Below are 129576 nucleotides of genomic sequence, written 5' to 3' on the forward strand. Positions count from 1 at the left end.
ACACTCCAAACAATCAATATAATTTTACTATCATTATTACATAATGCAGCATACAAGGTTACTGAGGTGTGGTGTTTTTTTGTGTGTTTTTAAGTCTATTCTTTTCTGGGAGAGTGCTCACCAAATTCACAAGCAAGAACCGGTTAGGTGATCATTTACTGCTGTTTACTACTTCCTAGTTCAGGGGAAAATTGCTTTCTGGTAGATTACTAAATTTCCAACCAGTATGAATAGTCCTGCTATTATCCTCCCTCTTATTTCCTCCAAAGCCCAATTTTACCTGTTCTATTTCTAATTAATTGATCATATAGATGCACTGTCATCATTTTTCACCTATGCTAGAAAAAAGAGGGAAACATTTAGAATATTTCTTGCTGCCTGAAAAAGAAAAAATTTCCCTAAAGATAGAGAAATAATCATTTTACTTCTCCTCTTACACTGATTTCCATGATGACTGGGCTCCATCTTTATAAGCAGTCTTCTTTAATAAAGATTAATTAGAAAAGGCTGCCAGTAGATATTTACAAAAGGGTCAATATGCTGGGGGGGGAAAGGTAGCCTATGACATAATTTCTGGCAAGTTGCCTTTGCCATCGGGCACTTAACTACTATATCCATACTCTTGTTAAAAAGTTAAGCAAACTTGCTGTTTTATGTGCCTTATAGATTACCTGCAACACAGCTGAGAACTGAAAGGGTTAATTCTGTTAAAAAACTGTGTTTTTAAACTTACAAAATATATTTGGTGAGCATTTACTTAGATACTTTACTGAATAAAAGCTTTACTTGGTTCCCTTGGACCAGATTCAGAACAACAAATAATATTATTTATATGAAACGGTCATACTCTTGGAATTCTAAAATAATTTATCTTTCAAATTTTTAGCCTCATGCTATTTGAAAAATAAAAATCTACAGCACCATCTTCTGAAAAGGCACTTTCTAAGAACCGCCTTGCTTTAAAAAATGATTTAAAAATTTAATTCAGTGTCTACCCTGAAGAACATCTCTGCTTTACTGACACGCTAACATAGACACAACATTAGAGTTAGGTTACCTAAGACATTGATTTCAAAAAGGAAGGGAGACCAGTGGCCAGATAGATGATTTGATAGCATCTTAATTTTGTCACACTGTTGGGCTACCTGATATTTCAATAGGGCTTCTCATTGGTAAATCTCAACCCTCCATATGAAATTTATTAAACTTCTATCTTTAATTCAAATTAAAATCTTTAACTTCCATACTTTAAGAGCAAAAGATTCTTACAACGATGTAAAAATATAGAGCACTATCTTTGATGGGTAAAGAAAAATAAAATTGAACTAGCAGTAGATAATATTAGCACAAGCCTTGACCATTATATCTTAGTTAAAAGAAATGATTTTGACCAACATGGAAAATTATAAACTGAAATGTACCACTTTTAAAAGTAGGAAAAAGTTAAAAATATTTTTCCCTTTGAGGCTATATATATATATATATATACACACATATATATACACACACATAGAGAGAGAGAGATTGTATTTTTCTTCCTGGGAGTTAGCTTAGGTTTCACTAATCACAGCATCATTTCCAATATTGCCACTGATCAAAAATGTTCTTAGTATAAGCAGGAAATTTTTTTAAAAAGATTTTTTGGAGAAAATTCTGACTTTCACATCTATGTACTGATTTTACACATTGTTCTTGGCTTGTTTTTTGACTCCTGTAGAATCACAAAGTGCTTTATATGATCAAATGAGAGGGAAAAAGGAAAATAAAGACAGACTTTAGAGTCAGGGTTATACTGCCACTCACAAAGGCCTCACTTGATATAAAGTCTCCCAGGTATTATTACTGAAGCTTTAAGACATCCATGAATTCTCAAAAAGAATGAAAAGGATTAAAAAAGCCAAAATAAAGATGCCAGTTCAATGGTGTCTTTTTGCAGCTTGACTGATAACTCATAAAAGATAATTTAAGTAGCAAGTTACTGTTAGGGGCAACTTGTCTTTAAAAACTATTCAATAGGAGAACATCTAAGAGGATGAGTTAAATAAATATTTAACCCAGGTTTAATGATACTGAATAAAACTTATGCCGAGCTGTCAGTTAAGCTTCTTGGCAAAACATCACTATCAAGTTTTAATAGCAAGACTACAAAATATTCTAGCTGAATCCAAGTGGCTAGCTTCACAGATTTCATAAAAATCAACACCCATGGCAAATTCATGTTGGCCTCTGAATCAAACACCCACCAAATTCCTTGAATAAGAGTCTCTAATTCCTGGTCTATAATCCATCAATAATAGATCCTTCAGACTGATTACTGGCACTCTGAGTGTTCACCTTTTCCTTAAACATTGAGATCCTCAGCCAGCCGTTTCTACTGAATGGCAACTCAGCTTCTATCTCCTTAGTCATACTTTAAGTCTGTCATGACTAAGCCTGTCATGAGGTCTGTCATACTAAAATCCATTAGAGAATATATAAGTAAACTTTAGGCAGTGGTGGGTCATCAGAGAACCTAGTTTGGAAAACCAGTATAGGTGTTTAGAGGGCTATAAGTCTCCATGCTAGAAAGTAGAGATGAATCTTTATCAAGTGCCTTCTAAAACACCCAGTACATTCCTACTAGAATCCCACCTAGACTCTCTTGTAGGAAGATAAATAAATTAATAGGTTACAAACAGGAAGATTTCCACAAAAGAATACTTTTTCTGAGAAACTTGTTAAAAGGTAAATATTAAGAAAAAAATAAAGGGCACCTGTACTCCTGTGAAAATATGCTAAAAACCAGTACTGAGGAGGCTGAGGTACCCTTTTCCAAAACTGCTAAAGTAAAAATCCACATTTCTAAAACAAAGAAAGAGTATCCTGATATTAAATTGAAACTAAATTGGCAGCACCCTTTGTTACCTTGATATTTCATGTTCTTAAATCTTATTTAGGAAAAAAAAAAAAAAAAAAAGTCTAACACTAGCCTTGAATCCTGCTCATTTCCTTACTGTTAAGTGCAGTAACTGTCAGACTCTACTTCATTAAATAAATATAGCAGCTACGGTATTATAAATGCATGGTCCTCAATGCCAGTAACTTGATACTGTAATATAAAACATGTATCAGCACTTTACACATTTGCCATTCAGAATATACATTAAACTCCCAATTCTGCTTCACATGAAAATCTATTATACCAGTTGCTGGGACTGACATTTTAAAGTCACTCTTATATCACAGAAAACAGCAGACATAAATTTAGCATTCATTGTATAGTTAGTGAGCAAGGGCAGGAACAGAAAGGTCACTGTTGAGTTTCATGACCATTAAACTCAAAACAACCTTTTTTTTTTTTTTTTTAAAAATAAAAAAGATCAGCAATTCTACACCAGAAGTATAATAATGAAACAAATTTCAAAAAAATATTTGCCACTTAGTATTTACTTTAAAGTTCTAAGCACAAAGCTTCTTATACTTAAGTTTGATATACCAATTTGTTAGTAAGCAAAATAGAATATACATATTCTTTCAAGTTAACCAACTTTAAACTAGCAATGTTGAAACTCTAAGAGCACCCTAAAAAGAACTCACTTCAAAGGTAAAGCTTCATATTAAAAAAAATTTTTTTTTCCTCTGTTAAAGTCCTTCTAAATAGATTTAAATTATGGGCTTTACTTTAGCACATGTGAGATTAAGTGACTGAAAATTAGGTAAAGCAGGTAAATAGGGAAAGGTTATCTACAGTGCTTCCCTGGGCCCTAAAGTTTTCCACATCAATCTGTACAGCTCCCACTGATAAAGGAAGATGTTTTACTCATACTGAGCAAACATACGCCATCAGGTTTTTACCACCTAGGATATACTATTTTCTTCTCTTGCCTATGTTCTTGACGATATTCAGTGAAATTTCAATGTAAAAAAAATACACTCTTTATAGAAATTTTTTGGAGGAGGGGGGAGGGTTGGGAGAAAAATGTATACATTACACAAACATTACCTTATGTAAAGAGCTTTAAAACAGTGTTGTAAATTGCATTTCAGACACTTCAATATAATAAACATACAAAATACAGTACTTTCTTAGTTTTCTGGCAGAGGGACAAAAGATTTCATACCTGTTGGAGGATATGGGCTCAGATTTTAGGCTCAAAATACAGTAAATTGGCAATAAGTGTGGATTATAGGTAAGAGAGAAACTACAGAGCTAATCCATTTGTTTTCATGTGCAGATGGAATTCTGAAAGATTAACAACAATGCCCACTGGAAACAATCTGTAATATCTATACTCTGAACCAGTGCAAAAAAAAAAAAAAAATTAAAATGCAATTTTCATGAGTTACAAAGTGCAAAGCTCCCCTGAATCCAAGGTTACTGATAAACTCGGTTTTGACAGCTTTATAGTATTTTTTAATATCTTAAAGTGAAGTCAATAAAACAAAAGTTTTGCAAAGCTTTTTTCAACATTTCAGTGATTTAACTCATTTCAAATGCTCAAAGTCCTAACTTCCTTTGTCACCATCACCCTAATTTTAAAAGGAAAGTTACACTGGTGATGAATTAGCAAAAAAAGTTTTTAAAGTATCATTTTATATTTTCCTGACTCATTTTAGTAAATGAAAATGGGCACCTTACCAGTATGATTCTTCAATAAACATGATCTATTTTCAAAGAATTTAAATATCTTCTAAATCTTAAGCTAGTCACTGTCATTACTTAAAGTTCTTCAACTTTATTTCTAATATTCAAGGTCAACACTCATTTAGGAAATTTAACTTCCTTCATTTTCATTATGATTTTCATAAGACATGCTTTAAACTTGAAAATTACAAAACTTTCCTTCTGAAATTAAGGCTATATACTTTGCCCTTTTAAAATTATGGAGGTGCCTGTTTCTCCCACTCTCTGTGGTAAAGATGTGAAACAGACACAGCTTTCTTTTAAAACTGCTTATTGCACTAAAAGAGAGCAAAAACAAGTTGTCAGTTCTTAAAATAAACATGATTATACTTCTATAAAAGATGTTGCCAGCATGATTCTATAATTATTAAAGCACTATTCTAATAAATATAAAAGAAAAGGAAGCTATACTTCAAAACACATACATACATGTTTATATATATACAACACACATATATATAAAAATATATATATATGAAAATCACATTAAGGTATGAGAGGCAGCAAATAAACTAGTAAAAAAAAAAAACCAAAAAAAACCCTCCACAATCCCTTCTCTCCACCCAATTTCAGAGGCCTCAACCCTACACAGTTCCAATCATTTAAAATATTTACCCTTTATAAAAGTTTTAAGGGCTTTCCATGTATAACACATAGGAACAGAAGACTTTAGAACACATATCACTAATAGAGAAAGAGAGTTACAACTTCTGACAAAGTTGTGTGTTTTTTTTTTTAATATATTTATAGCAGCTTTAACAAACTCACTAAAGAAAAATAGTTTAGGTTGCTACTGCTTATGTACACATTGCACAAATGGCAAATGTAAGTTGAGAGCAGGAGGGGGCAGACATTCACTCTCACAAAAACATATTTTATATATATATATGTGTGTTTGTATATATATATACATATATATATATATATAGTTTCTTAAGAAAGCAATACCAAGAGTTGAGGACTCAGAATTATGTATGAAACAAGACAGGAGTAGGGCGTGCAAAATAAAAATCTAGTTTGCCATGCTTCATATTCAAATGAACCAGATACATGAACATTTGAATGTTACTGGTAGCATCAGGGAAAAAAAAATGTAGGTGACGAAGGCAAGGGAGGTAGAGAGAGAAATCATAGTGGTGGTGGGAGGATAATAAAAGGGAAAGAAAGTTCCCCAATGGAATGAACTATAAAATATATACAGAGATACATATATATCTACTATCAGTGTAGATCCAGATATATATGCATATGCAGTATGCATGTATATAAGTAAAATATACAGATAACTTTTACAAGAATACATGAATGCACATTTTTTGCACACATAATTGTGAACAATCACTTTGATTATTCATATAGGTGTGTTTTTTAAAAAACCATCATTTACTTTTTCTTTACTTTTTTTTTTTGCAAAGAGTTGTGCTGCCAAGCAACTTGAGGTAAAGGCATTAAAAGGGTTAGACTACAAGAAAGTGAAAACAAAACGATCGCGATACTTCCTACAGGAGACCGCACAAAAAAGCAGTTGGCTGGTTTCATATTGCATAATGGTGCTGTGTTCCTTGATGAAGTAAACAATCTTCCTTGTATCAACATAAAGATCAGACCCTGGCCCCCACACAGTGTTGGTTTCTGTATGGCTGGAGGCATCCCCACTCAGCTGACTCCACTGGAAACATAAGTTGTATGTTGATTCATCTTCCAGTTCTTCCTCTCAGAGAATATTCTTAGACTTTTTAAGCAAAGTACATTGTGCGTAAGGTATCTTGGTGAATCTGTACAGCCTTGGCAAGAGCTTGTGGATCTCGTCCATTGCTCTGTCCTGAAACGTGACTTCCTTCAGCACTGTAAGAAAAGTGGCAGTGAACACAAAACCAAACCCTATTCTGATGTAATAATTCTGAAAAATATTATTTGTAGAAAATTTTTTAAAAATTAAAAAAAAAATAGAGGCCAGTATAATGAACTCCTACATGTCCATCATCCAGTTTCAATAATTATTAACTCAAGGCCAATTCTGTTTTACATCTCTCACCTCTCCAGGACTATTTAGAAGTAAATCCAAGACATCCTATAATTTTGTCTGTATATATCACTTTTATTACCAATAATCTCTCCCCTGAATTAATCTGGTAAAGCAACAAAATCACTACATTACACTATTACTAATAAGCCCAGACTGCACATTTTAATAGGAACCCTCATCTTGGGCAGTCAGTTCTATCATAGCTTTTCATTTGGATCACTGACTCTTCTAACAGCCTGTGGAACTTTAATTCTAAATGGCAGTACTTTATGGCAAAGAGAGAGGCACATACTTACATGTAAACACTTAAAGAAATTTCCCACGAAAATCCTAACACACAGAGCATACTTGGATTTGGGTGAGAATCTGTATTTGTTATGCTTTTATATTACCTGTCATGTTCTTTGTCCACAAGATGATATCTGGCTCTAAATGCTACCAGGTGAGCATAATACGCTGGTGCAGGTATAGAAACAGATCGTGTACAGCGCACATAAGTGTGGCAGAGCTGGTAAGTTAGCAGTTGAAGTTCATCTGCAGTAAAGCAGTTATCATCCCATAAAACATGATAGTGTGAAGGACGGCTGGTACCCTATAGAAGGCAATGGAATATTCTGCTGATTTCTAAATTTTTAAATATTCACCACAGACTAAGTGAAAAAACAAGCTTTGTACATTAGCAAAATATATCCTAATTTAATAATCAATTAAAAAAACATTTAATTGATTCTGGGTATATATCCCAAAGAAGTAAAAACAGGGACTTGAACAGATATTTGCACACCTGGGTTCAAAGCAGCATTATTCACAATAGCCAGAAGGTGGACACAATCCAAGTATCCACTGATGGATGAATGTATAATAAAAGGTGGTGTGTATATGTATGTGTGTATGTGTATATATATATATATATATATAAATATATATATATATATAATGGAATACTATTCAGTCTTAAAAAGGAAGAAAAATCTGCCACGTACTACAACATCGATGAACCTTGATGATGTTATGCTAAGTGAAATAAACCAGTCACAAAAGGACAAATATTGTACAATTCACTTATATGAGGTACCTGAAGTAGTCGAGTTCATAGAGACAGAAAGTAGAATGGTGATCACCATGGGTTGGGGGGATGTGGGAATGGGGAGTTAGTGTTTAATGAATACAGAGTATCCGGGAAGATGAAAAAGTTCCATAGATAGAAGGTGGTATGACTGCAGAATAATGTGAATTACTTAATGTCACAGAACTGTATATTTAAAAATGGTTAAAATGGTACATTGTATGTTATGTGTTTTTTACCATAATAAAAAAACAAGAACATTAGTTGAGCTCCTATGTATTAGTCACTATGCTAGGGACTGTGAATTCAAAGAAAAACAAAGTAAACAATGTCAAAACAATGGAAACATAATTCAGTAGAGGAGTAGAGGAAATAGAGCATCTGTAATTATAAAACAACTAATAAATGGCTATAGTACTACTGGTACTTAGTCCTATATGAGAATACCAAAGGAAGTAATTGTGAGGGTGAGCCCTGGGGGTTCTTCACCAAGAGGGGAATGAGTGAGATTTGGCCATTATGGGATGGGCAGGGTGAGGAGACACTGGAGAGAATGAACAGCCTTAACAAAAGCACGGGGGCATAAAATTTCATGGCATATTTGGGGAATAGCTAATAGACTAGGATGAACAGAATATGGGGCACGAGGGGAAAAAGATGAAATTGAAATGAACATTTGGAATCAGACTGAATGACATGCTTAGGAATTTGGACTTTCACCTGTAGGCAGCAGGGAAAGCACTGCACAGCTTTTTTTTAACAGGAGAGGTTTTGGGTGTGATAAGATTGGGGGTTTTATAAAAGTTAACATCAGCAGTAATATGGAGGATGGGTTAGAAACAGAATCATGATGAAGCAGAAAATAGAAAATCTGAACAGACCTATTACTAGTGATTGAATCAGTAATCAAAAGCCTCCCAACAAATAAAAGTCCAGGACCAGACAGCTTTACTGGTGAATTTTACCAAACATTCAAAGAAGAATTAATACCAATCCTTCTCAAACTTCCAAAAAATAGAAGAGGAGGGAACTCTTCCAAACTCATTTTACAAGGCTAGCATTACTGTGATACCAAAACCAGACAAGGATGCCTCAAGAAAAGAATTACAGGCTGATATCCCTAATGAACATAGATGCAAAAATCCTCGACAAAATATTAGCAAACCAAATTCAACAATACATTAAAAGGATCATACACCATGATTAAGGGGGATTTATTCTAGGATGTGAGGATGGGTCAATATCTGCAAATCAATCAATGTGATACACCACGTTAACAAAATGAAGGATAAAAATCGTATGATCATCTCAATAGAGGCAGAAAAAGCATCTGAGTATTTATAATAAAGACTGTCAACAATGCGGGTATAGAGGGAACGTACTTCAACATAATAAAGGCCATATATGACAAGCCCACAGCTAACATCATACTCAATCATACTCTAAGATCAGGAACAAGACAAAGATGCCCACTCTCACCACTTTTATTTAACATAGTTATTGAAAGTCCTAGCCAGTGAAATTAGCCAAGAAAAAGAAATAAAATATTATACAGATCTTCCTTGACTTACGATGGGGTTATGTTCCAATAAACCCATTTTAAGTTGAAGATATCCTAAGTCAAAATGCATTTAATATACCTAACCTACCAAACCTCATAGCTTAGCCTAGCCTAACTCAAACGTGTTCAGAGCACTTATGTTAGCCAATAGTTGGGCAAAATCATCTAACACAAAGCTTATTTTACAATAAAGTGTTAAATACCTCATGTAATTTATTGAATACTGCACTGAAAGTGAAAAACAGAATGGCTATATGGATAAAGAATGGTTGTAAGTATATCAGTTTTTTACCCTTGTGATCGTGTGACTGATTGGCAGTTGTGGCTTGCTGCTGCTGCCCAGCATCTTGAGAGTATTGTACTGTATATCACTAGCTGGGGAAAAGATCAAAATTCAAAATTTGAAGTACAGTTTCTACTGAATGCATATCACTTTCGTACCACTGTAAAGTCAAAAAATAGTCAAACTATCATATGTTGGGGACTGTATATTATAAAGCTATACTAATTAAATAGTATGGTAAAAACAGGCACATAGATAGATCAGTGGATCAGAATGGAGCCCAGAAATAAACCATGCATATATGATCAATTAATTTATGACAAAGGAGGCAAGAACTTACAATGGGGAGAGGACAGTCTCTTCAATAAATGGGGTTGGGAAAACTGGACAGCCACATGCAAAGAATGAAAATGGAGCACTTATCTTGTACCATACACTATACACTAAAATTAACTCAAAATGGTTTAAAGACTTAAATGTAAGACCTGAAACCATAAAACTCCTGGAAGAAAACATAGGCAATAAGCTCCTTGACATAGGTCTTGGTGATGATTTTTTCTGATCTGACACCAAAAGCAAAAGCAACAAAACCAAAAATAAACAAGTAGGACTACACCAAATTAAAAAGCTTCTGCACAGCAAAGGAAGCCATCAGCAAAACAAAAAGGCAACCTACTAAATGGGAGAAGATATTTGCAAATCATGTATCTGATAAGGGGTTAATATCCAAAATATATAAAGAACTCATACAATTCATAGCAAAAGAAAAAAATCCAGTTGAAAAACGGGCAGATCTGAATAGACATTTTTCCAAAGAAGACATACAGATGGTCAACAGGCACATGAAAAAAAGGTTAACATCATTAATCATCAGGGAAATGCACATCAAAATCACAATGTGATATCACCTCATACCTGTTGGAATGGCTATTATCCGAAAGATTAGAAATGACAAGTGTTGGTGATGACAGAAAAGGGAACTCTTTTTTTTTTGGGGGGGGCACATGGTGGGGCATGCGGGATCTTAGTTCCAGGGATTGAATTCGTGCCCCCTGCAGTGGAAGCGTGGAAGTCCTAACCACTGGACTGCCAGGGAATTCCCTGGGAACTCTTTAAAAAGAAAATTTATTGTATTGAAGTATAGTTGATTTACAATGTCGTGTTAGTTTCTGGTGTACAGCAAAGTGATTCATTTATACATATATATATACATTCTTTTTTATATTATTTTCCATTATGGTTTATCACAGGATACCGAATATAGTTCCCTGTGCTATACAGTAGGGCCTTGTTGTTTATCCATTCTATATATAATAGTTTGCATCTACTAGTCCCAAACTCCCAATCCATCACCCCCGCCACCCCCAGCAACCACAAGTCTGTTCTCTATGTCTGTGAGTCTATTCCTGTTTTGTAGATAAGTTCATTTGTGTCACATTTTAGATTCCACATTAAGTGATACCATATGGTATTTGTCTTTCTCTTTCTGACTTACTTCACTTAGTAGGATAATCTCTAGGTCCATCCATGTTGCTGCAAATAACATTATTTCATTCTTTTTTATGGCTGAGTAGTATTCCATTGTAACATATATACCACATCTTCTTTATCCATTCATCTGTTGATGGACATTTAGGTTGTATCCATGTCCTGGCTATTGTAAATAGTGCTGCAATGAACACTTGAGTGCATGTATCTTCTTTTTTTAAAAAAAATATTTATTTATTTAATTTATTTATTTTCTCTGTTTTTTTGGCTGTGTCGGGTCTTAGTTGCAGCATGCGGGATCTTTTGTTGCAGCGCGCGGGTTTTCTCTCTCTAGTTGTGGCACACAGGCTTCTCTCTAGTTGTGGTATGCTGGTTTTTCTTTCTCTAGTTGTGGCACACAGGCTCCAGAGTGCATGGGCTCTGTAGTTTGTGGCATGCAGGCTCTCTCATTGAGGTGTGAGAGCTCAACAGTTGTGGCGCGCGGGCTTAGTTGCCCTGTGGCATGTGGGATCTTAGTTCCCCGACCAGGGATCGAACCCATGTCCCCTGCATTGGAAAGCGGATTCTTTACCACTGGACCACCAGGGAATTCCCTCATGTACCTTTTTTTTACTAAATTCCCTCACTTCCTTTCCTTCTTTTAAAAAAATTTATCTATCTATCTATCTATCTGTCTGTCTGTCTGTCTATCTTTGGCTGCTTTGGGTCTTTGTTGCTGCGTGTGGGCTTTCTTTAGTTGCGGTGAGCAGGGGCTACTCTTTGTTGCGGTGTGCGTGCTTCTCGTGGTGGCTTCTCTTGTTGTGGAGCAGGGGCTCTAGGCACGCGGGCTTCAGTAGTTGTGGCTCGCAGACTCTAGAGTGCAGGCTCAGTAGTTGTGGCACACGGGCCTAGTTGCTCTGCGGCATGTGGGATCTTCCCAGACCAGGGCTCGAATCCGTGTCCCCTGCATTGGCACGTGGATTCTTAACCACTGCACCACCAGGGAAGCCCCCCGCATGTATCTCTTGTATTTATAGTTTTCTCTGGGTATATGCCCAAGAGTGGGACTGCAGGATCATATGGCAACTCTATATTCATTATTATTTTTTAAAATTAATTAATTAATTAACTAACTAATTAATTAATTATGGCTGCATTGGCTCTTCGTTGCTGCATGCGGGCTTTCTCTAGTTGCGGTGAGCAGGGGCTACTCTTTGTTGCGGTGTGCGGGCTTCTCATTGCGGTGGTATCTCTTGCTGTGGAGCGTGGGCTCTAGGCGTGTGGGCTTCAGTAGTTGTGGCACGTGGGCTCAGTAGTTGTGGCTCGCAGGCTCTAGAATGCAGGCTCGGTAGTTGTGGTGCACGGGCTTAGCTGCTCCGCGGCATGTGGAATCTCCTGGACCAGGGCTAGAACCCATGTCCCCTGCATTGGCAGGCGGATTCTTAACCACTGTGCCACCAGGGAAGTCTTGGCAACTCTAGTTTTTTGAGGAACCTCCATACTGTTTTCCATAGTGGCTGCACCAGTTTACTTTCCCACCAACAATGCCTAAGTGTTCCCTTTTGAACCCTCCTACACTGTTGGTGAGAATGTAAATTGGTGCAGCCACTGTGGAAAACAGTATGGAGGTTCCTCAAAAAATTAAAAACAGAAATAACCATATGATCTAGCAGTTCCACTTATGGGTATTTATCTGAAGAAAACAAAAACACTAATTCAAAAAGTAGGCACCACTATGTTCATTGCAGCAATATTTGCAATAGCTAAGATATGGAAACAACCTAAGTGTCCATTGATGGATGAATAGATAAAGAAATTGTGATATATATATATATATATGGACATTATGCTAAGTAAAATAAGTCAGACAGAGAAAGACAAATGCCATATATCTGGAATCAAAATGAATGAATGAAAAATAATTTAAAAAGCATGGTCAAAGATACAGAGAACAGATTGGTGGTTGCCAGAGGCAGGGGTGGGAGAAATGGGTGAACTGTTTTTGTTTTTACTTTAAATAAACACCACCACCACCACCCCCATGGAAAAAAAAAAAAAGAAAACAGGAGGAGACTAAAAGCAAGGGGAGCAATTGGGAGGCTGCTGCACTAGTGCTGGTATGAGATGATGAATGTATGAAGTATGAAAATGGCAGTGGCAAAGGAGAAAAGAGACAGATTAGCTCGTACGTCAGCAAATATTTATCATTTTTCAGACACTGTGCAAGATGTTGGGGATAAAGTTCAAATTACTACCAAATCCTACCTCCCCCAAATTTGTATGTTTATAATGCATGTATAATATATTGTACGTGCACACATTCAGTATTTACTGAACACTCACTATATGCCATGTCCTGTATGAGGTTCTGGGCACACAGTAATGAATAAGACACACATTCCAGTGATGAGACAGATAGCACATAAATAAAACCATCAGAAACTGGGCTATCAAGAGAATTAAAATGTAGGGTAGCATGGAAGACTGACTATGTCTGTGGCTACATTAGATTCCATGGTTAGAGAAGGCCTGTCTCTCTGAGAAAGAGACATGGAAGTGAGCTCTGTATGATAAGGAGGGCTTTTAAGATCAGGGGAAACAGCATTTCAGGCGCAGAGAAGACATAGGGCTAAAGTCCTAACTATTTACAATTCATTCAGTTCTCTCCCATCACCATTCTAGTCCCAACCACCATTATCTTTTGCTTAACAGACTCCTAACTGATGTCCTCAATATCACTCTTACTCCCCAGTACAAACAGTACTTAAATAAGAGTGAATTAAAAAACAAAACAAAACACACCCCTAGTTATGTTAGTGTCTAGTTTAAAGTCTTTTAATAGCTTCCCAATGCACTTAGACTAAATCCAAGTCCTTATCTTTGCTCAACAAGGCCCATAGGGTCCAGCCTAGGCTACCTCTCTAACTTACTCTCATACTGCAGCAGCAGCCTGCATTTGATTCCTTCAGTGGACAAATTTTTTTCCACCAAAAGGGCCCGTATATGCACCTCTTCCTCATTCTTGGCTTGGTTAACTCCTACTCATTCCTCAAGATCTTATCTTAAATGTCATTTCTCAGGGAAGCTTTTTGTGATCTCCCAATCTAATCTAAATCAGTTCTGCACTGAAGTCTCTCTTCCTATCTTTACTTTCCTTTTATTGCACCTAACCCAATTTATAAGTATGTATTTGTGAGAATGACTTACTTAATAAATCTCCCCCAATAAACTAAAAGAGGAAAGGATTGTGTTATTTGTTCACTCCACATACCTAGTATCAACACCTATCTTCTAAGAGGTACACAATAAATATCTGTTAATTGAATGAATAACCTCTGCCTTTTGGGACCTTATAGACTAGTGGAAAGGGGAGAGAAACAAAAGCTTGATTACAATGCTGTGTAATAAGTGCAACAAAAAGGTATGCACAGGGTGCTCAGGCAGTGCAGAGAGGGGCACTTGTCTTGGGGAAGGATACAAGAAAGACTACTGGGAAGAGCTGATGTCTGAGATGAGTCTTAAAGGATGAGCAGGAGTAAGTTAGGGAAGAAATACTTAAGGTAAGGAAGCAACATGGACAGGATACTTATGAGAATTACCTAAAAGTAGTTTAGAATGGCTGCAGCTGTGTTGTATGTTTGTGTATGTAAAAGAGAGGAGACAGTCATACACAGAGGAAGAGAAAAGGAGAGGGAAGGAGTAGGAGGGAAGAATAGGAGGGAAGAATGGGAGAAAAGAGCGAGAGACAGAGAGACTGAGGGTATAGCAGCAGTGAAGGGAGCAGGATAGTGGATATAAGGACTTGAGTCTATAGGTTGTCCTAGGAAGATGAGACTTCACCTTCAATGGATGTGAAGCACTAAGCAGATGAATGATAGGATCTTAGCTTTTTTTTTTTTTTTTAAATAAATTTATTTATGGTTGGGTCTTCGTTGCTGCACCGTGGGCTTTCTCTAGTTGCGGCAAGCGGGGGCTACTCTTCATTGCAGTGTGAGGGCTTCTCAGTGTGATGGCTTCTCTTGTTGCGGAGCACAGGCTCTAGGCGCACAGGCTTCAGTAGTTGTGGCACACGGGCTTAGTTGCTCTGCGGCATGTGGGATCTTCCTGGGCCAGGGCTCGAACCCGTGTCCCCTGCATTGGCAGGCAGATTCTTAACCATTGCGCCACCAGGGAAGTCCGGATCTTAGCTGTTTTAATTAATCTAATGAGAACAGACTAAATGAGGGCACCCAGGATCATCATGTAATTATATAGGAAAGTAATAATGAGAACTTGAACTAAGCAGGGGAGGTGAGGATAAGAATAAGAGATAGGGGCTTCCCTGGTGGCGCAGTGGTTAAGAATCCGCTTGCCAATGCAGGGGGCACGGGTTCGATACCTGGCCTGGGAAGATCCCACATGACGCGGAGCAACTAAGCCCGTGCGCCACAACTACTGAGGCTGCGCTCTAGAGCCCGCAAGCCACAACTACTGAGCCCGCGTGCCTAGAGCCCGCGCTGCACAACAAGAGAAGCCACGACAATGAGAAGCCCGTGCACTGCAACAAAGAGTAGCCCCCGCTCGCCGCAAGTAGAGAAAGCCCATGCACAGCAACGAAGACCCAACACAGCCAAAAAAGAAAAAAAAGAATAAGAGATAGGTCTTAGACTGAGAAGATAGATTCTGTAGAGTTCAGGGATTCCATTAGATAAGGGTGGCAGGTGAGAAGGTGCAATCAAAAATAACTTCAAGATCTGGAAATCAGGAGAAAAGCTGTGTCTGTAAAAAGAGATTTCAAAGTCATAAATATTACTTGAACTTAAATTTTTTTTTTTTTGGCTGTGCTGCACAGCCTGCAGGATCTTAGTTCCCTGACCAGGGACTGAACCCAGGCCCACAGCAGTAAAAGAGCTGAGTCCTAACCACTGGACCGCCAGGGAATTCCCTGAACTTAAAATTTTAAAAGGTGGGTGGAAGAAGAACCAAACCTAGAAAAAACAGAAGGGTAAGATGACAGGTAGGATAAAATGTGTAGTGGAAGCCAAATGGTAGACGGTTTTGATGAGTGCATGATTATAATAGAGTCAGAAGTTACAGAGATCAAGGAGCAATAACGGTGGGGCAGAAGGCAGTTTGCTATAAGTTGAAGAGGAAATAAGTGTAGTCTTTTTTGTTCTTAATGTAAACCTTTTATAGAAGTAAATATATACAGAGAAAAATACATGTACCATACATGTAGACTGATGAATTTTTCACAAAGAGAATATACCCATGAAACCAGCACCCAAATCAAGAAACTAACGTTAACTGCAACCACAAAGCCCCTTTGTGCCCTCTCAGGGTCACTACCCTACCTGCCACCCTGCTCCCTGTAACCTGACTTTTAACATCATAGATTAGTTTTGCTTGTTTTTGAAGTTTATAATGTATGTACCCTCTGGGTCTGGCTTCTTTGATTTGACATTGTGAAATTCATACATACTGTTGTATCATTCTTACTGTCGTATAAATCACATTTGTATAGTTATTTATCCAATCTACTGATCATGGGCATTTGAACTGTTTGTACTGATAGTTTTTGTATTGACCATTATGACCAGTGCTACTATGAATATTAGCATACTATCTTTTGGTGAACATAGATATGCATTTCTGTTGGCTATCTTGGAGTGGAAATCCTGGTCATAGAGCATACATATATTTAAGTTTAGTAGATAATGCCAGCCAATTTAAAAAAATGTTCCCATTAATTTACACTCCTACCAGGAGAGTATAAGAGTTCCAGTTGCTCTATATCCTTAATACTGTTTGTCTTTTAAAATTTCAGCCATTTTGGTGAGTGTGTTTAGGCTATCCTTTTAAGAACAGTTTGGTGACAAATAGTAGAAAGACAGCACCTTAAAGGAGAACAGCAGGAGCAAGGAACTGTATTTTAGGACGGGGATAACTATAAGCTAAGGGAATGGAATCAGAAGCTTAAAAGAGACTGAAGACATACGAAAGAGGATAACTGGTGAACTAAGGCCAACTTAAGGCAGGCAAGAGCGAATGAGAACAATCCTACAGGTTGACCCTTTTTCCTGTGGGAAAGGAGGGAAGAAAGTAGGCATGACTGACAATCTAATTTCTTAGTGAGAAAAAAGGAAGGGGTCATGTGCTGAGTGTTGGGGCAACAGACCAAGTTAGGAACCCACAGAAAATGGTAGAGAGAGCTAATTAAAGTGGAGTCAAAGGAATGTTAAATCACAGTGAAGAACATCTTCGAAGTTTTGGAGATTCATATTAGGAAGTTATAATTTAGGACGCTGCCCCTCCTCAACAGGTACATTTATGTCTTCAGAAGAATTTCCTTTGGTGGGTCAGAGGGGTCACATGCTCCACCCAGTTAATGTGTTTCTAACAGTATGGTAAGTAGGATTTTTTTTCCCTGCTGTCCTAGAATTTCAACTAAGGTCCAAAGCAGGGGACTAAAGGTGCTAAGCATCTTACATTCTAAAGAGCTACAAACCTTTGGAGTCAGCTACCCTCCCTCAAGGGCTCACCGAGAGGAGACAGTTCAGGACAGGTCTTACCATCAAATCCCGGGCTCTGGCCTCTTCTCATCTTACCCCTATCCTCTCAATATAGGAAGAGATTAAGAGTTTTGTGAAAATACAGAATTTCAGTTGTGAGGAAAGGCACTCTCTCTCCCCTAAAGATATGTAAGGGGCACTCCAAGAGAATCAGTTGTAAAGATGAGAGCCTGTTAGAAAGGGAGAGACTATCCCATCTCATTCCCCAACTGGATTATTCCTGAGCTCAGAGTCCATAGGCCCACTCTCCCAACTCCATACAGCTAGAGCGATGAGAGCTCTTGGAAGCAGTTCTGGGAGTCTAAAAAAATGAAGTTGAGTAGAGAAGGAGGGGCCATGGAGCCATGCAATGGGATATCTAACCTAAAGAAGGGGCTGGGGTCTATACCACAGATGGGGCTAAAGAAGGACACTGCTGCCCTTTGAGGGTCCTCAGCTCCATGGAGGCTAAAGGATTAGAAAGAATCAGAATGGACTAGAGAAAGGCTTGTGTCATCTCCCCACTACTGACATTCTGGCAGTCAGCAGTACCAGATGAGTTAGAGTCCTAGAAGGAGGAGGGGAAGGAGGTATCTCAGAGGCAGGCCATGGTCCCCTCCCCTACTCAAAACACTGGGACCAAAGCTCTAGAGCCTGTCTTGGGCAGATGGAGGGTAGAAGGGAACGCCAAGCTTTAATTTTATTTGTAAATTTAAGTTTTAAAAATGAATGGGAATTTTATCTCAAAATAAAATGGGGAGGGGAGGAAATGGAACTAAGCTGTAAACACCAATATGGCCAACATAAATGTCAAGAAGTTACGGAATTTGGCCAAAACGTTGTTAAAGGATCTGTTGTTCACTGGTAAAGTTAAAAGTAGTGATACAAAAAAATTATCTCATACTGGTTAGGAATGATTTGATTTTAATTTTAGCTGTTAAAAAATAAGACTCCTCCTTTTGATCTCAGAGAAGTTCGAAAAGTCTAATAAAGCTGGGAAGACATGTAAAGAACGGTCTTTGGGGACTTCCCTGTTGGCACAGTGGCTAAGAATCTGCCTGCCAATGCAGGGGACATGGGTTCGGTCCCCGGTCTGCGAAGATCCCACATGCCATGGAGCAACTAAGCCCGTGCGCCACAACTACTGAGTCTGTGCTCTAGAGCCCGTGAGCCACAACTACTGAAGCCCGCGCGCCCTAGAGCCCGTGCACCGCAACTACTGAGCCCATGCGCTGCAACTACTGAAGCTCGTGCACTCTAGGGCCCATGTGCTGCCACTACTGAGCTTGCATGCTGCAACTACTGAAGCCCGCACGCCTAGAGGCTGTACTCTGCAACAAGAGTAGCCATGGCAATGAGAAGCCCGCACACTGCAAGGAAGAGTAGCCCCCGCTCACTGCAACTAGAGAAAGCCCAGAAAGTCCCTGTGAAATATTCCTGGTTATTTGCTGACTAGAGCAAAGTTTCAATTTGGTGTCCCCCCAAAATATTGGTCCCTAAAGTTTCTGGTTAAATACATTGCAGAAATAGTCCTGTCTTGAAAATTCATAATAACCATTTGCATATCAATGGTATCCAAAAGTTCTAGAGTAAAAAAACAATCTGTTTGACCAGCATTTCTAAAATTTACGTGAATAGAGAATCTTTTCTCCCCCTCCATTATATTTACTAAAAAGTCACAGCAGTAGGGTTCCTTGGGATACATGGAGAGAAACTTAAGGTTAAAATATGTACTCGAATGATAATAGATTTTATCTCAGAAGGTACTTTTAACTTTGTTTTGCTGACTGTTACCACCCACCATGAAAATGTACCACATTGATTGTAAACAGGAGGAGTTATAAGAACATATATAAATGAGTAGGACAATAATTTTAAAGCCCTAAGAGTGAAACTGGGGTTAGTGTATGTGGGACATATAAAGCTTTAAGATTCAGATATACAGTTAGGTACATCTTCCTGAAATTTCTATTTTAATCAATGGCAAGTAAACTAAAATAGTTTTGGGCTACATTCTCTCAGATATCCTGTGAATGTGGATTCACTCTCTGCTGCTGCAAAGTTTGAGAAGCACTGAATTACAGCTTATGTTTTACTAAGTATATAGCTAACAAATTAACAAAAAGATTTTCTGAAAATAAGAAAAGACTTAGAATTATTTAACTGAAACTTAAAGCTGTAATTCTACAACTAAACTCTTTCACATGCTCAATATCTGCCAGTAAGTGTCAAAGTTTTCTATGAAGTATTATTATCAAAAAGAATATATCAAAGGAACAATCAGGTATTTTAGATTTTTTTGAAGTTTTACATTAAATTAAGGACATAGTTTAGGGAGATGCCTTCTATTAAAATACTTATATTCTGGTACTTTCGTAGAAATAAGTCTCTCTCAAGGTGAAAAAGGAGATATGATTTAGTTACTGAAAGTTTCATCTAATTTCATGTGGAAACAATCGGAAGTGCAGAGAAGAATATTTCTTTCTCTTTTTTCTGAGATTAAAAAAATATGCCTAAGAACAGAAGTTCCTGAATAAAAACACTTCACCCAAAGTATAGGCTTACCTGTATTCCAGCATGGCTACAGAGGTAAAAATCAAACTCATATGGGTGTGTAATATCTGTATCAACTGTTGTTCCAGCTGGGATATTGCCACTTCTTCCAACCTAGATTTGTTTTGGTCAAAGTTTAAACAAACAAGACAAAGGTAAAGAATGTGTCTGAAAGCACTTTTAAAAAGATATAAATACATAGGCTGATCCCATGTTTCACTACTTCCGGCTTGAAATATTACTTAAGCAGGCATTAAGAGCAGACCTTATTCTAGTCCTAGTTCCTATTCTTAAATGTTGCTGAAAGTGAAAGCTGATAACAAAGAGTTATTAGTCTCTACTGATGCTTAGCTGGTAGTTGATCGCAATACGGGTAGAAAACTTAAAAAATTTTTTAAAAAAAGTTACTCTAAGTGCTCCAATTTGTGACATCTGTGCAGAGCAGGTACTCTTGAATGTGCAGTTTTACGAAAATTAGCATTTTTCTCAGAGAACCCTATATTTTTAGAGGGAAAGAATGCTGACAACAGCATCAACTAGAGTCACCACTTGTTAACCATTTATATGTCAGGTACTTTACATACGTTATTTCTAATCCTCATAATCCTACAAGTTAGGTATTATTCCCATTTGTCTGGGGGGAATCTACAGCTCAGGAATACAAAATAACTTGCCCAATAGCATACGATAAAGGGCAGAACTGAGAGTCAAACATGGAAATGACTGCAAAGGCCCTATTTCTTTTACTTCATATTAGCAGTTTCAACATCTTGTAAGAAAACAGACACCATGATTTTCTCTGAGTAATACATGATGTAAATGAAAAAGTTCCAAACTCCTGATAATGAAAGTCTCCTAATAAAACACTTTAAATGCATATATATACTTACCTCTACCTCCTTATCCCTAACATATTTAAAATCATTAATTGTAAGTCAAGGTTTACAAGGCTAACAAATCAGAGACTCTTTTACTGACTCAAGACGTTATTTCTGCTGTGCGAGGGACTGTTACCAGGTGGTGGCTGGAGTTATATCTGTGTGGTCCAACCAGCTAGCTTCACCAAATCACAAAATAAAGAAAACAGTTCATAAACTACTAAATTATGCCTATTCTTAACACACAAATTTCCTAATTAATATATATTTAAAAGTTTTATTCTCTTTAGAGAGGCGGCAGAATGCTTGGGTTCATATCAGAGCTCCACCAGTTTCTAGTCATGAAATCTAGGGCACAGTATTTTCCTCTCTGTGCCTATTTCCTCATTTATAATTATCTCTCATCTATTATGATTAGTAGATTTAGAGCAAAGATGAAAGAGAAGCAAACAAATGAAGGAAAGGCACAATTAAACATCAGTTGCAAGAAATCATTAAATCTAACTTAGGTTTTCCTGATCTAACTTTTGAAGAAATCTTTGGTTTTCTAGGTACAGAAATGTAATTTGGGGCACAGGCCTTTAACAACATGGAGGCCAAAATAAAACTATCATTACTGCTATTAGAGATGTGGTATAGGACAGTGATTAAGAGTACTCTGGAGCCAGACTGCCTATTTTGAGTCCTAGCTCTACCAATTTAACCTCCATGTGCCACAGTTTCCTACTGTGAAAAATGGGGATAATAATAATAAGTACCTCATAGTGTTGTTTGTGAGGGTTAAATGAGTCAAATTTATAAAAAATATCCAGAACAGTGCCTGCCATTATGCCCTCTTTTTCTCTATCACTACCACCATTACCACCACTCTACAACTAGGTAACCTCCACTGAGTGCTTAGCATGTGCCAAGCACCGTTCTAAGTACATTACATACTTTAATTAAAAAAAAATCCTTTCAAAAACCCAAATAAGGCAAATATTAATATTATCCAAACCTTGCTCAGAAAGAAACCGGCACAGAGATGTTAAATTACTTGCCCAAAGCTACACAATGAGTGTAATCAAAGACCAAATATGTACCAAAGACAAGACACACTCCTTTCTTTTTCAGTCTTTTCTATTGATCCCCTTTCCTAAGGGGACACTGACCCTTGTACTCCTCAGATTTCTCTGCTCTAAGGTTTGCAGGATGGGGGCAGAGCACTGAAAATGAAAGTTAGTTTGCATGAATTTTCACTAATCACTCTAGAATGTCCCTAGCTTGTAAAATTAATTTTTACAAGATATTTTAAAAATAGAACATACCTTTTTTCTTCTGAACATTTAAGGAAAATATGAATAAACAGAACAATTTTAAAACTATGAGTTTCTTCACAACAACAAAAAAGTATAATGGGATTTTGAACATTTGGAGTGTTACTAGAAATTCTAGAAAGTTAAAAATTAACTTATTTTGATGCTTCTATACTCATAATCAATCTGCTTTGCTGTAACCTACTACTATATATCAGAAACTCTGCTGTTGGCAGAGAGCCTTTGTTAAGTGCTCTATGAACTATGTTAGATAACCTTTGCTTATAATAGTATTACAATAAATGTAAGATTACCCTTTCAGTCCTATCAGCACAAAATAATCGAGTGTGATGTCTCTTCTGAACTACAATGTAAGTTATTCCAGGTTGATAGTCTTTCTCCAAACTGATGCAGGCTTCTCGAATTGCTAGTAGTTCATAATATAATACCTAGAGAAGATGAAATGGAAAGATTTGATCTAGTCAGTTGTTCTCCTATACATACTTCAAAGTAAGACAATGATTTAGACTTAGAATTTCTTAAACTCATCACCTCACAGCTAATTATACTTCTCTATTCCATTTTAACTATTATCAGAGCATGGTCTTAGCGATCAAGGCTTATATATCCAGTAAATATTTTAAAAGGGAAAATCTAAGGAAGTATCAAAATTTGACTTTAGGAACTCTCAATTAAGGCTCCTAACTTCAGAACTAGACACCATATTATAAACACAGTATCTGATTTAACCACAGTATGATGAGAATCCCAGGCAACCAACCTGCCTAAACTGCCCCTCTGAAACACCATCCCGATAAAAGATGATACGAGTAGGTTTGAACCGAGTTGACTTATAAAACTGAATGAGAAGTTCTCGGACCATGGAGGCAAGGTCCTGGATGATCTCCTGTCGGGGTCTCTGAACTCTTACTGTAGCACAGTATCTGCTTGGGTGGGCATCCATACTACCTACAACCTAGGTTGAAAAAAGTAAAGAAAACATAGAAATTAAGGTATTCAAAACTATATGAATATGACTTTTACCACAAAAAAGTTGAAAAAAAAGGAAAAGGATTTCATTTAAATTTGTATTTTATTATAACCTTAACTATTTATCACAGCTCATTTTGAAAGTAATAAAAATAGATAATTCCAGTGAAGAACAGAATAAAAGACCCAGTCTAGGGTCAAAAACTATTTTCCCATAAGTAGGCTGTACTTTATATTTAACAATTTGGTTCTAATTTACAGATGCTGCTGGTAAACCTAAATATTAGTAAGGATAGAAAGACAAAGAGATGTACATAGAGGAAGGAGACAAATAAAAAAGAGGGCCCATTCAAACTCTTGATTTCTCTTTATAGCTCTTACAGTTTAGCAAACTACCCCAGAAGCCATATTCAAGATGACTTTGGCATTATCTTAAGAACTCTTATGCTTCATAAATTTTAAATCTTGGTTTTGAGAGTAGCTATCTTAATTTTTTCACTCTGTGTCTTAATATTGTTATGTGTTTGGAGCAGAGGGAACTCTGAAGCATGAACTTATAAGTTTTCCTTGACTGTAGTCACTCACAGATCTACTGAAGCATGATCACTGGAACCAGAATATTTAAAAGTGTTCACACATCACTGATCAGAGCCTGGGCCAAGAACCAGCTGGTTATTCTACCTCCAGCTTCTCTTTCTTCCAGGGTAGTATCTATAAAAAAGTCATGCTTCAAAAATGGACCTCTGCACCTCCATGTTCACTGCAGCATTATTTACACAGCCAAGACATGGAAACAACCTAAGTGTCCATTGATGGATGAATGAATAAAGAAAATGTGGCCTATACATACAATAGAATATCATTTGGCCATAAAAAAGAATGAAATCTTGCCATTTGTGACAACATGGATGGACCCTGAGGGCATTATGTTAAGTGAAATAAGTCAGACAAAGACAAATACCATATGATGCCACTTATATGTGGAATCTAAAAACAAAAAACAAACAAAAAATCCCAACTGAGTTCACAGATATAGAGAACAGACTGGTGGTTGCCAGAGGGGTGGGGTATGGGTGAAATGGCTCAAAAGGTACAAACTTCCAGATGTAAAATAAATAAGCCATGGGGATGTAATGTACAGCATAGTGACTACAGTTAATACTGTACTGCATATTTGAAAATTGCTAAGAGAGTAAATCTTAAAAGTTCTCAGCACTTGCAATTCAGGGGACGCCAGTTTGATCCCTGGTCAGGGAACTAAGATCCCAACATGCCTTGGGGCAACTAAGCCTGGGTGCCACAACTAGAGAGTCCTCACGCTGCAACTACAGAGCCCACGCACTCTGGAGCCCACGCGCCACCAGGAAAGATCCTGTGTGCCACAACTAAGACCCGGCGCAGCCAAAAAAAAAAAAAAAAGTTCTCCCCATAAGAAAAAACTTTTGTAACTATGTATGGTGACAGATGTTAACTAGACTTATTGTAGTGATCATTTCACAATATATATGAATGTCAAATCATGTTATACACCTGAAACTAAAATAATGTTATATGTCAATTATACATCAATTAAAACATAAATAAATAAAAACAAACTATTTCAAAAGAGTACCTAAATTCCTGTCAGTAATTTAAACATCTGATTAGAAACCAAGATATGGAAAATTCTTACATTTCTCTTCAGTCTTAGGTCACATTAGAAAATAACCAAGAGTTTTTTAAAAAGTGAGCTAGAACTTGTCTACTTCTTTAGGTACATGGAATTGTATCTGCTTTTTTTAATCTTCTCTAAGCAAAAAAAAAAAAAAAAAAAAAAAAAGGAACCTGACCGTTTCTTTTCCACTGCTAAAAATAAATCCATACCCCCTCTGATGGCAAAAAAAAGCCTTACAAAATCTTACAAGCCTCACAGTCTGCTATACTACATTCCAATTCCCTGCATTTGAAATTCCTCAACACACCAGATTTTTGCAATTTTAATTTACATCACTATCATGGTAGTATCTATTATACTATATGGCATTTATTACTTACATTGTTTCTCACACTAGTCTTTAAGTTCTTGGGAATAGAAGATATATAGCAAAAATAATCAAATTCTATTTACAAGACCTCTGATAATTATAAAAGAAAGTGAATATTTGGTAGAAATGGATTTAGCAAAAAAGGACAATGACAACCCAGAAGTCCAAAAGAATTTAAATGTGCTTAAACTTCTTGGAAAACAACCCTAAAATAGCAAATCCAAAGTAAGTCTTTAGAAATTTTGTATTATTTTATCTTCTCTAGGAACATTTTAATGACTATCAGAGATTGCTCAATACTACCTCTAGGACACTTGAAATGTACACAATTTATGCATAACATTAAGAATACAAGGAAATATAATTTATTAATAGATAAAAGTCAATTTTCTTCATTAATGAAAAGAGCTTTGGAAAAATAAGTGAAAAATTTAATATTACTATCATTTTCAAGGAAAGATTAAGATTTATCAGATTTTTAAAATTAAAAGTAAAGATTATAATGAATGATAGAAAAAATATATAAAAAGTCTTAGTTTAATTTCTGAAATTTATCAAGTATGCCTAAAATATGTTGACATTTTCAAAATGTTGACATTTGTTAAAATCAAGCAATTTTCTTTCTTTCTTTTTTTAACATCTTTATTGGAGTATAATTGCTCTACAATGGTGTGTCAAACAATTTTCAAATTGGGTAAAATATCATCTGGCTTTATGAAGTTTGTAAGAAATACACTTTTGAACTGACACAGAAAGGTTACAAATATAAAGGTGGGCAAAAGATAGAACAGGCAAATGTTAAAAGTAAAGGAGCAGTAATAAAGAATTCAAGTGCAAAGTATTAAACTGGACAAAGATGAAAGATATTTTATACTGAAAAAAATGCAATCCAGCAAACTTATATGTAATGCATCTTTCTGTAACAAAGACACTACTGAAATACATAAACTCTGAATTACAAAAAGTAACTGAAAATATACAACCATGGAGAAGTCAAACAGACAAATTAAAGTAGGATACAGAAGAGTTGAGTAATATAATTAATAAACTTGATTTAATAGATATATACAGAACTTGCAGCCTCCAAACCAGAGAATATCATTCTTTTCAAAAACCCAAAGAACATTTGAAAGTTGGCTCTGGATAGACCTACATATAGATATATATATTTATAAAACTTCATAAATATATTTTTTAAACTTTATATTTATAAAAGTTGGTTTCAAAGAAAATGTCATTAAAATTCAAAAAGTTAAAACCAAAATGTTGATCTTTGTCTAAACTTTAGATAAGATAAACCTGTCTAAAGATACTCACAGCAGCAATAGAAGGCTTCTTCCCATCACCAGCTGGTGGATGAGTGACATCTGCTCCCAAAAAGATCACTGGTTGCTGGAACACAGAAGGTCTTAAACACAGTTTTAAAAAGAGTTAGATCATTTTTTTCATTATCCTTTTACCTATTTCACACTACTGCAACACAACTGCAAGTTGTTGGCATAGCACAGAGGAGGTCCATTATAGACAACTTCATAGGCTTGAACTACTGACAGCTTTATTCTCTTAATTCATGAATCTCTATTAAGTGAAGTATTCAGAGCAGTTTTCTGCCTTAAGCAGCGGTGCTGGTGGTTGCAAAGGTCAACTGCTGCTAGCATTCTTAATAGGCATAAAATGATAAACTTCCTCATATTAATCCACTGATTTATATCAATCATTCTTTAATCTACTTACATTTTAAGCCAATGTAATCTCTCAAGGAGATAAAGAATCATTAAACCACACTGGAAGGGATTATGGGACTCTACTACTCTCCCGACTCTGACCAAAAGTATAAAATTTGAGTAACATACATTTAATAGTCATAAAGTAGCTAGCAGTTCATTTTATTTTAAAACTGTATCCTTTAAGATTCAAATGACTCTTAGTTCTTGGAGTTGTTGATAAAATTCTATATTCATGTCATTTATGAATCTCATATTTATTAGGGATGGGACATAGAGGCAGTATGGAAAAACATGAAAAAAAGAGCTTCTGTGTCAACAAGATATTTAATTTTTTAGAGCCCTAGTTGCTTCAACTATTAAAAGGAAACCTGTTGTTCAATTCTCCAAATAACGGCCTCTTCCCCAGCACCCTATTTCTAGGTCATTACGTGTCATACTTCCTAAGAGCTCTTAGACATGATGGTGATATAACAGTAACATCTGTTGTCCCACTGACTCCGCCAGGAGTTGATATGGCTTCCTTAATTGATTTACTTAATTGACATGCCCCCCCATCCAACCCCACCCAAAGCCCCTAAAGGAGGGAAGAAAGGCTTTCCTCACTTTCTAGGTGAGTGAGTTGCCTCATGACACCAGCTTGAAGATGACCACCAAGCAATGAGAAAGTTCTTCAAGCTGGGCTCTCCAGTGAAAAATAAATAAAATTCTCAATACTTTCTAGCCAGGGACGAGGTACGTTGCATACTAAATGAAAATGGAGATGGGAGGGGATTTTTCATAAAGGAATCTTGTAAATTTTGCCAATCAAAACTCTTAAGTTTTTGCCAAAATGTCTACTTATCTCCCATGGCAGGAATCATCAAAGCTGTCTCTTACATAGGTCTTAGATATGGCAATACAGAGAAAAATTAATATTTTATTAGGTGATTAGCTTATCTTACCTTTGATGAGGTACAAGAATATTATTGATCCCTCCAAGTTTAACATTTATCTTTAGGCACAGGTTTGAGAGAGTTTGAGGGGATGTTTTTATTACATTCTTGACTTGAACACACTGTGTAGCCATACCCAAAAGTGTATCTCCAACACGTTTCACCTCCGCTATGGAACAAATACAAATACCTCTAGTTATAAAAAGGCAAATTTTACTGAAAATTAAGCTGCTATGTATGTTTTCCCCTTGTGAAATACATCACTGTATTACAGGATACCAAAACTTATACCAATACTAAAACAATGTTATTAAAATTTAAAGTATACTTCCTTTTTTTTTTTTTTAGCCATGCTGCGTGGCTTGTGGGATTTTAATTCCCCGACCGGGGACTGAACCCAAGCCCTCTGCAGTGAGAGCACGGATCCTAACCACTGGACTGCCAGGGAATTCCCTATACTGCCTTATTTGATTATATAAATGTGCAGAGTTTTGAGGGCATTCAAGAGTGCAATTAGTGGGACTTCCTGGTGGTCCAGTGGTTAAGAATACGCCTTCCAATGCAGGGACGCAGGTTCGATCCCTGGTGGAGGAACTAAAATCCCATATGCCGTGGGGCAACTAATCCTGTGCGCCGCAACTACTGAGCCCATGTGCTCTGGAGCCTGCATCTGCAGGCCACAACTAGAGAAGCCCTCACGCTGCAATGAAGACCCAGTGCAGCCAAAATTAAAAAAAAAAAAAAAAGAGAGTCCAATTAGTAATATACTGTCTATCTTAAATGTTTTAACTTGATATCTAGCCAATTAAAATAAACTAGATCTTTTGAATGAACTGTTTCCAGCATTTCTGAAAACTGTGTTCTACAATATACAACTATAAAATATGAAAAATAATCCTAAAAAATAAAGTATACTTACTGCCTTGAAGATTAGCTTAAGTATTTAGTGATAATTTTTTCCAGTTGTTTTCTTCATATATAAGGAAGCATACTTTTGACTTCACGAAAATAGTATAACCACAATAACCGAAAAACCAGAGAAAAATATCATACATAAACCCTTATTAGTATTTAATTGTACTCTCTTCCAATAATGTTCTCATTTGCATTATTTTAATGCAGTTATAATCACAGTATACTTATAGCTTTCCATCTAATTCTCCAAACTTTAATTTAGAAATATAGAGGTATTACTGTATAAAGGTTTTTATCCTGTTCCTTTCCTTATCCTGTTTCCTGTTCCTCTCCCCCTCTCTGCCATTGTAACTACCATAAAGAGTTCGGTGTACATAACTTCTTATATATAACACATGGAAAACACTTTTAAACAAAAATTGAGAATATATTATACACTCTATTGTGTAACTTGTCATATTCACTTAATAATATAGTATGTTCCGAATGCCAATATATAGATGCCCTTATTATTTATAACAACAGCTGTTACTTTGTTTTTAAATGCCATAAGGTATCTAACCACTACTCATACACCGACATATTTTTAACTTTTTCCAGGTTTCCATTATTTCAAACAATGCTATGAATAACATCCTTGGATATTTAACTTTCATTTGGTTGTATAACTATAGCTTCAGAATAAATTTCTACAGGTAGAATCGAGGGATCAGAGAAATATATACTTAACATTTTTATAGATACTGAAAAGTTGCCCTCTAAAAAGGTTTATTAATTCATCCAACAAATATTTAATGAGCCACCTAATACATGCTAGTATTGTGAGAAGCTCTGGATATACAATGTTAAGTCAAGAGAGACATTGTTCTTGCCCTCACAGAGCTTATAGTCCAGTCAGAGAAATAGCCATTAATTAAATAACTTCAAATTTAACATTGTAACTGTGAAACAACATAAAGGAGTGGTAACAAGGTGCTGTAAGACAATAAAAGTGAGAGAATTTGACCTTGTCAGGGAGGTTGGGCAAAGCTTCCCCAAGGAAGGGATGTCTGAACTAAAATTCAAAAGAATGTGTGTTTACTTGGTAAAGGGTGGAAGATGGATTATGAGAAGCAATACAGGTAGAAGGAAGAGGATAAACAAAGAGTTTCTGCAGGGAAAAAAGAGCATAAAGTGAGATGAATTCTGAAGAGGTAAGAAGTCATGGATTAGGGGCTTCCCTGGTGGCACAGTGGTTAAGAATCCGCCTGCCAATGCAGGGGACATGGGTTCAAGCCCTGGTCTGGGAAGATTCCACATGCCGCGGAGCAACTAAGCCTGTGTGCCACAACTACTGAGCCTGAGCTCTAGAGCCTGTGAGCCACAACTACCGAGCCCTCGTGCCAGAGCTACTGAAGCCTGTGCGCTTAGAGCCCATGCTCTGCAACAAGAGAAGCCACCGCAATGAGAAGCTCGCGCACCACAACAAAGAGTAGCCCCCGCTCACCGCAACTAGAGAAAGCCTGTGCACAGCAACGAAGACCCAACTCAGCCAAAAATAAAAAATAAATGAATTTATTAAAAAAATAAAGTCACGGATTAGAACATGCAAACCCCTGGAAGATAATCTTAAGTATCAATTTTACCAATTGTATAATGAAAAACTACTGAAGTGGGGGTGATAGGGAAGAGGATAAAATCAGATTTGTACTTTAAAAATACCACTCTGGACATTAGCTATAGCACCAACACATAAAAGATTAGAAGTCATCATTTCCATCCTCACAACAACAACAAAAAAAGCTGAACAAACTGAAAATTAATGACTGGTCTTAGTCTTAGATCCATCAGAGAAAACTGCCACCCCCAAAACAGGTGAATACAGAGAATCACAGCCAAGATCAGCTTATTAGAAGCAGAAGCTGATGAAGCCATTAACTGCAGGAACAATTAAACGCTGACTCCTGGGAATTCCCTGGTGGACTACTGGTTAGGACTCCACACTCTCACCGCCAAGGGCCTGGGTTCAATCCCTGGTTGGGGAACTAAGATCCCACAAGCTGTGCAGTGTGGCCACAAACCAACCAACCAACCAACAAAACAAAACAACGAAAAACAACATGCACAAAAAACCCACACACACTAACTCCTATAACTCAATAAGAAAAAACCCAAACAATCCAAATAAAAATGACCACAGGAGTTGAATAGACATTTCTCCAAAGAAGATCTACAAATGTTCAATAAACACATGAAAAGATGTTCCACATCACTAATCATTAGGAAAATGTAAATGGAAACCATAAAGAGATACTACTTCACACCCAATAGGATGGCTAAAATAAATAAATAAGTATTGGCAAGAACGTGGAGAAACTAGAACCTTGTACACTGCTGATAGGAATTCAAAATGGTGCAGACTCTGTACAAAACAGTAAGGCAATTGCTCAAAAAACTAAAACAGAATTATATAATCCAGCAATTTCACTTCTGGTAATATACCCAAGAAAAGTGAAAGGAAGGACTGGAACAGAGAGCTGTATACTCATGTTCAAAGCAGCATTATTCACAATAGCCCAAACGTGGAACTAATCCAAGTGCCCATTGATAGATGAATAGATAAACAAAATGTGTATATACATAACAATGGAATATTATTCAGCCTTAAAAAGGAAGAAAATTTTGGGCTTCCCTGGTGGCGCAGTGGTTGAGAGTTTGCCTGCCAATGCAGGGGACACAGGTTCGAGCCCTGGTCTGGGAAGATCCCACATGCCGCGGAGCAGCTAGGCCTGTGAGCCACAACTACTGAGCCTGCGCGTCTGGAGCCTGTGCTCCGCAACAAGAGAGGCCGCGATAGTGAGAGGCCCGCGCACCGCGATGAAGAGTGGCCCCCGCTTGCCACAACTAGAGAAAGCCCTCGCATAGAAACGAAGACCCAACATAGCCAAAAATAATAAATAAATAAATTAAAAAAAAAAAAGGAAGAAAATTCTGATACATACTATAACATGGATAAACCTTAAGGACATTATGCTTAATGAGATAAACAGTCACAAAAGGACAAATACTATATGATTTATTCAGTCAAATTCATAGAGAGAGAAAGTAGAATATAGGTTTCTAGGGGTTGGGGGAGGGGAGATGGGGAGTTAGTGCTGAGTTTCAGTTAGGGATGATGAAAAAGTTCTGGAGATGGATGGTGGTGATGGTTGTACAACACTGAATGTACTTAATGTCACTGAACTGTATACTTGTTAAAATGGTAAATTTTTTGTTTTATATATTAGTATATTTTACAACAAAAAAGGGGAAGAAAATTCTGATACATACTACAACATAGATAAACCTTTAGGACATTACCCTAAGTGAAATAAGCCAGAAACAAAGGGATAAGTATTGTATGATTCCATTTATATGAGTTACTAGAATAGGTAAATTCATAGAGACAGAAAGTACAACAGAGGCTACCAGGTGTTGGTGGGTAGGGGAATGGGGTGTTACTGTTTAATGGGTACAGAGTTTCTGTTTGAGATGATGAAAAAGTTCTGGAAGTGGACAGTAGTTATGGTTGCACAATGCTGTGAATATACTTAATGCCAATGAATTGTGTACTTTAAGATGGTTAAAATGGTAAATTTTATGTTATGTATATTTTATCACACATATACATAAAAACTTGTTTAAAAATAGTTAACTCAGGAACACTCCTATGAAAACAGTACCTCAGAAGGAATGAAAACTACAATCAAAATTTGGCACCTGGGACTTCCTTGGTGGTCCAGTGGTTAAGACTCTGCGCTTCCACTGCAAGGGGTTCGATTCCTGGTGGCAGAACTAAAAGCCCGCATGCCACGCAGCGCGGCCAAAAAAAAAAAAAAAAAAAATTGACACCAACTGACTGATTTATAGAAGGCATCACCTACACCAACATGAGACAAATGTAGAGGTCCCAGGGCTCTGGCAAAACAGGGCAGGACTACAGAAGAAACTGAAATACAGGCAGCAGCACTCAATAAACAAAAATTGAATTTAAAAAGTGGCAAATGATGAAAGAGTTTTTCTATGAAAAAAACAAATGGGATGACAGCTATAAAGGTGCTGTTTTTGAAAATAAGAATTCCAGAATGATTTAACACTTGAAACTATGTGAGTAGATAATTTGATTTATAAGTAAACATAAGCAAATAATTTTTTTAAAAGTGAAGGGGAAATATGACAAATAAAAACTAAGGGAATCTGTTGACAGTAGACTTGCCTTGAAAGAAATGATAAAAGACATTTTTCAGAAAGAAGGAAAAGTATACAGGTCGGAAGTCCAGATCTATATATAAAAAAAGGTCAGAGAAGGAATAAATAAAAGTAAAATAAGATCTTTTACTTTCTTATTCTTAACTGAACTAAGAGATACTGTTCAAAATAATAATAGCAACAATATATTGTGTGGTTACAACTTATGGATAGGTGAAATGAATGACAGCAATATTGTAAGGGGGAGGGAGGAACTGGGAATACTTTGTTATAAGGTATCTACATTATCTGTGAAGTGGTACAGAATTATTGAAAGCGAACTCAGATTAGTTGTAAATGTATACTGCAAACTCTAGGGAAACCACTAAAAGTAAAAAAAAAAAAAAAAAGTATAACTGATGTAAGAGAGAAAATGGAATAATATAAAATGCTCATTTAAAACCATAAAATGGAGGGGCTTCCCTGGTGGCGCAGTGGTTAAGAATCCGCCTGCCAATGCAGGGGACATGGGTTTGAGCCCTGGTCCAGGAAGATCCCACATGCCACGGAGCAACTAAGCCTGTGTGCCACAACTACTGGGCCTGCACTCTAGAGCCTGCGAGCCACAACTACTGAGCCCGCGTGCTACAACTACTGAAGCCAGCGCGCCTAGAGCCTGTGCTCCACAAGAGAAGCCACCGCAATGAGAAGCCCGCGCACCGCAACAAAGAGTAGCCCTGCTCGCCGCAACTAGAGAAAGCACACGTGCAGCAACGAAGACCCAATGCAGCCAAAAATAAATAAATAAAATAAATAAATTTATTAAAAAACAACCCATAAAATGGAGAAAAAGAGGGGAAGATAAAATATAAGACCCAGGGACTTCCCTGGTGGCGCAGTGGTTAAGACTCCACGCTCCCAATGCAGGGGGCCTGGGTTCGATCCCTGGTCAGGGAACTAGACCCCACACGCATGCCGCAACTAAGAGTTCACATGCCACAACTAAGGAGCCTGCCTGCTGCAACTAAGACCCACCGCAACCAAAAAAAAAAAAAAGACCCAAACTACATGTTGCCTACAAGAAACCAATTCTAAAATAAAGTGATACAGAAAGATATACCATGCTAACACCAAGAAAAAGAAAACTGAAGTCACTGTATTTTTTTACACAAAGTAGATTTCAGAACTAGGAAGATTATCAGGGATAAAGAGGGGTATTACATAATAATAAAAGGGTCAATTCTTCAAGAAGACAGGACAATCTTTAACATGTATGCAGCTAAGAAAAGAATGCCAAACTAAGTGAGGCAAAAACTGATAGAATTGCAAGGAGAAACAAACAAATCCACTATTATAGTGGAGACTTCAATGCACTTTCATCAGTAATTGACAGATCCAGCAGGCAGAAGATAAGTATATATTCAATAGCTGATTTGAACAGTACCATCAATCAACTGATTTTAAGAGTCATTTATAAAATACTTCATTCAATAACAGCAGAATACACATTCTTCTCATGCTCACATGGAACATTCATTAAGGAAGACCACATTATGGTCCTAAAACACACCTTAACAAATCTGAAAGAACAGAAATCATACAAAGTATGGTCTCAGACCACAGTGGAATTAAACTACAAATCAATAATGGAAAGATAGCCAGGAAATCCCAAAATATCTATATATGAAACAACATAATTCTATGAGACATGGATTAAAGAAAAAGTCTTGAGAAATTTAAAAATATTTTGAACTAAATCAAAATGAAATACAACTTACCAAAATTAGTGTGATGCAGTGAAAGCAGTACTTAAGAGACAAATTTATGGCACTGAATGCAGAGAAGAAAGATCTAAAATCAATAATCTATGTTTCTACCTTAGAACGATAAAGAAGAACAATACAGGCCTAGAACAAGCAGAAGGAAAAAAATCTTAATTAGAGCAGAAATCAATGAAATTGAAAATAAGAAATCAACAGAGGAAAATCAAGGAAACCAAAAAGCTAGTTCTTTGAAAAGATCAAAGAAATTCATAAACCTCTAGCCAGACTAATCAAGAAAAAAACAGACAACACAAATTATTAATATCAGAAATGAAAAAAGGGTCATTGGCCCCAAGGACATTTAAAGGATAATAAAAGAATATTATGAAAAACTTTAGGCCCACAAATTTGTTAACTTACATGAAGTGGACCAGTTCCTTGAATGACACTACCAAATCTCACACAGAAGAAATAGATAATCTGAATAGGTGTGTACCTATTAAAAAAATTGAATCAATAATTAACAACTTTCCAAAAAAAGAAAGTACCAGGCCCAGATGGTTTCACTGGCGAATTCTACCAAACATTCAAGGAACAAATGATACCAATTCTCTGCAATCTCTTCCAGAAAACAGAAGCAGAAGAAATACTCATGATTCTGAGGCCAAAATACCCTAATACCCAAACCAGAAAAAGACATTACAAGAAAGGAAAACTACAGATCAATATCTCTCATGAACACAGATGCAAAATCTTCAACAAATTATTAGCAAATTGAATCCAACAATGTATAAGAATTACATACCATCCCCAAGTGGGATTTATCCCAGGCACGCAAGGCTGGGTTCAACATTTCGAAAATCAATTAAAGTAACTGATCACATTAAGAGAAAAAAAAGAAGAAAAATCATATGATCATATCAACAGATGCGGAAAAGAACATTTCGCAAACTCCATCATCCATTCATAATAAAAACTCTCAGCAAAACTAGGACTGGAGGGGAACTTCCTCAACTTGATAAATAACAATTATAGAAAGCTTATAGCTAACATCATGTTTACTGCTGAGAAACTAGATGTTTTCCCCCTAAAGTCAGGAACAATGCAAGAATGTCTCCTCTCACCACTGCTATTCAACATCGTATTGGAATTCCTAGCTAATGCAAGGAAAAGGATATAAAAGTATACAGACTGGGAAGGAAAAAATAAAACTGTCTTTGTTCATAGAGAACATGACTGTCTACGCAGAAAACCCCTCAAAATTGACAAAAGCTTCCTGGAACTAATAAGTGACTATAGCAAGGTTTCAGGATATAAAATAAATATACAAAAATCAACTGCATTCCTAAATACTAAAAATGAACAACTAGAATTTAAAATTAAAAACACAATACCATTTATAGAAGAAAAAGAAAAAAACAATATACTTAGATATAAATCTAAATGAGGAAAACTATAAAACTCTGATAAGGGGCTTCTCTGGTGGCAAAGTGGTTGAGAATCCACCTGCCAATGCAGGGGCCACGGGTTCGAGCCCTGGTCCGGGAAGATCCCACGTGCCATGGAGCAACTAAGCCCGTGCACCACAACTACTGAGCCTGAGTTCTAGAGCCCGTGAGCCAGAACTACTGTAGCCCGTGCTCCGCAACAAGAGAAGCCACCGCAGTGAGAAGCCCGCGCACCGCAATGAAGAGTAGCCCCCGCTTGCTGCAACTAGAGAAAGCCCGCGCGCAGCAACGAAAACCCAATGCAGCCGAAAATAAATAAATAAATAAAATAAATAATTAAAAACAAACAAATAAATAAATAAAACTCTGATAAAAGAAATCAAAGAAGCTCTGAACAAAGAGATATTCCATGTTCAAGGATAGAAGACTTAACATTAAGATGTCAATTCTTCCCAGCTTGATCTATAGATTCAATGTAATCCCAACAGAAGTCTCAGCAAGTTATTTTGTGATATTGACAAAATGATTCTAAGGTTTATATAGACAGGCAAAAGACCTATTAGCTAATACAACAGGGAAGAAGAAGAACAAAGTCAGAGAACTGACATTATCTGACTTCAAGACTTATCACAAAGTTAAATTAATCAAGACAGTGTGGTTTTAGCAAATGAATGGACATACAGACCAATGAAACAAAATAAAGAGTCCAGGAATAGACTGACACAAATAGTCAATCATTCACAAAGTAGCAAAGGCAATTTCATGGAGAAAGATAATCTTTCCAACAAATGGTGCTGAAACAATTGGAATCCACATGCAAAAAAAGAAAGAAAAAAAAAAAAACAATCTAGATACAGACCTTAACACCTTTCACAGAAGTTAAGTCAAAATGGATTATAGGGCTTCCCTGGTGGCGCAGTGGTTAAGAATCTGCCTGCCAAAGCAGGGGAAACAGGTTCGAGCCCTGGTCCGGGAAGATCCCACATGCTGTGGGGCAGCTAAGCCCGTGCGCCAAAATTGCCGAGCCTGCACGCTAGAGCCCGCGAGCCACAACTACTGAGCCCACATGCTACAACTACTGAAGCCCGCGCGCCTAGAGCCCGTGCTCCGCAACTAGAGAAGCCACTGCAGTGAGAAGCCCGTGCACTGCAACGAAGAGTAGCCCCCGCTCACCACAACTAGAGAAAGCCCACGCGCAGCAACGAAGATCGAATGCAGCCAAAAATAAATAAATAAAATAAATTTATTAAAAAAAAAATAAGGATTATAAACCTATATGTAAAAAAGGAAAACTATAAAACTACTAGAAGATAACACAGTATAAAACTTAGACTATAACACCAAAAATGATCTGTGAAAGAAAAAAATTGATGACTTTATTAAAATTTGGACTTCTTTAAAATTTAAAACTTGTGCTCTATGAAAGACACTGTTAAGAGAAGACAAGCCACAGCCTAGGAGAAAATTATTTGCAAAATAGGTATCTGATGAAGAACTTGTATCCAAACATACAAAGAACTCTTAAAACTAAACAATAAGAAAACAAACACATCAATTAAAAAATGAGCAAGAGATTGGAATAGACATTTCATCAAAGATATACAGATGGGGCTTCCCTGGTGGCGCAGTGGTTGAGAATCTGCCTGCCAATGCAGGGGACACGGGTTCGAGCCGTGGTCTGGGAAGATCCCACATGCCACGGAGCAACTAGGCCCGTGAGCCACAACTACTGAGCCTGCGTGTCTGGAGCCTGTGCTCCGCAACAGGAGAGGCCGCATCAGTGAGAGGCCCGCGTACCGCGATGAAGAGTGGCCCCCGCTCGCCGCAACTAGAGAAAGCCCTTGCACAGAAACGAAGATCCAACACAGCCAAAAATAATTAAATAAATAATAAAATAAATTAAAAAAAAAAAAAGATATACAGATGGCAAATAAGCACATGAAAAGGTGCTCTCTCCCCCCAACCCCCTCTATTTTTTTGGCCAAGCCACGCAGTATGCAGGATCTCAGTTCCCCAACTAGGGATTGAACTCGTGCCCTCTGCAGTGGAAGCGCAGAGTCCTAACCACTGGACCGCCAGGGAAGTCCCGTGCTCAATATTGTGTTATTAACGAACTGCAAATTAAAATTACAATAAAATACTACTACATGCCTATTAGAATTGCTAAAATCCAAAAAACTGACAATACCAAATGCTGAAGAGGATGTAGAGCAATAGGCACTCTCATTCACTGCTGATGGGAATACAAAATGGTACAGTCACTTTTTGGCAGTCTTATCATTTGATACAGCAGTTGTGCTCCTGGTTATGTACCAAATTGAGTTAGACACTTATGTTCACACAAAAACCTGCACATGAATGTTTGAGCAGTATTATTCATAACTGCCCAAAACTGGAAGCAATCAAGATGTCCCTCAACAGGTACATGTATAACAAACTGTAGTACAACCACACAATGCAATATTAAATATTATTCAGCATTAAAAAGAAATGACTTTATCAAGCCACAAAAAGACATGGTGGAATCTTAAATATTTCTAACTGAAAGTGGCCAATCAGAAAAGGGGACATACCATATGACTCCAACTATATAACATTTTAGAAAAGGCAAAACTGTAGAGACATAAAAAGCCCAGTGGTTGTCAGGGGTTTGAGGAGATGGAGGGAGAGATGAGTAAGTGGAGCACAGGGGATTTTTAGAGCAGTGAAACTATTCTTTGATACTGTCATAGTACATACGTGACATTATGGATTTGTCAAAACCCGTAGACCTGTACACGTAAAGAGTAAACTTTAATGTAAACTGTGGACAATATGTTAATAATAATTTATCAATACTGGTTCATTAAATGTACCACTCTAATACAAAATGTTAAAAATAGGGAAATCTGTGTACAGGGGAAGGAAGGCATATAGGAACTCTCTATAATATCTGCTCAATTTTTCTGTAAATCTAAAACTGTTCTAAAAAATAAAATCTATTAATTAGAAAAATCACTCACTGAATCACTGAGGGAAGCAGTGTAGAAAACGGACTGAAAGTGAACTAGAGGGGATGAAGGCAAGAATATCAGCTTGGAGGCTATGGTAATATCAACTTTCTCTCCCATCAACAGTGTATGAGAATGTATATTTATTCATGCCTTTGCCAAAAATGGGTATTATCATTGTTGGTGAAAAATAATTTATTCTAGTTCATACTTCTTTAATGATTAATGAGGCTCAGCATCTTTGCATTGATAATTGACCATTTGCATTTCTTTTTTATGTCCTTTGTCTTTTTCAGTTGTTTGTTCTTACCTTGATTTACAAATTCTTTGAGTTTAACACCTTCTGTATTCTATCACAACTTAAAAAATATCTTTTGAATTTTATAACCATCATTTTTTTTTATAACCATCATTTTTAATCACTGCATATTATTTCACCAACATACAACTTACTCACTGTTTAAAACCAGTTCTTAGTAGTTTTTCAATGTCACAGATACCATTATGAAAATTTTGTGCATAGAGATTTTTCTACATTATGAATTCTTTTCTTTGAACATATTTTTGGAATGGGAAATACTGAACTGTTGACTGCAAGCACATTTTTATACTTTCTATGAAAGGATATTATCAATTTACACTGCCATCAGCAATATATTAAAATACTAGATTCACTGCATACTCACAATCACTAGGTAGTACAGTATTTAAATATATTTGCTAATTTAGTAGCATAAAAATTTTCCTTTTATTAATTTGTACTTTATTGGTGAAAACCAACATTTTCTCAAATATTTACTTGTTTTTTCTTGAGAAATTTTGGTTTATATTCTTTGCTCATTAATGTAGGAGAATATAAAAATTTTTTCCTTTGAATGCAATAACAGATCCATATGACTATTTTAACTAATAATAAACTAGCCCTTTGCTGTCTCCATTTGCTGCAAATATTTTTCACGTTCTATGGTTTCCTTTTAATTTTAGTTATACACCTGTGATGTATGGAAAACTTAATTTTTATGCAGTCAGATCTAACAATTTTCTTATGTGAATTCCATCACTTTAAGCTTAAATAATTATACTCCATTCAGTAGTTTGAAAATTATTACTTTCTTTGTGTTTTTCCATGTTTCAATGATTTATACTTAACATATTAATCTCATAAACTTTAACTTGTTTACAATAATAATAGCTAACATTTATTGAGCATTCACTATATGACAGGTGCTATCATAGACCCAGTTTACATATGTAAATTTATTTAATCCTTACAACTACCTTCTATGGGTTAGGTATTTGTAGTATCCCAATTTCATAGATGAGGAAACTCAGGCTTTGTGTGGTTAAGTAATTCAGGTAGTATCACACAGGTAGTATACCTGGCAAAACCTGGGTATTAAGCAGCACAGTCTGACTCCAGAGCCTGTGCTTTTAACTGCTTCATTATACTGATACTCAAGTTATCTCAATGACATTTTTAATAAATAATTCTTCTCTTAATCATTGTTTTGTAATGCTTCCTTTACTGAAATTCTTTTCACAGGGTCTCAGACTATTTAGTTTGCTCTCCAGATTTGTCTTTTTATAGTAACAATACATGGTTTTAAATACTATAGCTATAAAATATATTTTAATGTTTGAAAGTTTTAGGATATGTGTTAGCATAATTCTAAAAGGAATATTTTTTTCTTGGCCACGCCGTGCGGTAAGCAGGATCTTAGATCCCCAACCAGGGATTGAACCCATACCCTCTGCATTGGGAGCGCGGAGTCTTAACCACTGGACTGCCAGGTAAGTCCCTAAAAGGAAGACTGAGTACTTGAGGAAAAATGCAATCTTAAAACAATATCCTTACCATACACTGGTGTCTTCCCTGGCAGGATGACGATAATGAGCTGTAGCCCAGAGTACGTGTTCTTGAGATGCCGGAACATGGGCTCCACGCTGTCTGCCCCCTGCGCATATTTGCAGAAGCAAGGCTGGCCCTGGATGGGCATCCCTGCATCTTTAGAAATCTTACGCAGCTGGTCCGTGAAACCCCTAGAAGGAGAAATCATTAAAAATAAAACCTTTGTCTAGTCAGCAACACCTACAAAGTAGTAATGGAAAGTTTGGGAAGGGAATGGAGAATGACGCAAAGATTTGTGTGCTCCATATAAGAAGAGGTCACCAGACTACTGATGTTAAGGGCAATGGTTGGTCAGTAATCTATTTTGCAAACTAAGAACACTACTGTACAGTTATGTGGCATTTTGTAGTTCACAATGGACATTAGTAATAGAGTATGCTGGTTAAGAGCTCAGCTCTACAGGTTCCAGTTCTAGTTCTGTTACTTACTAGCTATGGAATTTTAGGCAAATTTTTTCAGTTTCTCTCATCTGTAAAATGACCACTTTCAATACAGGGTTGGTGTGAAGATTAAATGAGATAATACATGTGAAGCACTTAGCACACTGCCCAAGACATGGTATAAAAGCTTGATAAATTTAAGCTATTATACATTTTCTAATTTGATCCTGACAAGATTCATAAGAAAGTGGTAGGTAAGGTATTACTGCCATTTTATAAATCAGGAAACAGTTTCAGGGACATTAAGTATTTGACCAAGGTCAAATGCTTATTAGACAAATGGCAAGAGTAAGGACTATGACCTAGTCCAGAATTTCTTTCTGCAATAATACCTATCTGACACTAGGATAGCAGGAAAGATTCTGTCCTCAGAAAAGATTAAAAAAAACAAGAAAACATTTAAAAAGAAATGAGGCAGACAGCACTTTAATGTACTTTTATCCACAGTGAAAGAACAAAAGACTAATAATTTCTTATTTAAACAAAATTCTGCACTTAGTCTAGGATAAATAAGTAATAATGTTGGGGTTTAACAATCACTTTACTTGTTTTTAAAACAAATACGGTCCTAAGTCAAGGATCTGAGTGATCTTTGCTCAAAAACACTGATTCCCTCAGGACAGAGATGAAATTTGTAGAAATTCCCTTCTCCTTTTCCTTATTAGTATTTAATTCAAGAAAGTATGAAGTTGAATATTTTCAGTTAATCTGAACAACAGCCATAAGCCCAATGATTATGAGACTTCTATCAAGCCATGAATAACAAATGTAAAATGAAAAAAATAACTCGAAGCTTGAAAAACAGTTGGAGGTGTTTTCTTTGGTCTCTGGAGGTCAAGTAAGATAATAGCAGCATTGTCTTTAACTGTCCTCATGACATTTTACTTGAAAGCCAGGGGATAAAAACTATACTAAAAAAATATACTAAGTGAACCTTAAGACATAAGATTTGGAGCTAATAAAAAGGAGTGAACAGAATTAAATAGAAAATAATTTTTCTCACATGAAGGAGGCAAATTCTGAATTGACCTGGGGTAAACTGGTCTCTACGTCACTCAAGAACTATTCATTATGGGCATATTTTATAGGATCTGTTAGTGGAGACTTAAATTAGACCATAATCATTTTCTTAGGGAAATTAGATTCCAGAGGGGAGATAAGAAACTTACACAGATAATTATAATTCTATTTTATACAGGAAGTGACAAGTACAAATGGAGAGGATATTGATAAACTACTATGTTTACTACTATGGATTATTTCCAGCATCACAAATCACAGAAGACTGGCTATTATTTAGAAATGTAGAGATAGGAAGGAGGCATTTTCAGTAAAGAGCAGCATGAGTGGAAATGGAAAAAATTACCAGACAGTTAGAGGGCATACAGTACTCAGTTTCTTTGTCCAGAATATATGAAAATGGAGAAAGGACTTAAGAGGCAAATGAAAAATTTTTAATATTATACTGATTTTTAACGTTATTCTTTGTCAAAGAGAAACCTGAAAGTTTTAGAGTGGAGGTAGTCACAAGTGGAGCTGGTGCTCTTTTCACAGTAGCACAACTCCTCAAACAAGAGTAACAGCAGAAGCCCTTGAGACTGCCAATGCCCCAAAGATTAGAGAGTCCCAAAGGAGAGGGCATAGAGGAGAAAGGAAGCCAAAGTGATAAAAAGAAACCAGGAAGGCAAGAATGGAGAGAATGTCAGGAAGGTAGTCAATTGTATCTAATGCTGCACAAATTTTGAGGAAAAATAATGGCTGAGAAGAGACCATTAGAATTGATAAGCACAAAGATACTGAAGATCTTCCAGTAACCAGTTTCAGCAGACCACTAAGATTTCAAGGAAGGAGAGAGAATGGAAGCCTGGAAGCCTTAAGTCAGGTAAAATGAAAAATGAAGATTTTGGGGGTTTGTTTTAAATTTAAACAGAAGATTGTTGAGGGAAAGAATCTGGAGAAGAGGAAAAGTAGTGGAGATGCAGGTCAAATTTTGGAAAGTAAGGAAGTCAAAATGAGAAGTAAAATGACTCTTTCAAAGAACTCAATTGAGAAATAAGGATGTTATTTAATCCTCATTCAGTAAATAGGTACTATTATCTCTATTTTTAAAAGGTGAAAACTGAAGCATAATGAGATTAAATAAATTATCCATGGTAGTAAGACTAGGAAGTGGCAAACCTGAGAATTATATCTAATCTGTTCGCCATCAAAAGCCAATGGTACTCCTGCTATACCACATAAGCTAGTCTATGAGGATGCTTGTAAGAATGAATCAGTGACTTAGATATGACCAACAAATTGAGGAATCTTCATCAAGGTAATGAGAAGAAACATTTTTAAAGGTTCAGTGATTAAACATACTTCATATTGAGGCAACACTGGTTAGAATATTAGCTGAGTAATTTAAAACTGAAATACAAAATTTAAACACAAAATGGTCCCAAAGTGAAACTAATGACAAGCCTTACTTCAATATTTCTTCTCTGCACTGCCTCTGTGTGGCAAAACAAGCTATAGCCCACATTTTGATTTCAACTCCTGTGTGGAACTGTTTCCCTCGCATGTCCCATACTCCGTGGCTTGGTGTTGCTACTGTCCGATTCTACAGAGAAAGAGAAATAATAAGGCAAAAATGAACAAACATTTAATATATAACTTATTTGAATGAGCTGAAAATAAGCATTTCAAATTGCTGAACTGATATATATCTGATATTCTACATGGAATAGGCTGTTGTAAATCAATATTTTGTATTTTTATCATAGAAAAACAAAAGTTCTACTAAGTTCAAGCAAAGACACTGATCTTGAAACAAACAAAAAAAATTGTTGGAACAATAAAACACTTTTTAAATTCCAGACTTAGCTAGGAAGCCCTTCTCTCCATACACAGAAACTGTATGATTATAATTTAAAAACTATCAAGAGGTTTTACCCGGCCACCATACTGGAGCATAGGTGCTGGAAGTACACGTCCGGTTACATGGGCCATTTCATCCCGAACTTTAAATTGAAACTCCTGAACAAATGGATCTGTTTCATAATTTGCACTTCTTACCTAACAACAGAAAAAGTTTGTAGTTACTTTCAAAATTCCCCCAAATTCCCTGCTTTAGAACCCTCTAATTTTTTTTCTTCACTGTGTCAACAATGTTTTATAATACTGACAGGTGTAGATAATGGTACCCTCACTATAGAGCAGAGAATCTTAACTTGGGGACCACAGATCATGAGAGGACTGTAGGAAGTCTGTGAACCTCCTGATAATTTACAGAACATTTAAATGTATTAAGTTGCATAATAAGAAATTTCAACTATTTATGACTCATGAAAATGGTAACTTTATATGATTAAGCCTCATATACTTTGGGAGGGTGGTTGAGAGACTGCAAGAGAAATATAAGGTTGGCCAAAAAGTTTGTATGGGTTTTCCCCTAATATCGTATGGAAAAACCCGAATGAACTTTTTGGCCAACCCAATACCTGACCTAAAAATGGTTAATTACTTCTAATTAGAGGATCTGGATATATACTATTGAAATTTATTTTATGTAGATCTCGACAGCAAATATCAATAATCCTAACGCTTTTGTTCCTAATGGATTACAAGTTATACAAAATCTCCTTGAATATTTTCAGATAAAACACAGCACATTATAAAATTTACTTAAGAGATACACTTGAGACAGAAAAGAAAGCCAGTATGAGATACAGAGTATAATATACCAATACATGCAAAGATAAAGAATTTATTGTAATTCAGTGTAGACTTGAATCTCAAAAGTGTAATTCATGCTCATAGTGTGCTATAATGTGTTTTTCAAAACATATTTACTTAGTCTCAGGATAAAGTTCAAACAAGGTTACAAAAAAAGGCAATGCTCAATTCTTTGAGTAACACTCTATTAAAAAACACTGTATAATCTAAATATGTAAAAAGAATCTCCCCACAATGTGCAGGAAAATTTGTTTTCTAAATAAGGCATCTAATTAATGCATCTAACTAATGTATCTTTTCTTCAAGCTTAAATGCCATTTTTTTCTGTAAGGTTACAAACAATAACAACAACTACTATTTACCAGGAGTTGCTAGGTGATGTGCTTGGTGCTAAATGTTTTATAATTAATTTTCACAATAACCTATGACTGTAAAGTAAGTCTTTTATAATCTTTATTTTACAGAGGATAAAATTAAAGCTCAGTAAAGTTGAATGATTGGCCTAAAACCATATAGCTAAGCAAGTGATATATAATTTGAAACCATGTACATTCTGATTCTAGAGTTCCTACTCTCAATCACTGCACCAGCTTACCAGATGCTATAATTATAATAATACAATAATAGTAACAGTAAGTGAGTAAAGAAGTTAGACTTTGAACCCAGAGCCGTTAGATTCCAAAGCCTGTGCTTTCAATCACTGTACAATATCATCTCTCTGAACAGAAAAGCTGTAATAAATGAGTTAGAACTAGTTACTGAGATTTTATAGAGATAGTGAGAGGTTCTAGTCTCTTAAAGGTTTTAAAATTTTGTCATAGTAGATCAGAGAAAAATCCATGATGAGAACCAGCCTGTATTTTCCTAATTAAATATCATGTAATAACTTACTCTTTACAAACTGTAAGGGAAAAAAGGTCTTCTTTTTTTTTTTTTTTGGTAATTGCCTTACAAAATGAAAGAGCCAGTTGTGTAACCCTTTTCCAACAATCTCTAAAACTGCTTTTGAAAGTGTTATTAAGTTGTTTTGGGTAATGTTCTTATTTCTAGATTTTTTTCTCTTCACTTGGGCAATTTACATGGTATTCAAGAAGAGAGTAAGATAAGATCCAGTTGCCTTCATTTTTCATTTTGCCTTAATTCCGTCAGTTTTAAAAGTAGTATTGATGTCTCTTTTCTCCCCATTTAGAACAAGGAGACAGCTTAGAGATCCCATATGGCTGGAGCTGTCTTATATTTCTTTATTCATCCTGTACGGTTACCAGTGTTTACAATGGAGCTAAGCCATCCTACTTTGTGTGTTAAGACTCTCACCATTGCTAGTCATAAAACTTTGACTTTTCTTCCTTTTCTTTTCCTCTTTTAGGTGGAAGGTAATGAAGGTCCAGTTTGCTAAACTGAAACATTAGTTCTGAGAGTATCTGTTCTGAATCTAATTAAAGAGCTTGGGGTTAAATTAGAAGGATCTAACCCTTTTCATAGAATCCACTAAGATTCACCCCTAGATTACCACTAGATTACTTCCATAATCTCTTTTAATTCTGACAGCCCATGAAATGGTAATAAGGTATGAGTTGATAAGGACATGGTTCTTTAGAGCTCATCCTAATATGTTTTTAATTTTCATTTCTAGGATTAAGTACTAACCAATCTGCTAATTTCCTCTTGTCTATCTGGTGCAGATCTTGCTGTTGCTTTGATCATAGTGGAGGTTTGATTGTCCGTTAGCTTCTTGATACATCGTTGCCCTGCCACAATATTACAGACCTACAAATGGAAAAAAGTTTTGTACTAGATATACACATCTTTCTTAAAATTCTGAGCGCCAATTACACGTGAGATTAAATTTTAATATCTACTCCATTAAACCACTTCTGTTTAATATCATGTTAAGTAAAAAAGCAGTAAACAATAGTGCTTTACAGTATGATTATAATTAGGTAAAATGTACACTGCATAAAAAGGCTGAAAAGAAGTGTGCCAAAATGCTAACAGTGGTTACATTTAGAGTGGTAGGACTGTGGATGAATTTTTTCCCATATTATTTTATAGCGGAAAATTTAGAATAAAAGGAAATTTAAAAACAGTTCAGTCTCCAAAATAAATGTGAGAGTATGAAGTAAGTTATAGGTCATTAAAAACCCCAACAGAACGATGAATAAGAGGATATTAATAAGCAGCCTAAACACATTACTTCTAGTGGCAGATAGGTATGTTTCTGCTCCTGCCCCACTTGCAGACAGGGAAGGTGTGGGTACTTCAGCTGAAGAGTATACTTTTCTCTGAAATACTGTGCTACTGTTCTCTCCACAGTTTGGCCATTTTCTAACTGTAAAGGAAAGCTGGAAAAAAAAAATTACACATTAACAACTCGTATCTCATTATGAGCCAGCAAAACTCCCAATCTACTAACTAGAGCAAGCTGCCTCACATCATCTCTGCTCTGACAAACACCAGCTTTTCTTACGTTTGATGACTGGCAGGCCTTCTTGTTACATTACAAACACGGTATTTCCGTCTCATTGTTCCACAATGAGTCACTTCAACCTTCAGACCTGTTCCCAACAAGAAAAACTGAGGTTATAGAACTGTCACATGTAAAATATTTATAACTATAAAGCCTGTTCACTACTATAAAAACTCAAATTCTAAACAGAAAATCTGTGATACAGGCAATGTGATATTGACAAAGGATTTTATGTATAACATTGTTAACAACGGTTACAATCATGAGAGACCTAACTCCAAACCTTTTCCCTATTCTATCAAGCTATTAAAAAATAGTATAAAATTTGCAAAGCCTGTATATCAAGGGATAAAGTTCTCCATTAATAAAAAACCCTGCTTATAATGCAGGTTTTTATGCTGGTCGAGGGAAGGAGCAAAGGGAGTTATGATAATTCTCAAGATATTCTATAACCTTCAAAGTATGTGATATCTCATTTGCCCAGTAATCACATACTGACTGAAGATCATAATTTCATATAGCTGAAGAAGAAAGTCCTTCAAAGATTTTTAAAGCAGGAAGGAAAAAAAAGAAAAATTCCAGGCCCTTTTAACAGAAGTGGAGTGACAATCTCGTTGAAGGATAATATAGTGATACAGTTCTTTTACTACTATTAGAAATCAAATGCAACCAAAATAATTCCCAGAACAGGTAATCCAGACCTTCTTATGGAATCAATGATCCCTTTGAGAATCTGATGAAAGCAATAAATTCTCAGAAAAATGCAACATACACTTAATTTAGCATATGATTTTAGATGTTCGTGGATCCGTGCGTCCATTTGTGGACCCTAGGGGTTTGCGGATCCTAGGCCTGCTTTAGAAAGTGAAGCTGTGGGCTTTTAAAACACTGGCTGAAATTCTTTGGGATGAATTTTCCTATGCAGTGGTGTACAAAAGAATTTTCTGAGATGATGGATTGTTCTACATCTGTGCTAAATCACCAGCAATATGTTACTGCACACATGAAATGTGGCTAGTGTGACTAAAAAACTAAAATTTTAATTTAACTTTAATAAATTAAAATTTAAATAGCTACATGTGGCTAGTGGATACTCTTGGAGCTACCTAGAGAAGAGTTAACAAACAGATACAGTGGCTACTGGTCACAGATAAGCAACTCCATTTCTAAGGCCTATACTCCAAAGGAGGAAAATCTAAAAAGGGGTAGATGGAGGACAACTTTTAGTTCCCTGATAGTATTTACGGTTATACTTTTGTATTATTTTCCTTTTATATCTGTGTATCCTATAGTGCAGAGGTTCTCAACCAGAGGTGACTCTGACCTCCAGGGAAGGTTTGGTAATGTCTGCAGACATTTTTGATTGTTATGACTGGGGGTGCTACTGGCATCTAATACATGCTAGATTTTGGAATGCTTGGATCCAGGGATGCTGCTAAATTATACTGCAATGCACAGGACAGCACTACCTCCCATCCCCGACCACAACAAAGAATTATCCAGCCCAAAATATCAATAGTGCCAAGGTTGAGAAACCCTGATACAGTATAACTTATTTTCGTATCTACTAACTGCAGAACCAAACACAAAGTTCAATCATAGTAATATTTTCTTATGACATATCAGCATAAATTAAGATGTTAAATGGACACAGTGTCACTATACCAGATTGGTATGAGATTTTCTTAAGAACTACTCCTAATTGAATCAGTGAGAAATAGTTTTTATTAGTAACTACCTTTATAAAACTAAAATGTCAGATCAATTAGAGCATTTACTATGCCTCTATAAATAAGACTAGAAAATACTACCAAGAGAAGGCCTTTTAAGAAGGAAACACCAACAATATGAAGTAAGCAAGATGTAAAAATATTGTTTAGGGGGAAAACACGATAGAAAAATTTAAAACAAATTTCTGTTATCTATACCACTTAGCAATTTGTTTTCAAATCTTCCCCTTGAATTAAAAAAAATTATCAGTAAGGTTCTACAAGCCTACTAAATAAGTTTTTATCAAAAATAAAATTGATGTAAAGCAACTATACTCCAATAAAAATTAATAAAAAAGTAAAATAAAATAGATACTCTTACATACATATGGTACTTTTACCATAAACTTCCTCCAATATTTCTGCTATTTAACGATGATGAATTACTGCACAAAGAAACCACCCTAAAGTTACCATTAAATATTTAGGAAAAAGTTCAACTAGAACCAAATAATACTGTACTAGGAAATCTATTCATTATAGCACACTTTGTATCACTATTTAACAATTTTCATCAAATTCCTCATGCTAACTAAAAATTAAACCCAAATACATAATACAAAACATGTAACTTTGATTCTCTTGTGTAGCTGAGGTAGGAATACATGACGTACTTTAAAGAGTCCTCTTTAAAAAAAAAGCCTTCTTGACTTTGAATGGAGGAAAAAATCATCAGTATGTCAGTTAGATCCAACTCAGATTTTTCTACCCCAAATCTACAGTCATAGGTGCCTAAGGATAAGATCCAAATCCAGGGGTTAGCAAAAAGCTGAAATTTTAAAAAATGGACTAGATAATTCTCTGCCCAGGTCCCTCCCCAAACCCTCCATCCAACAAAAAATGTTTTTGGCTTTAATAAATCAAATATTTAACCTATAAACTTGGCTTTACCTTCACTATAACATCAACTTTATAATGCTTTCTAGTCATTTTTTCAGTCATTTCTTTGGCCCCCTGAGCAGTTGAAGTTAAGATCGAGTCCATGCTCTTCGGGCAGCAGTTGAATCCTTGTTCTGTACATCTTGTATTTTCTGTGATAGAGTGGTGATATGAGTTGATTGCATAGTTACCGCAAAATAATGTTAAGTGACTTCATGATATCAGAGGTGGTAACTAAGCAGCAACTCCACTGGAAACCATGGCATTTAGATGATCACATATTAATGGTGGGTAATGCACTACCTCCCAACAATGCTAACTGTGCAGTTAATACAGATTATGAAAGGACAATGGTATGATTGCAATATAAGAATACATAACACTTTCTTATTCTGACACTTGAATAACTTGAGATAAATGGATGCCTATTTTCAAAGCAGGAAGAATTTTCCTTTAAATGTTTTATTACAATGACCATCTCTCTCCTGGTTACTAAATGGCAAAGAATAAATGATTACTGGAGCAAGCAGGATGTATTCAACTATACTAATTGATTTGGGGAACTGAAAGATGTTCAGAGAACAAACTTCAATGCTTCATTCAAACCACAAGCTAAAAATTGCCTGTAACAAATAGGTAAAACCTTAAAATAAAATGACATAATTATTTCTGACAATTTAAGATCTAACATTTAGTATAAATAGAATTTATACTATTCATTCTAATTAGAGAATATCTAATTTCTCTTTGTGTCTAAATAATAAAGAACTAAATACAGTGGAGTCACATCTTACGTGAGGATTAGGTTCTAAAGTCATGAACAAGGCAAGAATTTTACATAATCAAAATTACTCTTGAAAAATCCCTTAAATTGCAGATAAAGTACACTATGTGTGGGTTTGCACATAAAAGTGTACATGTATATAGAAAGCTACAATTATATAAACAATAAATATATACAAAATATAAATTTTAGGACACAACTGAAATTAATTTTTAATTTTTCTCTTTGGAAGACCATGTAGAGATGAATTTGTATTAGTAAAATATACATACGATGCAACACCACTGTATACATTTTAGTTGCTAACTATAAGATAGTCAAGATCAATGGTCAACTGAATAATGTATATGAAATTACTAAGTTTCAACTCTAGAACAACACATGAAACAGGCTAGTTCCATATCCATAAATTTACAAAGGAATAAAATATTCTGCTATCATTTCAGAAAAATAAAGAAGTCATTATATTATCGATAGAATACGTTCAAAGAATGGCTCCAGTTCTCAAGTGACAATGTTTTTGGAATAAGCTTCTTATTTTTAACAGTATCATAGAAGCATTTTCCTAACAGATACTCTTATACCTTCAGCTAGTAAGGGAAAGTATTGACAAAAAATTAGCTAGTATCAATATTAATTCCATTACTTGGTATTTCTTTCATTGAAACACTACCTAAGATGTTATGGTAATGAATTTAATGTGACATTTTATAATTAGTCCATATTTTTACTGGTGATGTTACATGAACAGATTTATATCTTAAAAAATTCCAATGAAAGTTTGTTATATTCATGCATTTTATAGTTAAGTTGTTCCAAATGCTAATTAACTCACCTTTTATCTCTTTGGTGAATTTTACCCGATGAGAATCAGTCAGAGGTCTTGGCTGCTCATCAATATTATGAATGTCAAGAACTTCACACATGAACTGAATTACAGGTTGTGCTTTGTAGAAGGCAGTGGCAGAAACTAAGAAGAAAAACACAAATAGTATAAATTAATGTTTCCTTTAAAAAAACTCAAAAACTTGATCTCGGGCTCCATGATAATTAACTAATACAGAGTTAAAATTACCCTTTTATGTATACCTATATACATATAAAAATATTTCCAAAGTTAAGCAGTTTAAAGTTAAACTGTTCGACTGGAAGACAAGCACAACAACAGAAAAGCCTAATATTACAGTTTTTATAATCTATCTCTTATCATGGGTAACTGAATCATTCCATTTCCTACTATATGTACAGAGCAGTGTTCTGGCTATGAAACAAGGTCTATAAGGGGACAAAGAAGGCCAGAGCACCTTAGAAGAAGAAAAGGTTAGGTATTATTTCTTAAACAAAGCTTTTTGTGCCACCCTAGACTGCTTATCTATTCTAGCGAGAGCTCTCCCTGTCTTGCACAGATTTGAGAAGACAATGGTATTAAATGTTACTAGTGCTAATCCAAGCTACAGGTAGTAATAGTAAGGTGTATCTGCCCAATGTTATCTAGCTACAGTCAGCAGTCTTCCAAGAGCCAACAAGTATGATTTCTTAATCTTGGGTTTTGGAACTAGAAGAGCTTCTACTAACCAATAGTTAGTAGACCACCATCACTCATTTCTTAAATACATACTTACTGACTGCTATTATGTGCTATAAAGGCACTGGGGATACAGTGAAAAGTAAAACCAAAACAGACAATAAGCTACATGCTATCATGTTTTTTATTTAAAAAACATGCCTACTGTGGTGCTCTTTCTCTTATCCTCCTTGGTTTAGGATTAAATGTCTTCCACAAAATGTCCCTCATCTCTGGAAGGATATTTATCAAGGCTTTAAGTAGTTATCTCAGGTAGTAAGGCTACTGTAGATATTTTTTATTTTCTTCTTTTTGACTTTATCTTTAAATCTTCATTTTTTAATAGTGAGCACATATTACTTTTTCTTTATTACAGAAATAATATATGAATGAAGTCTCATCCTAAAAAATTTAAACAATATAGATATGCACAGTAAAGACTTCTGGTCTCCAAGTATCTTTAAGAAGCAACCATTATTAGTACTTAGGTATGTATATATCCTATTCTTTTAATATGCACTTAGATATAAAAATGCATATACAACTTTCTTTTTTTACATGAGATCAGATAATAAATGTTCTATGACTTCTTTTATTATTATTTTAAAAACTAACAATGTGTCTTAGAGATCTTTTTATTCTGCAGTTTGGGTGCATGGTAATTAAGTGAATATATATTCCCTTCCCCTCTTAATGAAAAGGAACACAAATGATAAAACATTAGAAACACTATTCTGGCCTTTGATTTCTTTTTTCTCATTATATATCTTAGAGATAGATCTATATGTACTAATATGGAACTATATCATTCTTTTTCACAGCTGCAGGATATCTCATTGCATGGACCTACTTCATGTCCCTCATGATGGATAGTTATGTTGATTTTGTACTTCCATCCAAATAAACTTTAGAAATACCTCCACAATTTCAAACTAACTAAAAAAAGAGAGACTGGTAAGACTGTATTAGCATTCTGGGTATCTTATTCAAATCCACAGTACTTTAAAAAAATGTATACATTACATTCTTCTATTAAAAAATGTGAGAATATTGTCGTACATTAAAACAAGGCTGGCAGGACACATGCCAAATAAGCACATATTGCTTCTGTGTTAATTAAAAAAAAAAAGTGGATAAAGGAAAATAAATACATGGTAATTAACAGGCTTATTTTGTCTTTCCTTTAATCCTACAGGTAAATTTTCTTCACTGGATTATTATAATACTAGCATTCACAACTAATGTGTCTTATCTCACAGAGTTGAAACTACTAAACAAACATTATTTATCCTGTTTAACATTCTATTAATTTTCCTTAGTGTTTATCCCACTGTTCTTCTAATCATTACTGTTCACCATCTTCCCCACAGCAACGTGGGCATCTGAGGTAAAAATTAAAGTTAGTGAAGGAAAGCTCTTACAAAAGATGGGATGAAATCAGTGAGTACAGTTGAATTAGGCATGAATTTCAATCAGCAAAGATCTGCCTCTCTATCCCTTGGTTAAATCCTTAACATTTTATAAACCTACATATTTATGCATTTTTTCCTTCTTTCCCTTTCACAAATCAGCTGAGTTTAACTGAAAAAGTAATATTTACATTTAATATTTTTAAAACCTATTAACAAAATATACATTAACACACTAAAGGAAATAAACATACAATCATTTCTACAGATAATTACCCTCAAAAAAGCATTAGATAAAATTCAGCACCATAACTAAAAGTCTCACAGTACCAGGACTAGAAAGGAGCTTCCTCAATTTGATAAAAGTTGTCCACCAAAAATCTATGGTAAATTCAACTTCATTTAATAGAAAGTGCTAGCTGGCACAGGAATGCAAGCTAAGAGAAGTAAAAGGTAAAAAGATTGGAAAGGGAGAAACAAAATTATTCTTCTTCACAATATGACTGTCTAGAGAGAAAACCCAATAATCTATAGATAAATTATAGAATTAGACAGTTCAGTAAGGTTGCTAGATTTAAGATCAACATATAAAAATAAAATTACATTCTTATACATTAGCACCCAACTTAAAATGTAATTTAAAAAAGATACCACTTAATATCACAACAAAAAAAACATAAGACACTTGAGATAAAATCTGAACAAAAGATGCATAAGACCTATAGAAGTAATAGGTATCTTTACTACTACAGAAAATCTAAATAAATGGAGTATATACCTTATTAGTATAAATTATTTGTAAATTAATCTGCAAATTCAAGGCAATTTCAATCAAAATGCCAATAGGATATAACCCCCTTGACCTCTGGAACTTAAGAAGCTGACACTAAAATTAACATGAAAGAGAAATGAAACAAGAATAGCAAAGATAGTTTTTAAGAATAAGCTCTGCTCTAACATTCATCGAGATCTGTTATAATCCAATTCAAGTCAAGAGACTGTGGGGAGAGACACACAGACCAGTAAAACAGACTTGAAAGCCCACCTTATACAATATACAAAAACAAATTCCTATTCAGAGAACTGAACATGAAAAGAAAAATAAACATTTAGAGGAAAATATAGAACATCTTTATGATCTTGGAGGCAAGAAAGAATTTCTTAAAATATAAAAACTATCATAAAAAAATACCATAAACAAAGCTAAAAAAAAAAGACAGGCTATAGATATGTGTAATACATATAACTAATGATTACTATCCAGAATATATAGTAAGTTCCTATAAATCAAGATAAAACAATAAAGGTGGCAAAGGATACTAGGCATTTCATAGAAGAGAAAATCTAAATGTCAAAAAACAAATTTTCACTAATTATCTTATTTGTAATTAAGGAAATATATACAAAAACTATATCAAGCTATCATTTAACACCAATCAAGACTGGCCAAAAATGTTAAGACCGGTAACACAAGCTGACAACAAGCCAAAGGAAGACTGAAAAAAGAAAGCTCTCATACAGACTGTAGGAATATAAACTGATACAGTCAGTTAGGAACAAATGGTAATTTGTAGTAAGTTTGAAGATGAGCATAATTTTCAACTCAACAATTTCACTCTAGGACTTCCCTGGTAGTGCAGTGGTTAAGAATCCGCCTGCCAGGGCTTCCCTAGTGGTGCAGTGGTTGAGTCTGCCTGCCAGTGCAGGGGACACAGGTTCAAGTCCTGGTCTGGGAAGATCCCACATGCCGCGGAGCAACTAAGCCCGTGCACCATAACTACTGAGTCTGTGCTCTAGAGCCCGCGAGCCACAACTACTGAGGCCCGTGTGCCTAGAGCCCGTGCTCTGCAACAAGAGAAGCCACTGCAATGAGAAGCCTGCGCACCACAACGAAGAGCAGCTCCCGCTCACTGCAACTAGAGAAAGCCCGCGCACAGCAACGAAGACCCAACGCAGCCAAAAATAAATATAAGTAAAATAAATAAATAAAATAAATTAAAAAAAAAAAAAGAATCCACCTGCCAATGCAGGAGACACAGGTTTGAGCCCTGGTCTGGGAAGATTCCACATGCCAGGGAGCAACTAAGCCTGTGTGCCACAACTACTGAAGCTTGCGCGCCTAGAGCCCGTGCTCCGCAACAAGAGAAGCCACCGCAATGAGAAGCCCGTGCACCGCAACAAAGAGTAGCCCCCCCTCGCCGCAACAAGAGAAAAGCCCAGGCGCAGCAACGAAGACCCAATGCAGCCATAAATAAATAAATGAATGAATGAATGAATAAATTAATAAAAACCCAAAAAACAATTTCACTCTATTGGAGTATATACTCTACAAAAATTCCGTATCTGTGAAAGGCAACATGAATGAGAATGCTTATTGTAGCACTGTTTATAATGGTAAAAAGAATGGAAACAACTTAAACACCAGCCAAATGGATAAATTTGTACTACATGCATGTAATTAAAATTAATGGGCAGGTGTTAGAATTCAGATAAATAAAATTGAGAAGCAAAAAACTTGAGAGGAGTTTGGTAGAAAATGCGATCTTACCAACTACTTAGATTGCCATTATCTAGATATGTATAATACACAACTAAGGCAAAAAAATTTACCAAAATAGACTAGATGTATAGAATACCAGTGGGATAGTCTTTCAATTCATGAACATAATTATCTCTGAATTTATTAAGGTCATTCCAATTTCATTAAGGTCTTGTGATACTTTATAACTCATTTATTAATAATTGATAAAAATTTTGTTGCTGTTGGAAATGTATCCTTTAATCTTTCATCACTTACTTATTTTATTTTTTTTTAATTTATTTATTTTTGGCTGTGCTGGGTCTTCGTTTCTGTGCGAGGGCTTTCTCTAGTTGTGGCGAGCGGGGGCCACTCTTCATCACGGTGCGCGGGCCTTTCACTATCGCGCCCTCTTTTGTTGCGGAGCACAGGCTCCAGACGCGCAGGCTCAGTAGCCGTGGCTCAGGGGCCCAGCTGCTCCGCGGCATGTGGGATCCTCCCAGACCAGGGCTCGAACCCGTGTCCTCTGCATTGGCAGGCAGACTCTCAAACACTGCGCCACCAGGGAAGCCCTACTTATTTTTTTAATTAGGTTTATTTTCTTCTTTTCATGGGTAGCAGTGTTAGAATAATGAGAAAAGGATAGGCTTGGAAATGAAATAGATTTTTTTTTAATAGGGTTTTTTAAAAATTAATTAATTAATTTATTTTTGCCTGTGTTGGGTCTTCGTTTCTGTGCGAGGGCTTTCTCTAGTTGTGGTGAGCGGGGGCCACTCTTCATCGCAGTGCGCAGGCCTCTCACTGTCGCGGCCTCTCTTGTTGCGGAGCACAAGCTCCAGACGCGCAGGCTCAGTAGTTGTGGCTCACGGGCCTAGGTGCTCCGCGGCATGTGGGATCTTCCCAGACCAGGGCTCAAACCCGTGTCCCCTCACTGGCAGGCAGATTCTCAACCACTGCGCCACCAGGGAAGCCCTGAAATAGATTTTAATTCTAGATCCAGACTTGAAATTCAGAGAAATCATAATTTGGTCATTGCAAAATTAGAAAAACATCTAGTACTTATAGCATTAGGGTGAAGATTCAATATAAGGTACCTACTTGTGCCCAGAACGTGGCAGGAGCTCATCAGAGCTCTTTTTCTCATCTTTGAAGAATTGTCTACTCATGTCTTTTGCTCTCTGATTTACTGAGGTTTTAATTCTAGGCAAAATCATTTTGTCAATGTAAACTAACTCCTTGAAGAGGCTGATGGGAGAATGTTCCACGAAAAAGCGATTAGGATTCTTGAATTTGCATTTTACTGTGTCAAAATTGAAAATTTTTGTTAGGACGCAGCTAAAATAACAGATGTGAAAAAAGAAAATAATAAATATTTGCCATATTTAAGATAACTAGGACTACATGTACCAAAATGAGCCCAGGTCCAAATGATGAGTATAAAATAAAGCGGTAAATAATGTTGGATCCTGGTAAAAACATAACTACAATTATACTTTAACCTCTTGAGAGGTTATGTGCCTCAATTTTATATGTATACTTTCATTGCTCTGAAGATGTAAGAACAGAAACTTATTATACAATGCCTTTTTATGGTAATAGTAAGCAATTAAGAGGCCACATTAAACATCTTGGCATGTCTATTATTACCTAGCAAAATAATATTAACAGAGTACTCAGGAGATATTGATAGATGAAAGGATTGCTTTTTTCTTTTTCTATTTTTAATATAAAATATCACATATTTACTAGAGTGTCACTAAACAAATTATAAAGTGAATATCCACATAACCAACATTCATATCAAGAACTAAATATTGCCAGTATCCTAGAAACCTCTTCCCTATCCCCTTCCCAACCGTAACTTCCCCTCTCTCTGCTAGAGGTAACCAAAATCCTGGCTTTTATGGTAATCACTTCTTTTTCTTTATAGAATTACAACATAAGTACAGATCACTAAGGACCACAATTTAGTTTTCCTAGTTCTTGAATGTTATGTAACTGGAAACATAAAGCATGTAATCTTTTTGAGTCTTTTGCTAAACATTGTTTCTAACTCATCTATATTAATTAAATGTAACTAGTTTCTTCATTTTCATTGCTCTAACACTCTGTTGAAGAAATACACAATTTACCCACTCTGATGTTGATGGACAGGGAATTCCCTTGCAGTCCAGTGGTTAGGACTGGGCGCTTTCTCTGCCAGGGGCCCAGGTTCAATCCCTAGTCAGGCAACTAAGGATCCCAGGCGTAAGCTGCCCCGTGGCAAAAAACAAAACCAAACAAAAAACCAAAAAAACCTGATTATTAATGTTGGTGGACAGTTTATGCTGGCACTTTCCTTTGGTTATCAGAATAAGGTTATGAATATTCTTATAGATAGCCTTTTTTATTTTTTTGGCTGCACCACACAGCATGCGGGATCCTAGTTCCCTAACCAGAGATCTAACCTGTGCCCCCTGCAGTGGAAGAGTGGATTCTTAACCTCTAGACCACCAGGGAAGTCCCTAGGTGGCCTTCTTGATATACGTACACACATATATTTCTCTAGTAAAAAAGGCAATATCTGAGTAGAACTGCCGAGTCATTAAGGATGTCTCTCTCTCCTAGATAATGTCAAACTCTTCCAAAGTGGTTTTAACAAATAACTCTCCCACAAGCAGCATTTAAGAGTCACTGTCGTGCCAAATTTTCACCATTAGTATCGTTAGACTTGAATTTTAGCCATTCTGGTGGATGTGTAATGATATCTCCTTTCAAAAAAAAAAAACAATTTGAGGTATAACTTACATACAATAAAATGCATTTCAATTGTAAAGGTCAATGATTTTGACAAACGTATATACATCTATGCTATTACCACCCCAATTAAGACAGAACCTGTCATCACCCCAGAAAGTACTTTCCTGCCCCTATGCAATCAGCTTCTGTCACATCTGCCACAGGCAAGCACTGATCTGATTCATTTCATAATAGAATAAATGGTTCCAGAATTTCATATAAATGGAATTATACTGTATACACCACTTTGTCTAGCTTTTTTGTACATCTTACTTGAGATTTATCCATATCATTGTATAAATTAGTAGTTAGTTCTTTTTAACTGCTGGGTAGTATTTCATTGTATAAATAAATCACAACTTGTTTCTCAGTTCACTTGTTGCTGGGCATTTGGGTTGTTTCCAGTTCCTAATTATTATGAACATGTAAACACATATGCACAAATCTTTGTATGGACCTATTTTTTCATTTCTCTTGGGGAAAGACCTAAGAATAGAACTGGTAGGACACATGGCAAGAAAATGTTTAAATTTAAAAGAATCTGCCAAGGGCTTCCCTGGTGGCGCAGTGGTTAAGAATCCACCTGCCAATGCAAGGGACACAGGTTCGATCCCTGGTCCGGGAAGATCCCACATGCTGCGGAACAACTAAGCCTGTGCGCCACAACTACTGAGGCTGTGCTCTAGAGCCCGCGAGCCGCAGCTACTGAGCCCACATGCCACAACTACTGAAGCCCACGCACCTAGAGCCCGTGCTCTGCAACAAGAGAAGCCACTGCAACGAAGAGTAGCCCCTGCTTGCCGCAAATGGAGAAAGCCCACGCACAGTAACGAAGACCCAATGCAGCCAAAGATAAATAAATATTAAAAAAAAAAAAAAAAAAGAATCTGCCAAAATATTTTTCGAAGTGGTTGTACAATTTTATACTCCTACCATTTCTGATTGCTCCACACCCTTGCCAACACTTAGTATTGCCAGTCTTTTTGATTTAGCGAATCTAGCAGGTGTGAAGTGATATCTCACTGTGGTTCTTACCTGCATTTTCCAGATGACCAATGATGTTTAGCATCTTCTCAAGTGCTTACTGGCCATTCCCATAATCTTTTGTGAAATGTCTGATTTTGACCACTTTTAAAAATTGTCTGAGTTATGCAAGTTTTTCATATATTCTGGACACAAATCTTTTGTTTAGGATATGTTATGCAAATATTTTCTCCCAGCAGTAGCTTGCCTTTTCATCTTCTTAACAGTGTTCTTAAGAGAAGGTGTTCATTTAGATGAGGTTTCCAACATGTTAAGAAATCTTTGCCTACTCCAAGGACATGAATATTTTTCCTCTTTTCTTACAAGTTTCTGTTTTAATGTTTTTTTTTTTTTTCCGTACAAATACTCAGCTGTTCTAGCATCGTTTATTGAGAAGACTATTCTTTTCCCATTGAATGTTGGCCCCTTTGTCAAATATCAATCAACCACGTAAGTGGGTCTATTTCTGTAGCTATTCTAATCACTTCTTAGCCTTTTGGCTAAGATCAAGCGTCGTATCTATCGCTATCCTGTAACTTGATTTGTATGTCCATCTTTAACCCCAATATCACAGCTTTGATTACTGTAGCTTTATAGCATGTCTTCAAATCAGGGATTATGAATCCTCCAACTCTGTTCCTCTTCAAAATGGTTTTAGCTATTCTAGGTTCTCTGCATTTCCATATAAATCTTAGAATCAGCTTGTCAATTTATATTATTTAAAAAAAAAAAAAGGCTGGTGAGATTCTGGGATTGTGTTGAGTCTACAGATCAATTTGGGGATAATGGACATCCTAAGAATTTGAGGCTTCTGGGCCAAGAACATGGTATCTCTGTTTATTTATATCTTCCTATCTTTCTCAGGAATGCTTTGTAGCTTTCAGTGTAGAGGGCTTGTACATCTCTTTTAAAATCTATTCCTAAATATTACATTTTTTGATATTATGAATGGTACATGTGTTTTTCATTTTTCTAATTGTTGAATGTTGGGTATTATTTATTATACTGCTAGTATTTTCTTTTTGTATATGCAACTAGTGTCTTGTGATCTTGCTAAATTCATCTATTAATTCTAGTAGGATTTTTTTTTTTTGGTAGATTTCTTAGGATTTTTTACGTAAACAATTATGTCTTCTGCAAACTGAGATAGTTGTATTACTTCCTTTACAATATTATGCCTTTATTTTTCTTGGACCACCAGCACAATGTTAGAAGTAGTGAGAGCAAGTATTCTTGCCTTCTTAATCTTACAGCAAAATCATTCACTCTTTTTATCATTTAGTATGATGATGCCTGTATGTTTTTCTAGATGCTTTGATCAGGTTGAAGAAGTTTCCTTTTACTGCTAGTCTGTTATAAATTTTTATCATGAAAACGTTAAAATGTGTCAAATGATTCTTCTGTCTGTTGAGAGGATTACATTGTTTTTGTCAGGTGTCAGATTCTGGGGTATACTAGCCTCATAAAATTGAGTTGTAAAGCCTTTCTTCTTCTTCTGTTTTCTGAAAGAATTTGTGAAAGATTGGTATTATTTTTCCTTAAATGTTAGATAAAATTCAGCAGCGAAATCATTTGGGACTGGAGTTTTCTTTGTTAGAAAGAACTATGGATTTAATTTCCTTAATAGATACAAGGCTATTCCAATTTTCTTTGAGCCAATTTTTGTAAAGTTGTGTTTCATTTATCAAATTAATTGGTATAAATTTGTTCCTAACATTCCCTTATTAATCTTGCAGTTCTGAAGGATCTTTAGTGATAACCCCTTCTTTCATTCCTGACACTAGTAATCTGTTTTATTTTTCTATTTTTCTTGATTAGTCTTGTTAGGAGTTTAAAATTTTTATTAGCTTTTTAAAAGGAATTAACTTTTGGTTTCATTCACTTTCTATACTGTTTGTTTCCTATTAATTTTTGCTCTGATCTTTATTATTTCTTACCTTCTACTTACTTTGGGTTTAATTTGTTCTTCTTCTAGCTTAAGATAGAAACTGTGTGTGCTAGCCTACCTCCAAGACAGTCCCTAATAATAAGTCTTGCCTCATGGGATTTGCACGTTTGTGTCTCTCCTACACTGAATATAACTGGTTTATATAACTAATAAGACATTACAAAACTGGCAGAATATAGCTTTCAATGCTAGGCCTTAATGTCATTACAGCTTTTGCCTTGCTCTATCATGGATTACTTGCTCCAGAGGAAGCCAGCCACAATATCATGACGACACTTAACCAGCCCTGTTGAGAGGTCCAGATGGCAAGAAACTAGGCCTCTAGCACAAACTTGTTACTGAGTTTTACAGATGTAAAACAAGACTTAACCATCCATTTAAACATTCATCAAGTACCTACTATATCAGGGACTCCTTTGTGGGTTGGAATTTAAAGATGACTCAGACAAAGCCTCTGCCTTTTAACAATAGATCCTGGGTTAGGATGGCAGGGGAACCACAAGCAGCTCATTTCATTCCTTCCTCAAACTCCACTATAACTATGGTAAGGAATTAAAAGAAAGAAAGAAAGAAAGAAAGAAAAAAGACATAAACCTAGAAGGAAGGGAGAACAGAAAACAGAAAATGCACCAACATTTTAGACGATGAAAAGCGAGTAGACAAGTTGTAACTGACATAGCACATAGAATCCTCAGAAGGTGTGAGAAATGGCAGTACTAGGTACCTCTGAAACTGGTGATAAAAGGATGGGGGTAGTGCAGAAAAATGAAGAGGAAAGCTGTTTAAGAAGCAGGTAGAATCCTAGGTCCCTTGTTCAGCTCCATTCACATTGCAGAACAACTGCCTCATCTTTATCCTGGCATAAACTGTAGGTCTATTCTCTGGAAAAAGTAAAAGACTTTTGGAGGGAGGATGTCAGGCACAATTAGGGGCACAGGACTGTACCCAAAACAAGGAATTAAATGACTATAAATATTAAATGCTGAATGCAGACATTCCCCAAGCCAGAATCCCCAACTTGGCTTCCAGATCGCAGGTAATGAAGACTATTACCCTTCAAGCAGGAGTTTGGAAGGCTCATCTTTGGGTAATTTGACCAGGCAAGAGGAAAGACCTAAGGATAAACTAACATTATAGGTTCCCCAACATCAGCCCGATCAAATCACCCTATGATAAAGCTCAAAGTAAACAGGCTCCACTGATGAATTCAAAGCATCTAGTCAGTGTTTTAGAGTCCCAATGCATCATGAATAAATAATCAAGGATACTATATACTTGAAGGAAGCTTCCAAAATGGAGGATAATGATCAAAACAAACAAACAAACAAAAAAAGAATTTGGAGGAAGCATATGCCTGTGTAAGAAAAATAAAACTCCAAAATAAATTGTCTACAGTGAGCTTAGAGAAGATACTACCATATATGAAACAAGAATAGTATGCTACTATAAAATAACATTCAGGAAATAAAAAAGAACGATTAGAAATTTTAAAAAGCGAAGGGGGTTAAGAAGACAAAGGTAAGTAAATTTTCCAGAAAGTAAAGTAATACAAGGGAAACAAAACCTCACTAAAGCTATTTAAAAAGTGGAGCACCACTTTCAAATTTATGAAGGAAAATTATTTCCAACATAGAAACCTAGCTGAACTTTCATTTAGGTTTGTTGATACATTTTCCAATGTGTAAGGCATCAAAAAATTTTGCCTCTTGTGTACCCTTTTCTCATGAAACTTCTAAAAAGGGGGGAGGGGTAGGAAGGGATACAGATAGTGAAGTTTGATCCCAAGAGGACAGCTGTGCACCAAATATGAACATACTCAATCAGACTGAAGCAGTATGGATCAAGAAACAGATTTGATTAGACTGTCATTGAAATTCCGGCTGCCATTATACTCTTTTTCTAATGTGAGGATAGACTAGACAAGTCTGATACAGGTATCTCTACTTGGCTGAGCTTGACCAGTGCTGATAAAGTTCCCGCCCTGCTGCCTGACCCTTTCACCCTAAAGAAATATTCTGCTTTGATCTACTTCTGAGGACTAATTTGAATACTGTAAAAATCAAATTATTTCTTAACTTTAGGGATCTTATACCTGAACTTAAGACAAACATACGAAGCAAGCAACACTAATATTGTGATTAATAAATTACTTATTAGAAATCTGTTTTCCTTGCAAAGGAAGCATATTCAGTGAGAACTTTTGACTCTTAAGCAGCATAACTTATAATTACCAAATTCTACAACCATTTATATATTATGACTACTTTCTTCTAGCAGCAAAATAGTGAATGTTTTACAGAAAGCTACTTTTTACTGAAAAGCACAAGGAAGTAAATAAAGTATATAAAAATAAAACACATTTCTCAACTCAGATGTCCTGGGTCTGAGATTTGTCTGCCAGGAATCTTGCCTCTTAAAGGATGCAGTAAAGAGCTGTGAATATTAAGGGCATAATCTCTGGAATCAGAAAAATTGACCTCTATCATTTAAATATAAACTATTGTGCCTCAAATATAGTTATATCTAAATATACCTTTAATAGGTTATATTACATATATCAATACATTAATAAAAATATAAAATACAAACTATGTGACATTTCGAGGGAGAAAGTCACTTTAGAGAAAGTTTAGAGATTTTGTCTCTAAACTTCAGTTGGGGGTATCACTTAACTCATACAACTGTGATGACGTTCATAGGAGATACAGTTGTCTTTTGGTTCCTGCGGGAGATTGGTTCTAGGACTCCCTTTGGATATCAAAAGTCGGTGGATGCTCAAGCCCCTTATAAAAAAATGGCATAATACAGTCGGCCCTCAGTATACATGGTACCCAGGTAACAAGGGTCGACTGTAATTAATGTAAAATGTTTAGCATTCTGCCTGTGGTAAACAAAAATATCTTCAGGGACATACAACTAATAAATACCAGATTCACTCTTTCTTGGCTGTGTTGCATGGCTTGTGAGATCTTAGTTCCCTGACCAGGGACTAAACCTGCGCCCTTGGCAGTCAAAGTGCGGAATCCTAATCACTGGACCACCAGGGAATTCCCCAAATTCACTCTGATGCTCTTAAAATGTATAATTACAAAAATTAAATGCAAGTTGCAAATGAGTTAGGCCTAAAGGCAGGCCAACCTAAAAAAATATTCTGCATTTCATTGACTCTAAAATGCTAATTATGGTAAGGTACATCAGTATTGTATGTATCCTAAAAGAGAAATTTGCCAATTCAACTGTGACAAACCATCTACTGCAAGACGTCTCCTGATTTCAGAGATAATGAAATGTGAAAAAGTTTTTTGTGTGTCTAAGATTGGTAAAATTCATTAAAGTTACATAGTTGAGAGTTAGGATATTAAACACCATGAAAACAATCATTTTGAAGACAAGATTAAGTCACACAATTAGAATTAAATTGCTTGCTTTCTTAAAGTACTGTTCCATGCTTATCTCCACCACAAATTTCACCTAGCTCCCACCTGTCACTTCCTCAGAGAAAAGTTCCTTGAACACTGAGACTAGAATGGATCCCTTTGTCACACAGTCCCACTGCACTTAGTACTTCCTCCTAGTACTCATTATATTGCTCAACACTAATCTTCTCTGGTTGATTTCAAGTTCAATAAAGACTATTTTGTTCAGTACAATATACCAAGTGGAAGGGTTGCAAAATCAAAACCACACAAACAAGAAAGGAAATATAAGTAAGTAAGGTGGTCAGTGTAATATTTTCCCTCATTATTTTTCACAGCAGCATTATATATTATTGACAATTTAAAAATAAACTCATTTAAGTGCCTTCTTAGCACAGTAGGCAGCGTGTCAGTCTCAAAAGAATAAACCCATTTAAAATTTTAGGCTTTGGGACTTCCCTGGTGGCACAGTGGTTAAGAATCCACCTGCCAATGCAGGGGACACGGGTTTGAGCCCTGGTCGAGGAAGATCCCACATGCCGCGGAGCAACTAAGCCCGTGCGCCACAACTACTGAGCCTGCGCTCTAGAGTCCGTGAGCTGCAACTACTGAAGCTCACGTGCCACAACTACTGACGCCCACGCATCTAGAGCCTGTGCTCCCAACAAGAGAAGCCACCACAAGGAGAAGTCCGTGCACTGCAATGAAGAGTAGCCCCGGCTCGCCCCAACTAGAGAAAGCCCGTGCGCAGCAACGAAGACCCAATGCAGCCAAAAATTAATAAATAAATAAAATAAAATAAAATTTTAGGTTTTATTTCATTTCATTAAGATAACACAGATCTTTTTGTTTCTTTGCTTCACAGTGGCACCTGAAATTATCTACACACTTTGTTCACACAAATAAACATACTGTCACATGTTTCCTGAAACATGTAGCCTTATAGGTCTATCTCTTCTCCCTATCCCAACCAACCTATTTCATTCCTCTTCCTTCCTTCCTTCTTTCTTCCTAAAGGGAACCACTATACTGAAACTGGTGTGTATTTGTCCCATCTATGTTTTTTTGGTTTGTTTTTTTGTTTTTTTTTTAACATCTTTATTGGAGTATAATTGCTTTACAATGGTGTGTTAGTTTCTGCTTTATAACAAAATGAATCAGCTATACGTATACATATACACCCATATCTCCTCCCTCTTGCGTCTCCCTCCCACCCTCCCTATACCACCCCTCTAGGTGGTCACGAAGCACCAACTATGTTTTAATAATTTTACTGCATTTGTATGTATCTAGTATATACTTAAAAAAAAAATTCACATAAGTAGTAACATAACCTTTTGCTATTTGATCATCCCAACATTGTTTTCAATAATAATCCATGTTGATATATGTAGATCTGGTTCATTCATTTAACTGTTACATAGTATACCACAAATAACAATTTATGTACTTATTCCAATGTTTACTTATTCTGTTATTGACAGGAATCAGGCTGTTTCCAATTTTCTGCTATCACAAATAATGTCTCAGTTTTTGCAAGATACCTCTATGGTATATTAAGGGTTTTAAGACATGTTCAATTTCATCTTTACTGGATATTGAAAACTGCCTCCAAAGTAGTTGTATCAAATCATACGCCTATAAACAGTGCATGATAGTTCCTTATACTTTATCCTCACCAACATTTGATATAAGACTTAAATTTTTATAAATCTGATAGGTGTGAAACAGTACTGATTTCACTTGCATTTTCCTGATTACTAATGAATTTGAGAATCTGATTTTCTATTGGCCATTTGTGTTTCCTCTTTTGTGAATTACTTTTTTTTTTTTTTTTTTTTTTTTTTTACTGATTGCCTTATATCCCATAAAGCTCTTGGTTATATATGCTGTAAATATTCTTCTAGCATTTTGTTTATGGTGTATTTATAACAAATAAGTTTTAAATTTTGACAGAGCCAAGCTTATCAGTATTTTCTATTATGGTTTATACATTTTACATTTTGTTCAATGTTAGAGATATTCTCTTACTTTTTCTCTGAATGAATCTTATCTTATTTTTTATTTTTTATTTTGGCCATATTCCACGGCATATGGGATCTTAGTTCCCCGACCCGGGATGGAACCTGCGCACCCTGCATTGGAAGCGTGGAGTCTTAACCACTGGACTGCCAGGGAAGTCCCTGAAAGAATTTTAAAGTTTTGCTTTTCAAATTTTAGATTACAATCCACCTAGAAATAAATTTGGGATATGATGTGAAATGAGTCTAATTATTTTTTTCATATAGTTAACAACTGCATAAACACCATTTATTAAACATTTTACTCTTTCCTCAGTGATTTGAAATGCCACCTTAATATCAACAAAGTTTCCATACACACACACACACACACACACACACACACACACACACAGAGCTTATTTCTAGGCTTTATATTCTGCTTCATTAATCTGTCTGTCCCTGCAGTTTAAAAAGTGTGCTAAAATTGTTACAGTTTTAACATAAGGAGGGCAATTCCTCCCTCTTTATTCTTCTTTAAAATTATAGATTTTTCATCGTCACTTATTTTTTCCATATAAATCTTAATATTGACTTATCAAGTTTCACTATATACCCGACTGAGATTTTACTTAAAATTGCATTTACAGATTAATTTTGGGAGAATTGACATCTTATCAAACAGAGTCTTCTCAATAAGCCTAATATATTTCTTTCATTCAGATCTTCACTTATATCTTTCAATAAAGTTTTATATTTTAGAGACCTCTCAGAAATCTTTTATTCCTGTGTATCCCCTTTTCAACCCAAACTCTCAATGTCATCACATATTCTAAAGCTCAGTTAAGACATCATTTACTTCTACAAATATTTTTCTAACTTTCCAGGCTCAATTAGATACTCCTCCTCCATGTTCTTGGTTTTATTTATTCATTCCTTGCTTAATATGACCGAGAGTTGCGCCAGGCATGGAGGTATACTGGTGAATAAGATGGACAGTCCCTAGCTTCACAGAGCTTTCATTCTAACAGAAGACAAAGAATAATAAACACTTATAATTCAAGGTGACACATGGTATTACAGGGGAAGTATACTGTACTATGGGAATACATAAGAGAAATACCTAACTCAGACTTGGGGGAATGGCTGGATGGGGGGCAAGAAGGGTGTCAAATACTGCTTCTCAAGGAAGTAACATGTAGACTGAAACCTGTAAGAAGAACAGAAGTTAGCAAACACAATAGTGACTAAATATCATAGTACTGACATCCTTGTCTTACTCTTGATTTTACTGGAAAAGCTCTGTTGCTTAACTGTAAAATCTACTCTCTGAATATGTTTCCTCCCTTGGCTTCATTGACACCATTTCTTGGCTCTCATACTGCCTGTGATAATCATTAATTGCTCACTGGTTCCTCTTCCTTCCTTAAATGCTAGTATTCTCCATGGCTCTATCCTTTTCATTCCTGTTTTCAATCTAAATACTATTTCTAAAGTTTTTCCATTTTCAGAGTTTCAAATATGGATTTATATACTAAGGAGTCCCAAAACTTTTACTTTTAGCTCACACCACTACAGATTTTCACATCTGCATTTCCAACTACATATTAGATGACTCTGTCCGTATGTTCCATAGAATCCTCACGCTTTAGACATATTTACATTCGATATATTTATACATGGTATATACTGCCAGCTAACCAGCAACAGCAGACCTACCTCCCATATTCAGTATTATCATTCATACCTGGTATGAATGAGTCACTATTCTGAATGTATGTTGGTGAGTATGCCCTTCTTGAAAGCTAGTTTATAAAAGCTAGCACAGTTAGCTAGCACAGTCACTGAAGGTTTGGGAATATGAAGGTTGTTTCAAAGACTGAATAATCATAGAATTCTGTAGGCCAGGTATGGGGTTTTGTTTTTTTATTTTTAATATGTCAATTTGGCTAGGCTACTACTTGCCAGTTATTCAATCAAACACTAATCTAGGTGTTGCTGTGAAGGTATTTTATAGATGTAATTAAAGGGATATTATCCTGGACAATCTGAGTTGGCCTCATTCAGTCAGTTGAAAGGCCTTAAAAATGGGGCTGAGGTATCCCCAAGAGAGAGAAGAAATTCCACCTATGGACAGCAGCTACAGTCCATACCCATGTGTTCTAGCCTGCCCTTCCTGATAGCCTACCCTAAGGATTTCAGACTTGACTAGCTAGCCCCTACAACTGTGTAAGCCCAATCACTCTCTCTCTCTATGTGTCTCCCACTGGTTCTGCTTCTCTGGTTGAACCTAATACACTAAGATTGTAGCTTTACTTCCAAAAACCAATTCCTTCAAAAACCTAGTAAACCTCCTGGTCTATTCATTTCCAATCAGTTCCATGTACCAGTAACTATACCCAAAGTTTTTTCTGGACATGGTTTTTAAACCTATTTTTTCAACTTAATCTTTGGAATATGTTCCTTCCTCTCCATCCCACATTAGACCATCACCATCTCTTACCTGAACTAGTGATTGAAAAAGCCTCCTAACTGGCTTCTCAGATTAGTTTTTTTCTCCTCTATCTATTCTCCACACTGCTGCCAGAGGTCTCTTTCTGGAAAACAAATATGATCATGTCACTATCCTTCTTAAAAACTTTTGAAGTCTTCCTACCTACAGGATAGAGGTAAATTTGTTTTCTATTTCATTATTTTCTGTTTTAAACTCTTATTTCCTTCTATTTTTCTTTGCATTTAATTATGTTATTTTTCTAACTTATTAAGATGAATGTACAGGTAATTGATGCTTTTCTTCTTTTCTAATAGGCATTTAAGGTTTTAAATTCTCTCTAAGCATTGCTTTAGCTAATCATACCAATTCTGATATGTACTATTTTCAATACTCTTCAGTTCAAAATATTTAAAATTTGTGATTTCTTCGACCAATGGGCTATTTAGAAATTATTTTTTAGTAATATCCAAAGCTGAACTTTAAGTTCCAGTAGGAAAATAGCAGCAATTTATTTCCAAAATTTCCCACTTTCCTCCTAGAACTCAATACAGAGCAACAAAGATAATGTAAAAAAGAGAGGAAAGAAAAGGAAAAAAAACCCTACATCTTCAATGAACCTAGGAGACAATAAAAACCTGAAAATGCCAAATTGTAAGTAAATATGGCCCAAAGTACTTGGGACTAGTAGAACCTATGCAAGGGAGAAAGACATGAAAGATGAAAGAAAGCCTAGTGGGGCAAGAGTAAATTTTCACTCCAGAGAGACACGGTCCTATCCTAAGTGGGAACTGCAATGCTTAGTTCTGAGATTGAATGGGGGAATCTCAGAAGGAAGTAGAGAAAGGAGGTGTAGAAAGTGTCATGAGAGTGAGCAGAGGGTGAACTAGAAGTGACAGATCTCAGATAGGATTACCCTTTTAAAACCAAGGCATGCATTCTTCCTCTGTAACATCAAGTTTGGAGAAAAGTTAAAAGAATAGTACAATGAACTACCATGTACCCTTCACAAATTCTCTAATTGCTAATGTTTGAGCAGGCACTTTAAAAGGCAGGAGCTGAATTCCCCTGGTAGCAGAAACTCCTTAAACATATATTACTCAGGGGCAAAAGAGATGTGCTTTATTTTGAAGAAAGAACCCATCAGAACAACAGACGACAGAGGCCTTGAGCAGAGAAACCTGGAAAACCACCTTGCTCCTGATGTCCTGTCCCACCTCCCTCTCCCACTCCAGTCTCTTCTAATAGGTGGTTTGGGAAAACTCATCTTATTCAAATACGAATAACAAAAGTGATAAGTATCCATACAAAAATACCATTTAAAAAATGTAAAAAGCAGCACAACATCTCTGACAAAGAAAACTCAAGAGAAAATACCACCACGAAGTAGATAAAAAATTACAACACTTTTTAACATGAATTCAAAACTTCTTAATGCAGCTATGAAGAAAGATCTCAGAGCAGAAATTTAAGAACTCAGGGAAAAGACAAACAGTTAAGAGAAGATGAAATAAGCACTGAGAACTCATGAAAGAAATGGAAGAAAAAGACTTTTTCAAATTTAAAAAATGAAGACTAAACTACAATGAGCAAATGGTAAAAATTATATCACAAAAGGCACAGTAAGGAGCAAGTAGGATGGAATTTTTTTTTAAAGAAAATAAAATGACAGATTAAAAAAAAAAGATAAAAGAGTTGAACCTACATTTTCAAAGGGAATCCCATGTTTTAAATAAAACTGACCCAAAATGCTCAACACTGAGAAAAAAATCTAGTGAAATAACTGTAAAAAATATTTTCAGCAACCAGACAAAAAAAGCAGGTCCTTTCTAGGGAAAAGAAAATCAGCTGACATCATATTTCTCTACTGAACATTCATTGTCAGAAGACAGTGGGAAAATACCTTTAAGAAACTCAAGAAAGTGTGATTCAGATAAACCATAATGGAAAAGAATATTAAAAAAAAAAAGCATGTCTCTACGTGTAGAACTGAGTCACTTTGCTGTGCAGCAGAGATTGGCACAACATGGAAATCAGCTATACTTCAATAAGAAAAAATTGAATGAAAAAAAGTGTGATTCAATCATTTTATGTCTAGCCAAGCAGTCCTTCAGGAATAAGGCTATAGACAAATGGTTTTCAATATGCAAAAACTCAGCTCTTACTCATATGAGCCCTTTCTGAAGTAACAACTTGAGGACAAACTGCAACCAAGAGATGACAGGAAAAATTTTAGCAAAAGGACTTGCAATTAAGCACCAATACATAAAATTGTAGATTTAAGGTGAAAACGAATGGACATACAGGTGACAGAGTGGAATGTAACTGTTAACATGCTCAAAAAACACTGGAACAGTAATATACACGAATAAATGAATAACAGAAAAACCATAAAAAGTAGCATAAACTCACTGATCGCACTTTACAGTAATAGATAGGAGTCAAAGTTGAAAGTCAAGTAGTATAAATTTAAGCAAAACCATAACAACAATAAAATAATGCTATATTGGCTAAAACTAGTTAAAAAAGGAGAGGGAGGAAAGAAGGGAAGGAAAAGAATAAAGCTAATATAAATGTTACTCATTAAGGAAAGCAAAAGATACTGCTTTAAAGAGAGAGAAAGATGAGTATTATATGAAGGTATGAAGGTATGAAGCTAACCACTGATGAGAAAAAAAAAACCTTCCTAATAACAGAACTAGCATTTAAAAAGCACAGAAAACATACCACATGGATTATAATCCTTTTGTTAGACAATGTAGACTTTTGGCCCAAAAGTACAAAAGAAGTCACTTTATCATTGTAAAGGGTATAAATCACAATGAAGAATACAGATAGGTATACATATGCTCCCAATACTATAGCAGCAACATTACAAAAGTGGAAATATAAGAAGAAATAGAAACACAATAGGAAATTTAAATTTATTTCTCCCATTCTGAGACAAGTAAACAAAAATAAATAAGGAAATAGATGATCTAAACAACATAATCAAAATTGAAGTGCTGATGGATATTCATTTAACTCTATCCTATAAAATGATTATATCTTATTTTCAAATAGCTATTGAACTTTCATTCACAAAATCTGACCATATATTAGGTTACTAAAAAAAAAACAAAACAAAACCCTCAACAAATTCTAAAAATAGAAATACAAACCACATTCTCTGATTAACAACACAATGAAACTAGAAATTTATAACACAATCAGAAAATAAAAAGATCTTCAATCTGAAAATTTAAAGTCTCTCAAACAACATTTGGATAATATGGGAAATACAAATGAAATCTGTGGTGTTTTGAGAAAATAATATAATAAAAAACTAGATATTAGAAGCTTTGGAACATAGCTAAAACAGTGATAAGAAGAAAAATAACTTTTTTTGGGTTTCTGTTTGTTTTTATTTTTGGCCACGCCACACGGCCTGCAGGATCTTAGTTTCCCGACCAGGGATCGAACCCAGGCCCTCAGCAGTGAAAGTGCGGAGTCCCAACCATTGGACCACCAGGGAGTTCCCGAAATAATTTTTTAAAATACTTTTTTTAATAAGAAAAAATGAATTAAATGAGTTACTAATATAGTTCAAAAAGTTAGGAAAAACAACTAAATTAACTGAAGAAAAGTGGAAGAAAAAATTTATAAAGCTAAAAAGAGAAATTAAGGAGTCAGAAAACAGAAAGCCAGAGAACTAAGAAAAAAATTCAAAAGCTCTTTGGTGGGGGGAGGTGGTGGGAGGAGGTGGGGAGAACCCGTTGATTAAACTACTACCTCAGGGCTTCCCTGGTGGTGCAGTGGTTGGGAGTCCGCCTGCCAATGCAGGGGACACGGGTTTGTGCGCCGGTCTGGGAAGATCCCACATGCCGTGGAGCAACTAGGCCCGTGAGCCACAACTGCTGAGCCTGCGCGTCTGGAGCCTGTGCTCCGCAACGGGAGAGGCCGATACGGTGAGAGGCCCGCGCACCGCGATGAAGAGTGGCCCGTGCTCGCTGCAACTGGAGAAAGCCCTTGCACAGAAACGAAGACCCAGCGCAGCCAAAAATAAATAAATAAAAAAAGTCTAAACTACTACCTCTCCTAATTAAGAGTACAAAGGACAAAGCACAAATATAAAAAAGAAACTATGAGGATAAACCACAGAAGTAGACAAAACTAAAAAAAAAAAAAAAAAAAGGAACTACTTAGTAAAGATACATTAGATATAGATAAAATATATATTTCTAGTAAGATATAACCTACCAAAACTGAATCCAGAGAGTCTAAACAGACTGATTTTTCACAAAATAAATGAAAGATTTAAAAGAGCTACCCACCAAACAAAACAAAACACACCAGGCCACAAGATTTTACAGGGGAATTCTACCAAATCTTAAAAGAGCTGATAATTTCAATACTATTTAAAAACTGTTGTACATTTTAGAAAATGGGAAACTTCTAAATTCTTTATGAAATAAAATATTAATACCAAAACTTGAAAAAGACTGCATTAAAAAAAGAGAAGATTGCAGATCAGATCAATCTTACTTTTTTGCAATTTGATTAAAAAGGTAAAGCATTAACAGTTTCCAACATCACATTAAAATAATCCAAAAACACAAGTTTAGTTCAGTGTTTGTTAAAAAAGAAGAGAAATATCATATCATCAGCTCCATAGCCACTAAAAGACATCTGACAAAATTCAACATCCATTCTTGATTAAAAGTACTCAATAAAATAGGAACCAACAGATGCTCCTAAACATATACATACATATATGTATTTAATGCAGAAACAGTGGAAGCATTCCTTCTAAAGTAAGGAATAAAAAGAGGATGCCTACTACTCTCTAATGGTTAACACTGTCCTATCTAATTTGTCAATAAAATCTGATAAAAAATATTAGAGGTATAAAAATCCAAAGGAAGACGTAAACCTATCACCATCATAGATGAAATGATTATAACCTAGAAACTGCAAGGAAATCACTTGAAAAGTTAATGGAATTCAATAAGGCAGAGAGAAAAAAGTTACTATACAGAAATTAAACGCCTTCATGTACATAAACAATAACCAGTTAGAATCTATAAACCCATTTAATAGGGAAAAAAGAGAGAGAGGACATATCCAGGAATGATAATAAGAAATGTGCAAATTTTATGTGAGGAAAACTTAAAACACTCCTGAAGTAAACAAAAGTAATCCTGAACAAATGGAAAGGCATAGTGTTTTCTTGGATAGAAAGACTCACTATCTTAAGACTCAGTAACTTAATTTAAAAATATAATGAGGTCACAGTAAAAGTAACAGCCCATCCTCCCATAACCACTAGCTCTGACAAGGTATTTCTAAAGCTTATATAGTGAGATAAGTAAGAATGGCCTAGAAATCCTGACGAGAAAAATGAGACTAGCCCTAGAAGATATTAAAAGTTATAAAAGAAAGGACTGACTGAAACACACAGCCCCACCAAAAGACAAATTTCTACATGACAAAAAGCAAAAACAAGACCACACCAAAGATCAAAAGATAAATAACAACCTAGGGATAATATTTGCAATTCATATCGCAAAGGGCTAATCTCCTTGATTTCAGAAAGCTCTCTCAGTAAATAAGACCAAAAATCCAACAGGAAAAAAGGAGCAAAGGACATAAAGAATTAATAAAAAAGAAATAAGGTGGCCCTTACATATGTGAAAAGATGGTCAAATGCAAAATAATAGTATATAAGGAAACTATTTCTTGTAAATTTGATTGACAAAAACTTAGAGTTTGACACCTCTAGTGGCAAAGGTATAGGGAAACAGGTAGTCTCATTTACTGATGCAAAATATTTACAATCTCAGTGGAGGGCAATCTGGCAGTAACAATCAAAATTACAAATATATCTGCTTTTGACCCATCAATCTCACCTCCTGAAATCTATCTTAAAAATACAAATATATGAATGATGTTCTGAAATGGAAAATAATTAAAAACAGCCCTAGTATACACCTAAAGATGACTTTAAAAATACATCATCTCGACGTATCCCCACAATGGTAGATGCAGCTGAAAATAATGACAAAACTATGTACTGATCTGGAAAGACCCAGGGATCCTTGGAGGAATGGCTGATTCTAGGTATAGAGGAGGAAATACAGGATGAATCTGGAAAATTCTGCTGTGTCAGAAAGCAAGAAAGCTATCAAAGACAATGAATTATCAACAGGACAATGTGATTTTCCACATAAGAATTCCATCTAATGTAAAAGGAATAACAGAATTAGAAAAAATACCAGTTGGTAATCCCTAGTGAAATAAATGACTCAGGTAACAATGATCAATGAATGGAATATCAGTGATTGAAAGATTGATTGGGAAATTTACTATGGAGAGATCAGGCCTACTGATCTCTGAACATACTGATCAATCTTAGTACCACTAAAGTTGGGACCACTATATACTATATGCCTCCTAATATGATATAATATGGAGCATTTATGAATCAGAATTCAATCAAGCTTACAGGGCCAACTTTCATTTTCAGGAAATATAGGGGATAGAGGAAGAAGACAATGACACCACAAGAAAACAAAAGACAAATCCAGATTTTTGGATATTCTACAGGAAAAGTGAAAGTTTCTACAACAAGTCAATGACATAAAAAAGGAAAAAACAAAACAAAACTAGAGGGAAGGAAATGGGACTACTACATTTTTAAAAGGCATAATAGCCAAATGCGATGTGTGGATCTTGTTTAGATCCTGATTAGAACCAACCAACTATAGAAAGATATATTTGAGACTATCAGGGAAATCTGATTATGGACAGGGAATTAGAAACTACAAATAAATGATTAAATTTTTTACATATGATAGTGGCATTGTGACTGTGTAAAAAAAATCCATATTTTTAGAGGTGCACCCTGTAGCAGGGAAAAAATAACATGCTGTATGGGATTTGATTTAAAATTAATACAGTAGAGGAAGAAATGTACATAGTTTAAGCAAAGGCAGAAAAATCCTGACAATCTGGATATTGGCTACATAGGCAGCAGTTTATCATACTAGTCTCTCTACTTTTATATATACTTGAAAATATTCTTAAAAAAAAAAAAACACCTAAAAATGAGAGTGCAATTAGCACCACATTAAACATCAGTAGTAGGCACAATCTAAAGGTCACCAAGACCAACAGACTTCTCTTCCTTTAAAATATGTATTTCATAATGAAATACTGACATATAATAGTTAAGGACAAAAATGAGTTATAATTGCTCAGATGATCATGTCAAGGCTTTTATATTTGCTTTCATTTGCTTACTTCATGTTTAGTAGCATTCCAGGACAAGTTCTATATAAAGGATTTCTAAATGAAATGTAATAAAAAATAAAGGTTTTTCCAGTTTGTCTTAATATATGTCCAAATATTAATTCAAGATACCAGTACATATAATTACATATAAAATGTACATATATACAGACACACACACACAGGCCATATAGAAATCAACTACCCAACACAGAATATGGTTTTAATTCCCTTACCATCAATATTAAGCATCATTTTCCACATGGCAGGCCGAACAGACTGATGGAATCCAAACCAAACTTCCCTGCCCCCTCCCAGAGGGTGGTCATATCCTTCTGGAGCTGAGAAAAAGGAACGCCCCACAGGCGTATATCTACAAAAATTAAAATGGCATGTTCAATCTTTTCCTTCCCATTGAGTATTTAAATCTGCAGAACAGGTGAGTCTAGAGGATATAATCTTAACTTATCATAATAATGCTTCTCATTATGAATATATGAAATTAAACATTTTCCAAATTTGTGAAAGCAAAAAGCAACCACTCAAAATGAAAAAACACCATCCTTCACTGAAATTCTCTATACTTAAAACTACTGTTTGAATAAGATTAAATTTTATTTAAAAGTTTTAAAAAATAGTTCCAACCTTAGAAAATGCTAAAGAATAAATAATTATTGATCAAAAAGCTACTTCTATAAATATTGTTTGTAGGACATAATATTTTACTTTAAAAAGACACACTGATCCTATACATATACACATAGATACACATATACACATGTGAGATGCTAGTGTGATTAAAACAGTAACAATTTCAACACAATTTGATACTGTTATACAAACAATGAAATTACCTTTAAAACACAGTGATTTAACTAAAATACTAAAACTGATAATGTATCAGTTAGTCAAGATTTATAGCTCCTAAGAAAAAGGGTTAGACATTTTTTTCTGAAAAAAATAGCTACGCTAATGATGTGCATTTACTTTCACAAGTCAGAGAATTTTATGTAACTTACTTCTCTCAATGAATTTGTATGCATGCTATTCTTCAACTGAGATAATCAAAATATACAACATCTGAAGGTTAACCAAAGGAAAACTACACAACCTACTTTTGGGAAGAAAGCTTTCACACTTAAAATCTAAAGAGGAAAAAACAGCCAGAAGCACCCACTTCATGGAGGGCAGATGTCGTAGCACCACATCAACGGCATGGACAGGATTAGTGCTGATTGGCTTGTCTAATTCCAGTGGCTCTGGCAAGGTCCGTCCTGTCAGTACTTCATGTAGTAGGTGCCAACTCACCCGAGAGACAAATTTGATTGACACCTTGAAAGGTCGATCTTTTCCACCTTCCCCAGGTAAAGTAACATCTAAATCTACCTGTTGATGGGAAAAGAGTCAACTGGTAAAAGTTTTAAAAGATAAATACAATAATTTTAACTGATACAAATATTTAAGAGAAAACAAGGCAAATATAAAAAAAAAACAATCTCAATGTCAAATCGATAGACTAAAATGTAAAGTTATTTATGCCAGCATTCTCTGTCATTGCAAAATATGGAAATTACCTAAATGACCATTTAGGCAGATATAAAAAAAAAAGGTAACGGAACTGCTATGGAATAATTTCCAAGCTACACTGTTATGTGAAAAAAAGCAAGTACACAAGATTACAAATAGTATGCCATATTTTATGTGAGAAAGGGGGAAATGGAAAAATATTCATCTATCTGCTTATTTTTGTAAAAAGAAACACAGAAAGCATGAATCAGAAACAACAAAAAAAAAGGGGTTACTTTCAAAGGATATGAAAGAACAGACTGGAAGAAATAAAGGAGGGATTAACAATTCTGAGTATATTTTTCAGCTTAGTTTTGACTTTTGGAAGCATGTTAAATTAAGTTCTATAACATTAAAAAAATAAAAATAAGATCAACAAGGATGGAGAGAAAAAACTAAAACTGAATAGATACAAAATCAAATGAAACCAAATGCATTTCAAACAAATAACATAGCCAGATTGAAAGAATATTAAAAAAAATAAAAAAAGAAAGAAAGAAAGAAAGAAAAGAAAACACTAATTTAGGTAACTCCTGAACATAATATATTGACTATACTCTTGGTTAGGGGTGTGGAGGAGGGGTGGGTGGGAAAGAACTGCATACAAAATAAAACCTTAAACTCTTACTACTAAGTTTGTTTTCTGTAGTGATATAGTGTAGTAATTCAGAAACTATTTTATATGTACTGTAGGACTGAACAAATAAGTAAAAGTGGTAATATTTTGGAGAGTCAGGGGTTTAAAGGAGAAGGAAGACACAAATATGCAATGTAGGGAGTAAAGGAAGAATCCTGTTGGGATAGACTAGAACTGGAAGAATCAGTTTGAATTCATGATTTCCAATAAACATATTGTATGATATTGCATACAATAAGTGGTACCTGCAGGATACATATGTTAGGTTTATTATATGAATGTAATATTTATTTATTATCTGCTTTGTTTATCTATTTACTTATTTATGTATTTATATTTTCTATCTCTGTCCATTGAAAGGGCTTAGAAGCACATATACCCCAGCAGCAATGAGCACATCCAGTACCCAGATTTTGGTTTCTAAATTGTATTCCCTAACTAAAAGAAACCAGTGTACCTTTGAGATATGGCTGGTTGCAGGACTACAGCAGGGAAAACACAAGATGAACCTGGAACATCTTGTGCCCAAAAGTAAGGAAATACTCAAAAAAAAAAAAAAAAAATGTGTCATGACAAAAGCACACAGGAACCAACTTAAAGGGGCTGCCACAGGCAAAATCTGGGACAATTTGGGCAAATAAATAAGGATACAGAACTAGAAGAGAAGAAAATGCGCTCCCTTACAGTAGAATAACAATGATTAATGTAGAAGGAATGACAGAATTAGAAAATCACCATTACTACATAATAATAAACCCTCCAAGCAAGAATCATCAGTTACTAAAAAAGTCTAAAGAGAAATGGGATTCTTAAAAGTATCTCCCTTATAAAAATTAAAAACTTTGGTGCATCAAAGGACACAATCAACATAGTGAAAAGGCAACCTATGGAATGTGAGAAAATATTCCAAAACATATATCCCATGAGAATACATAAAGAATTCCTAAAACTCAACAACAACAACAAAACCAAATAACCCAATTAAAAAATGGGCAAAGGAGTTGAATACACATTTCTCCAAAGAAGATACACAAAAGGCCCATAAGCACATGAAAAGATGCTCAACATCATTAGCCATTAGGTAAATGCAAATCAAACCCACAATGAGATATTACTTCACACCCAATAGGATGACAACTATCGAAAATTCAGAAAACAACAAATGTTGGCAAGGGTGTGAAGTATTTAGAACCCTTGTCCACTGTTTGTAGAAACACAAAATGGTACAGTCACTATGGAAAACAGTATGGTGGTTTCCCAAAACACTAAAAATACAATTATCATTTATATGATCCAGCAACTCCACTTCTAGGTATATACACAAGAGAACTGAAAGCAGGCATTAGAAGAGAGATTTATACACCCATGTTGCATTATTGCATTATTTGCAATAGCCAAAAGGTGTTCATCAGTGGATGAATGGATAAACAAAATGTGGTATATACATTCAATGGAATATTATTCAACCTTAAAAAGGGAAGAAATTGTGACACACATGACAACATGAATGAACCTTGAGGACATTATGCTAAGTAAAATAATCCAGTCACAAAAGGACAAATGCTGTATGGTTCCACTTATACGAGGTCCCTAGAGTAAATCTATGTTCAAATGGGAAAGCAACCCAAGTGTCCATCAACAGATGAATGGATAAGTAAAATGTAGTATATACATACGATGGAATACTATTCAGCCTTAAAAAGGGAGGAAATTCTGACACATGTCACAACATGGATTAACCTTGAGGATACTATGCTAAGTGAAGTAAGCCAATCACAAAAGACAAAAACACTATGATTCCACTTATATGAGGTACTAAGAGAGGTCAAATTCATAAAGACAGAAAGTAGAATGGTGGTTGCCAGGGCCTGAGGGGAGGGAAAATGGGGAGTTAAGTGTCTAATGTGTACAGAGTTACAGTTTTACAAGATGGAGATGGATGATGGTGATGGTTGTAAATGTACTTTGCCACTGAACCATACCTTAAAAATGGCTCAGATGATAAACTTTATGTTATGTGTATTTTACCACAATTAAAAAAAATACTATCGCCCCACAAAAGAAAGAAGAATAACTTGAAAGGAGAAACTTGGCAGATACCAACTTAACCAAGTGATCGAAGTTAACATCACCATTAATGGAACAAATACATATTATGTGCCTCCTGATACGATGCACTATTAAGGAAAGAACACTTATGTAATATTCCTGCCAAAAAAGCTTACTCAGAATCTAACCAAGAGGAAGCACCAGAAAAACACAGAGGGACATCCTACAAAATAACCTGCCTGTAATCATCAACCATGTTAATGTCATAAAAGAAAAAAAAAAAAAAAAAAAGGCTGGGAAATTGTTCCAGAATAAAGAAGACTAAAAAGACATAACATCTAAATACATTCAGGAACCTGGATTGGATTCTGTACTAAAGTGGAAAAAAAATGCTGAAGGACATCATTGGAACAAATGACAAAACTGGAATAGGGGCAGATTAGACAAAAATATATCAATGTAAAATTTAGGGAAGTTGGTAACTGTACTGTGGTTTTTATCCTTGTTCTTAGGAAAAACACATTAAAGGGCATAATGTATAAAACCTACTCTTGAATGGTTCAGGAAAAAATAAGTATGTATATGTATCTCTATATATAGCTGTCTCTATAGATACAAAGAAAGTAAAAGAGAAAAGAAAGAGAATGATAAAACAAATGTGGCAAACTTTAAGAACACTGATGAATCTGGGTATACATGAGTTCTCTGCATGATTCTCACAACTTTTCTTTGAGTTTGAAATTATTTCAAAATAAAAAGTTAAAATAGATAAATAATACATATATAGACTACAATAAAATGGCAATAAGTTCATTTAAAAGACATTGCAAAAGTACAGCTTTCTGATAAAGGAATGCATCTTACCCCTGTAGTTGCCACAGGAAGTGGATTGGCTGTGTAAAGGCTTCTTTTTCCATCATAAACTGGTCTACGGTCCCCAAATATAGTTACTTTAAAATGCTGAACCATTGAGTCAACCACCTCCCTAAAAAAGGGAAAAAATGCATTCATATAATCCTCTGCATGATGAAATACAAAAATCTTAACTAAAGTAACTTCTTACACTATTTAAAGCTGTCCAAATTCTAAAAGATAATCATACATGGTAAAGATTTTGCTTTCAGGACCATGGCTTAGGATACCAGAAAGATTGATTTCTGGGAAGGGATGATATGAATTTCACAAAAGACAGAGAAGAGTAAATCCAGTGAATTACTTAATCATTTTGTGACACAGTTGACTTGCAAAATATTATCCTTATAAACTGATCCAAAATCCCTTTCACCATCTCTAAGCACTACCTGACACATTCACCTCTCTTTATCAAAGAATATGATGCTCTGTTCTTTGTGCTCAAATAGCACCTAGTACATATATCTATTAGAACACTTACTTCACTGTATTATAATTATTATTATATACTTCACTTCTACTAGACTGTGAGATTTTAAGAGCAATGAACACACCTGTATCCTGTATCCCCCCCCCCCATTCCTCTACCCACCCATTCTTCCAATGGTATCTAGCCAGTACGGATATTTTGAAACCTCCATTTTTTTACCCAGCAAACATTTTTATCCTATATACTTACATGGGATGATATTAAAGTTTTTTTAGACATTTTAAAAAATTTGCAGACTACAGAGAGAATAATACCAAATATCCACAAATCAATATTTATTTTTACATACACATAATTTGTAAAAGCAGTGGAAAGATATCCAGAAGGGTATGTACCAAACAGATACAGTGGTTAGTTACCTCTGGAGAAAGAAATGAAGAGAAGAATAATTTTTTATTTTGTTTACACAATCTAAATATATTACAATGACAGTATACTCACATAGTACTGGTATAATTTACAATGCATTTAAAAGAATGGGAAAAAAATTCAATTCTAGCCCAGTGAAGTAGAAGAGAAAGGAGAGAAAAAAGCATTTTCTGGAACAAAATAATTAAGCTGATTTGATACCCAGAGGAATTTTCCAAATGCTCAAAATTTCTATTTCCCCGCCTTTCAATTTTATTTTGCAAGTATTTCTTGCACCAGTCTTTTACTTTCCATTCCCAATTACCATCATCCTAAATTAAAACCTCATGTCCTAGTACCTGAATTATTTTAAGTTTCTTGTTTTTTATGCCTTTAATTTTTTCTTCTCCGGCCCAACTTATATCCCACTGCCAAATGAGTCTCCAAACCCCACTTTTATTCTCCAGGTACAAAAGCTTAAGTTAATCATGCTCCTCAGTTCATGCCACATTATCATCATTCATCTATATAAGACTCCTCTTCTAACTAATTGATTTCTTTCCTTCCATATTCATTTCTTATTCCCATTCTTCCCAATAAGTTATTTTTTCTAATGTGTTTGATAAACATTCTTCTGTTTGTATATATTCCTAACTTTACCCTCTGCACTAGGTTTTTAAAATCTGTTCACGTTGCTGTGGGACACTTAGTTCCTTGTGATGCAAAGTACTCCACATGTTGTCTACTTACTCTCCCAGCAATACAGACTCAGAGTATCTTTAACATTCAGCCACCAAAACAATGCTACAATGCAATATCTCCTTCTATGTCCCCTTATGAACTTGTGTGAGAATTAATCTCTGGCTATATATACCCAGGAACAGGACAGTTAGGTCCAAGTGAATTTTATCAACTAAATGATGAAGAACTGCCAAACTGCTCTGCAGAATGGCTGCACTGAACAATCCTCCTGGAGGTTCCTATTTCCCTACATCCCAGACAAGATTTGGCATTATCCAGCTTTGCTTTCTAATTTTTGCTAGCTCAGTGGGTAAAACTAAAAGCTTGTTTTATTTAGATTTCTCTTATTACTAATGAATTTGAGCATCCCTTCATTATTTGTGTTTCTTCTTTTGTGAATTCCCTGTTTGTTTCCTTTGTTCATTTTCTATTGGGGTCCCAGTCTTCTTGTTGAATTGAAGGAGTTTCTTTGATATTCTAATGTTAACTCATTAACAGGTTTAGTTGTTGCAAATATCTTCCCCCAAATGTTACCTGCCTGTTAACAATGTCTATGTATTTACTGAACTGAAATCTTTAATGCTGTATCATCAAATTAATCATTTTTTCACCTTATGGTTTCATGCTTTTAAGGTTTTAAGAAATAATTTGCAAATATTAACTCACAAAGATGTATTATGTTTCATTAACTCTATAATTTTATCTATATTATGTTGGTCACTAATCCATTTGAGGTTCTTCTTTATAAATAGTATTAATGTGAGAACTCAATTTTATTTTTCTCCCTACCAGTTTTCCCACACAATCTACTGAACAATCTATATTTAACTGATCAATTTATAATGCCAATTTATCTTATTAAGTTCTGATCTGAGTTCTCTATGTTGTCCCAGTGGTCTCCTTGTCTGTTCTTGGACCAGTATCATATGTTTTCATGATTACTGGAGTGTTTTATTATGTTGTAATGTGGGGCAGGGCAAGTTCCTTTTCTTTCTCTAAGATTATCAATAACTTAGATATTCATGGAAACATTTATTCAAAATAAATTTCGAGTCCTTCCCCACTGCCCCAAACTATCAATACAATAAGGAAAAGAAACATATCTAGTACCCTACATATAGTAAATAATCAAAGAATATCTGTTGGGACTTCGCTGGTGGCGCAGTGTTTAAGAATCCGCCTGCCAATGCAGGGGACACGGGTTTGAGCCCTGGTCCGGGAGGATCCCACGTGCCGCGGAGCAGCTAAGTCCGGGCGCCACAACTACTGAGCCCACGAGCCACAACTACTGAGGCCCGTGCGCCTACAGCCCCGTGCTCCGCAACAAGGAGAGGCCACCGCAGTGAGAAGCCGCGCACCGCAATGAGGAGTGGCCCACCCCCGACTTGTCACAGCTGGAGAAAACCCGCACACAGCAACAAAGACCCAACCCAGCCAAAAATAAATAAATAAATTTATTTTTTAAAAAATCTGTTGGTTAAGAAACCCTCAAATAATACAAACTCGAGAGACAAGGCTAGTATGCTAAAAACAAATTAGTGTATTAAAAGCTACTGACAAACTACAACAATAAACAAAATAAAAGAAGATGAAATGTAATATGGGTAACTGTAAAGTCTAAACACTTACGTTTGAAAAGTTCAACTGCAATAAGAACAAATTAGAGGATCTAAACTTACCCACTGCTCTCGTGCAAAGGGGCTTTAGGTGACTATAAATCCAAAATCAACTAATACTGTGATGTAGTTTCTTCAAAATTAAAGAACTCAGGTTGCATATATTTAAATACCCAGTATAAGGCAGGTAACCATCCCATCAAGTATTACACAGGTCATTTCAAACTCTGGAGTACTCTGTTCAATTTGGAAAAAACTTAAGACCCTAACAAATGAAACATAATCATAAAAAGGTAATCCTGATAGAAACTCACATAATATGAGCAAAAATAAATCAAATTAAGGACTCTTAGTCTAGAATAGGAAAGAGTCAAAGGAAATTAGAGAAGTCTTCAGCTATTTTGACAGACTGTCATGTGAAAAACTGAGTAGAGTATCTTCCTTGTATGGGAGGACAGAATTAGGACAAATAGTTGGAAAACATAAGGAGCTAGATTTTGGAACAAAAATTTCCAACATTTGCTAACCACCAGAGTTATTCACGAGTGGATTACACTATCTCATAAAGTACCTGAGTTCATCCTTGCTAGAACTGTTCAAAAAGCACTTATGTCAGAGAAGATACCGACTAGAAGATTGAAATGAATAATGTCTACAATCCCCTCTAACAGTAAAATTTAATTAAGAGAATATCAAATAATGAAACTGCAGATCATAGCATCAGGTACAGAAACTCCTTTATAAATAATTACACTAAATATTGATTTGAACTTAAGGCTTCTGAGCCTTTACAAAATGGTATTAGAATTCTATGTACATTGGGCAATTTTAACTTTAACCTCTTACTAATATGATATAATTAAATGATATATTTAGACTTTTAATGGAACTTTATTGTGCAAGTTAACAAAATGACAAATGCAGGAACTGCAACTTGTCATTTTTTCTCTCAAATGATACTGTAGCAAAGGGTAGTTTATTAGAATATTCATCAGGCAGGCATGTGAAACTAGAGGAAAAACTCTCTAAAACAGTAATTTATCTAGTCATCTAGTCAGCTGTAGCAGCAAAGGTACTCACTGTATTATGAAGAAAGTTTGAATTGAGAAATGGCCAACTTGAGGAACCTTTAAAACATGTGGTAACATATGTACTGGAGAAAAATAAGTAGATAGGAGTTTTTAGTCCTACTCTGCCACTAAATTGTTGGGAAATTTACTTGGCCTCTCTGAATTTAGTTCCTTTATCAATAAAAATGAGATAATAGTCTCAGGGCTGTTATAGGGACCATGTGGGATATTAGTGAAAGTACCTTGGGGGAAAAAGGTAAATATGTATCATACTATTTTTATATAAAAAATTTAAGCATAATTATCTCAAAATCGTACTTCAAGAATGATATTGAGGTACTGAAGTCTTCCTAACAACAAACATACATTACAATGCAGTAGCATCAAATATAGTAAATAATACAAACAATGAATTCTGCTTATTAAGTTAGAAACTGTGAACTGAATTTTCTCTACATTGTAGTTTGTGGAGCACTAGTCTTTTATTATAACAATGAACAATGGGGGGAGGAATCTTTTGTTCAAATGTAGAAATTTCAGGATAACATTTTAAGTGTGTACTGTTAAGCCAGCTTCTTAGCTTACAATAAAAAGTAAATCTACCATAACCAAAATACATAAAATATTTTAACTTCTAAAGCAGTATGTAGGAAAGAAATTTGGGAAAGAAAATTTGAGTAACTGGGTATAAGAACTTCTAACCAATCTTTAGTGGCTTCCTTTTACTAATAACCTTACTCTGAAGAGGGAAGAATTCTTGCAGAGAATAATACGATGCATTTTTGTAGAACCTCAGGACAGAATTTTAAAATCCTGAAGAATATCTGGCGATCACTACAAAAATGGAACCTCCCTGAGTACATTAGGTCTTACACAGGGCTACAGCCTACCTTCCCACTCTTACCTCAACCACCACTTCCTATATTCTGGTACCAAGTCTTTTGACTCCATCATGCTCTGGTGCACAGACTGTAAAGTAAAATTTAATATTGTTTTCAGTAAGTTCCACTTTACCACCTGACTCATACAGCAGAAAAATGGTAGGAGAGGGAAACTTTAATGTAAAAAGGAGAGGAAATTATTTTCCTGTTAATTGTTACTATAAACTCACAGAGACCCATCTTCATCTCATTTTTAGGTACCTCTTAATTCTCTGCTCCCAAAAGGTAGAATGGGAAATATTATTTTAGTCTTTAGGAGAAGACGTAAAATAGTATTTTCCTCTAAAAGTGACTATTCACCTTAGTTTAGTATTCCCAGCTACAATAAATTAATCTGCCACTATAATACAGACAGAACAAAGGAAGATTGCTAAAGTATAACAAGACGCTAAAATCACCCAGAGGTTTATAAAACACCGCGAAAACAGCTGACAGCCTCTCCTAGTATCCTTCTAACCTCTAATTTATCTTCATAACTCTGCACTAAGTAGCAGAGAAGGTAGCCATACCTTTGCATCAAGTTAAAGTTTAAAGATTCAGAGTAGAGGAGAAAGGAGTTATACTTTAAATCAACTTTTTAATACCTTATAAAATTTGTAGTACATCAGAGCATTTTACCATAAACTATCTTCACTGCCAATTGATATGGGTGTGAATTCTTTCATAATCTTATATAACCACACTAGCTAATCTAGTAACCATTTCTAGTATTCACAAACAATTGATAGATTACTTTAGACTGAGCAATAGATTTTTTTTTTAACATCTTTATTGGAGTATAATTGCTTTACAATGGTGTGTTAGTTTCTGCTTTATAACAAAGTGAATCAGTTATACATATACATATGTTCCCATATCTCTTCCCTCTTGCATCAATAGATTTTTAACTCAATGTGGCTTACACTAACAATTCTCCTCTAGAACACTTCTCCCTCAGGCCACCATTGACTTCTTAATAGACATAGCCTCTTTTCAGTCTCTACGTTCCTCGCTTCTTTTAGCATTTGCCACTGTGATCAATCCTTGAAAATCACGATCCGTGCTTTACTTTCTCTGAAATAGCTTCTACTTTGTCCTGGTTCTCCTACCTTTGCAATCTCTAAGTGTCTTCACTGGCAACCTGAAACAATAGTATCCCCAGAGATCTATTCTCAGTTTTCTTATCTTGACGCTACACACTCTCCCTAGCTTTTAACTATCACCTATATGCTGACACATCTCAAATCTCAATCTTGACTTATTTCCTGAGCTCTAGGCGCTTATTTCCAACAACTACTGAACTTCTCCATTTTGATGTTTCTTACACAATTCAACCTCCAAATAGTCAAGAGAAAATAAAAAACTTGGTCCTTTCACCATCTGTATTTCTGTTAAAGCCATCAACACTGTACAAGCAAGGAACTATGAAGCCATTCTTATCTCTTCCCTTTCTCTACACACCTAAATTATTCATTCTTCTTCTAAATCTTATATCTAAGCCTCTGCTCCACCGCCACTGCCACTGCTATTAGTTAAGTCTTAGAACACACTATCTCTAATCTAAAAAAGTAGGTACCAAACACGAATTTTAAAAGATACATGCACCCTGATGTTCATAGCAGCAGTATTTGCAATAGCCAAAACATGGAATCAACCCAAGTGCCCATCAACAGATGAATGGATAAAGATGTGGTGTATGTGTGTATACACACACACACACACACACACACACACACACACAGAATGGAATATTACTCAGCCATTAAAAAGAATGAAATTCTGCCATTTGCAGCAACATGAATGGACCTAGAGAATATTACGCTTAGTGAAATAAGTCAGACAGAGAAAGACAAATACTGTATGATATCACTTATATGTGTAATCTTAAAAATAATACAAATGAATGTATATGCAAAACAGAAACAGACTCACAGCTATAGAAAACAAACTTCAGTTACCAAAGGGGAGTGAAGAGGGGGGAGAAACAAATTAGGGCTATGGAATTAACAGATATAAACTACTATGTATAAAATAGATAAGCAACAAGGATATATTACATAGCACAGGGAGTTATAGCCATTATCTTGTAATAACTTATAATGAAGTATAATCTGCAAAAATACTGAATCACTATGCTATACACCTGAAACTAATATTATAAATCAACTATACTACAAATTAAAAAAAATAGGGGACTTCTCTGGTGGTCCAGTGGTTAAGAATCCCTCTTCCAATGTAGGGGATGCGGGTTCAATCCCTGGTCGGGGAACTAAGATCCCACATGCCGCGGGGCAACTGAGCCCACGAGTTGCAACTAGACAGAAGCCCGCGCACCGCAACAAAAGATCCCGTGTGCTGCAACTAAGACCCAACGCAGCCAATAAATAAATATTAAAAAAAAGTAGTATTAGAGGTGCTAGCGGCTATGCTGGAGTATGAGAAAAAATGGTTAGAAGTATTTATATTTAATTTTCATCTAACAATTACAAATTGAGATGGACTAAAATTCATGAATAGGAATTGATACTGGTATCCTCCTTTAGTCCACATCAGACGATCAGGTGTAACATATGTAGGTACACAAGGAATCCAAAGAGAATAATGGGAGTTCTGCAACATAAGAGTTAACAGTGGAACTCCCACTCATTCATTCATTTTCAGCATGTTGTAACTTATTTCCGTTCAAGTGTGTGGCACATATTCTATCAGGTTTTGGTACAGTAATCAGAACACGTCAAATTACTAAATCTATTCTTAAATAGTTTATTTCAAAATATTGTTTCCCACCTTTAATTTTTCTATAGTTATGCAATGTTAGAATAGTAGTACATGTCCATAAATTAAAATTTTTTAAATGTGTGTGTGTATATATATATATATATATATTTATTGTTGAATGCATGTGTAAATATGTTTTAACTAATAGGGATGCATGATCAAAAGTTTGAAGACTACTGCAATCACCTTCCAAATGTTCTCCAGGACTCTGGTCTTTTCTCTTCTCTAATTCATTCTCCCCACTGCCATTAGAAATGCTTTTTTTTTTTTTTGGCTGCATCATGCCACTTGCAGGATCTTAGTTCCCCGACCAGGGATTGAACCTACGCCCTTGGCAGTGAAAGCATGGAGTCCTAACCATTGGACCGCCAGGGAATTCCCTAGAAATGCTTTTACAGAACCCTCCTACACTGTTAGTGGGAATCTATATTGGTGCAGTCACTATGGAGAATAGCATAGAGGTTCCTCAAAAATCTAAAAACAGAGTTGCCATATGATCCGGCAATCCCACTCCTGGGCATATACCCAGACAAAACTATAATTCGAACAGATACATGCACCCCTATGTTCACAGCAGCACTATTTACCATAGCCAAGACATGGATACAACCTAAATGTCCCTCGACAGATGAATGGATAAAGAAGATGTGGTATATATACAATGGAATATTACTAAGCCATTAAAAAGAATGAAATAATGCCATTTGCAGTTACATGGATGGACCTAGATATTATCATACTAAGCGAAGTAAGTCAGAAAGAGAAAGACAAATACCATATGATATCACTTATACATGGAATCTAAAATATGACACATATGGGAATTCCCTGACAGTCCAGTGGTTAGGACTCTGCGCTTTCACTGCCGAGGGCCTAGGTTCAATCCCTGGTCGGGGAACTAAGATCCCACAAGCTGCGTGGTATGGCGAAAAAAAAAGACACATATGAACTTATCCACGAAACAGAAACAGACTCACAGACATAGAAAACAGACTTGTGGTTGCTAAGGGGGAGGGCGGAGGGGAGGGTTGGATTGGAGTTCGGGACTAGCAGATGCAAACTATTATATATAGAATAGATAAACAACAAGGTCCTACTGTATAGCACAGGGAACTATATTCAGTACTCTGTAATAAACCATAATGGAAAAGAATATGAAAAAGAATGAATACATACACACACACACACACACACACACACATAAAAAAAACTGAATCACTTTGCTGAGCACCAGAAACTAACACAACATTGTAACTCAACTATAATTCAATTTAAAAAAAAACAAAACACTGAAAAGAAAGAAAGAAAGAAATGCTTTTAAATATAGGTGTTCCTCATTTGCTCAAAAGCCTCCAGTGGCTCTCTACTCTTTCTGAATTCACAAGCCTTAGCATGGATTTAAGATCCTTTATAACCTACTTGCTGGCCAACTTTTTCAGACTCTAGCTACTCTATTTATACTGGCCTATTTCTGTTACATAAACATGTCATACCTTTGCTCATGCTCTCTCTCTATGGATTATTCTTTCCCCTAGTCCACTGGGTAACTATTCAGCTCAGGTAACAATGTCATGTACCCTATCTTCCTCGCTAACCAAAAGCAGGAATCATTACTCTTTTATCACAGCACATACTGCACATCTCACAGAACTTGTCACTCTATACAGACTATATAATCCTTGGCAGGAATCATGTCTTATTTACCTTGTTATCTCCAGAACTTAGCACAGTGCCTGACACAAACAGGGGCACAATAAGTTAAACAGTTAATGAAAACATAGAGAAGATTTTAAAAATGATCTTTTTAAAAGTTACTGCAGGCTTTAGAATTATAGTTCTAGTCAGGATCCATATATCCTGAAATCTAGTACTAATAGCATTCTGCTTTGGTACAATAATATGGTACATTCAGATAACTGCTTTAAATTAATTTAACTCAGCCTAAGGAAAAAAATGGAGCATACTAGAAGTAAACAAGTCAAGGCACGTCCTACAATGGAATACTATACAGCTGTTATTGTAATTTAAATCTACACAAATAGATAGATATTAGGAATAAACCCTACCTACTAGTCCCTGATGTTTAGACATATATTTATTTATAAGAGTATCTTTGAATTTCAAATATATTGTAGGAATATTAGCCAAAAGGTTAATTTCTACTGAGTAATTTATTTAAATGCTACTTTAAAAGAATTTTGAGATTTGAAATAATCACCATCTATTAGCTTTCCTATCTTCCAAGTGACTAACAACTAACAAGGAAAATAAAACTTGCTTTTTTTTAACTGACATATTTTGCATGATATAGTTTCCCCAAGATAGCTAAACATTCAAAACTATACCATTTGATTTTCACTGGCAGTGTTTTCTGGTGTATGTCTTCTAAATCATTTTAATCAGAAGTATACCCCTCTACAGATAAGACACCAAAAGAACAGCTGGCAAAAGAAAAAAATAATTGGACTTCATCAAAATGAAAAATGTGTGTGTTTCAGAGGATACCATCAAGAACGTGAAAAGGCAGCACAAGGAATATAGCCAATATTTTATAATAACTTTGTATGGAATATAATCTATTAAATATCAAATCACTATTTTGTATACCTGAAACTAATACTATAATATTGTAAATAAACTATATTTCAATTAAAAGAAAAAAGAAAAAAATTTTTTAAAGGAAGTAAAAAGGCAAGGTGCAGAAAGGGAGAAAATTTTTGCAAATCATCTTATCTGATAAGGTATAAAGAACTCCTACAATTCAGTAACGAAAAGGCAAATGATCCAATTTAAAAATGGGCAAAAGACCTGAACAGACATTTCTCTGAAAATATACAAATAGCCAATAAGTGCATGAAAATATGGTCAATGGTCAATATCACTAGCCATCAGGGAAATGCAAATCAAAGTAACAATGAAATACTACTTAACACTCACTATGATGGCTATAATCAAAAAGACAGATAACAAATGTTAATGAGGATGTAGATAAACTGGAATCACCACACACTGCTAATGGAAATGTAAAATGATGCAGCCACTTTAGAAAAGAGTCTGGCAGTTCCTCAAAAGGTTAAACATAGAGTTACCATACGATTCCCCTCTTGGGTATACACTCAAGAGAAATGAAAACACGTCCCACACAAAATTCTGTACATGAACGTGCATAGCAGCATAATTCTTAAGAGCCAAAATGTGCAAACAACTCACATGTCCATCAACTGATGAACTGATACACAAAATATCCATACAATGGAATATCATTAAGCAATAAAAAGGAATGAAGTACTAATACATGTTACAACGTTATGTGAAAACGTGAAATGAAAGAGGTCAGTCACACAGAAGGCCACATATTGTATGATTCTATTTATATTTAAATGTCCAGAAAAGGCAAATCTACAGAGACAGAAAGTAGATTAGTGTTGGGCAGGGACTGCAGGGAGGGAGGCAATGGGGAGTGACTGCTAGTGAGTATGGGATTTCTTTGGGGGAGGACAAAATGTTCTAAAGTATGACTGCAGTGACAGTTGTACATTATCACTGTGAACATACTAAATGCCACTGAATTGCACACTTTAAATGAGTGAATTGTGTAGTATGTGAATTTTATATCAATAAGGATGTTATTTAAAAAAAGAATGTCCTGTACTTCCCTGGTGGCGCAGTGGTTGAGAGTCCGCCTGCCAATGCAGGGGACACTGGTTCGATCCCTAGTCCGGGAAGATCCCACATGCCGTGGAGCAACTAAGCCCGCGAGCCACAACTACTGAGCCCGCGCACCTAGAGGCCGTTCTCTGCAACAAGAGAAGCCACCGCAATGAGAAGCCCAAGCACCGCAATGAAGACTCAAAGCAGCCAAAAAAAAGAAAAGAAAACAAACAAAAAAACCCGATGTGTTAAAAAGAAAAAAAGAATATCCCTTTCTTGCACACTACCCTGTTATAACACTATACCAATAATATTCCTAATAACAGTAGCAGAGAGTTTCTTCAAACACTCTGACTTGCTATTTCTATTTAAAAGCCAAAATCATATCAATATAGATTTTTTCCTTCTAAGATTCAATCATTAGAATTACATTACATCCATATGCACAAACATTCAGCACTATGTCATTAATCATAATAGAATAGTAACAGCAATCATACTAGTACAATGATTATAAGATAATGCTTAATTTGTAAAAGAAAATTAAACCAAAACTTCGATCACAATCACCAACTATTTCAACATTCCTTCAAATCTTTATGCAAGGAGATCTTGCATTTATAATCATGCTGCATACACAACTTTCCCCATCTATTTCACTATTTAACAATTTTGAATAAATATGGAACAGTCTATTCATGGTTTATCCTCATATATATATAGTAGTTGTACAAACTAGCATAAAAATCTCAAGTTACACATTTTATACTTTAGGTCATAATATTTCTAGAAATTAATTCTTAGTTATTAAGACCATTCGCTTGTTAAAAAAAAAACTAGAAACATCTGAAATCTGCTTTACATGCTCTTTTAACTAATGATGATTTTATAATCAAATAATTAAATAGGGAAAAAAAGAAACACATAGACACACACTCCCCAAAGAAGTGAGGAAAGGATAAAAAAAGCAACAGAAAGTCTAAAGTAGAAAAATTGACTCACAAGATGATTCACAAGCATTTCCTGGATATTTTGTCCAAGAAAACTCTTCTGACTAAAGTGGAAACTTGTTTGGCTGCAATACATCATTCTACTATTATGATTAATGCCATAGTGCCAAATATTTGAGCATGTGGCATATGGACAAGAGAAACCTCATATGTGTTGATTTAAATACTGCTGCATTTTGGCCCATAACTGTTTAGTTCATATTGAAAAGGAATTGTAAAGTTCTATTTAGTTTCTTCTAACTTCTAGAATTCTAGTTGTTGAAGTGTAAGAACTGAACCAATTTAGGAAGCCCACCAACAATTTTAACTGACTAGTTACATGATATTTCAAAAATTGAAGACAAAAGCTAGTCTTTTGAAGAAAATAAAGGGAATAAGTTTTGTGGATATTGACATAAAATTAAATCAATATTATTAACAAAGTATAAAGTTGGTTAACGCCAATTTTAGAGTCCCAAGGAAGTCCTATAGCTCCTATCAAAACTCAAATAAAAGGTACATGATAAAAAAAATTTCCATTTGGGAACATCTAAATTACAGATCCTTTACTCCTACTGACAAATAATGTAAGAAGACATAGCAACATAAAGATGAAATACAATTAGGGATGCCAAAAGGACAGTAAGTTAAAACCAGAATGTACCACACTAATTTATCATATACATTTTCCTCCCAAACTTAACCAACATGTTGAGCATCTACATGTGAAACTATGGTACGCAACTTCATATACACACATATAACATGTGATTATTCCTCTACCAAAAAAAAGGTAGGAAAAAGAACAAATCTAATAAACAATTTTGTTCTTTTTTACCCAACGTTATTGCCAATGCCCTAGTCCTTCATAACTCATCTGAAATACTAAAAAAAACTTCAGTTGACATCCCTCTAAGTCCCAAGCCTCCAACTCCTACCACTTCCTCAATTCCATCCCATTTTGTCTTCAAGTAATTTTGTTTTTCTAACATTTTCATCATATAATTTTCCTATTCAATAAATAACGTATAAGAATTCTTCACTATATACTGCTAAAGTTAGGGGCAATTTTTTCAGGCAGGGCAAGGTGGAGAGGCAATAATAAGGAATTCAGCTAAGAAATATCTGTCTTAGACATTCTATCAGTTAAGAGATTTCCTTAGATTAATAAATGCCTTTTAAAAATGTAAACATCTACCAGAAAGGTCAGAATTATCCTTCATTCAAATTTACACATTAACACCCCAGTTCTGAGAAACAAGAAAAAGGGAATTTGAGAGTGCAGCATGAGACAGTTGGTCCCTGTAAGCCCAAAGACAGACAAAAGAGAAGGACACTAACATAAAGACTAACCTATATATCCTAGGAGAGAAGGGTAGGGCACTGAAAATCCATATCTAGGCATACAAAGCCCTCTGTAATGTCCAGTTCTCTTTCCTGTCTCCCACCAACACACTCATCCCATTTTACTTTTATAAGCATTTCATTCATTTTACTGAGTATTTATTATGTGCCAGTCATTGAGCTAAGATCAGGGCTACAAAGATGATGATAAAGAATATTACTTTTCATGAAGAGGTTATACTGAGAGAAGAGGGTAACAAATAACGCACTAAAAATACTGTAACGAAAGTGTACACCAACCAAGTACTACAAGGTCATAGTAGAATGAACTGCCATCTGGCCTTTCGGCTGGAACCACCATCTTCCAATAATTCATCAAAATGACCAACACAAAGGGAAGGAGGAGGGGTACTTGCTATATGTTCTCTAGGCCTTTTAGAAAACACGGAGTTGTTCCTTTGGCCACATACATGCGAATCAAGAAGAAAGTGATATTGTAGATATCAAGCGAATGGGCACTGTTCCATAAGGAATGCCCCACAAATGTTACCATGGCAAAACTGGAAGAGTCTACAGTGTTACCTAGCACAATGTTGGCATCGTTGTAAACAAACAACTTAAGGGCAAGATTCTTGCCAAGAGAATTAACGTGCCTATCAAGCACATTAAGCACTCTAAAAGCCAAGATAGCTTCCTGAAATGTGTGAAGGAAAACGATCAGAAAAAGAAGGAAGCCAAAGAGAAAGGTACTCGGGTTCAGCTGAAGCGCCAGCCTGCTCCACCCAGAGAAGCACACTTCGTGAGAACCAGTGGAAAGGAGCCTGAACTGTTGGAGCCCATTACCTATGAATTCATGGCATGATGGGTGTAAAGAAAATAAAAGACCTGGACTGTACATATGTTTCTCTTAATTGAGTAGAAGTGTTGTGTCCCTTCTCCCAAAGAAATATTTAAAGCACATTTTAACTGTGTCCGAATTCAGTGGGTGACGTCTTTACTTTTCAAATTTAGTTGTTTTTCTTCCTGAAAGATGTGAGGTAATTTGTTGTGCAATATACTCCACTGGTTAATAAACTGTCAAATATTATTTGTAAAAAAGAAAAAGAAAAAAAGAATGAACTACCGTCTGACTATGGAGTTCAAAAGGTTTGTCCTGAAAAATAATAGAAGTTTGCCAGATAGGTAAGGGCAGAGAGGGCATTCCAGGTAGGAGTTGCAGAATATGAAAAAAGATAAAGGTTAGAGCCAAACTAAGAAAGGTATGCTACACTAAATTTGGGATGTTATTCTGTAGGCAATAGGGAGCTGAATACATTTTAAAGTAGGGGAGTGATATAATCAGATTTCTTATTTAAAAGAATAACTACGCCAGAAGTATGGATACTTAACGAGAATGGGGAGAGAAAGAAATGTTAGGGGAGGCCAATTTGAAGATCATTACAATAGTCTAGATAACAAATAAGGGTCTGAAACCAAGGTGGTAGCAGTATGGATGGAGAGGGGTCAAATTAGGGAATAATTTTTGAAACAGAAGCAATAGGACTTGATAACCAACAGGAGGAAAAAGAAGGTCTAGTTTGGGAATTTAGGTAGAGGAAAAGAATATAGTAGTATGAGCGGAGTGTGGGGATGGGGATTGAGAGAATAAGTTGTTTTGACCTGTGTTTGAAGCACTTTATAGATATTCAGGGGTCAAGTCTGAAGCTCAGGAAAGAGGTGGAGGCTACAGTAAGATTAGGAAGTCATGTACTCATAGATGGTAGCTTATTATAGTACCTGACCAGAACCTCTGCCTTAAGCCTGGCTTAGGCTCACTAAACCTGGTTCTTCTCAATTGTTGTACCTTTGTTATTGCTGCCTTATCTTTAAAAAAAAAAAAAAAAAGTGTTCTCTTTACTACACAATCTGCAATTCTACCAACTGTTTAGATTAGCCCAATTCCTTTCCTTCTTGCTTTACAAATATTTCTTAATGACTATCAAGTCAGGATTCTGGAGTGCTGGTCTCACCTTTGCTACTAGAAATGTGTGTTGTTGAGTAAGCCTCTCAACCTTTCTGGATTTCAGCTACAAAAAAAGGTATCAGGAAAAAAAAAAAGGCATCAGATTAGTTGATATCTTAGATTCCTCCACTTGTAATACTCCACAACTTGCTTCCTGACCTCAGAAAGAACTCTTTGTTACATGTTAATTATAACACTCATATGATGGTTTTCTTTTATATGTTATTACAAAGTCTCTTAGTGCTCATTCACTTCATATTTCTTATGTGTCTTATCTCTTCTACTAAATTACAAATTTCTTGACAGCAATAAATCTATGTTTTAAATGAAGGCTCTTAATAATAATACTGAGTAAGAAAAGGTTGGGGTATTTGATAGTACAAACTAAAAGGCTAAGTTGAACATCATTGTTTTCTAAATGTTTTGTCCATAAGTCTTTCTTTTTTTTTAAACCCTCCTTTGTGGTGTACACCACATCATAAATTCCTTTTCTGTTCCTGTATCATCTAAACCACATCCATATCCGTAGTATTTGGGGGAAGTGAAAGAAGCTTATTGAAAGCAGATTGATAAATCTTTATATATCATATATACTTGTTCCTATAAAAGAGTAGGGAACAGTTAGGAGTTGAGGATCAGGAGAACAGAAGGCATGAAACCATGACAACCACCATCATCTTAAAGGGAACATCACGAAAGGGGTAAATAAGGTCGAGGTGGGGTGGGGAGAAAAAAGAAAGCATCAATAAATATTACCTAAAAGGAAAAAATGCTCAGTCTGATTTCAAGAGCACATAAAAATGACTTGCACTTTTTCTATTATCACAGAGAAAACATATGAATTTACGTTATAATGGAAAAATTTCAAGGCTGTTTGTAGATTTTTCCCATCATCACACCTCTGAAGTACAGTCAATTTCAAAGCAAATTACCATCTGTTCTTGGTCAAACTGTTAGACGTTATCATTGCTATTTAGATATACAAGATAAACATAATTTCTAAAGCAAAGACAAATACCAAAAGCAAAAGATCTCTGAATTCTTACCTGTTCACTCTCCTAGGACACTTGTCTGGTTTAATATCTACCTCATAGAGGTAGACATCGATCTTTGGAATTTCAACTTGAAAACAGTTAGCCAGCAATTTAATGGGTTTGCCCATGGTGCCATAGCCAGGTCTTCTGGGCACCATGAGTAGGGGCTGGGCCCCAACGGGTCCTGCCAGGAAAGGGGAAAAAAAAGAGAGAAACACTCTTACAAGCTGCATTTAATAATCCTGTCAACCAGAGTAAGTTAGAATTTTAAGTACAGCTGATAATGCTTGAAGCCTAGTGCTGAAAGATGACATCGTTTCTAACACCAATTTCTTTCACCCCACTTTACTTTCCTCATTAAAACAAACATAAAAAGAAACAAAAACTGGGTACCTCTAGAAAATTGTTTTGGAAGGGGTAGAAAGGAGCACACAAACCCAGGTGAGCATAAACAAAGCACAAATTGTATCCAAAAAGTATGCAACCAATAGCAAAGTAAACTTAAAGAAGGGTAAGAGCAAATGAACAAAATAAAAAACAATATGCAATAAAAAGGATCAACAAAGCACAAAATCAATTATTGGAAAAGATAACTAAAATTGATAAATTCCAGTGATTTTTATAACAGAAGAAAAAAAGGCTTAAGTAACCAATATAAACGAAAAAAAAAGTATCAGTATCACTACAGATACAGAAGACATTACAAACATTGTTAATAAATTTGAAAGTTTGATGAAATAGACTAAGTCCTAGAAAGATACAGCTTACTGGTACACAAAAGCATATAAAATTTGAAAAGTTCTCTTTTCAAATAAAATAAAATATAAAATGGTGCAGCTGTTTTGGAAAACAGTACAGTGGTTCCTCAAAACATTAAAAATAGAATTACCATACGATCCAGTAGATCCATGATCTACTTCTGGGTATAAACCCAAAAGAATTGAAAGCAGGGTATTGAAAAGATAATTATACACCTATGCTCATAGCAGTACTATTCACAATAGACGGAAGGTGGAAGCAACCTAAGTGTCCACTGATGCATGAATGGATAAAGAAAATCTGGTATATACCTATAATGGGACATCAATCAGCCTTAAAAAGGAAGGAAATTCTGACACATGCTACAACATAGATGAACCTTGTAGAGGTCATGCTAAGTGAAATAAGCCAGTCACAAAAAGACACTGTATGATTCCACTTATTAATACCTAGAGTAGTCATATTCATAGAGACAAAGTAGAAGGGCGGTTGCCAGGGGCTGGGGGAAAAGGTAGAAAAAGGAATTGTTGCTTAATGAGTATAGTTTCAGTTTTGCAAAATGAAAAGAGTTCTGGCGATTGGTTGCACAACAATGTGAATGTACTTAAATACTACTAAATTGTACACTTATAAATTGCTAAGATAGCAAATTTAATGTTATATATATTTTATCACAGTTAAGAAAAAAACAAACCCTAGGTGATATCTAGCATTAAGTTTTTGAAGCTCAAAATGTTGTAGCTTTGTTAAACAAAATTCAAACAATAAATTCAGTTAGTAAATTAGTAACTATTATCTAAATGAATTTACATTTAAAATATCTGAAAAATCCTGTAACTATTTGAAAAAATTAAATATTCACACACATGCACACACTAAAAAATTCCAGATCCAGATGGCTTCACTAGAGAATTATACCAAACATTTAAGGAAAGAAATAATACTAATCTTAAACAAATTCTTCCAGAGAATAGGAAAAAAGATAATTAACAACTTTTCTTCACTGTGGATGAAACTACATTAAAGTGCTACCTGCATCACTTATTTTTAAATTTTGTTTTCATATATTTATAAGATCTTTTCTGAGGGCATAATCTTTCCTGCTATCCTAAACTGAGATAGGTAATAATGAGTAATTCTAGACTAGGTCACAGTTCTGGCTCTGCCATTTATCTAACCACTTGACCTTTGTTAAATATTAATAGCCCTGAAATTCTACTTCCTAATCTATAAAATGGAAATAATACCTAATCTGCCTCTTTCTTATTAATCCTGTCAGGATAAAATCAGAACATGAACAACAGATAAAATTTATCAAGCTCTTACCAAACCTTGTAATAATTTTTTTTTAACTATTGAAGTATAGTTGATTTACATTGTTGTGTTTAATTTCTGCTATACAGCAAAGTGACTCAGTTATACATATATATTCTTTTTCATATTCTTTTCCAATATGGTTTATCACAGGATATTGAATATAGTTCCCTGTGCTATACAGTAGGACCTTGTTGTTTATCCATCCGATATATAATAGTTTACATCTGCTAATTCCAAACTCCCAGTCCTTCCCTCCCCAACCCCGCCTCTCCCCTGGCAACCACAAATCTGTTCTCTCTGTCTGTAGTCTGTTTCTGTTTCATAGATATGTTCATTTGTGTCGTACTTTAGATTCCACATATAAGTGATATCATATGGTATTTGTCTTTCTCTTTCTGACTTACTTCGCTTAGTATGATAATCTCTAGGTCCATCCATGTTGCTGCAAATGGCATTATTTTATTCTTTTTAATGGCTGAGTAATATTCCATTGTGTACATATACCACATCTTCTTTATCCATTCATCTGTTGATGGACATTTAGGCTGTTTCCATGTCTTGGCTATTGTAAATAGTGCTGCTATGAACATAGGGGTGCATGTATCTTTTCGAATTACAGTTTTGTCTGGGTATATGCCCAGGAGTGGGATTGCTGGATCATATGGCAACTCTATTTTTAGTTTTTTGAGGAACCTCCATACTGTTTTCCATAGTAGCTGCACCAATTTACATTCCCACCAACAGTGTAGGAGGGTTCCTTTTTCTCCACACACTCTCCAGCATTTATTATTTATAGATTTGATGATGGTCATTCTGACAGTGATACCTCACTGTAGTTTTTTTTTTTTCTCACTGTAGTTTTGATTTTCATTTTTCTAATAATTAGCGATGTGGAACATCTTTTCATGTTCCTGTTGGCCATCTTTATGTCTTCTTTGGAGAAATGTCTATTTAGGTCTTCTGCCCACTTTTTTTAGTGGGTTGTTTGGGTTTTTTTGTCATTGAATTGTAGGAGCTGTTTGTATATTTTGGAAATTAAGCCCTTGTTGGTCGCATCACTTGCAAATATTTTTCTCCCAGTCTGTAGGATGCCTTTTCATTTTGTTTATGGTTTCCTTTGCTGTGCAAAACCTTATAAGTTTGATTATAAATCATACCAACATTTTCTTAGGTCAGTCTCCCAAGGCAATAGAAATAAAAGCAAAAATAAACAAATGGAACCCCAAACTTCATAACGATTTTATAGATGAAGAAAACTGAAATGATTTGCCTAAAATTTCATAGCTAGTAAGTAGCAGAACTGGGATTGGAACCCATTCTGCTGTGCTCTCTATTTTGTTCCATTGATATATTTGTTTATCCTTTTGTCAATAATACACTGCCTCGATTATGATATTTTACAGTAAGTTTTGAAATCAGGTACTGTCAATCAGTTCTCTGACTTTAATCTCCTTTAACATCATGTAGCTGTTCTGGGTATTTTGCCTTTCCGTATAAACTTTACAATCAGTTTGTCAATATCCACAAAATAACTTGCTGGGATTTTGTTTGGAATTGTGCTAAGTATATAAATCAAGTTGAGAAGAGCTGACATCTTTATACTGAGTCTTCTTATCCACGTATAATAAAATATCTCTATTTATTTAGATTTTCTTTGATTTCTTTGATTTTTTTAAATCAGAGTTTTGTAGTTTTCCTCACATAGATCTCGTATGTATTTTGTTAGATTTATACCTAAGTACTTCTTTCTTTTCTTTTTTTGGTGCTAATGTATAAGGCTACAATAATCGCGACAGTGTGGGTTTTCGTCAAAGAAGAGAAAAATACATCAGAGGAATACATAGCCCCAAAATTGAACCACACAGTCAACTGATCTTTGACAAAGGAGCAAAGGCAATTCAATGGAAAAAGGACAGTCTTTTCAAGCAATGGTGCTGATAAACAAGTGGATGGATATCCACATGCTAAAGGGGAAAAAAAAAAAAAAAAGAATCCAGACACAGACCTAAAACTTTTTTCAAAAATTAACTCAGGGGGGACTTCCCTGGTGGCGCAGTGGTTAAGAATCCGCCTGCCAATGCAGGGGACACGGGTTTGATCCCTGGTCTGGGAAGATCCCACATGCCTTGGAGCAACTAAGCCCGTGCGCCACAACTACTGAGCCCGCGTGCCACAACTACTGAAGCCCGCGCACCTAGAGCCCGTGCTCCTCAACAGAAGCCACCGCAATGAGAAGCCCACGAAAAGAGTAGCCCCTGCTCTCCGCAACTAGAGAAAGCCCATGCGCAGTGAAGACCCAACACAGCCCAAAAATAAATAAATAAAATAAATAAATTTATAAAAATAAAATAAAGGGAAATAGTCTCCCAACTAGTGGTTGGGATACAGAATGTCTGATTTTCAGTAACCGATTCTTAATTATTCCATGCTCTTAAGAAGGCATTTTGTTCCATCTTATCCAGATTTTTTAGTTTTCTTTAGTGGAAGTTCTGAGCCTAATAAAATAACCTGTCTACTCTACATGGAGAAAATTCTATAGCTATTTAACTACCTGCATTTTCATACAAATTGAGTGATCTGAGGACAGAGTTTATGAGTGACTCATATTTCTATCCCTAATACTAAAGAGCACATCATATTAAGTCCCTTGTTCTGATTCCACGATTACAGAGCAACCTTCTGATTACTGTCTGTATACCCATATAGATAGCCGGAGGGAGATCAGTCGCTGACTAGTCAACATGAATCTTCTTTATGCTCTGGAAATAGTATTTTTCTTTGTAAATGATTAAATTGGCATTATGATCTATATATTAGTTTCTTGTGAACTTGGTTAGCATCAATCAGTCCCTCAAGGTGATGATCAGCTCTGGATGCCTGAAAAAACCAAGCATCAGGATCTGCAAAGCTAGGGACCAGACTGTGGAGCACAGTGACCCTCTGTCATACTACCTCATAAATTTGTTTGAGTAATCTGAATCCCTTCCACTACATTTTCAAGTTTCACAGTAGCAAACACACTGTATATAAAATGTTATATTCTGTTCCCACTTAACATAGCACCATAAGCATATCTGTATTACTAAGGTCTTCATAATCATAATTTTAATGGTTATGTAATAATACATTAATTTGATGAACTAAAACTGACCAGGTTCCACTCAAGAATATTTAGCTTGCTTCCAATGTTTCACTATTATAAATAGTGAAACATAAGCAGTTGTAGTGGATATTCGCAGGATTGTATGCTAAACGCAACCCCACCCTTTTCCTCCACCTACTGGCTATTCTCTTGAAAACTATACACTCTCTCAAGTACTATATGAATGACACCACGACTGACTGGTCTAGGGATGGACACCAGAACCAAGAGAAAGTAATGAGCCTTTTCCCTGGGACTTTTTTTTTGTTTTAACTTGGGACCTAAACAACAATCAGGTATTTCCTCTTCAGGGACTAAAGCTGTGAGATATAATAGCTGTTAGAGATCAGGTGTTCTGATGAGTAGAAAAAGCCAATCAACAGTGAGAGGAAATGGAAGCTACATGTAGAGAGCTACAAATAGAGAGAAATCAAAATAAGAGATGGAGTAGTCTGATACCATGAGTTACTAGTTCCACCTGCTCCAGATGCAAGCTCAGCTGCAAACCTGTTCTTCCTATTCAACCTGCCTTGGATTCCATCAGCCAATAAACCCCTTTTGCTTAAATTAGTTTCAGTTGGATTTCTGTTATTTGCAACTAAAACTCTTAACTGATAAAAAGAGTAATTATATTAATTACTTCAACTGAAGTATGGTCTCAAACCTGAGTTCAAATTCCAGATCTAATGATCAGGGGAAAGTCACAGCCTCTAAGACTCAGTTGCCTATTATTATTATTATTATTATTTTCATTTATATGTGGGATCTTTTTTTTTTTTAACATCTTTATTGGAGTATAACTGCTTTACAATGGTGTGTTAGTTTCTGCTTTATAACAAAGTGAATCAGCTATACGTACACATATATCCCCACATCTCCTCCCTCTTGCGTCTCCCTCCCACCCTCCCTATCCCACCCCTCTAGGTGGTCACAAAGCACCGAGCTGATCTCCCTGTGCTATGCGGCTGCTTCCCACTAGCTATCTATTTTACATTTGGTAGTGTATTTTTTTAATGATATTTAGACTGCACAACACAGTGATTTGACATACCTGTGCACTGTGAAAAGATTCTCCCCATCAAGTTAATTAACTCATTCATCACTCCACATATTCACCTTTTTTGGGGGATGAGGGGGGACTTAGAACATTTAAGTTCTACTCAGCAAATTTCAATTATACAACAGAGTATTATCAACTATAGTCACTATATTATACATTAGATCCTCAGACCTTGTTTATCTTATAGTTCAAAGTTTGTACCCTTGTACCAACCTTTCCCTATTTCCCCCACTCCCTGGCAACCATTTTTCTACTGCTTCTGAGTTTGACTTTTTTTTTTAGATTCCACATGTAAGTGATACCACGTAGTATTTGTCTTTGTCTTATTATACTTAGCATAGTGTCCTCCAGGCTCATCCATGTTGTCAGAAATAACAGGATTCCCTTTTTTTAAGGTTGAGTAATATTTCACTATGTGTATATGTGTGTGTGTGTGTGTGTGTATACACATACCACATTTTCTTAATTCATTCATCCGCTGATGGATACTTAAGATAGTCTCCATACCTTGGCTATTGTGAATGCTGCAATGAACATTAGAGTACAGATATCTCTTCAAGATAATGGTTTCGTTTCCTTCGGATATATACCCAGAAGTGGGATTGCTGGAATATATGGCAGCCCTATTCTTTTTTTTTTTTTTTTAATATTGGAGTATAGTTGATTAACAATGTTGTGTTAGCTTCACGTGAACAGTAAAGTGATTCAGTTATACATATACATGTGTCTATTTTTTTCAAATTCTTTCCCCATCTAGGTTATTACAGAATATTGCACAGAGTTCCCTGTGCTATACAGTAGGTCCTTGTTGGTTATCTATTTTAAATACAGCAGTGTGTACATGTCAATCCCAAACTCCCAATCTATCTCTCCCCTCCACCCTTCCCCCCTGGTAAAGGAACATATGGTAGCTCTATTTTTAATTTCTTGAGGAACCTCCATACAGTTTTCCATCGTGGCTGTACCAGTTTATGTTCCCACCAACAGTGTATAAGGCTTCTCTTTTCTCCACACTCACACCAGCATTTATCATCTTGTCTTTTTGATAAAAGTCATCCTAACAGGTATGAGGTTATATCTCACTGTGGTTTTGATTTGCATTTCCATGATGACTGGTGATGTTGAGCACCTTTTATGTACCAGTTGGCCATTTGTATGTCTTCTTTGGAAAAATGTCTATTCAGGTCCTTTGCCCATTTTATATTTTTAATAAATTTATCTATCTATATATCTATCTATTTATTTATGGCTGCATTGGGTCTTCGTTGTTGGGTCTTCGTTGCTGTGCGGGCTTTCTCTACTTGGCGGCGAGCGGGGGCTACTCTTCGTTGCGGTGAGCGGGCTTCTCATTGCAGTGGCTTCTCTTGTTGCAGAGCTCAGGCTCTAGGCACGTGGGCTTTAGTAGTTGTGGCACGTGGGCTCAGTAGTTGTGGTTCGCGGGCTCTAGAGTGCAGGCTCAGTAGTTGTGGCGCACAGGCTTAGCTGCTCCGCCCTTTGCCCATTTTTTAATTGAGTTGGTTTTTTTGCTACTGAGTTGTAAGAGTTTCTTGTATATTTTGGATAGCAACCCTTTATCAGGTATGTGGTTTGCAAATATTTTCTCCCATTCTATAAGTTTCCTTTTAATTTTGTCAATGGTTTCCTTTGCTGAGCAGAAGCTTTTTAGTTTGATGCAGTCTCACCTGTTTATTTTTGCTTTTGTTGCCTTTCCTTTTGGTATTAAATTTAAAAAATCATTGCCAAGACCAATGTCAAGGAGCTCACGTGCTATGTTTTCTTCCAGGAGTTTTATGGTTTCAGGTCTTCTGTTAAAGTCTTTGATCCATTTTAATTTTTATATATGGCATAAGTTGGGGTCTAGTTTCATTCTTTTGCATATGGCTATCCAGTTTGCCCAACACCATTTATTGAAGATACTATCCTTTCCCCACTGTATAGTCTTTGCTCCTTTGTCAAAAACTAACTGACCATACATGCATGGGTTTATTTCTGGGCTCACATTGATCTATGTGCCTATTTTTATGCCAATACCACACTGTTTTGACATAACTTTATAATATAGTTTGAAATCAGGAAGTTTTCTTTGTTCATCTTTGTTCATCTTTCTCAAGACTGCTTTAGCTATTGGGGGTCTTTTGTGGTTCCACATAAATTTTAGGATTGTTTTTTCTATTTCTGTAGAAAATGCCATTGCAATTTTTTTCTTTTTTTTTTTGCCATTGTAATTTTGATAGGGACTGCACTGAATCTGTAGATCACTTTGGGTAGTGTGGACATTTAAACAATATTAATTCTTCCAATCCATGAGCACAGGATATCTTTCCATATATTTGTGTCTTCTTTGATTTCTTTCATCAATGTCTTATAGTTTTCAATGTGTAGATCTTTGACTTTCTTGGTTAAATTTATTCATAAGCATTTTATTGTTTTTGATGCTACCATAAATGGGACTTTTAAAAAATTTATCTTTTTGATATTTAGTTGTTAGTGTATAGAAATGCAGTAGATTTTGGCTTTTTTGTTATAAATTTATTTATTTATTTGTTTGGCTGCATCGGGTCTTAGTTGCGGCACGTGGGATCTTCGTTGAGGCATGTGAGATCTTTCGTTATGTTGCGTGGGCTTCTCTAGTTGTGGCATGCAGGCTCCAGAGCATGTGGACTCAGTAGTTGCAGCACGCGGGCTCTCTAGTTGTGGCGCGTGGGCGCTAGAGTGCACGGACTCAGTAGTTGCGGTGTGCGGGCTCAGGTGCCCCACGGTATGTGGGATCTTAGTTCCCCGACCAGGGATCAAACCTGCGTCCCCTGCACTGGAAGGCGGATTCTTAACCACTGGACCACCAGGGAAGTCCCGAAATGCAATAGATTTTGTATATTGACTTTGTATCCTGCAACTCTACTAAATTCGTTTATTACTTCTAACAGTTTTTCATGCAGTCTTTAGGGTTTTCTATATATAATAGCATGTCATCTGCAAATAGAGACAATTTTACTCCTTCCATTCCAATTCAGATGCTTTTTCTTTCTTTTTCTTGCCTAACTGTTCTGGCTAGGACTTCCAGCACTATTTGAATAAAAGTGTTGAGAGGAGGCTTCTTGTCTTGCTCCTGATCTCAGAGGAAAAGCTTTCAGCTTTTCACCACTGAGTATGATACTATCTGTGGGCTTTGTCATATATGGCCTTTCTTATGTTGAGGTACATTCAGTTACCTTATTTTAAAAATGAGATAAAATGACCTATATATTCTAGATGTGCCTGGCACAGAAGCCATTAAAAAAAGTAGTAGCTCTTCAATAAATATTAATACAAATAAACAGCTACAACATTTCACACAACTATGCTAAGTGAATTTCTCTGCATCAAGCACCTACTGTTTTACTTGGGGGAGCTAGAGAGGGAAAGTGGCATATAGAATTTTTTCCTTCAGATAAATTTCAGAAATAGACCTACCAGGTCAAAGGATAGGAACAGAAACATGTTTCTGACTCTTGGTATTTACTACCAAACTGGCATATGAATGCATTACTATCACCAGATTTCTCTCCTATGCCCTCTCTAGCATTAGGCATTACAATTTTTAAAAACCTTTTATGTGTTCAAATAAATAACTTTCTGCTGTTTTATTTACATGTGATGACTATCAAGATTGGCTTAATAATAATGTTTTATTTTTCTATAACCCCCATTCTCTTCTGAAATTCACTGCCCCCATAGACAATTTTTTAAAAATCAAAAACATAAAAAGTCATTTATCTATTCTATTTATTGAACCATTATTATGTTCGAGGTTTTATAGATACACGGATTAATTAATAAGTCAGTTACTTTGCTTAAGTAGTTCACAATATACTCGGGGATATCCCAAAATTACAACAACAATAACAGCTAACATGTATTGAGTATTATATATCTGATATACATTTGGTGATTTCTTACAACATAAGTTTTGAGGCAGGTACTATATTATACTGAGGAAACTGAAGCACAAGGAGATTAAAAAACATGTTCACAGAAAGTGGCAAAGCTAGGATTTGCAAATAGGCAGTCTGATTTCAGAGCCTGGGCTTTTAATCAGTACACTATACTACTACAAACTAACATGTGCTGAAAGTCTATCATTCATTAAGTCATCCATTCACTGACTCGTAAATGTGTTCAACAAATATTTACTGTATCCTAAGTGCCAAACATTGTTCAAGTGAATAATAATTTTAATAATAACAATAAAGACCTGGTCCTCATGAAGGTTTTATAGGGGTGTGGGGCAGATTATATTGTATTTCTTTTTTGCCGATTAGGTAGTAATAACTGCTATAAAATAATAAGATAGGTTAGGGCTTCCCTGGTGGCGCAGTGGTTAAGAATCCGCCTGCCAATGCAGGGGACACGGGTTCGAGCCCTGCTCTGGGAAGATCCCACATGCCGCAGAGCAACTAAGCCTGTGCGCCACAACTACTGAGCCTGCACTCTAGAGCCCACGAGCCACAACTACTGAGCCCACGTGCCACAACTACTGAAGCCCGCGCACCTAGAGCCCGTGCTCTGCAACAAGAGAAGCCACCCAATGAGAAGCACGGGCACCGCAATGAAGAGTAGCCCCCGCTCGCCGCTTAGCCCGCGCACAGCAACAAAGACCCAACGCAGCCAAAAATAAAAATAAATAAATTAATTAAAAAAAAATAATAAGATAGGTTACGGGGACAGAAAATGTGTGTGTGTGGGGGGGAGGTAGTTAGCCATATTAGATAGGTTTGTCAAAGAAGACCTCTTTGAAAAGGTGACAAGTAGGCAGAAAACAGAAGTGAAAGAAAAAGTCATGTAGACAGCTGAAAGAGCATTCCAGGCAAGGAAAAATCAAGTATAAAGGAAAAAGCAGAAGTTTGCTTGGTGTTTGATGAACAGCAAGGAGACCACTGTGCCTGGAGCAGAGAGAACAGTAGGAGATGAGGTCAGAAAGATACTGGGAGATCAGATCTTATAGGATTTGCAAGCCATGATGAGGTCTTTGGATTTTATTCTGAGACATGAGAAACCAACAAAGGATTCTGAATCAAGAAGCATTATGATCTGACTTAAACTTTTTTTAAACAATCACTCTAGCTGCTGTATGAAAAATTATATGTAAAAGTACAAGCAGGGAGCCCAGTCAGTAGGCTAGTCGACTTTCCAGGCAAAAGATAATGTTGGCTAGGGCAGGGGTGGTAGCAGCTATGGGAATGAGGTCAATGTGGAAAATATTTAGACGGTAGACCTAATGGGAACTGCTAATGGATTAGGTGTGGGGTATGAGAGAAAAGAGCTCTCAAAGCTTTTCGGTCTAAGCAACTAAAAGAATTGGAAATGCACTTACTGAGACAGGAAAGACTCAGGAATAATAGAAAGCTTTGAGAAGAAATCAAGAGGATTTTTAGGACATGTTAACGTTAAGGTTTCTGTACAAGTAGGCATCTATTAGGCAGTTAGATGGGTGTAGAGTTCAAGGGAGAGGTCCAGGCTGGAGATGTAGATATGAGTGCCCTTGGCATATTAGTGATATTTGAAACCACTGGACCAGAGGAGATCACCCAGACTGTGGCAGGATACAGAATACTACTACTAAGCTCTGGGAAACTCCCAATGTTTAGAGATTGGGGAGATGAAGATGAAACAGCAAAGGAAGCAGAAAAGTGATAGCCAATAAGGTTGGAGGAGGACCTGGAGAATGTGGTAGCCAGGAAGCCAAGTGGAAAAGGAATGTCCAGAAGGAAGCAAAGTAATCAAATGAAGTTGAAGAGACAAATAAAATTAAGATTTGGGAACTGACTACTGGGTTTAACAAATTCTTTGTTGACTCTGATAAAAGCAATTTCAGTGAAGTTCTAGGGACAAAAACCTGACTGCAGTTAAGTTCAAAAAGAATACCCTGAGGGGACTTCCCTGGTGGTCCTGTGGTTAAGACTCCACACTTCCACTGCACGGGATGGGGGTTCGATCCCTGGTTGGACGGGGAACTAAGATCCCACATGCCTTGAATCTGATCAAGCTTTTTGGTCCTAGCAGTTTACAGTAAATTTAGAGAAACACGTTAAATTACACCATGAAGATGGAACCAGCAAAATCCAGACTGTGAGAAAGTCTAAAAGGACAAACAATCCATAAATTGTAGGGGGAAAGAGGATAGAAACCTTACAAATTAAGAGGCACTTAAAAGACATATCAATCATTCACAATGTGGGAAACTTATCTGGATCCTGACTCAAAAATGAAATAAATTTTAAAAAGGCAAATTGTTTAAAAAAAAAAAAAGAATAATATCTGAGACAAGTTGAAATTTGAATACTAACTTAATATTTGATATAAAGGGCTATACTATTATTTTATGCTGTGATAATTGTACTGTGGCTTATTTAAAGAGTCCATAACTCTCTCTCTCTTTTTTTTTTTTGGCTTCGCCTTGCAAGGTTCCCCAACCAGGGACTGAACCTGCTCCCCCTGCAGTGAAGGCATGGAGTCTTAACCACTGGACCACCAGGGAAGTCCCCCATATCTCTTATAGATGTACTTAGTAGATATTTATAAATAAAATATTATTATGTCTAGAATATGCTTCAAAAAATACAGGGGAGGGGAAAGTAGAACGGACATGACTGGACATGGGCGATGGGTACATGGGAGTTTATTATACAGTTCTGCATATACATCCTCAATTTTCTATAATAAAATGTCTTAAAAATTAGGAACAGAGGAATTGTCATTTCCTTTGCATACTGAATCTCTTTACTATACCGTTATACAGATAAGGAAACTACGATTAAGGAAGATTAAAAGCACTGCCCAAAGTCACAATTAATTTTTTTTAATAGACTTTATTTTTTAGAGCAGTTGTGGGTTCACAGCAAAACTGAGCAGAAGGTAGAGATTGCCCATATGCCTCCTGTCCCCACATATGCACAGCCTCCCCGACTATCAACATCCCCACACCAGAGTGGTACATTTGTTACAATCAATGAACCTACAATGACACATCATTACCATGTTAATTTGAGAGCCAGAAATTGTTTCCAAAACCCATGCTTTCTACACTATATTACACTGACGATTTTTTTCTCCATTATTGTTATTTTCCCTGATGCTTTTTATACAAACTGGTAAAAACCAAAATTCTGTTTCATGAATAAGCAATGTAACAGAACTCTACTGTAATTGACTATAAAATCATCAAATTTAAGTATACAAAATATTTTAATGTAAATTATTGGAAGAAATAATTCTGTCAATACAACAAATTATACTTCCAGAGAGGCATATTTTAGTTATTTAACAAATACATATATTGCTCACTAGAGTTGAAAATATAATTACACAGAAATAAAAAGCACTATCTGGAATTTCTACCTCAAACTTTTCTTTTAGTAGCTATAGCAAGTACTGGCTAATAACAACTAACCATGTTAAACTTCAAACAAAAAACCATACATTTTCAAAGCATATGTGTGTGTTGTTCACTGACCTAACAATCTAACATGTACTAGTGAGTCCAAAGCTAAATTACAGTCTATAGTAAATGTGATTGATGAAAATAAGCAATGAATAAATAAGAATCAACTATAGCATTACTATAGCCTATTACCAAATTATGGATTTTCACTGGGAACTTTTGCTTTGATATTCATGGGATACCTCATTTCAACCATTCTACTTCTAGGAATTTATCCTAAAGCAATCACTGGATCACTATACAAAGATGTATATATTAGGATAATTACCTAAGTTTTAGTTATAATTTTATAAAAAACTGGAAAAAAATCTAATCCACCATCAATGACACTAATTAATAATATAAAATTAAATGCGGGAATTCCCTGGCAGTCCAGTGGTTAGAACTTCGCGCTTTCACTGCCAAGGGCCTGGGTTCAATCCCTCCTCTGGGAACTAAGATCCCACAAGCCACGCAGTGCAGCCAAAACAAAAAAAAAAAATTAAATGCTATGTACTCAGTAAAAATTATTATATTGCTATATTGCTATATAGACATAAGTAATGATAAGGAAAAATATCCATGATACAATACTGAGTAGAAAAAGCAGGCTAAAAACAATATGATGACAGATGGATGGATGTTTGAGAAGATATACAAGAAAAAATTAGCAATGGTTTTATCTGGAGAATGGGATCATATCATTGTCATTTCTGTTTTAGACTTTCCTATACTGTTTGCTTTTTTAAAAATAATAAACATGCATTTTTACAACCAGGAAAAAATTTTTATTTTTGTTTTGAAAAAATATATTGTGTTGACCTCAAAATTTGACATAATTAAATGCCTCTGTTTACTAGTTAAGTCCACAAGGCTAACTAGTAAACATCAGCATGAGATTTCAGTAACTTCTTATCTACTAAGTCTACCTATTCATTCAATGAACCTGTACAAACACAATGCACTTATATCAGATTACATTTATTATATTCACTGTAGCTCAATAATCACTCTAGAACATTCAGACTGTTGGGGGTTAAATTTCTCAGATGCACTATGGGGAACCATTATTTCAAAGCCATTTTTTCCCCTGGAAAACAAGTAGCCCACGCACTATGGAAATGCCTTGAGATCTATTTTATAATTAAAGTTTGGGTAGCTTTTGAAAAACTTTGATCACCCAAGCAAAAATTTAGAAAAATTTTGAGTAATTTTAGAGACTGCCACTTTTATGTTAAATACACAGATAGAGAGCAAGTCCTAATTTAGAAGCTATAAGTTTCTTCAAACAAACAAAAAAGAGGACTTCACTGCTAAGATATAAGCCTATTTTGCAATCTATTCTTCAACCTTTTTTAAAATTCAGAGATATATTAATGAACTTCTGTTGTTAGATTTAGAAATCAGTTAAAATATCAAATATTGGTAATGACTCAAAATTTGTATTATGTAAGCCTACAACCGAGAACACTTTCTTGCAAAAATGAAGAATATAAAAATATCCCATGACTATATCCTACAGATATCTTCTGATTTCTCAAGAACCTGATAATTTAGAAACAACGGAGGAATAACTGGCTGATTTAAAACAAAGAATTCTTCCAGATTATTTCATTAAACTAACATTCCAGACTAATGTACATAATTTTTTATTGCAACCAAACCACAGAGAGCCCACATTTAAGATATAAGAGAAAGCATTAGTTGTGTAACAAGATTTTGCTAAATCTCAGTAGTCTTTTTTTAAAGCAATGGGTAGCCAAAGAAGATCATTAATATTAAAAACACAGATAATGGCAGAAAACTATAGAAACTCCAAATACAGAAAGGCTGTTCATGTATCCTAACAGCATAACCACTATGGTTGAAAAACCACACAATATTCTTTCTCACATCTGTTTTGTTAATGAGCCAAGAATGAGGGTCTATTGAGTATCCTAGACAACTGAATTAGAAGCAGGAATGTCTGGTGAATGCTGTTCATCACAACAAACCGAGACTAAACAGGTTTGGAAAGAATATTACTCTTAAATAAATTATCTTTTTAGCTTTACCTTCCTGAAAACAGATCACTTGCCTTTTCCTCCCATCCATTAAAACAAAAAAAAACAAAATCACACGTAAATTACTTAAGATACTAGTTTTAAGTATTATAAGAGGAAAAAAATTTTTTAGATTAACGAAATATAATATTTAATTCATCTTTCACGTAGACCCTCAATTATTTTAAGACTATGGAAACCAGTGTGAAAAAAGATGGTTGTGATATAAAGCAATGTAGTATTCAATTAGAATCTAACAGTTTATGACAATTCGGCAAGAATTCTATCCCGAGCCAGGGTTTTTCCATATACAACATAGAACTCTTCCTGGAAATGTCCCCTTTACAGGGCCTCTGGCCTCTTTGCATACTTTCAGACCAGGCCTACAGAACCAAACAAATGCAATGTTCCCACTGGAGAATATAAATTAATTCTAAATTATCAACCTATTACATAAAATTCTCTGAAAGAGCTAAGGTAGCACTTAGAAACTGTTTCATTCATTTTAACCACTTTCCTAAATTGCTTAATTAAAAAAAATTTTTTTTAATTAATACATTTATTAGCTTGGAAATTGGTTTAAAACTTTAAAGAGTGGTTATATCAGGGTGATGAAATCAAGGATAATTTTTTAAAGTCTTCATCATGTTAATTGAATTACGTTTAAGGGTTTCATAGATGTTCTTTTTCCCGCTTTACTTTCAAGTCTTTGTTTAGAAGAAAAAAGTTGTTTCTTGCCTCCTTTACAGTTTTCCCTCAGGGCTTTCCATCACTGTCAGAGAAATTAAATTCTAAAACAAAAATCAAAATAATCTTGCACATTTTTATAAGTCCCAATGCCAGTCAAGAGCAGTAAATACTAGAAAAAAAGTTATAATGGCCACTCCAGAGCAGCACTAGCTAAAAGTTAAGCGACAACAAAGTAGAAAAACCTTTTCCATGTTTACAATTCATGCCCTCTAGACAGAACAGCATTTTATCTTCTTCAAGACAAAAATCTACAAGTGAGAAAATCTATATAACAATAAAAACATTTCCCAAGGGATTAAAGACATACTAAACTGAAAACCTAATGGCATTACATATTTTAGTACTTTGAATCCACAACTTTTATCCACCTCATTCAAATTTAGCTTCCACACATCCTTTGGAACTTGTTCTCAAATGACTTTTCTTGATTTTTATTATTAAAGAAACGCAGAGTCCTAAAACAACTACATTCAAACAGGAATTCAAGAATATAACTAAGAAACATAGTCTATTCACTTTTGCAAGACTGTATAAGACATCTACCAAACATGTCAAATCACTTTGCATTATTATTAATTTAAGGTAATAGAAAATGTTTTTCTTCCATTGGTAGGTAAGTACAATTCCTTCTGCCCTTAACAGTAGTCTGACTTTACCTAAAAATACAGACTAGAATAGTACAGTCCTAAAAAATAGCTACTCAGGACAACTGATACCTTAATGAACATTTCTGCTTCTTTTATTCCCACTTTATTTGGAATGAAAATATAACATATATACTCTTAGTCCAGCTGTAATTAAAGCATTAAAAAATAGGGTTTCATCAGAAGTTCCCCTAACTAAGGAGTCATAGGCACAGATGCTAAACTATTGATTATTATTATTTAAAAACCAATTGTGCCTGCCAGCTTTTTGGTTAAATCAGAGTTCACACAGTACTAAATCACTACATTGTACAGGACATCCTTAAAAAATCACTTAAAATATTACCTGCAAAAGGGAAGAATAGACAAATATTAACTTTTAGTGAAGAACGATTTGCCAAGAAACAATTATATAGAATTTGTATCTCTAGTCCTCTAAAGTAAATAAATTTAAGTTTTCTATGTATCCACCTAACAATTAGAATTTAAAATATTTTGCCATAAGATGATTCCTGAGAATCTCCACACAAAAGAAAAACTTAGAACAAAATTGGAGAGCCAACATCCAACACTGACTCAATAGACTATCAGAGAAAATATGCATCTAAAATTTTTTAAACCAAAATATGTATCTGTCAAATTCTTGATTTTAGACTTAGTTGCACATTTTTCCCAACTATGCTTTCGATTTCACTTGCAGCATAACAATTACACATCTCAGGAAGAATGAAAATTCTGTTTTTGATGATGACAATCTTAAGCCAAATTATACTTTACCTTCATCATTAAATTACAGTCAATCATGTATAAACTGCACTGAAGAATAAACTTTGTGTTTCACAATGTCCAAGCATATGGCTGACAAATCTAACTATACCTCCGCAGATGTGAGGACAGTTAAATAGGTATATATTTCAGCAACGACCCATGCAAAAAGAACTAAAACTTATCTATAGCTCAAGAATTCTTAGGAGCGTTTACTGAATCGTACTTGGCAAGTTGGACCCCTTGGCTAGGAAGTTTGACTTCAGAAGTATTTTCTAAGATGTTGTCCATATATTTGGGAATAATCTCACATGAAAAACCCAAAAAAGAAAAGAACCTTAAAAATTTTTGGAAATATCTTTAAAATTTTAGGATAAGTAGTAAAGTGTTTAACTTTCATGTTTGTTTTCCAGGCTCAACAACAGAACAGTTATGTAAAAATCACATATAGCTCCCAAATCATCACATTCCCTAAACAGTATATTAGAAAACTGGAAAACAAAGGCAAGACAGTTTCGGAAACCTATAAATCAATGATAAACAAACGAGAATCTAAAGCTCTTCACAATCTAGACAAACCTTTCCCTTTTTAAGGAGACGTGAAAAAAAAAAAAAGAGGAGCATGCAAAAGACACGGTAAAAATTGATTAGAGAAAATTCCATATAATAAAACTTGTAATAAACCCTTCTCCCCAGCCCACCTCTACAATTCCTAAGGGCTTTTTGCATCTACTTGACAATTATACTCCTTAACGTAGTCAACAAAATCTTTAATATCATTATGTCACTGGTTTCTTTCATATAAGTTTTTCTTATCTCATATTCAGGTGCCTCCCAAATTGGCAAAATGAGATGTGAATTTCAGGGACTTATGGTACTATTAGTAAGAAGACACCCGCCGCTTAATATTTTCATAATTAATTTATAAAACTGTGACTGGCTGGATGAAGCATACTTCCAAATTTAACATACCAAATATGATCATTTGGAAAGCAAATCGTTATGTAACACCTACTTTATGTCCTTCAATTAATTACAGACCGTAAAAAGTGCTTTTTCTTTTTTTAAGATAAGTACTGCCCATGATGCAATTTTTTTCTCAAGACTGTCATTTTTTTCCCAAGAAGAGAAGCAGTTTTCTTAAATTCCAAATTTCCAAGAATATGACAGCCGATTCTCTAGGGAATATAGAATGAAAAAATATATATATAGTCAGCAATTTTAAGATCTACCTCCTCACATAAGCAGTGATCCAGGCTGATATGACATTTCCAAGATCCTCAGGAACTATTATATGTACCATGCTGCCACAAACATAGATGAGAACTCGGGGATGGAAGAAATTCCATCTTGCATTTGACGTTGCACTAATACCTGTTTCAAACTTAATTCTCATCTGTTATCTTAATGTATCTTCACAACTACATAAGGGAGATACATAAGGGAGAAGGCTGGCCACCCAGTGCCTCTACGGGACACACTACCGGATTAAAGAACACACACCCCGTTGTATCTTCAACTGGAGTAACAAAAAAGATGGCAAACCCTTCTAGACTCCGGGGAAAAAAGAGTAATATCGCCTAGGGAACCCCAAACTTCAATCCTTTGAGCAGTGTCTCCTCCCCGCAGTGTCATCGCCTACTCCGTGGCTCCAGGGAACTGCGGCGGGGCTGCGGGGAGGCGGAGGAAGGGCCGGGCGGGGGGCCGATGGGGGACGGCGCTCACCTCGCGCACCTGGGCCGGGGCGCAGGGGGCAACGATGCTCTGCGGTTACCCCCAACGGACGGACCAGCAGCTCTGACTCACTCACCTGCGGAGCCGATTTCCATTCATGGAGCTGGGGGGAGTGCTTCCAGCGAGAAGGGCGCCCGCCACTGAGGGCAAGGAGGCGGCGCAGGGGGCGACGCGGCGCGACAGGAACCCTCACTCGGCCCCGAGGCGGGGTGGTGACGGCTTCTCCTCAGCAACCGCACTCCGAAAGCTCTCGTCAGGAAGAGCGGCCGTCGGGAGGCAGCGCGCAACTAGGAGAGAGGAAGAAGCGTGAGGCGAGAAGAGACGGGCTCCGTGCGGAACTTGCGTCGCCCGCGGCCGCCTACGATCCCAGTGCCCCTCCACGACTGCGGCGCCGCCGCCGACCTCCCCGGGGGCCGCCCCCGGAAGCCTGATGGCGTCAGTTCCGCTGCCCGGGCTCTCGCCCGACATCCAAGCCTCGCCTCTCCGCCCTAACCGTGCGGGCACGACGTCTGTGCGGGCGCGGCCGGCACGGAGGACGCAGGGGAGGTGTCGCGGAGCGGGCGCCGAGCCTGGGCGGGGCCTGGGGCGAGCGCGATTGGGTGCGGCCAGAGGCCGCGAGCTGGGCGGGGCCTGCCCTCCCGCGGTCCTCCGCCGGGCCGTGCCGGCTGGAGACAACCCCGAGGGGCTGGACTCCTCCCGCCACCTGGTGCGGGACAGTGCTTGCCCGAGGCGAGGTCGCGGAGGGCGGCATAGCTAACCTGGACAGGAGCCTTCCTGAAGCGTGGCTGGTCTGAGGTGCAGGACCAAGACCTGCAGCTGTGAAGGCCCCGGGCCGATCTTGTCTTGGGCAGAGGCCCCCTTCTTCTCGAGGCCCTCCCGCCACGCCCAGTTGGGACCGACCCACGCACCTCCTCCTCTGCAGGCGGTCAAGTGACCACCAACAGTTGATCAAGCCTGTAGAGTTGCTTTGACGACCATTTTTTGGGGGGGGGGGGAATGTACAATATAACTTGGGGAAAGATTATGAAACAGGACTTGACACAAACATCAGATCGAATAATTTCCATGTTAAAAACTCTTTAATAACGCCTGGTCACACCAGGACCCAAACTCCATCGCGGGGCCAGCTGTAGGCGTAACGGGACCCCTACCTTTCGCCTCAAGCGAGGCTCTTCCTCCTCATTATGCGACAGCTATACTGGTTGGCCTCCCCTAACGGGGAAAGCGCTTTTCTATTAGACCTGGAGCCTCTCTACTTCTGGTTCCCTTGGCCAGGAGCCCTCTCCTTCCTCTTCACACTCACCCCTTCCCCTCCGCCCCCCAACCGCTCGTCATACCTCAACTTAAGACATTTCAGATGCCTTTCCCGGACCTCCGATCTATGGTGAGGTACTCTGTATACTATGACAGTATCTCCTTAATAACCCCTCTCCCAATCTGCAATTTTTGTTCACTAGTTTATTGGGTGCCCCCTCCTCCACTAGAATGTAAGCTTTATAAGGTTATTAGGACCAGCACATTAGTATTTGTTGCCTGAAAGAAATGTGATACTATTTTATTCAGGTTGAGGAATGATTCATGATTTTTCCCTATGTCTCTAAGTATCAGTAATGTTTAGACTTTTAACAATCAAAATACATTATTTTTTTAAAACTTGGGACAAAGAGGAAAGGGAAAAAAAAAATCTTATCTTTAGTTCCTCCCCAGTCACTGTGGGACTTTGGATCAGTCACTTGAACCTCTGGGCTTCAGTTTCCTCACAGTTGTTAAGTTAGGGAATGCACATAAAGCACCGAGAAAATCCTCCCTAAATGTTAGTGAGGGCATTTACTATTGTTATCATTTTGAAGCACTTATTAGATGCACCTACCGTAAACACTTAATAAATGGATGGGATTCAAACCCATATCTGACTCCAATTCTGCCTCACTCCTTCCTTCCCATCCTTACCCCTTATACTGAAAATGCCCTCCCCAATTTCAAAATATCAAATGTCACTAGATGAAACACTGTATCTTAAAAGTTATTTTCAATCTTTGACTGTACACAATCCAAGTCCTTAGCAGCACTGAACAGGGGTAAATACCAACTCTTTTGCAAGTCTTTCACCCTCAACCCCCTCAACTGGTTCCCTAAATGACTGCAAGCTTCTTGGCTTTGTTGACATGGATTTAACAGGATTGGGACCTTCTAATTCAGCCCAATTTAATAAATGTCTATGATGCCTTCCCATCTACCTCTGCTATCCATGGACCCCACCTGTGAGCCCATTATGAAAGGCTCATGAATTGTAGTATCAGGAAGTAGGAAGGCAAAAAAGTTTGAATGATTCTGCCAAAAGCGAAGTTGTATGAGGCTCTCCCCTGACAACATGCACATCCTAGTATTGGATAACCTCATTCCCAAATGAGTCTGCTCTTAAGGGTATAGTGCAGGGTCTTTGTGTATCTTAACTGTCATAGCCCCAGTGCCTAGAACAGTGCCTGTGCCTCGTACATAGCAGCATCCCATAAATATTTGTGGGGCAGGTGGATGGACCAATAAATAAGTGGGCTTCAAGAATGGCAACTCTGCCCTCATCCCTTGTGGTACTGGTTGCTCTCAGAAGGGAGAACTGTAAAATAGTACAGAAATCTTGGGGGCAAAGAAATCAGTGCCCTCTGAAAGTTGCATTCCAAGCTTCCTGTGCTAGACAAACATCACTGGATGAGGAAAGCAACTGGATAGAACCCTTTCCTCTTGCATGGGCTGCAGTTAGCCGACCTGACACTTTGAAATCTCTTCTCCGAGACAAGCAATTTTTACACAGCAGAAAGTAAGCTACTTTGTACTGCAGCAGAACACAATATAAAACGTACTGGCTTTAGGGACAGTCAGACCTGACACTGAAGGCCCTCTGCTACCATCTGTGATTCTAGGAAAGTCACTCTCCTTGAACATCACATTCCTCATCTGTAAAAGCCAGAGTAGCTAGGTAGAGCAGACACTGCTTGATGCCTACCCAAGAGCCTTTTATCCCTTCTTGCCTAGCAAACATGACTTGTCTTTCTAATCCACATGACTCATAGGATAACTTGTAATTAATCTAAGCCACTCATGATGGATGATCTCATTTGCTTTGCCAATGACAGAATAGTGGGAAGATGACCCATTTCTAGCAAATGAGACGTTAGGCCAGATCTGCTGGGGCTTCCAGGGATTCCCTTTCTTTAAAATGAAACATTGGGAAAAATTAGTCCCTCTTCTGCTAGACTTTGTTCTGTCAGCATTTCCTTCCTGGAATTACAGCAGCCATCTTGCGATCCTGAGGTGAACTAGCATGAGGGTAAAACAACACAAAGGATAGAGCAAAAAGAGTGCAAGAATCTGTTATGTTGATATTATCATTGAGCCAGTGAATTATCCAACCTTGGAGCCATATGAAATCAGGACTTCTTGTCATGTGATAGTTTCCTTATTTAAGCCAATTTACTTGGGTTTTGTTACTGCAGTTGAAGGTAACTGATAAACTACTTCACACGAATGCTGTGAAGATGCAACCAAATTATAATGGATACTGTACAGAACACCTAGCCAAGTACTTCAAAGTACCCAAAATCCCTATTCCTTTTCCAGTTCACTTCCATTAACAACCCAAAAACCTGGCTAGGAGCTCCCACTGCCTCTTTTACAAAGAAAGTTCCTTGCCTTCAGAAGGTGGGGAAAGTCCCTAGAAAAGTTCCTCAAAATTTCTTTGTCCCAAAAAGACACTGCCAAGAGGATAGTGGTGAAGCTGCTGCAGTCTAGAATAAAAGGACAGTGTGTTCCTGCAGGGTAAGCCACAGTGGCCTAAAAAAATCTTGATACGGTATCCTGGGAAGGTAGTTGTGGTACCTAAATGGAGAGCTTCTAAATGCACCTCACCTCCAGCAAGTCCACTTTTCCAGTTCCTCAACACTGCTGCTTTAAAAGAGTGCTTCTGTCATGCTCTGTGCACTTTCTAAGCCTGCCAGGTTTCCTTAGCTTACAGCCAAAGGAATATCTTGAAAACTAGGAAGAAAAACGGAGAGCTAATTTTCCAATTCGATGCTTCTTTACATTCAAGCAGTACAGACAGTAGTCCGAGGATGGCCCAGGCTCAGAACTTGAAAATATTCTTCTTTTTGCACTATAACCCTTTCCTTTAGCCGCCAAACCCTAACTGCCATGTGATTCTGGGGTCTATTAAGCCAAGTGATACCCAACAAATACACAGCCTCATTCTACCCTAAAGGCACTTGACAGACAAGAATGTCCTACAGTATATGGTGCCAACTGACAGGGCAGAGGGAAGGCTGCTCAACCAATCCTGAAAAGGGATATCCAGGGGTGCTAGGACAAGCCTTAAATCAAACCTTGAGCTCTAGGACCAGATAAATCAGGCTTTGGGCTCCCACCATGTTTTTCTCTTGAGTAGCAACCAACAGCCAAATGCTGAAATCTTTTTAACATCATTCATTTATGGCAATGAAATTTATAGCCAAAATGTGGTATAATGATCATCTTCCCATTCGCTCTGCTAAACACTTTCTGCTTCATTAACGGTCATAAGTTTAAGTCTTGTTTCAACTGGGAAAAATCTCCTCCATGTTCCAGTTTGCTCTTCAAGTCCAACCAACCTCACTACTCCTTGCTGGTGAAAAGGAGCATGGGTCTGGCTGGCTTGCTTCCAAGGAAATCTGGCAGGGGTAGCCACAGGTTAGCAATTTGAACACTTGGTCTCCAGAGGAATGCTAGGCCCACTTTTGTACATACTAACTGCCAGTGAAATTTCTCACTGGGCCCTGTGCCAGAATCCTTCTCTGTGCCATCTTCCCCCAATACACAGAAATAACAATACTCTAGGAGTACCAGGGAGGAATGCTGAACTTACATGCTTGACAACTGCACCAACAGTTTAAGGCACAAAATCATAGAACCTTGAAGCTGGGGTGAGAGTAAAAAAAGGTGATGATAATCTGGTTGTTTCTGCTTACCTGAAGATTCAGGAATACTGAGTCCACCCTGTAGACTCAGTATCACTTCTTGATTCTCCCCTCTGTACTCAAGAACCACAGATTCTAGCTCATTTCTACTCACAAATATTGACCCCCCTGATACACGCTATGGCCCTGAGATGACGAAAATGAATAGAATGTAGTTTCTGCTCCTAGAAGTTCACAGGCTCTGGGGAAAACAAGTCATGAGAGTAAATAGAGCAAGTTGCTAAGTGCTACTGAGTGCACTGGAACACCATCTGTGACACTAGTTAGGAACAAAATTAGGTTTGTTTATTTTATTCTTTTACAAGCATCTCCTGAGGATAGGAGGAAGCTGGAGGTGGAAATGGTGCTGGTGGTTGTGGTGAACAACCTGGAAGCCCCAGTCTAAGCCTGGTTTAAGTTAGGTTTTCCAATGCTCATTTTCAAAAAATACTGGAGAATGACCATATACTTACGAGATCCCAGAGAAGATGGGGTGGAAGACAGTAAACTAAGTAGAAAAAAATACCCCTCCCCCTTCACTGCAGCAGTTTTCATGTTGTTAATCTTGTCTTTAAATCCTATTCCACTCTCTTGACTATTCTCCCATCTCATTAAAGCAGTCAAAAACATACAAGGTATCTACGAGTGATCTGACCGTCATCTTAGGTTCTACTTCCTCTCCTCATCTCGTTTCCTACAGTCGTACACTAGGTTTCTCTTGCTCTACTCTTTCTCTAAGCCATCATGTTCATTCCTATGGCTTTAACTACCATCTATATGATTATGAATTCCATATCTATAACTGCAGTTTTGTAGTCTTCCCTGAGCACCAAAACATAAATGTTTACTGGAAACCTTAACCTTGTTACCCCATGGGAACCTCAAAACTCAGTCTAAACAAGGCTAATTGTCTTTCTTCACAAAATTTACCACCTTCCTTCTATAGTCTCCCTTTCCCCCCAGTCTTGGCTAGAGGAATGTCCCAATATACTCACTTGCTCAAGAAGAGTGAACATTATTAGCCTCTACTCCTCTCTTCCTGTTCCATCATCCATTGAGTCCTATTAATTCTATCTCCTGAGTGTCTCTCCAATTTGCTCTTTCCTTTCTGTCTTCATTGATATAGCCCTATAGCCTTGTTCCAGTCCTCATAATCTCTCTAAATGGTACCAGAGAACCATTTGGCTACTCATATCCGCCACCAAACTTTTTAAACTCCTTAAGGAGAGAAACACTGTTTTCCTCATTTTTGAATTGTGCCTGCTTACTCCCCTCATAATACTTCTAGACACAGTGCTTTGCATGTTTGTTGAATGAAGAATAAATGGAGGCCCTGTGAAGTGATTACATACAATCTGCAGTTTCAACACTCTGGAATTTGTTTTACCCACTTTACTCCTTTAGAAAGTGATGGTTCTGCTCTTCTAACAATCTGTTATTCTAACGTAAAATCTATCAGAGATTATAATTAATCCCAACAGTTTGCTTTGCTAAGAAAAAAAAAAGAGAGAGAGACCGCACTTTAGAAATAGAAGCCACTGTTGTCTTTATAAAACACAGAATTGTGCTGCTGCTGTTGCTTGCTTCAGAAGAAACTGTACATTACAGCTGCTGGGATAATTTTACAATGGACTGGACAAGGTACAGCTCAAAGCAGGACACAAACACAAGTCTCAAAGGGAAACAAATGCAAACAAGTACACAGCTGTGGGGCTCCAGGGACATTTCCCCATCCATGCTGGACTTGAGAGGGATAAAAAGTTTAGAAACTAAAGTGAAACCCAGAGTAGACACACATGCCCACCAGATGGCTGCTAAGTGCAACATCACACACCAATCAGGTTGGACTGTGTGCACAGGAAAGTCATTTCATTTTTCCTTATTGCTACTACACCAGGGGGGTCAGTGCATTCGACATATTGTCTTTACTTGCACAATCCTTGGAGGGTTTCCTATTTTCCTTTTTAAAGAAGGAAATCTGCCTTCCCCACCTTATTCTGTTTTTTTGCTTTGTTTTCTTTTGTTTTGAGCCCATAACCTCCACTACCTTTCTTGGGCTCCCAAACAGCAGCCAGAGGTTCTAAGTCAGTAGGAGTAGAGTAAGGGGAGAGCACCAACCTAGCCTCTCTCCCTGTCCAGGGAGAAGGCAAGTCCTAATAAATGGGCGAAAAGAGAAAACCAGAGAATCCCTTCTCCCCAGTCTGCTTAGAAGGCCAAAGAGGAAAGAGTGCCCTGCATAACCCTGCCATGATCAGACTTTAAGAAGGAAGGCATCCCAGCTACCATCCTGGATTGGCCTACGCCCAGCAAATATAAATAAAAATAACTTCCCCCAATGTAATTTCCAAAATTGCATTTTAGTTAGAGACGTCTCTCTACCCTGAAGGGGAAGGAACTTTCATCCTTCTTTGTTACACATGATGCCAGGTCTAAAACACTGTCCCACCAGCCTTGCAGATGTCCTATGGGCCAGCTAAGAAGTCACAGTGTCCCCCTGGCTGCCCATCTTGCTGGCCTCATTTACAGAATTCTGGACAAGAAAAAGAAAACTATCCAAGAACATCATTGCTTAGCCAAAGAGGAGGCTGCAGCGGAGCTACTGAGTAGGTGGGAGCTTTTTAGGGAGGTTTCACACTGTTAGGTACCTTCTTCAGCATTAATCTAAGCCTAAGTTCCCAGCAACAACAGCCTTAGGCTTATCCCCAGAGGCCAGCAGTAGCACCTCAGCCCCAGTGAGTTAGGCTGGACTGGAAAAGTGATCAATGAGCAGCGCTCTCCTTTCCCAGATTTTAGCCAAATTCTCTCCATTCTCTTCCCATCCCTCTCTTCTTCCCCCATGTCTATCCCCTAACCCTTCAACGCTGGATAACCAAGTAGGTCAACCCTAGGACATCCTCAGAAAAGGGAGGCCCCAGGTAGAGAGAAATGAAACCAGATCTAGAAAAAACAATGAGAGAAACCAACTCCAAAGAGTGGACAGGTGTGGAAGTTGCCAGAAGCCCTCCTGATTTCATGCCAGTTGGGCAGGCCTTCTGCTATGCCCTCACATAAGTTTGAGGGCAGTCCAGCCCAGTGAGGACATCACTGGGCTTGGGAAGCAGATTCTTGGTCTTCTGCAGCCGAGGAGCTAAGCCTGACCTTGCCAGCAAACAGTGCGATCACTGTAGCCATGCAGAGAATTCATCATCACAAAGGCAGATAGGCAGGCAGGCCAGCAAGCAAGCTGAGTGAACAGAAAATAAAATAAAAGGAGGCCAGGGAAAGAGAGAAGAGGAAAAGGAAGGTAAAAGAGTGGAACAAAGGGAGCAGGAGACTTCTCTAAGAGGTTGAGGCTGGGATCTCCCCAGAGCTTCTTCAGAGCCTAAGTAAGAAGCACCACTTTAACGAAATCAAAGAAAGCCAAAAGCTTGTTGCCAACACCACTTCTCAATCTGCATGCACCACCTTTCAAACAAGAATAATCCTCAAGGTCAAGGGTGTTTTTCAAGTTTCAAAGATAAAAAGAAATAAAGAAAATCACAGCAAGATGTCATATTCTTGCCATTGCCCAAGCTGTTTCTTTTGCTTTTATTTCTTAAATGGCATGTACAATGCCAAAGGGCTAAAAAATGCATTTCAAGCCTCAGCTCAAAACCCAACTGGAGAGAGTGAGGCAAAGAGAGAAAAAGGAGAGAACACAAACTTGTTGCTGAGAGTAGGTGGCTGCCACCAGCTCTCAATGGACATTTGCAAAATGCTGGTGAATGACTGGACCCTCCAGGAATACTGCCCTGATCCCAGCCCCAAAACACACCCGAGAAGAGAACACTCAGAGCCCACTGTCCCAAGAGAACTCCCCTCCCCAAAGGGTGACTGAACACGAAGTAGACGGTATATGAAGGCGATGGACAGGGCAGATGGAGTGTTGGCATCACTCTCTTTAGGCACTTGTGTAAGGAATGTAGGCTTTCCAGTGAGCTGCCTCCTCCTAGAGCCCTCCATTCTGTTCTTCAGCTGGGCTGTGCCCATGGGGCACCCCACACTGTAGCCAGCAGGAAAGAAGTAAAGGAAGAGTTACTCAACAGTCCCGATGCCTTCTCCATAATCAATGTTTGTGCTACGTTTTGTGAAGTTGCTGAACAAAGTAGCCAACCAGAACAGAACCTGGGATAGACTGTTTTGCATAGCAAATCTGGGTCTGTACAAAGGCTGCTGGGGAGGGGAAATGGTAGCTCTAACTTCATACGCCCATATTCAGACCGGCCTTCCTCTGGCTGGCCTCCAAGCCTGAGCTAGGTCTAAAGTGTCATGGCTTCATCACCAGATTGGGGCAAGCCCAAGCCCAGGCTCCTCAAAAAGAGGAATTTCCACACTGAAGCTGCAACTCCTCATCCCAAGCAGTGGGACAGGAAAAAATGAACAGGCAAGGAATGAGGAAGCCTTGCTTCAAGGCCAACAGGCCCCAAGCTAGAACCCCCTACTTTTCCAGTTCTGCAACACAGCCAAACCCCATCTCTAGCCAGGAAGACAGGAAAAAAAAAAAAAAAAAAGCCCATGCCACCCACTCACATGCCCTAGTGGGAAATCAGGAAAAATTCATTTGTGTAAACAGAAGCAAAAGGGAGCAGCAAAATTCCCCAGCCTATCCACAGGACACGCTGAAATCTGGGATAAGCCAAAGTGTCAGAGGACAGTCCAGAGGAAGGGAAGATGCACTTGCAGAAAAGAGTGCAGGGCAGTGCAGAAGGGGTGCCTGCAGCAAGAGAAAGATATTATCTGCACAGAGGAAGGGTGGAGACTGAGCCCCACCTTGGGGAGATTAACCACCCCCTACAGAGCCAGGCCAAAGAACAAGTCAGGTACATAGTTCCTTCTGACGGCTCAATGTTTCTGGGATGTAAACTCATTGGGCATGGGAGGGATTTCCAGATTTTGGCAATAGACTCAAGTTATGGTATAAAAATAACATTTAGTTTTTGCTTTTTTTTTTTTTCTTATTTTAGACCTAAGGATCGTTTGTTAAAAGACACCCCAGTTAAAAAATATTGAAACATAAACAGACTTGACCATCAGGGAAAAAAAAAGAAGCCAAGAGTGAGAA

The 129576-nt window shown here is 36.3% G+C and overlaps 1 protein-coding gene and 1 pseudogene across 2 annotated transcripts; one reads left to right on the top strand and one right to left on the bottom strand.

The window, feature by feature from the left end:
• Window positions 1–6032: 6032 nt before the first annotated feature.
• LOC133088745 (protein argonaute-3) lies at window positions 6033–119927 on the bottom strand. Of its 2 annotated transcripts, XM_061186795.1 has the most exons (19): window positions 119591–119927; window positions 99858–100029; window positions 82815–82935; window positions 78876–79084; window positions 77935–78071; window positions 52118–52252; window positions 47851–47938; window positions 47578–47725; window positions 47031–47150; window positions 44601–44723; window positions 44135–44268; window positions 41173–41357; window positions 28005–28164; window positions 26654–26744; window positions 23104–23298; window positions 22637–22771; window positions 20162–20263; window positions 7082–7281; window positions 6033–6508 (listed from the first exon to the last, which is right to left on the bottom strand). In XM_061186795.1, exons 1-19 carry the CDS (start codon window positions 119607–119609, stop codon window positions 6400–6402), a joined length of 2583 nt encoding a protein of 860 aa, XP_061042778.1. In that variant the 5' UTR covers window positions 119610–119927; the 3' UTR covers window positions 6033–6399. The 2 variants fall into 2 exon arrangements, with proteins under 2 accessions (XP_061042778.1, XP_061042779.1); XM_061186796.1 differs by lacking the exons at window positions 77935–78071; window positions 78876–79084; window positions 82815–82935; window positions 99858–100029; window positions 119591–119927 and adding an exon at window positions 69062–69116.
• On the top strand, window positions 97187–97697 carry LOC133088744 (large ribosomal subunit protein eL21-like; annotated as a pseudogene).
• Window positions 119928–129576: the final 9649 nt, after the last annotated feature.

The sequence above is a fragment of the Eubalaena glacialis genome, chromosome 3 (assembly GCF_028564815.1).
Source record: "Eubalaena glacialis isolate mEubGla1 chromosome 3, mEubGla1.1.hap2.+ XY, whole genome shotgun sequence".
Classification (NCBI taxonomy): Eukaryota; Metazoa; Chordata; class Mammalia; order Artiodactyla; family Balaenidae; genus Eubalaena; species Eubalaena glacialis.

What these genes read in the sequence shown, in the direction of transcription:
- LOC133088745 (XM_061186795.1), bottom strand. An exon ending in CAGAGGGGCAGTTTAGGCAG is followed by an intron (nt 22,772 to 23,103) that starts GTTGGTTGCCTG and finishes CATCTTCTCTAG; the next exon opens with GTATTATATTATGAACTACT. An exon ending in GTAGCCATGCTGGAATACAG is followed by an intron (nt 7,282 to 20,161) that starts GTAAGCCTATAC and finishes TGCCTTCTATAG; the next exon opens with GGTACCAGCCGTCCTTCACA.